The 136,836-nt window shown below is 52.4% G+C and overlaps 9 protein-coding genes and 2 long non-coding RNA genes across 13 annotated transcripts in view; 2 read left to right on the forward strand and 9 right to left on the reverse strand.

Moving 5' to 3' along the window:
- LOC106003928 overlaps positions 1–1,473 on the forward strand; it is a 2,992-nt gene extending 1,519 nt beyond the window's left edge. Inside the window, exons 1-3 of the long non-coding RNA XR_001176690.2 lie at positions 1–209; positions 545–753; positions 1,019–1,473. The exon at positions 1–209 is cut by the window's left edge and continues 1,519 nt beyond it. This is a non-coding gene — a long non-coding RNA (uncharacterized LOC106003928). The remainder of the gene's footprint in view (positions 210–544; positions 754–1,018) is intronic.
- Positions 1,474–23,683: 22,210 nt separating this feature from the next.
- On the reverse strand, positions 23,684–30,142 carry HOXC4 (homeobox C4). 2 transcript variants are annotated; one of them, XM_045073183.1, is made up of 4 exons: positions 26,723–30,142; positions 26,437–26,553; positions 25,348–25,792; positions 23,684–24,858 (listed from the first exon to the last, which is right to left on the reverse strand). In XM_045073183.1, exons 3-4 carry the CDS (start codon positions 25,784–25,786, stop codon positions 24,503–24,505), a joined length of 795 nt encoding a protein of 264 aa, XP_044929118.1. In that variant the 5' UTR covers positions 25,787–25,792; positions 26,437–26,553; positions 26,723–30,142; the 3' UTR covers positions 23,684–24,502. The 2 variants fall into 2 exon arrangements, with proteins under 2 accessions (XP_044929118.1, XP_012902393.1); XM_013046939.2 differs by having other exon boundaries at positions 25,348–26,288; positions 26,723–30,141.
- Positions 30,143–41,711: 11,569 nt separating this feature from the next.
- On the reverse strand, positions 41,712–47,343 carry HOXC5 (homeobox C5). Its single transcript, XM_004774573.2, has 2 exons — positions 45,744–47,343; positions 41,712–45,027 (listed from the first exon to the last, which is right to left on the reverse strand). The coding sequence occupies exons 1-2, from the start codon at positions 46,195–46,197 to the stop codon at positions 44,813–44,815; spliced, it is 669 nt and encodes a 222-aa protein (XP_004774630.1). The 5' UTR covers positions 46,198–47,343; the 3' UTR covers positions 41,712–44,812.
- Positions 47,344–48,547: 1,204 nt separating this feature from the next.
- HOXC6 (homeobox C6) lies at positions 48,548–62,372 on the reverse strand. Of its 2 annotated transcripts, XM_045073179.1 has the most exons (3): positions 61,829–62,372; positions 50,458–50,803; positions 48,548–49,725 (listed from the first exon to the last, which is right to left on the reverse strand). In XM_045073179.1, the coding sequence occupies exons 2-3, from the start codon at positions 50,609–50,611 to the stop codon at positions 49,418–49,420; spliced, it is 462 nt and encodes a 153-aa protein (XP_044929114.1). In that variant the 5' UTR covers positions 50,612–50,803; positions 61,829–62,372; the 3' UTR covers positions 48,548–49,417. The 2 variants fall into 2 exon arrangements, with proteins under 2 accessions (XP_044929114.1, XP_004774628.1); XM_004774571.2 differs by lacking the exon at positions 61,829–62,372 and having other exon boundaries at positions 50,458–53,186.
- Positions 62,373–67,177: 4,805 nt separating this feature from the next.
- Positions 67,178–70,021, reverse strand: HOXC8 (homeobox C8). The gene is made up of 2 exons (XM_004774570.3): positions 69,509–70,021; positions 67,178–68,133 (listed from the first exon to the last, which is right to left on the reverse strand). The coding sequence occupies exons 1-2, from the start codon at positions 69,942–69,944 to the stop codon at positions 67,841–67,843; spliced, it is 729 nt and encodes a 242-aa protein (XP_004774627.1). The 5' UTR covers positions 69,945–70,021; the 3' UTR covers positions 67,178–67,840.
- Positions 70,022–75,969: 5,948 nt separating this feature from the next.
- Positions 75,970–79,378, reverse strand: HOXC9 (homeobox C9). The gene is made up of 2 exons (XM_004774569.3): positions 78,612–79,378; positions 75,970–76,876 (listed from the first exon to the last, which is right to left on the reverse strand). The coding sequence occupies exons 1-2, from the start codon at positions 79,147–79,149 to the stop codon at positions 76,632–76,634; spliced, it is 783 nt and encodes a 260-aa protein (XP_004774626.1). The 5' UTR covers positions 79,150–79,378; the 3' UTR covers positions 75,970–76,631.
- Positions 79,379–83,224: 3,846 nt separating this feature from the next.
- LOC123389990 lies at positions 83,225–85,557 on the forward strand. Its single transcript, XR_006604671.1, has 2 exons — positions 83,225–83,505; positions 84,325–85,557. It is a non-coding gene; the product is annotated as an uncharacterized LOC123389990 (long non-coding RNA).
- Positions 85,558–89,108: 3,551 nt separating this feature from the next.
- HOXC10 (homeobox C10) lies at positions 89,109–94,339 on the reverse strand. The gene is made up of 2 exons (XM_004774581.3): positions 93,448–94,339; positions 89,109–90,222 (listed from the first exon to the last, which is right to left on the reverse strand). Exons 1-2 carry the CDS (start codon positions 94,196–94,198, stop codon positions 89,945–89,947), a joined length of 1,029 nt encoding a protein of 342 aa, XP_004774638.1. The 5' UTR covers positions 94,199–94,339; the 3' UTR covers positions 89,109–89,944.
- Positions 94,340–103,129: 8,790 nt separating this feature from the next.
- On the reverse strand, positions 103,130–106,479 carry HOXC11 (homeobox C11). Its single transcript, XM_004774582.3, has 2 exons — positions 105,670–106,479; positions 103,130–104,408 (listed from the first exon to the last, which is right to left on the reverse strand). The coding sequence occupies exons 1-2, from the start codon at positions 106,349–106,351 to the stop codon at positions 104,176–104,178; spliced, it is 915 nt and encodes a 304-aa protein (XP_004774639.1). The 5' UTR covers positions 106,352–106,479; the 3' UTR covers positions 103,130–104,175.
- Positions 106,480–120,703: 14,224 nt separating this feature from the next.
- HOXC12 (homeobox C12) lies at positions 120,704–124,655 on the reverse strand. Its single transcript, XM_004774583.3, has 2 exons — positions 124,046–124,655; positions 120,704–123,286 (listed from the first exon to the last, which is right to left on the reverse strand). Exons 1-2 carry the CDS (start codon positions 124,653–124,655, stop codon positions 123,048–123,050), a joined length of 849 nt encoding a protein of 282 aa, XP_004774640.1. The 3' UTR covers positions 120,704–123,047.
- An 8,131-nt stretch (positions 124,656–132,786) lies between these two features.
- The window catches only part of HOXC13 (homeobox C13), an 8,287-nt gene continuing 4,237 nt past the window's right edge, over positions 132,787–136,836 (reverse strand). Inside the window, exon 2 of the mRNA XM_004774584.2 lies at positions 132,787–134,408. Coding sequence (XP_004774641.2) covers positions 134,152–134,408 — 257 coding nt within the window. The 3' untranslated portion in view covers positions 132,787–134,151. The remainder of the gene's footprint in view (positions 134,409–136,836) is intronic.

Genomic DNA, 136,836 nt, shown 5'->3' on the forward strand with positions numbered 1-136,836 from the left:
GTTCTCTTTCTAGGGGCTTTTCAAACCACACAAACAAAAACAACAACAACAAAAAAAAAAAAAAAAAAAAAAAAAAGAAGAAGGAGGAGGAGGAGGAAGGATTTGAGGCGCGCTGAATTTTCCTTCGCGGGCTTGGAGCGAGCGGATTGCCATAAAGGAAGCGAAGACCACGATCCCGGATTCTTCCACGTCCACCTCATTTTCTCCAGGTACAATTTTCTGATAATCGTATTAATGTATTTATTGTGGCTGGGGTGAGGGAGAGGCAGATGCGTAGGGATAGGACACTCGCCAAAGAGAAAGCCTCCCCACAGTTTCGGGTCTAACGAAATACCCCCCTTTAAAAACAATTGTACTGAAAGAAAAAGAAAAAAGAAAGGAAAGAAAGAAAGAAATCCAAGAATAAATATAAAAACACAAATTAGCCAACTTTTTAACAGGAAAAGAAAAGAGGGGGGGGGAATGACCATAACCAACAAGCGTGAGAACTTTTAAAAGATTTAAGTCACGAACCTTTTCAGAGGTTTTGATTCTTTTTCAACAGCCGGTGACCCATCTGGTCTGAAAGGGACGGAGACCTACACTTTCCACTGAGTCACTTCTTTAAGACCGGAGCACACACAAAGATTCAAAAGGGAACCCGGGGCGGCCTTGCATTTGAACACCACACGAGGAGGGGGAACACTGTGATAACCAGTTGGACAAAATACTAATAAAATGAAACACACCCGGGTCGCAGCACTTGAGCGCAGGGTGAGCGGACATAGCCCAGATACTGGGTTCCAGGCGGCCGCCGGTGTGAGGCGGCTGCCCTGGGCGATGAGGTGCCAGAGAGGCCGGGGCTAAATCTCGGCCTCCCCAGCCCGCCCACCCGCAGTCCCCTTCTCCCGGGCCGGCCTCCGTGCCCCTCTTGCCCTTGCCACACTCAGATGCCTGGTCGGGCTTCCCTGGTGCAAGGATTGGGGGCCTAAGAAGGGACAAAGTGACTCAAGCCAGACTCTCCATTTTTCTCCCTTAGGCCTCTCCATTTGCCGGGTCTCTCAACCACCGGGAGACTAACACAATGGGGGCTCCTGGACTGCCCCCCAGCCACTCCTGGATGGTTTCCCAAAGCCTAGCTACCTCCAACCCTCCTTGTGTGTTGGGGTAGGGAATAGCTGTACCCAGACACCTCTGCACCCTGTCATATGTAAAGCGTGCTCACTTGAAGAATATCTTGAAGAAGAAGGAGAAGAAGGAGGAGGAGAAGGCAGGCCAGCTTAGAGCTGTGTTTACTTCTAGTTCTACTGATCCGTTCTCATCTGGAGACTTTATTTATAACCCCCACTATAACTCTCTCTGTTTGGAGGCACTGGTGGTTCTATTGACAGACTGATGTCTAGAAAATATTGCTCTATCTCTAACCATCCCTAAATGTGCTGTGCTTGTATTTACAGATTTATGCTGGAGGAAAATATAATTATTTCCATTGTATTTGTGCATATACAATAGTTACAGAAGCAGATTTATATATGAGGAGATATACGACTCTCTTATAGCCATCCAGTTTTATGGACATTTGATATCCTGACAGATTTATATCTCTGAGCAGCTATATAGATAAATGTATATGGTTGGAATTATGGATCAGGAGATATATACTTATTGATTGTGATATAGAGTAGTTAGAACATTCACTCAGAGCCATATATGGATATGGAGATAGTTCTATATTATTATCACTATATATAGGCATATCTATTTATAACTACATAGTTATAAAAATAGACATAAGTAATTACAGTCCTATATGTACATGCTGCTATCTCTCTGTAGAGTTATAGACACTTGGCGAATATAACTCCGAGGAGATATCTGTATGTATATAAGGGTGTAATTACCTCGTGATGTGTGTGTATTGGGGCTCAGACCAGTCTATCTCTGTACAGACATATTTATACGTAGGGGCTGAGAGAGACTTGTTCATGGAAATATTGCCGGAGAAGCAATGGAAAAGCAGGATCTGGCCATCTAGGAAATCAGCTAGCAGAGTTCTTTACTTGCAGAGGGATGGAGTTGACTGAAGGGTAAACAGAACATAGGCAGCCTCAAGGAGAAGAGGTGCAGGGAAAGTGATTGGGGCATGGCTGGAACAGACAGGCGGGAAAGGGGTAGACACACACAGGGCAGCCACCTGAAGATGGGGGACTGGTTTTGTGAGGAGCAGGTGCAGATGGTCACTGGGTCTTATGGACGGGTAGGCAGTGAACAGTACTATGACCTAGAGATCCATTCCAGCTCTCCGCTGAGGGAGCAGACCCTCAGGTGGGCTTTGGGGCACTAAAGGGCAGCTGCCACCTAGCCCCTCCAGCATTCTGGGCACATTGCTCTTGAATCCTAGTTTCGGGGTCTCAAAAGTAGGTTTCAGAGGCGAGGAGGGGGGTGTACTTTCACTGCCGCTGCCTCTGGGAATAGGGCCAGGAAAGCCAGGTAGTGTAGTATGGCAAAATAAAGCTTGCTTTCACCTGGGCCTCCTGTACTCCTGGGGGGGCCTGTGTGGAGCCTGTGTGGCAGGAACCTGGTGGATTGAGGGATAAATTTTCAAGGGTTGGGCTTCTTCTGATGGGAGCTTCAGGAAGCCTTCCTCACCCCCCTTCTCTGAGGCCCAGGCCCCTGGAGCCTAGTTCTGTTCCACTGGACAGCTCCTTCTCTGTTGCTCCCCAACTTGGGGCTCCCTCTGCTCTGGGTACAGAAGGCTATACCCTCCAACTCTCTAACAGCACTGCCCTGGGCCTTTATGGGAGAATTTGACTTCAATAAGTGGGGAACGTGGATTGACACTTCTAGAGCTCATTCCCCGTCCCCCCCAGCTCACAGCTACCCGGCTTTCTCACCAGTCTCCTTCCAGACACCACAGGATTCAGGCTCTGCAATTCCTCCCTTGCCACCAGCCATCCCAGGAGAAAAGACATTTTTCTCCTGGTCCCAGTTCTTTTTTTTTTTTTTTTTTTTTTTAAAAAAAAAAAACAGGGAGTCACAAACCTCTCTGCTCAATGGTTTGGTTTGCGGAGGTTTCCCTACACTCCACATCAGTGGCCGGCCACTAGATATCTAGGATGCTGGGAAGGGAATGAAGAGCCCTGGCCTGGGGTTAAATGCCAAGTGTCACCTTCCACACAGCTCTGCCCTTCAGATCAGGGCTTCTCCAGAACAGGGACTCTGCTGCCTGGCCCAGAGGGGTGGCCTGGTACCTGAGGTCAATTGAATGGCGATCAGAGCAGCTGCCTTTGGCAGAGGCCATCTCCCTTCTGTGGGCCACTGCTGCGGGCTAACTGGCACCTGGGTGCCCCGGCAGGAGCCCATGGACAGGGGTTAGTGCCCAGCGGAGAGCAGCCAGAGCTGAAATGGGGGAGTGAGAGGTGGAATAAGCACCAGAGCCAGGCTCTACCTCCCTGGAACACCTCAGACCCCCACCCCAGCCTCCTGGCTCCCCAGACCCCCAAGTGTTTGAAAACTAAACCGGAGCTGGGCCCTGAGCTGGGAAAGTGTTGCCCATCAGCCTGAGAGGCCCAAAGAGGAACCACCACTTGGTCCATTAAGAAATACATAAATAAAACAAAAATAAATCAGCATTAGACAAGAACCCTGGCAGAAGGAAAGGCCTTGTGCCCCAGCCAGGCTCCAGGGATATTACCGAAGGCATCAGAATGACTGAGGGTTTTAAGAAATTTTTTTAACTGGAAAAACTTACCAAATTTTCTGATTCATTAATATCTCCTAATTGGGTTATTTCGTATAGTTCTTTTTAAAATTGTCAACATTCCCTGAAGCTTTGGTCCCTGTGAAAGAGGTCCCAGAGTTTGGGGATGGGTGGGTCACGGGCAATGAGCTGGGTGGGATGGGCACTTTCTCTATCCAGTGAGGGTCTTGGCCTTCCCTCTCCCACCAGGCTTGGAGCAGGAAGACTCTCCCAGATTTGGTTCCTTTTTTCCATAAGAGTCTTTAGGGACATTCTGCCTGTGTCTGGAGCCTCATTTCTAGTCCCCCAAACTCTGACCGTTTCCTCCTGAGACACGCCCTCTTCCCTCCCCAGAATACCTAATGCCCACGGAGATGGTGGGTACTTTCCCTAAAGAAATGCTTAGAGGGAGAGGGGGGTGGGGAAGCAGGCAGCATTTACATATGTTTGCCTGAAGCAGGACTCCTGGCAGATGTCTGGGCTCTGGCCACATTGGCGTAGGTTGGGGGCAGCTGCTATAGACCTCAGAACCTACGGGTTCAGATGATGATTATCCTTGGCCAAAAGACAGGAAATGGAGAAACCCTCACCCTACCTCGTTGATCCTAAAGGGTCCTGGGTCCCTTTGTCTGGGCTGTAATGGCTCTTAGCTGTTTCTGGGTCCCAAACCACCTTTGAGAAGCAGATAAAAACAACCTGCCTTCTCCCCAGCAAAATATACATACGCACAGTGTTGTTCACAGGGACTGGGATGATGCAGAGCCCAGGAAGCCTGAGACCTCTGGGTTGAGGATCCTCTAATTTGGATACTTCCCCCTTCTTTCTGTGACCCATTTCCAGTTGTCTCCCTTTGCTTTGGCCCTCCCTGAGTGCCTTTTCTTAGGAGTCAGGCAGTTCTCTGCCCTTCTTCGTACCTTTACTAGAGCAGGCACCAGGACCAGGCCTTGCTTGGGCCAAACTGCTCTCCTGCAGAATCTAGGAGAGTGGCTGTTCATGGAAGCCTGGTCTACACTGCCCTGCTACTCCACCAGTCTCTGGGGGAGTGGTGGAGAATGGGGGCATATTGGCAGCATGCAGGCCTGGCTGTAGGGGGACCAATTCCCATCTCTAGTGGAAACGTGGATGCAAGGAGCAAGTTGCAATTGTTATGATAATAGTCATAATAATAACAATAATAATTTATTTAGCATATCATTAGATGTGTATTTACTGTCTTCCCTCTGCTTTTTTACAAGTGTCTCCTAAGGAATTCTCACAACACCCGGGGGGGAAACAGTAATAAGCTAATTACCACCCTTCAGCTCCTCCTCCTCCCATCCACAAAGTCCCCCTCTCAGAGAGGAAACATTTACAGAGCCCCTCCCTGTGTTTACACCTGTTTAGCACAATCTCCGCTTTCCCACTTCTCCTCTCCTGTCTGCAGTTTTTTTCCATCCCTGTTAAGAAAGCTTCCCCATCATTTGGGGGAGGAAAGGTTGGGGAGGACAGTAGCTGAGCCCCAGAGAGTTCTGGGTATTAGTGCTGTTTCCCTGACATTATAGCAATGATGAGGATGATGTGGGAGGAACCAAACTCTTGCCTCTCTGACTGTTCTTTTGGGGGCAGAAATTACCAGCATAGGGTTTAGAGGCAGATGGGTTAGAGAGGGGGTGGTTGCCGCCATGATGCCAGAACATCGAAGTCACGTGTAGGAATATGTGGGTCCTGCAAAGGAAACATCCATACTGGGGGCTTTCATGTGGTTCAGGCCAGACCTTAGAGAGGCTGGGCCTCAGATATCCCACTGGCCTCTTTCAGCAATGAGAAAAGAATGGAAAAGAAGGAAGGAAGGTAGGAAGACAGGTGCTTGTGTGTATATATCTATATATATATATATAAATTTACAGATGCATACATATTCACAAACATATTTTTTCCTGAGTGAATAATCATGATAATGGCTATACTTTTTAAAATATTCATTTCTTTTCACTTTTAAAGAAGAATCCATATCTTCTCAGAGATTATAATGAAAACACAAGCCAGACACGTTTTTGGATGACAGATTCTAACTGGTCTCTCCGACCACCTAAAAAGCCCCCTGGAGCCCCAGGGATCTGCAGAGCACACTCGTTGTTGCTCATTTCCTTTTCCCCAACCCAGGGCAGAGAACTACAGCCAATGACATGACAGGCTTAATCACAGACGGAGCCTCTTGGCCTGTCATTGAGATCCGGGGTGTTGCTGCTCAGACTACCCTGGCACTGAGCTCAGCTTTCCATCTCTCTGCCCAAGTACACATCACTCCTGGGAAGAAGCAAGTCAAGGCTGGAGAACACGAGAGCCAGGTAGAGTCAATATAAAGATAAGCTGGCTATAAAGAGTCAATATAAAATGTTAGCATTGAATCTGCTTCTTAGCTCTCCAAACCACAGTTGGCATAGCTGACATTTTTGGTGGGTCCCATAACCCATTTGGTGTCTTTTCCTCTTTCTATAATCCTCATGCTTTTCTGTTGCCCATATTCTCCACTGTCTGCCTCTGGCCCTTTCATGTCCCCAGTCCTATCAAAACTTACTTGTCTGGAGTCCCACTCTAACCTCTACTGGGCAAAAACCAGATAGCCAGATTAAGAAGCCACCAGGGTGTCTGCATAAATATTCTCCTGGGAAACCACGCTTTTTGGTGTAGGTCTTCAGGAGCCACTGCTCAGATCGAGGGAAATAGCCATAACGGTGAATTTCAGACCCGTGGCAGGCAGCATGACATAAATTTGTGTGAGGGTAGTTTATAATCTTTCTTAACCCTTTTCATGGAGGCAGCCATCCAATCTCTCTGTGGATAAAGCTATCCTCACCCCAACCCTAAGGTTTCCAGGCTGCTTAGAGGAGCCCAGAACATTTTGTGTACCATTTATTAGCAGATCTTGAGAGATAAAATAGAGTTGGAAAGAAACTAGACTCATTCAGGTAAAAAGAACATTATGCATGAGTTGTCAAGATGTGGGCTTCTGATTTGTTCTAAACATGGCAGTAATTCATTCCATGACTTAGTTCCAATTTATGGAGAGTGTCTTGAAGCCCCCTCAATAATTCATAACTTCAATCACTTCTGTTTCTAAAGATGACTATATGCCAGGTGCTTTATCCTAAATTTGAGGAGGAAATGTAATCTCAGAAAAGTTAAGTCACCTGCCCAAGGTTGCAAAGCCAGGTTCGAACCAGATTTCCCCATCTGCTGTGTTTTAACTCTTCCAAGTCATGCCCCTGGATTAGCTAAAAAGCAGATAATCATGGAAATGAAACTGGTGTGTGTGTGTGTGTGTGTGTGTGTGTGTTTGTGTGTGTGTGTTTTCCTGAAATAGTTTTACATCCTGTAGACAGGCAGAAGGGGGCTCACTTCTACACTGGGCTTCTACAGTGGCCAATCCAAGCGCATGTATGCTCTTGGCATTTTCGTCTCTCTGAATTCAGTTTTCCTGGAAGCCCCTGTGATCTCTCACATAAGGATTACCCTCACCACGTGGAGCCTACCCCTTTCCCAAGACTAGAAATATCCCCATAGTTCAGGCCTCTGGGACCTTCTAGAGGAGTCCTTGAGTTCACACTTCCCCAGGCAGAGTCTAGCTTTCTCGTGACATTCAACTGAGAAGTATCTAGAGATTAATCTTCAGAACCCCTCACTCCTGGAGTATCCTCCACCAAGCACTGCCTTTCTGGTTCTATACCTGCTTGATAAAGCACCCAGTGGTGCTTTTGTATGTGAAAGGATGTGATCAGCAGAGGACTACACTTAACACCATGTGCTCTAATGGTGGGACTCAAGGCATTTCAGTGGCAAGATAATTGGGGAGGGGGAAACGGAGTTTTCCCAGGGCCTTTAAACTGCTTCACTGCATAAAGCTAATCCTGCATCTCATTATCTGTTAACTTCAGATGAAAGCTATAAAATTGGATCCCTTTATTCTGATATTTGAAACTAAGCAGATAGGGGGCTCATTTCTCTGCCTTTACCTGACTGCTAGCATCAGGCATATACCCTCCCATCGTCCTGCCCCATCTTGTCTTTGCCTTCCTCCCCTCAGGGGCAGGGTCCCTCAGGGAAACAGCTCCCCACGGTGCGCCTGCAGGGACCCTGTGGAAAAGGTTGAGTTGTCAAATGAGGAGACACCACAGCTAACACCCCCTCTCCCCCACCCCCCACCAACTCTGGAATGAAGATGGAGAGTTTTCTGTGCCTGGTTTGGTTCACGGAGACACATAGTCCATCATTTGATTTTCTACAAAGAGTATTCCTTCCCTGCCCCCCAGCATCCTCTAGTGTTTGCTCAGAGCTGGAAGGATCTTAGTGATGACCTAATCTAACCACTTCACTGTGAAGGAAGGGAAACTGAGGCTCAGACAGAGACCAGAACCCAGGTATTTCGATCCCTAAGGCCATGCAGCATCTGCCTCTCTTTGCTCTTCAGCTAGATATTTTTTAACTTGCTCCCTCTAAATCCCAGGATCCAAGCTGGCTTTGCCTGGCATACAGCACAGGCGCCAACAGCCATCACGATGATGTAGGCTCTCCTGCCTGGTCGCATACCCTTACCATGCTCCCTAATCCCACTAGAGCCCACCTGTGATTTCTGTGAAGTTAGACGACCTCTCTGTTCCCCTTATTTCTGCACCACTCCATAGAGCTGGCCGGGGCCTGGAGAGGGGCTGAAGGTCTCAGGCAGCGAGCAAAGGGGTAAGCACAATTGTTGTTTTTTTTGTTTTGTTTTGTTTTGTTTTTTTACCTCTGGTTTCCCCACCCTCCAGTCTCATATGAGGAAAGAGGCTGTGTTGAATAGACATGTTTCCTTAACATGCTGTCAAAACTTCCTCAAGTTTCAAAGGAAAAAAAAAAAGAAAGAAACCTGTCTTATTGTCTAATTCTGAGGACTGAAAGTCAAGGAAGGGATTGCAGCTTCTGAGGAATGCTGATTATCCATAAGGAAGAACTTGCCAGCCCTGAGAGTCTTCAGACATCTGTCAAGTCTGAATGAACCAGGTAAATTCTCATCCCCCTGATATGGTCAAGTTAACCTCACAGAGTTCCTTCCAAGCCAAAGATTCTTGTTACTTTTCCCAGTATTTGGTGGTGGTCGTCTGTCTTCTACCTCTAGGAAACAAGACTTAGACCTTGGTCTCTCCTATATACCAAATAGCTGATTGCTTACTTATGGATATATCTAACAGTCAGTTGTATAAACTATATATGTAGTTTATATTACTATATATATATATATATTAATATATATATAGACTGTATACTTTTAATATAAATATATACTATATTTATAATATAGTATAGAATCCTAGATTCATCAGGCAGGGCTCACTCAGTTTCCCATTGGGCCTTGGCCCTGGGAAGCAATTTTAAATCTCCTGTTGGCCCTAAACTGCTCCCTCATCCCTAAGAAACAAAACAAAATGGAACCAATTCAGGAACAAAATCCACTAGCTCTCTTACTAGTCTGATATGGGCACAACAGCACTGGACTGGGAGTCTAGAGTCTTGGTGTCTGTTATAGGCTGAATTATGTTCCTCCCCAAATTCATATGTTGACATCCTAACCCCCCAATACCACAAAGGTGACTGTATTTAGAGATAGGGGTTTTGAAAAAGTAACTAAGCAAAGCGCAGTCATACATGTGGGCCTTGACCCAGTCTCACTGGTCTGCTTATAAGAAGAGGAGGTTAGGCCACAGACATAGAGGAAAGACTACGTGAAGGCAAGACCATATGAAGCAGACCATCTATAAGATGAGGAGAGAGATCCTCAAAGAAACCAACTCTGCCTACCTGGGTGGCTCAGCCAGTTAAGTGGTTAACCGTCTGCCTTCAACTCAGGTCATGATCCCAGTATCCTGGGATTGAGTCCCACATCAGGCTGCCTGCTCAGCTGGGAGTCTGCTCCTCCCTTTCCCTCTGCCCCTCCCCTGGCTTGTGCATTCTCTCTCTGTCTCTCCCTGTCTCTCTCTCAGATAAATAAAATCTTAGAGAAAGAAAAAGAAAGAAACCAACCCTGCCAACACCTTGATTTTGGACTCGTAAACCTCCTGAACTCTGAAAAAATACATTTCTATTGTTCAAGCCACTTGGTCTCTGGTACTTTGTTATTGCTTTCCTAGAGACACTTAGTACCTAAGTATATCTCAAATATCTGATAATTTGCTGGATGATCTTGGACATTTAAAACTGCCCATGCCTCAGTTTCCACATGAGCTCAGAAGTCCCTTCTATACCTAACATCCCATGATTCCATGTAAAGGGAAAGCACTGGTTATACTAAACAATTTTGATTTCCTTGTCAGTGATGTTGGCTGTTAATGGGCACAATTCCAGATACCTGTCCTCATCCAATCATACACACAGCCCTGCACCACAGCTTTGTCCTTCCAAAAATGTACAGTCACTTACATAGCCCATTCCCTACCCTAAATGCCAGTGTTGATTCAGCTTTCAACACAAACATATTTGGGTTCCTTGACTCAGATACTGTGGCTGTGGCTACATCTCTCGAAAATTGGATGAAATGAGGACATTTTAGTCAGTTGACTGGTTCTGGTGAACATAGTGCCAAATAGCCCCACTGGTTATCTCTACTTAATTGATGGATTTTTTTTTTTAATTGTGAGATTCTGGCCACCCTTTTTGATTTAGAATCACTCTGTGGCCATGCAAGGCCTAGCCAACCACAGTCTGATCCACTTAGCACCATCACCTTTATTCTTTGAACGGATTGGTAAATTCATTAAAAGAGTCAAACCCATGGGGCGCCTGGGTGGCTCAGGGGGTTAAAGCCTCTGCCTTCAGCTCAGGTTATGATCCCAGGGTTCTGCGATTGAGCCCCGCATCGGGCTCTCTGCTCAGCAGGGAGCCTGCTTCCCTTCCTCTCTCTGCCTGCCTCTCTGCCTACTTGTGATCTCTCTCTCTGTCAAATAAATAAATAAAAATCTTATTAAAAAAAAGAGTCAAACCCAGATGACTGACATAGCCTCACTCAAGCCCAGAGAAAGAAGTCTCAAGCCATGTCTGTAAGATGCCAAAATACCCACTTGGGCTAACCAATTTAGTGAAGAATCAGTCCACCTCTACCTATAAGACAGTGTAGGCAAAGCAATGTTCCCCTGACAGTCTGAGCTGACTTAGAGTCTGTACATGGCCAGTATCCTTCCCCTTCTTTTTTTTTTTAATATTTTTATTTATTTATTTGACAGAGAGAGAGAGATCACAAGTAGGCAGAGCAACAGGCAGAGAGAGGGGGGGTAAGCAGGCTCCCTGCTGAGCAGAGGACCCAGGACCCTGAGATCATGACCCGAGCCGAAGGCAGAGGCTTAACCCATTGAGCCACCCAGGCGCTCCTTTTTTTTTTTTTTAAGATTATATTTATTTATTTGACATAGAGAGATATAGAAAGAAAGGGAACACAAGCAGGGGGAATGGGAGAGGGAGAAGCAGGCTTCCCGCTGAGCAGGGAGCCCAATGCAGGGATCTACCCCAGGATCCTGGGATCATGACCTGAGCTGAAGGCAGACACTTAATGACTGAGCCACCCAGGTACCCCTTCCCTTCCCCTTCTTAATGAGCAGACTTCCTAGGACAAAGACATGAGTGTCCTTATGGTCTCACACACGCATACATACCATGCCACAGTACCCCTAGCCTTGTCTTTTGGGGAGAGAAGACTGGGTGGAGAAAGAATTTGTGCTGCCAGGGGCAGTGGAAGGACCTTGGGATGACTTGTCTCTGGTGCATATCTGAGTGAATGTGACACAGATTGTAGCTTTGGCTGATATTTGACCCGTTTGATGGGATGAGAGGGAAAGAGCCAGCTAGAATGGACTTGGTCCTGTTAAATGGTGATGAGTAAAAGTGGCCCAATAGATATCTGCATGCATCCAGACTTGTATTTGGATTTTTTTTTAAAGATTTTATTTATTTATCAGAGAGAGGGGAGAGAGTGAGCACAGGCAGACAGAATGGCAGGCAGAGGCAGAGGGAGAAGCAGGCTCCCCGCCGAGCAAGGAGCCTGATGTGGGACTCGATCCCAGGACGCCAGGATCATGACCTGAGCCGAAGGCAGCTGCTTAACCAACTGAGCCACCCAGGCGTCCCATATATTTGGATTTTTGTATTTTTGTTTCAGAACATCATTTGTATCCCTGCATATTCAAATATGTCTGAATGTTTGGATTTGTGTCTCTGTGTTTTCCCACGTGGCTAAGTTTGCTGATATGTACTTATATATTTGCATCTGTCTCTGAGTGTTCACATGTTTGCATTTGTACGTGGTCTGTGTACAGGCAAGTGGATTTGCCTGTGCCTCTGTGCATATCTCCTTTTGGGTTTTGTAAGGGGATGTTATCACATGTACGTATCTGCATGTCTTTGGATATCAGTAACTCCAGTGAGACTTCAGATATTGTGAAGTTTGCCTGGCAAGCCAAGGATGAAATCTGATGCTGGAGAATGGTTGGGCAGGCCCTCTGCTCAGATTCCTTCTGGCTCAACAGCTATTTTCTTCCAAAATGAGGTCTCCAGTATCTTCCAAGGGCCTGCAGACCCTTGGCTGCTTCCACCAGCTCTAGACCTCCAGGGTCCCCTGTCAGCCCATTTCTAATGGACCTAATGAGTTGAGGGGAGTGTCTGGAGGTGAAGTGGGATTTCAAGATTGAAATAAAAAAAGGAAACTGCATCTTTTCCTCCCTATTCTACTCATTTTCCCTTATTGACATTCATCAACTCTGAGCATGAAGCACAAGGGAGTCAGCAGATCTGCATTGTTAAAGACATTTCTCCACTCTTTAAAAGCTAACAAATTTTACTAAAAAAATTTTTAGGTGGGTATGATAGAGATATTGTGGGTATGTTATACAAAAAAATGTCTTTATTTTTTAGAGGTATTTATTGTACTGTTCATAGGAGAAATAACACAACATCTAAGATTTGTTTTAAAATATATGAGGTAGTGTTGGGTTCAATGTAGATAAAATTAGATTGGTCATGTGTTGATCATTGTTAAAGTGAGGTGATGGGTATATGAGTGCTTGATTAAATTATTTTCTCTACTATTGTGTTTGGACTTTTTTAAAAAGATTTTTTATTATTTTTTATTTAAAAAAATTTTTTTTAGGATTTTATTTATTTATTTGACAGAGAGAGATCACAAGTAGACAAAGAGACAGGCAGAGAGAGAGGAGAAAGCAGGCTCCCTGCTGAGCAGAGAGCTCGATGCAGGGCTCCATCCCAGTACCTTGGGATCATGACCTGAGCTGAAGGCAGAGGCTTTAACCCACTGAACCACCAAGGCGCCCCATGATTTTTTATTTATTTATTTGACAGGGAGAAAGATCACAAGTAGGCAGAGGCAGGGGGAAGCAGGCGAAAGCAGGCTCCCCACTGAGCAGAGAGCCCGATGCGGGGCACGATCCCAGGACCCCGAGATCAGGACCTGAGCCAAAGGCAGAGGCTTAACCCTCTGCAACTCCCAGATGCCCTAAACTTTTTGGTAGTAAAAAAAAGGATCTTGGGGCGCCTGGGTGGCTCAGTGGGTTAAGCCTCTGCCTTCAGGTCAGGTCATGATCTCAGGGTCCTGGGATCAAGCCCCGCATCAGGCTCTCTGCTCAGCAGGGAGCCTGCTTCCCTTCCTCTCTCTCTCTCTCTCTGCCTGTCTCTCTGCCTACTTGTAATCTCTGTCAAATAAATAAATAAAATCTTAAAAAAAAAAAAAAGGATCTTGTTCACTCAGTCATCTCCTTCTATTTCCTCAGTACACTCCCCATCCAGAGTCGTAGCTGAGATGATAATTATTACCCCCCATTATGTGGCTGAGGAAGTGGCGGCTCTCACTGGATAAGGAAGTTGCTTATGGCAAGTGGAAGCAGAAAGCTCTGACTAGAATTCAGGCAGTCTGACTTCCTACCGAAGGTTCTTCTCATTGGATCCTGCATAAACATGAGCCTCCACAGCCATAAAACATAGAATTTGTGCATAAATACTTATCAGATTAATGAAAGAACTGAGACTCCAGTTGCTCATACATTTGCATGGGGCTTACCCAGACAAGTATGTGGATACCCAAGGGCTCTACATTTGCATCTACACAGAGACACAGCCCGGTTCACACAGCTATGCTTCCCTTGGTTGGACACTTGTAGATCACTTATTTTGAAAAGATGTGTGAGACATGATGTTCGGGGGAAGATAAAGAAGGGTATATCAGATTGTGACACCCATTCTGTGTGCTCATGTGAAGATCTGGGCACTTAACACACCCACAGTGAGACCTTACACACCAACAGGAGATCTAGAAGGAAGAAATATTCCTGGCAATGGACAGATCAAGCCTAGGACCACAGACACATGGAGAGTTTGGTGAGGAGGAAAAACACTGTCAGGCTAGTGCCTTGTACCTCTTAACAAAACTATATCTCTGCACGCAGGTACAAGAGAGTTTTCTCCTCTCACACATAAATATATTCGGATAAATACAATCACCTCATATTTCCAGGAAGAGTTTGTGCTTGACCCACATCCACCTTCCATACACATGTTACATAGCCATGTCTCTAGAGAGAATGCTTCTGAGTGGGTAAGTACAGGTCTAGAAGTTAGAGGACAGGAGTGCGACTCTACTGTCCACCACTTGCTGAGCATGTCATCTTCAGCAAATCACATCACCCTCTTTCGCTCAGTTTCCCCTCCAGAAACACAAGACTGACAATAAAAGCTAAGCTGCCATCTCAAACAATGCTAAACACAGGAAGTCCATTTTATTTATAAATTTGTATTTTACTCCACACTTTCATACTAAAAAACAATGAATATATACGGCATACATCACATTTATGTATGTATATGTCTATCTTTCTGTCGGTTAATCTACGGTATAGAAAAATTGAGTAAGTTGCCTAGGATGACACATTCCAAATACAGCATGGAATCAAGTGAAATGATGATAAGTTTTGGAGTTAGAAGCACCACTAATGAGCTAATACAGTATCCAGTATAAGTGTTAGGGAGTAGCTTCTGCTGGTTAGCTTCCACGGTTACATCAATGGGTCTTAAAATGTGGTTCAAAGATCCCTGGGGATTCTTGGAAACCCTTTCAGGAGCTCTGCGAGAGGTCCTGCCTCTCCCAGCTACTTAGTTGCATGAGTTTATGCACTTCATATACTTCAACCAAAACAATGTATTGCAACAAATTGAATGTGGAAACAGGTACGACAATCCATTCGTTCTCTATGAAGCTAGACATTAAAGAGATTTGCCTCCACGTGAAATGGTGACATTCTTCTCACTAAATTGTTTTGGGAAATATAGTTATTCTTCCTGAAAAGTTAGTTACGTTAACATGTAATGGATTCATTATTATGACTTTAAAAGATTCCTAGAAGGTTTCAGTTTTAATTTCTTTTTTTTTCCTAATTTTTAAAAATTTATTTATTTGACAGAGATCACAAGTAGGCAGAGAGGCAGGCAGAAAGAGAGGAGGAAGCAGGCTCCCTGCTGAGCAGAGAGCCCTATGCCGGGCTCCATCCCAGGACCCTGGGATCAGGACCCGAGCTGAAGGCAGAGGCTTCAACCCACGGAGCCACCCAGGCACGCCAGTTTTAATTTCTAATAAGGTAAATATCAATAGATATAACCCATATTTTAAAAAGTTCTTTGAGATTTTAATAATAATGGTTAAGAGCATAAAGGGATCCTGAGACCAGAATGTTTGAGAACCACTGGGTTACAGCTTGCTGTTGATGAGAACAAGAACCTGCTAAGCCAAGTAGCAAAACCCAGGTGACTGTAGGTCCTGCCTGCGCTCAGTCCCGCATCTCACCGGCGCTCCCTGCTAAACTCAGCCCATCCTCACAGCCAGTGCCCCGTCTGCCACAAGCAAAGAACTGAAGGAGTTCAGAGCACCCACTTTGGAGTCAGGCCAGTCTGACTGGAATCCTGGCTTTCCCAATGTGGTCTATAGCTAGCCTCCTGGGCCCCCCTCAGCTTCCCCTTGTGTAAAAAGTGGATCCACAACAACTTCCTTATAGCCATATTGTAAGGCTCAAATGAGATAGCAAATTTAGCACAGTGCCTGGTCCATAGTAACTGCTTAAGAAAATACCCATTATTATTAATAGAAATAGGAAGAAGGAGGAGGAGGAGGAGGAGAAGGAAGGAAGAATGGCACTTACTGAAAGCTTCCTGTATGCTGAGCACTATGGACGTGCTTTTCCCAAGTTAGCGCACTGACTCCTCCAGTACCACTGTAAGGCAGTTACCAACCCCAGGAGAGAGTCATGCTGCTGTCCCTGCTGCTGGTGTGGTGGTGGCAGTGGTTTCCTTGGCCCTGCCTACTGGCAGAGTCATGCAGACTGGCGGGCTAGAGAAATGTTTGATTGAACTTTGAAGAAGTGAAAGTATTAAGTGAGGAATCTGATCTGCCAGAGGCCTCTGACCCCCCCACCCACCCACCTCCTTCTTTTAGAGCCACCCTGGGCCTAAGAAGCCAAGTTGCAGGATCAAGGGTGAGTCCTCAGGCCACATGATCCTCAATAAAGGGGCAAGCCTTGGGGAGCAAAGTGGGGGAAAGAGGGGGCAGCAGAAGCCTCTGTTACCAGGGACATTAGGAAGAAGTCAAAGAGCCTACTTCACAGGAGCTCTAGCTGGGATGTTCTTTTCTGTCACACATTACCTCTACTCACATGCACATGCCCGCATGCACAAGTGCGAGTGTGCAAGCACACACAAAGTCACGTACCCATGCAGATATGAACAGAAGAAACGAATGTGATGAGGTCCTAGCATAAATCTGTCATGTGAGTTTTGAGGGTGTTTTCTTGGGTAAACATATGTGCAGAGAGAAAGGACTGTGTGAAATTATAGGCCAGAGAGGGACTCTCTCTCCAGTACTTCTCTCTTCCATCCTGACTAATTAGCAAAGATGCCCTAACAAAATACAGACTCCTGTCTCCTGTATCTTTCTTCCGTCAGGTTCCCCCAGAGAACGTCCTGGCTGATACTGGTCTATCCAACCAGTTGAAGGGTAGGGGGAATAGTTCAGTTGCCTCTCATTGCCATGGAAACTGAGTGGCAGAGCCACAGGGAGCATGAATCTGGGGCTCTTGGCCAACCACCAGTCTTCAAGGACAGAAGAGGGAGCAGGATGCCAGGCAGGGCGAAATCTCAGGATGGAGCTAGAGGAAAGGGAGGGAAGAGAGGACTTCATTCATTTCTACCAGTTTTCAACTGTGAGCGCTAGAGCGAGGACCTCGGATTCATTCCAGCCTGGTACTCTGGGGTAGAAAGTGGGCTCCTGCTGAAGCCAGGTCTACCAGGCAGTGTTCAAGAGTCTGAATTATCTTGGCCTGAATTATCTAGACTCAGACTGAACTGGATTGACTACGAGAAGAAAAGACATTCTATTATTTACCCAGACTGAGTTTACCACCCTCTCCTTAAGCTTTGGAGACCATATATTGCTGCTTATGTTTCTTTTTTATTTTTTGGAGGAGAGTGAAAAGAGGCCCTCTAAGATGCACAGTGCAGACACTGTCTTGGTCTCCTCAGTTAGGGTTATGGAATTCTGGGAGGGGTTGGGGGGTGTTCTAATGGCTCAGAAAACAACTTTGCCATCAAGGGAAGGGGCAGGCTGTCTTGCCAAGGCCCTCTCCCCTCTATGGTCAGGATATGTAGATAAGTTCAAACTCTGGAGCCCAAAACAGCCCCCAAAGAACTGGGGCAATTACCTAAGTAATTCTTCACCAAACCCTTCAACCTCAGATTCCTCGCTTTCCCCTGAATTCAGTGGTAACTGTCCCAGTCAGAGAAAAGACTGGTTCCTGGGGACCAAGACTCAAACTGCAATTCCAGGGCCCTCTCCAGCTGGGAGAATGAAATGCAAGTGACTGGAGGCTGGGGAGGGTTGTCCAGGGTTGGCCTTACCGGTGTCTGGGCCCTGGGGTAACAAAGCAGACGCCAGAGGCCCTCCATTTGGGGGCTTCTTTGAGTCCCAGAAGTGGAGGGAGGAGGAAAAGGAGGAAAGGAAGGTGTGGGGGGAGGGGCAGGCTGGAACAGATGCTTCCAGATCTAAAGAAATAATTTGAGGGGGAAAGGCAGGATCAAACGGAGGAAGAGGAGGGGGAGGCAGGAGGAAAGGAAAGAGAACAAAGGTATGGTGGGGATTGGAGGCTCTTTGGTGGAGGAGATAAAGGGGAATCCGGGTGACTTGGCTAAGCCGACATCTGCCCAGGCTGTAAAACCTTGTTCTGTATGCTGCTGGCTCTGGAGCGGTTGGTCCTATCAGCCTGAAGTAGCCTGGACTGGAGGCTCAGATGGGAACCTTTGAACCTCAGCTGTCCCTCCCAGATTCTGCCCCCACCTTTTGGTTCTTCTTCTCTGCTTTCTCAGTTGGAGGGGAGTCCCAGGAGGAACACTGGGGCTGGGGATCATCCCAGAGGATCACTGCAGGACGAGAAGGGCAGAGGAGCAAGGATGTGAGGAAACACCACCTAGCACAGAGAGCGATAGAGATGCCAGGCAGAGACCTGGAGATGGCCAAGCAAAGACAGGCAGGGGTACAGGCAGTCACAATCCAAAATGGGTCGAAATGGTCAGACAGAGTCCAAGGAGAAAGTTTCCCAAGTTGGTGTGCATGTTGGGGGCAGGGGAGCATCTCTCCATCTCACCTTTGAGCTTGGCAAAGATAGAGCTGAGGTGGGGAGCTGGGGAAAGGCAGGGAGCAAATGTCGTTGGGGAATATTCCATACCTCCCCCATTTTCTTCTCTCCCCAAACTGCCTGCCATTTTTGCCTAGAGCTAGAACCAACCATATCCTACAACCTTATTTTCCAAGATCTATTCTAGCTGAGTGGAAAGACTCCACATGCACAAAGTTACAAACACTGTGCTACCGCCCAAAGGGACAGAGTCAAAAATAAGGGTGGGGCAATCACTGGGATGGGGAGAGATCAAGGAACAAGAACAAACTGGTTGGGGTACACCTCCCAAGTTACTTGCCCCCCCCCACCCTATCCCCCAGTGGATAACGGAGTCCTGTCTCTGCTCATCAGATTTGAGAGCAAGGTCTCCCCTTTTGTTAAGAGCCCTGATCCTAATCTGCTGCCCAGAGACAAAGGCCAGGGGCAGAGGGAAGAAATGCTTCCTATGATTTGGGGTGGAGGTGCAGGGAGGCCCCATTCTGGGCCTGGAATTCCTGTGATGGAGAGGACCATTTGTTGGTTTGATAGCCTGGGATTCTTCTCTCTCTGCGTGCCCACAAAAACCTTGAGAGGGTCCCATTTCCCGCTCTTGTAACTCCGGAGGAAACTATGCTTTCATTTCTAAAGAAAATGGAATCCGATTTGGTGGTGGTAACGGTGGGGTATTTCTCGGTCGAGGAGCGATGGAGAGTGTGCTCAATATTCTACGGGGAAAAAAACTGAAGGCGGAATAGGGCAAAGAAAGGGGAGCTTGGGCTCTTAAAGGGCGAGACCTGGAGGTGGAGCAGAGTTCACCGCGCAGTGAACCCGCTGGGCCGGTCGCGCAGCCCGCGGCCCCCTCCCAGAGCCCTATTGTCCGCGGGCGGAGCCCGGGGTCGTGACCCAGCTGAAGGCGACACGGCGCCCGGAGCGGCCTTGGCGTGGAACCCTGAGGGGGCGCCGGGCCGCCGCCCGCCTCTCGCACCTCACCTTTGCCCGGGCTGGCCCGATTTCGCCATCCTCAAGACCCTGGTCGCTCTAGAAGGGAGCCGGGACCCCCGGAGGCGGCGGCCGCTCTGTGCCCCATTCTCTGGCAACGGCTGCTTGAGAAGCCAGGGACCGGCGGCGGGAACCTAGGGTCGCACAGTCTGGCAGTGCCTCCTCCACACTCCGTCTTAAGGCTGGTCCCCCGGAAGTTCAAATATATCTCGCTTTCCCAATCTCGGAGACTGGGCAGAGAGGGTCAGAAAGAAGGAGTGGGTAAAGGTGACACCTCTTTGGGCTTGACCCTTACCCCATCCCCACTGGTGGAAGAGACGCTAGAGGACCCTACGTCTTAGGAAATCTGGCAATTGCTGACGGGAACTGGAAATTTAAAATAGTCCTTTCCATGTATTAGACTGCATCACCCTGTTTACCCTCAAATGTGGGACATCCTCCCTACCCTTCTGCCTGTCTTCCCTGCCTCCTAATCTATAAGCTAGGCGGATCTGCAGGGACTGGGAAGCATGGAGGTGATGCTGCAGAGGCCTTCGCCCCTGTGTGCATGGATGTATGCTCCGCTTCAGGATGGACCCAGCCATGGGGCTGGCCCCAGAGAGAAGAGAAGATAAACCCTGAGGACTGGAGACAAGAGCCAGGTCTTCCAAGGGGCTCCTGGCTGCTACCAAATCCAAAAAAGAAGCCCACATCTGGAGCTACAGGGATTTTAGGGTGGCTGCGGGGAGACTTTCGGGTCTCTGGCTCGAACAGTGTGCTCAGCCATTTTTCATTCTCAAGAGGCAACTAAAACTCTGATACCACAGGCTGCAGAGAAAAAATTTAAATGGAGTTAGCTATATGGGGGGGGGGTAGAAAAAGCAGGCCAAGTTGGTGGCGTGACGGGGGGGCGATCAGTTCAGTCAGAAAGGTTGGTCAGGGGCAAAGATTTTTTCCCTACCAAATCCCCCAAATATTTGTTTTGGGCTCCTGCCCACCCAGATAAATCAAGCTAACAGATTAGGAAGTGCATAAAATTGTATTCTTAGATAATGATATCCAGAGAGGTAATAAATATTCCCTCTGCTCTGGTGGCCACTGGAGTTGGGGGAATCCTCCGTCTCTTTTTCCAAGCCTGTGAAGGGTCTCTTAGAATTAGCTCTCCGAAAGTGGGATACCAGATAGAAACTGTGGAAAACTATGAGAAGTAGCTTTGTGAGGGCAATGGCACGCTCCCCCAGCACTGGGCAAAAATTGGAGGAAAAGATGGTGGAATTCCCCCCCCCCCCCCCCGCACGCTGCTCCTCCCGGTCATGGCACCCTCAATCTCGAGGGCCCCCTTCAGAGTCTGTCTTCTCTTATCTTGGACAAGCAGAGAAATGGTGCCTAGCAGAGGGTACCCTCGTCCCAAGCTCTGGAGAACCCCTTGTTTTATCTTCCGTTCCACTCCCCCAAACACACACATACACATCCATCTAACAGCGGGAAGGCAGCTCTGAACTGCAATCTGCTAAGTCCACGCATATGGAAAAAAAAAAAAAGATAATGCACAGATTGCAGAGCAAACTTTGTAGGAAACTTCATACAAGCAGCAGCAAGACGCCCTCAGAGAAATAAAGTTCCCCAGTCCTTCCCCCGCTCCCCAGGCTCACTTTCGCTCCCCACCTTCTTTCTGAGCCAAATTTCTTCACTCCCCAGGTACATAACTCAGCACAGAAACTCCATTTTCCCCAAGCAGAAGCCCTCTGTTCGTGATTGGATTTCCCGCCTTCCCTCCCCAAGATTGGGAGTTGAGCTAAAAATGGAATGGCAAACAGAGACAGAGTTGTAACTGCTATGCTCCTCGGCCTGAGCAGATCGAGTGCTAACTACTTACATGGCAAGGGGATTTGTGACCTGTGGGGATCTCCTGGTGCTTGGAGAGAAGGACCTTGGAAGATTGCCGCTTTCACCCGGTCTTCTTTTAACTTAGCCATTGGAGAGAGAGATACAATGCGCTAGCAGGCATTCATGCGCCTTGCCTCTCCCATTACTCTGGGCAAGAAATCCCCAGCCCTTCAAAAGCAGTGGCATCGTATCTGGAGACCAGGGGCTGAGCAAAGCCTGGCTTGGGAGGGTCGGAGATGGGGGTGGGGGAGAGGTCAGAGGCGCTGCCGAATATAAAGGCGATGGGAGAGAAAATGCTGTGTCCTCCCCGTGAACCTGGGCTGAGTCCTCCCCCACCCCCCAGCCTTTCCCCTCTGCTCAACCCAACTCAACTTCGATAAAAGCTCTAACCCTCCGCTTCCCAATGAGGCTGTGGCAGCTTTGCATGGAGCAGCAGCCCCAGCGGGGGACCCAGACTGTTGGAACAAGGAGCCTGGCTCAGGTCGGCCCTCCACGCCCGCACTCCACCCCACCCCGTCCCTCTCTCCCGCACCCTGATCCCATTCTGGGGTGGTCAGGCCCAAGGAAAGGAGCGCTCCCGGGAAAGAGGAGAGAATGGAGCCCACTGGAGGGAAGGCCAGAGGCCAAAATCTTCAAAAACTCAAACGAATGAGGGTTTAGTTTTGTTTCATTTGTCAAGAATTAGGGATTTCTGATGTTTCCCCTTGTCACACCAAGAGGCACTGAGAACAGCTAAGTGTGTATGCGTTAGACGGGAGGGAGTAACTGAACTCCCTAAAGAAGGCAAATAAAAGAACCATCCCAGTCCTCGCCTGCTGCTTTCCTGGGCGAGAGTGTCCTTTCGGCAAGTTCAGGGAGAAGCTTGAGAAAGAAAAGATAGTCATTTTCCTCCTCACTTTCATCTCTTCCACTTTAGGGAAGAGAAGAGAATAAATTCCTCTAAAACCAAAGGAGGAAAGTTAGAAAAGACTATAGATCCTAAGTTCCTTTTTTTTTTTTTCCCCTCTTCCTCCATATAAACTTCCTTACTGGGTTGCAAAGACACCTAAGTCCAACCCTCAGTCCTTCCTTCCCTTCTCCCAAGCACTGTTAGACCCCCTTTTCCTGCCCCAAAGTCAATTGCCTCAAGATGCTAGGAGTTACAGTCAGATTTGGCCCCTAATTCACTTGATTACATGAAATAACTCCAGATAATTGTTGGCCCTGCTCGTTTACACTGCAGGCAGCATGTTTTGCTATCTCCAGGGCACCACTGAGGGAGAAGAAAGTAGACCTACAGGACCAAGTGATATCTCTCTCTCTCTCCCCAGCTACAAATCCTGGGTCTCTTTGCCCTCCCTCTTCAACTTCTGGTGCCTTCTATTCTGAAATTTAGATAAATTGTCTGAGAAGCCCACCGAGCCCCCACTCCCACTTCTTCCAACAAGCAAGCAAAAATTTGAGCAGGCCCCGCTTAGGGCCTGGTCTTGAGGATCAGGATGATTTGGGAGCCTTTGGCTTAAATTAATTATTCAGGTAATCCCGGCCAGTTTTTGTTGCTACTGTTTCTCTCTCTCTCTCTCTCTTTTTAATCCCCAAGGAAACAAATTAATTTTTTTTTCTTTAAACAGTCAGACAGCCTGTTTCCAGCTATTTCCAAACCCTGCCAAGACCTGGGAGCTTATAGGAAGAGGGGTAGTCCCTGTGTCTTTTCTCAACACCTGGCAGGTCCATGATAAAAGTTAGGGGAAAAAATAAAAGTTCTTCATTATCTCCAGGCATCAGGCTTTGAGGCCTACCCAAGCAAGGGGGCCTCCCACGCCTCTGGCCTCCACTTCACCCTTCTTTCCAAGTCTAAACAAACAGAGAAGCCACCCTGACGGGTCACTTTGCTGCTCCAGAGTCACCAACTCAAAATCTTCCTTCTTTCAAGAAGCACAGGCAGCTTGAGGGGGCATCTTCCTTAATCCTTCATTCCAAAAGAGTCCTAAAAGATGAAAAAAAACTCTTCTCTTCCTCCCACTCCCTAAACTTGCCTTCTTGTCTGCAAATAAGGCAGGCCTACTCAGCAGAGAGAAAAGAGAAGAAGGGAGAGGGAAATCAACAAAAAGAAGACACTGTGCCTAACTATAGAAAAGTGAGACCCTCCCAGCTCCACTCTAAAGACCCCCAGGAGAGTCTGGCCTCTTGGCAGACTCAGGGAAGGGACGGGGGAAATCAGCACTAATCTTCCACATCCCCTTTTTTGAGGATCCCCTGTCCCAATCCCCTTGCTGGTGCACCTAAGGAGGTTGGAGAAGGAGTTGAGAGTTAAGATTTGTGTGTTTGCTTAGAGTAAACTTAGGCAACTATAGAGAAGGTGGGATGTTACCAGGCCAGAAGGAGGAGGGGGATAAAAAGAAACCATCAGACATTGACGTAAAACTAATTCACATCCACTGGTTTATTATTGATCATGGGGCATTTCACATCGACACTAAAATTCTTTATTGCAAGTTTTACAATAATCAAGTAAATTCAGTCCAAAAACACAATGACCACGATGGTGGGGTGGGGTGGGGGTTCTACCTATAGACTGCCTCTCTGAACTGAAAGTTCATTTTTATTTTCTTTTGGCTCCTCAAACTGCACAGCTCTGAGAGGCTCTTCAATGCATTTAGCTTTGTCTGCTGTCGTCCCCCCTCTCCTCCCAGGCCCCCCCCCAACAATAATACAAAAGAACTTCATAGCTTTGTTCTCCTTAAAATGACTTCCCCCTCACTAACCTCCCCTGGTGCATTTTCAATGCAAAAGGCCTAAGGAAAGAGGGGGGAAGGAGGAGGAGGAGAAGGATGAGAATTGGCTTAAAAATCTCTCTTTCCTTTTTTTTCCTCATTTCCCCTGAAATTCACCCAAACCAGACCATCGCACCTTGCAATATATAATTTTTGCAGCTTTTTCCTTAAAAAATAAATAACCCCCCCAAATGGCCTTAAAAAAACAAACAAACAAACAAACCCCAGCAGGTACCATGCTAAGACAACATCACATGCTTAAAAGGGTCCTTAACAGTGGAAGGGAGAGAAGGGCAGAGGGCTTGTTTATCTGTTTAGTCAGTTTGGAATTGACAAGGTATAAGGTGGAAAGAAGAGAGAAAAGAACCAAAAAATATATATATATTAAATTCTATAAATAAGAGTCAATTTGTGTGTGAGGGGAGGATGGGGGCATGGGGTGGGGGCAGGGTGTGAGTTATGTTTTATAACCTGGTAATGTCCTCTGCCCGTTGCTGCTCCTGCGGCGTGGCGCTCTGGGAGTGGTCTTCAGAAGTGCCCGGGGTGGCTGCCGAGAGGGTGCTGGGCGCAGCGCCGGCCGGGGGCGCTGACCTGACTTTGGTGTTGGGGAGTCGGTGGTCCTTCTTCCATTTCATGCGACGGTTTTGGAACCAGATTTTGATCTGCCTCTCAGAGAGGCACAGCGAGTGGGCGATCTCGATCCTTCTCCTTCGGGTCAGGTAGCGATTGTAATGAAACTCTTTCTCTAATTCCAGGACTTGCTGCCGGGTGTAGGCTGTCCTCGAGCGCTTGGGTTCCCCTCCGTTATAATTGGGGTTCACTGGGGGGGACGAGGAGGGGAAAAGCAAATAGTGGGGTTCAGAGGCAGCAGGCTCCCGCCCCCACCCTCACCCCATCCTCAGCTCTGTGGAACAGGAGGAGGGGGTGGAAATAAAGTCATCAAGCTAAATGGGTTATAAAGAAGTTGAAGGAAGCTGGAGACTTTGTAGTGTAATAAGAGGGGAATCCTCATTGTAACGACACTGAATTATTTATGCGCCCTTAGAAAGCGAGCATAGTTTTCACACATACATAACAGATCGTAGCACATGGCTCGGACTGCCCAGAGTAGCTAAGCCATAAAATTTATGGGGGATGTAATTACCCATTCTCGCTCGTAAATCCAGTTCAATTGTGCTAACCCAGAGTCGCTCCTGGAGAGAGAGGGGGAAGGAGAGAAAGGAGGACGGGGGCCGGAGGGGGCCGCGGAGGGTGGGGAGCGCTGGGGAAGTGGGGAGGGAGGGGGAGAGCAAAAAGCAAAGTTGCCTACCCGTGCTAACGTGGATTTTTTTCATCCATGGGTAGACTATGGGTTGCTTGCTGGCGGCGCTGGAGGGATGGTCAGGGGCTGGCTGGCTGCAGGCTGGCGGGGCTGGGGACGGGGAGGCGGAGGCGCCTGAGAGAGGCGCCGGCTCGCAGAGCGGCTGTGATTTCTCGGGGTGGTGGTGGCCCGCCTGGGCCGGCCCGTGGCCTCGCGAATTGCCCGGCCCCTGGAGACTGGTGCAGCTATACTGGCGCTCGGGGTAGCTAGGGCGCGGAGGCGGTGGTGGGTACAGCTCCTGGTGGTGATGCTGGAATCCCGATTCCCTGGTCCGGCCGTAATATTCCGGACTGTGTTCAGGGATGTAGCTATTTTGCGAATATTCTTCGCATGGAGGAAATTTCGGATCGATGTAGTTAGAGTCCATCAAATACGAGCTCATGATCATTAATTTCTGGAGTGGAAAATAATTTTTCTCGCTTTGTCGTTTTTCTGCTCCATAAAGCCCTCCTACTAGCTAGCGACCCTGTAAAGTTACTTTCACCATGTGACTCCGCCGGCCAATCACACGGAGCAACCCAGTCCCCGGATAAGGAACCGAATCGCTTTATTCAAAATGTATCCAATTTTTTTTGTGTGTGGTGGTGGTGGTGGTGGTGCTGGGGGTGGTGGGGGTGGTGATGGGGGGCTAGCAGGCGGGGACCAAGGTACCCCCACTGCGCACCCCGCCGACTGACAGCCCTCCCCTGCAAAAGGAGATGGGAAGCCCCCAGCTCCCTTCCAAAGCCTGGGCTTTGGGGGGCTTTCGGGAGGCTGTGGTTCAGCCCCCTCCCAGAGTCTCCCCGTGGGCCTCCGGTGGGCCCGATGGGCCTCGTCTCCTGAGTTTTTCCAGAGGTCTCCATTCATGGCGATCCTGTGTCGGTCTGTGTAGGTCACTGGGCAGCGCCCCTCTTTTGCAGGAAGAGGAAGTTGAATGAGGAGGACTGGAGTGGAGGTTGGATGGGGAGGGGCCCAGGCTGAGCCCAGGAGGCTGAAGAGCCTGGGATGCCCCCCATCCAAGGATACCAGAGTCCATCCCCCTTCCCCATACACACTCACCCAACCCTATGGCCACGGGGTCGGCGAGGCAGGGTCCCAGCTGGACCGGGCAGGTAGAGGCAGCGGGATGCAAATGATTCTGACGTCATTTCTGGAGGTCTGGGGGTTGAGCCCCCGCTGAAGAGAGACAGGAAGTGGTTGGCAAAAGCAGAGTTCAGAAGCCTTGTCCTCCTCCCCTGGTACCCACTGACCCTCCCTGCCCCAGCCGCAGAGCAGAGGAACTCTTCTACTGCTGGCTGCTGTTTCTACTCTCAATCCAACTGGCCTGTGGCTTTCTGACAACTACCTCTAAGGCTGGCTCCTTAAGGACGTGGGGCAAGGAGGAGAGAGATCTTCCAGAAGTCAGTGCCCGGAGATGGTGCCCAGCCAAGGCCCTGGAAGCTCTTCTTTCTTCATCTCCACAGAAGGCCGACCTAGTTAAGAGGGAGGCCTGTGCGGGAGAGCCTGCTTCCGGCCAGGGATCGTATCCATGTAACACATATGTTTACATGTAAACACACATTCCCAGGGGCCAGCTCCAGGCTGCTTTCCAAAACCTGAGGGGTGAGCTCACCAAGGTGGGGGAGGCTGGGCAGGCCGTGGGGGTCTCCGGGCAATTCCTACCAGCTCCCCCTCTCTGCCACCCACCCACAGGGAATACCCTGATGGTGGGAGTCGGGGGCACGGAGAAGGGAGGGGGCAAGACAGGGCTGCTTTTTCTGACACCCCCACCCCAGCCAGGGGTGGCCACGTCATGCCACCAATTCCAATTAGCTGATCCCATAACTCAGAGTTGGGGGGAGGTAGCAGAAGGGAGAACCCAGGGAGGGAGCTGGGTCCCCTTGTTGTACTTGATAACAATTATAGTTTAAAATCATAGCTTGCCGGGGCTCGGCTATATTTTACTTGATAACAATAAAAGTGACACATAAAGTTAACTGTTTATGTTTTATTTATTAGACTAAATCTGCCAGCGGTGGTAGGAGCGCTTGCCTCGTCGCTACAGCTTTTATAGGGCTGTAAAACGTCATAAATCAGTCTCGCGGAATCGCCCGCACTCTTTGTGTCGGCGGCGGCGGCGCAGGGCTGGCGGCCGCTGGCTGCCTGCTCCCTCCTTTCCACGAAAAGTCGTAATGTGATTTTTTTCCCCTCTGATTTTATTATTATGATCGCCGCCGTGATTAGTCAATCTACCTTTAATTCGCCGCCCTACGCTGCCTCCTCCCAGCCCAGCCTGGTTGACACTTGAATAAGTACCTTTTAAAACGGCATAACAACTATTTGAGGGTTTAATTAGAACATCTGCAATTAAGGGAATGAGGAGGGGAAAAGGAAAAAAAAAAAAGCCCTCGTGAGAGGGAGACTGAAGGCGGGAGATTCCCCACCTGCCTTTTACCACCTTAGGGATGCGGGAGAGGGGGTCCCCACGTCAAAATTTAGGGCTCACCCTGAGGGCAGGAATGAGAACCGCCTGGGCCCCCTGGCCACTCTCTGTCCTCCAATGCTGAGTCTCTGCTCACCCCCGGCTCACCAGGAGCCAGTGCTTGGGGGCCCCTGGATACTCTGTCCCCAGGAGGATAATGCCCTGTGCCCCTACCACCAGGCGGTCGAGGGAACAGGAATTCCCTGGGGGTGCACCGTCTCTCAGAGAAGTGTCCCAAATTTCCCAGTGGGTCCCTGCCCATTCCCGTCTGGGACCGTCAGCCTGTGAGGACTGGCCAGTTTGGTTGAAAGAGGAATGTGAAACTGTGGGGGAGAGGCTGGGGTTCAGTTGATAGTGGTTTGGAGCCTGGGAGGGTGGCTTATTTGTTGTAATTGTTGGGGGTAGGGGTGGGTTAATTATAAGTTAGTGGAAGAGGGCAAAGGGAAACCAATGCTGAATGCTGCTCTACACAGAGTCTGAACTGCAGCCCCAGACTGGCCCCAGGGAAAGCCAAAGCTCCCGAAGGCAGGTAGGGTTGGGGGGAGGGTTCTGAAGAAGATAGCCTTCCAGCCCCACCCCCAACCTCCCTTGAGGCCCGCACCTGGATCTGGCTGCCCCACCCAATCCTCCCCCAGAATACTCTTTCTTTCTCAGGAAAGGTGAGGTCTTGGCCTGGCTTCTCTGCTCCCAGCCCTCACACTCATCTTCTACCTGCCCTGCCCCCCGCCCTTCCCCCAACCCTCTTTTCTTCCATCTCTTCACCTTCTTGGGCTTTTTAGGGAATTCCTCCCAAGGTGTCGCCCCTCCTCTGCCACCACTCCCCAGGATTCTAAGTTCCTGCAGGTGGGTCAAGGGAGCCAGAGCAGGAAACCCACTTTGGGCCAATACATATTAAGTAGATACAGAAAGTTCAGTGGCCTCCAGCTGAATGTCAAGTCTGTCTTTGGTTATTACACATAACAAATACATATGCATACATACTGTTAATACTTATTAATACATTAAATGCCTCCTTGTGCAGCCATAAATATGTGGGGTTCTCATCCCAGGTTTGCACATCTAACTTGACATGCACCTCCAGGAAGTGAAATCTGAGAGATTCCTCCAAATGGGCCCACATTCATCTACATCATTTGTCCAAAAGCCCTTTTGGGGTGCCTATACCTCAATAGCAAGGAAGTCGCCTATCACAAGGGGAAAATAGCAAGCCAGCTGGGCTCTACCACACACATACATGCAAACAATTTCACCTGGATATTATTACAAGCACAGAAATAAAATCCCTCTGGAGAGCTCGTGCACTTAGCATTGGCTTAATGGGGGGGGGGGCACTCAAGCAGCTCTTGCCTGTGATGAGTCCTAGTTTCTGGTCCTCTCTCCTTTTGTGCTTTGCCCTGCTGCTCTTGTCTTGCCAGCCCAAGGATCTCCATCCCGCTTGCCCTCCACCTCTCTCTACCCCAATTTTATTTTATTTTTTATTTTTTCTGACCACCCTTTGCCAGCTTCCAAACGCTCTCTGAATGCCACCCTCCCCATCTCCTTTCTAAATCTCTATCTGGTTTCTCTTTCGGAAACACGTTTCAGTACAAAGCGCTTCCCTTCTGACACCGCTGAAGAAAAATATGTGTCCATTGTGTGCGAGGCCTTATTGTGCCCAGATTACCATACTGACCGTTGGATAACCCATATTCCTCCCCTCCCCAGTAACAAGCTGCCGGCTGGGGGACCTCGGCGGCTCCACACATTCTGTGCTGTATTAAAATCTCACCCCTCAGACTCCCTGGATTTTCCTAGGGAGAAAAATAAATGGGAGAACCAACTCAGGATTTGGAGGGCAAAGAGAAGGAAAATGAGGGTCATTCCTTTTCCCACTCTCGGAAGTGCAGGATTTTGTGTGGGTGTATGATGTGGTTTTGTTATTGTGCTAGAGATGAAAAAATCGCAAAACCTCGCTTTCCTCTTCCTCAAATAAATGGACTATTAGATGGTATGCAATCAAGTAATTCCCTCCATTTTTATTTTTTCTCCAAGCATCCTGAAAACCCCAAAGTAAAGCAAGACTCTTATCTCATTTTTTTGCGGCGTATGTATGTCTATATGTGTGTTTTTGTCCCTTTCTAACGCCAGCAGGCAGAGGTAATGTATGCAAAAGAATATGCAAATGCTTAATTGATTTTTTCTTAAATCTCTTGTCAGTAAAAGTAATGAATTGGTCTAAAATGATTTTAATAACCTGGACGTGTCACCAGAAAATACTAAACCTTTTTTTTTTCCTCCTGGAATCGCTTATAGTCTCAAAAAAAAAAAAAAAAAAAGCAATCATGGAATGTTAATTTGCCCCCCTTTAAAATATTAAAGATGAATTTCTCTTGTTTGTTCCGAGACCATAGGCAAGGTCCTTTCGTGGATTTCCCCCTCCTTGCCTTGCCTTCCTTGGAATTCAATTTTCCTCAAATCTCGTTTAAAGTGGCTTTTTAAAAAGTGGCCGCATTTTAATATTGGTTAGACAGAGTGACCTGCATTTCACCTCGGGTGTTTGACTTGTTCCAATAGGTCACTGCCATGGGGTTATTGATGGGGAAACTCCATTGAAATTTGTCTCTTCGCAAATGGCCTTTAGATCTTCCAGCGAGTTCAATAACTAGTTATAATGTGGAAGGGGAAAAATGAAGGCCCTGGGCTAACGAATTTGATGTTTCATTTTTATGCTGGAGAAATTGTTAGTTAGAGATTGGGTTCCTCACCCCCTTTCTTGGTCATCCTGGCCTCACTCACCCCCACTCTCATCCAAGGCTGCTGGATTATATCCCCTTTAAAACTTGAGCTAGGGTGTCCCTTTCTGCTCTTGATGCAAGCTTTAATTCTTTTTATTATTAATCTTGTTGTTGTTACTGCTAAAAATTCTGACTTAAGGCTGGAGGAAGCTTGCACTGCTAGAGATTTGTAACCTTAACTTTCCTGTTAAGGGGGGAAAGGACTTTTACTTTTAAAGGAGGTGAAATGTAGTTTTGAAAGTTCTAGGAATTAGGCTGGCTCTGGAGTAGCTTATGGTGGGCTCCCTGGCCTGTGCTTCCAGAATTAATGAAATGATAGGAGGCTGGGAACCCTCTGGGGGCTTGACGAGGGCATCTCAAAATGGCCCAATCTCTTCTTGGCCTCTGAGCTGCCACGGAACCATGGGATCAGGCACCAAGAACCAAGAAAGGCAGAAACTGGGAAAGACTAAGGAAAGAGGGAGAATTCTATGGAGTAGGCAAGAAAATCTTGGGTGTCTCTCCTCCAGGGTCAGAGAACAGAATTCCTGGGGACTTAGAACTGCTTTCTTCATGAAAAGGGCACTCCAGGAAAGCCCACCACCCGGAGACAGTGCATTTTAGTGAGCTGGAAAGAACAGAGGAAAATAATGGGGGTGGGGGAGTGATGGAGATTTTTTATAAGATTCCCTTGTTTTCCCTCAAGGAGTCAGAGAGGAAAGGGCAGGGGAAGGGAAGGAAGGTCTTTATTTTATTCTCCCCAACCACAACCAAGTTGGGGCCCCCTTGACTATCCAGAAAAACCTCTGTGAGAAAGGACTGTGGAGAGCTTGGTCTCTCTGGACTGACCCAGCCATACAAGATCATTACCATTATTAACCTCTATAATAACAAGAGCATCATTCCCTCACTAAACAGAGCTCCCAATGTGCTTCATTTTCCTCTCCCAGGAACTGTCCCTTCTCCTTCCCTGCCCAAAGGGGCCCAGTTTGTTTAGCCCCGAGTTTCTCCTTTAATAAAGCCCACTTGCCCCCTACTTTCCCAGTCTTGGCCCACAGATGGGAGTCATTCCAAAGGTTGCCTTGACTTCTGAGTTGGGGCAATCAAGGCCCAGGTCACTTATGCAAGCGCCTGAAACTGGGGTGCCAACCCCTTCCATCCCCTCAAACCCAGAGGCAGCATCTTGGTTCCCCCTGGGCTCCCAGACAAACTTCCCTAGACACATCCCTGACACCACTGGACAATGGGAAGCAACCCTTAACCCCGCACCACAGCTCCATAAAAATGGGGGGGCCCGGAGAAGGGGCCATCGGTAGCTTCTGGATCTGGCTTGGGAGAAGACACGCAGCCTGTTCTTCCCAGCCAAGCGGGAATCCATTGCGATCCGCTCTAAACTTGCCCGCAGCCCCTCCGCGCTCCGGCCCGGCGGGCGAGCCCCCATCCCCGGGCCGCTCGCCCGCCTCGGCGCGCACCTTGGCCGCCTCCTCCGAACCCTGGACCCCCAGCCTCGGGCCTCGCCCTCGCCCCGGTTTAATTACGTGATTGATTTTCGCTTTGGTCGCGTCGGGACGCCTCTGCCTCCGACTGTTTAAATCTTTCGGCTCTCTTTTTGTGTTTCCGAGTCCTCCTGACGGGCCGTGATTTAGAGACTGCCCCTCGGGTGGCCTGGGTCCGGTCCGGGCTGCTGCCTCGCCCTACACTCCAACGAAATGGTCCTCCCACGGTTCTCGGCGCGCAGCCCGGGCTGCAGCCGCCCCACGCCGCCGGGCTCTGCCACTCGGGCCCTGCCCATTCGCCTTCCTGAATTATTTTGTGCTCCATTATCCTCTGATAGAAAAATGTTCCGTGTTTGAGTTATCACTCCACGCCTGGGCCCGGAGCTGCGCTGCTCCGCGTTTTTGTGTTTTCTCTTCACCCGAATATGGCGTGTTTTAGAAGGTCTGGATGGGGACCCGAGGCAGAACCACGCCGGGCTCCAGGTTCGGCGAGGAGCTCCAGCCGCTTTCCCCAAAGAGCCGCCCCACGCCGGAGGGCCACAAGCGCCAGGACCAGCAAAATCGTCCACAACTTTCAGCCCCTGAGCGCCAGCGGGACCGCAGGGCGGGCGGCCCCCCAGCCCGCAGCCGGCCGCGGACTCTGCCTTTGCCTCCCGGCCCCAGACAGAGGCCCTTCGGCCTGGCAGCCCCAGCGCTCTGGGCTGCGGGCACCTGCGTCCGACAACACGCGGGTCAGCGGCCCCTGCGCCGGAGGTACTGAAGGTGAGGTGAAGGACGGGGAAGAGGGAAGGAACTTTCATTTAGAAGAAGTGTGGATTTGGGGAGGGGAGGGGATGGGTGAGCCATGGAATAAAGAAAAGGAGCCTCTGAGCCCGCCGTGGCTGACCTCTTTCCCGTCTCTCTCCCTGCGGAAGAAAACACTCTCTTTCCTCCCCAAACCGCTGGTTTTCCGCTCTCTCATCTATTTACAACTAATAAACATTCCTCTGATTATTCTCCCACGTCCTGTTTATTCTTTGATCCCTTCCAACGAGGCAAGCAAAAGTTACTATTAGCAGTATTTTCTGATATTTTCCCCCTCGGGGAGAGGAGGGACTTGGGATGTCTTCCTCATTGGGGAAGAAGTTCAGTGAAACTTGAGTTGGTCACAACCTTCTCCCTGTCGTCGGACCTACAGCACCCTAACTCCTGCTGCCCCAACCCCCTTCCCCCCCACCCCCACGCAGCAATGTTGCCGGGTAAATAAGAGTCCGCCTGCCTGGCTATTAGGATTCTGGAGACGTTGGCATCTGTAGCAATCATTAGTCAAAGCCGCGGAAGCCAAAGGAGCCGAGGAGTTGGACAGAAAAAATCTTGGAAATGATATACAGGAGCGGCGGAGGCATCAATCCCGGCCGATAAGAGCGTGGCTGCAGGGAGCGCTGCGGCCGCTTAATTGGGCCCTAGGTACCAAGAACAACCCGGGAGGGGACATCTAGGGGTCGGGCGGTGACCCTGGCACCATTTGGGCACCCTCCAAAAAACGGTTGAGGACTTAATCACCCCTTTCCCCCAAATCCAAAGGTCCAGTTGGGGTTGGGGAGGACTCTCACGCCCCGGTCAGTCTCTTCACCCTGAGAGCCAAGAGGAGCCAAGAGGAGCCGGGTTGAAGGGTTCTCCCCTTCTTCTCTTCCCTTCTCCTTAGTGGCTGTCTTGAGAGGTACTGCAGGATGGGGAGACTGACGGGGAATTTAGGGCACAGGGACAGCCTGGAGAGAGAGGCTATGGTCCTTACAGTGGCTTTTCCAGGGGGCAGAGGACTCAGTTGGACTAGATTTGGAGATAGCATTAGAGATAGCAACAGAATCACTCACTTTAATAAGCAAAACATCCAAAAGGTATTTGTTCTCCATGCCCATTTGCCTGATGTCTCTATTGATCACAGAGATAGACAGAGAGATGCAGTGGTTTAAATCCTTTCAGAGGGAGATCTATGCCCCTACATATAGATATATGTATCATGGAACCATCTCTAAACATATGCTTAAATGTTTAAGTTTGCAGCAAAACTGCAAAGACCATAAAGATCTCCAAATATGTAGCTTCAATATGTAGCTATTTTACGCATTGAGGCCCTTGCATAAATCTAGATAAAATTTTCAAAATAGAGATTGAGCAACACACACATAGTTCTTTCCAATAGGGGGGAAAAAACCCAAATATTCATCCAGATGTTTAGCAAGAGCTGTACCAATACATCCCAGCGTATACATCCAACCACTACCGAAAGATTGGTAATGCACACACAGGAATTCGACAGAGGACTGGTATGTTCACTGTGGATCTATAAATCTAAAGATCTATACACCTGCATTTAAATGTGGAGTAGAGAGTGAAATAAAACATACATCCTGTTATATAGACATAGATAGACCTATAAATACATTTTCACAAGGGTAGCTATTGGACTGCTCATGGACTGCTCAGCTCTCTATAACGATAGGTATATTTGCATTGAGTCCTAGGAATGAAGGAGATTTTCTAGTGCTTGTGGGCTTGGGGTGTTCCAGTCCAGACTTCTCTGGGGAACAAATGAGGGTAAACTAGAGCCTGCATAAGGTCTAAGAGGCCCAAGAACACATATAATCTGTGGCCTCATTTCCAGCATATGGGGGCATTTCTCCAGTGATAGATAAGAGCCCTGGTCCCTAGGCCTGAAAGCGTCCCTAATAGAGATGAAGGTAGAGAGCCCTTTACTTCCATTCCCTTCATCTCCTTAGCCCACGGATGGGGGTGGAGGGACCGGTGGGAGGTTGGGGTGTCTTTGGGGGGAAGACTCATTAACGTTACAAAATGGAGCTATTCAGGTAAAATACGGTTTAGTTTGGAGATAATGTGATTACCGTGAGATGTGAGAAGGCTGTGGGCTTTCGGGCACACACACACATAATTTAATTACATAAAACCCGGTCACTGTAGAGAGCTTCCTCCATTCATTCAGTTCTAGATAGGTTCTTCTATATGCCTCACTCCCAATATCTCTTCTCAAGAGTTTTCTATATACCTGAAGTCCCACCTTCCAAAGAAAGGGTTTGGGGCTCAGGAAAGGGGTCACAGGAGAATAGCAGACTCAGAAGTTATGGTAGAGTCCCCAGGAGTCACAGTACTATCATCAGGCTCAGAAGCTGATCGCCTTCTATGTTAGTCCTTTTTAAATTGAGGGGTTGGGGGGAACCAAGGTCTGTGTGGACAAAAAGAAAAACGAAAGGTTGCATGGTTTTTAAACTTTGAGGGGGAAGAAATCACCAAGGAGCCCTTTTCTTATTGGAGGCATCGGATTTAGAAAGCTCTGGACTTCTTTATTTTTCTCCTTTGGTTTACTGGGGAAAGGGAGGTAAGGAGGGGCCCCAGGTGGGCTTGGGGAAGTGCAATCCAATTTAGCTGGCCAGCTTGGGGGAGAGTGATTTTCAAAGCAAAACCTCAGATGCTACTTCCTGAGAAGTCACCAGATCAAAACAGCCTCCTCTAGGCTTTTATGACCCCATCTCTACTCCCAACAGGAAAAGCACCCTCAATAAAACCTCAGCCCACGCCCCCATCCTCCACCCAGAGGACAGGGAGAGACACAATCTAAAATGAGGGACCTGACCCTTACTCCCTTCATTCACACCACACAAACCACACACACACACACACACACACACACACACACACACTGGATTTTCCAAAAAGTTGACTTTTTAAAGAAATATTTACTAGATGAAAATTTTCCCCACTGAACAAAGAAGCAGCCCTGAGTTTGAGTTTGAGTCTACAATAGCAAGTAAAGGGAGGATTTGATCAGATAAGGGGTCTGGTCTTGTAGTCCCACATGGTCTCCCAACACCCCCCCCCAAACCCAACAGAACAACAGGACACTAAAGGTCATCAAGAGCCTGGGTGCCACCATCTGTGGGGCTGCTCCAGGGTCTTGGTTTTCCAGGGAGGCAGAAGAGAGGAAATTTAACAGTTCCCCCGGGGGTTGAGGGGGCAGGGGTGGGCTGGGGAAGAGAAATGGTCTCCAGTTTGAACCCATGGGAAAAATGGGGCAGGACAATGAATGGGAAGTTAGCTCAAGTCAGCTGGTTTACCGTATCCTGCCAGGGATTCTCTTTCATACCATACTTGAACACATATATATACTTCTGTGTGTTCCAGTGTGGTGTTCTAGTTCAGGGGGCTGGGAGATATAGGGAACTTTCAAGGGCAGAACCCGGCCTGTCCTACCTCTCTGAGAACTGTATGACACCTGCAGTCCTGAAGGAATACCAAGTAGCTGAGCCCACATAGTCCACCCAGGCCATGTGGGGCTGCAGATCATGGTGGAACTTTCTCTGTATGTGTGTCAGGTGTAGAGAAAAAGCTGCCTTCCTGCATAATTCTCCTATTCAACTTCTCATTGTAGATCTTAAGGCCTGGTCATCAGAGGCTGAACAAGTCCTGGATTGCCTTGCTCAACTATCTCAAGTCCCGAATTGCATCCCACCCACCCACCCCCATTACACACACACATACACACACACACACAGAGTGAATCCTCCTGGGTATTCCTGTTTTCCTTTTGCCCCTCCGTGACCCTTAGGAATGGCAGAAGAAGATGGATCCCAGGGTTCTGTAGGACTCAAGGACAAAGAGATCTCAATCACCCCAATGCCTCAGTCTAGACAACTTGAGCTTCTAGAGCCCCATCAAAGCAGCCAAGGGATTATGCAGACACACTTTTCTGGGCTACAAGGGTCCAATAAAAGGGAATGTGATTTTCTTGGCCCTCCAGCAGTTTAGGAAGTTCCTTCCTTAAATTGAACTAATCCAGAAAGCCTTAGCTTCGGGATCTTAAATCTGGATTGTCTCTTTTCTCCATCTCAAAGAGCTCCAGGGTCTCCATTCCCATGAGCAGGAGGTTCAGAGTAATTCATGCCCCCCCCCCCAGCAAAAGAAAACAGAGAACTGAAGTCTAGGATCCTGATGTTTCAGTTCAAGAACTCAGCCCAAAGACTTGGTACACAGAAAGGGAGAGTCAAAGAGACAGATAAAATTCACATGGATATTAGAGGGAATTGAGGCAATACCATCTCTCTTCCCAGTGCCTGTTTGGACAGAAACAAGCCTCCATCTTTCTTTTTCTACCCTTCATGAGATTTAGAAACTCCAATGTGAGAAACTCACACTGGAGGTGAAGGTTGGTCTCAAAGACTACCTCACCACCTACCAGAGAAAAATAAATGTGTGTGCTTTAATCCTAACAGATGAAAGAGGTGAGCGGTGCAGTATGGTTGAAGTTGACTTAGAAAGTGGGGGATCTCTGGTTTCTGAGAGGAGCTGCCCTTCCTCTGACTTCTCATTCCAAACCTTCCATCTGTCCTATGCATTGTCCCAAAATCAGGCCCACCCAGAAGACCAATGAGCATGCTGTCAAAGCCCAGTTCATATTGGCTTATTCTTTCCACCCCTGCACCCTTGATGCCCCTAAAGAGACTTTAGAGGTTTGGGTGGTACAGTCCATCAGAGCTCCTGCCCTTCAGTCAGCTCAAGAAGGTAGAAGAGCAAGAGGAGAAGGGGAGGGAAGGGGAATTCAACCTTAAAATCAACCATGGAACAAAGCCCTGGAGACCAGAGGGTACTGGAGGGAGCAATGTCTGGGTCTGGACCCATGCACGAGTGGATTGGCTCAGGGCCCAGCCCAGGTGTTCAGGAAACACAGCACTTCTGTCCTACGTGCACAGCTTCTGTGCCATCAGGTGCTCTTGCTCAGAAATAGTTCCCACCCACTGCTTGTTCTGACTTGACCCATGTAAACACAAACACAGGAAGCCACACCTTTGGTGGTTGTGTCCTTTAATAGCTACTGGCCAGAACACAGGATCATCACTTAGTTGTTTATTATTATTATTTAGAATGCAAAGGAAAGGGACTTAAATTCATCAACTCTTTATAATATATCAAGGGAGGGTCCTGATTTTCTGTGCTCACTCTTTTTTCCAAATCCCTTTTTAAGAAAAGATTTTATTTATTTATGTGTCAGAGAGAGAGCACAAACAGGTGGAGTGGCAGGCAGAAGGAGAAGCAGGATCCCTGCTGAGCAAGGGGCCCAATGCAGGACTCCATCCCAGGACCCTGGGATCATGACCTGGTCCTGGGATCACTACCTGAGCCAAGGCAGACTCTTAACTGACAGAGCCACCCAGGCATCCCTCCAAAACACTCTTTCAACTGTCTCAAAGTTATTCAACAAGATAGAGGTACCAAACACAACTTTCAATCCACTTCTGCTCCCTTCCCACACATCAGAGGTCATTTGACAAAGCAAATGGCTCTGGGGCACTTCCAGAGAGATAAATTTAAAAAAAGTTCTACTCACCCCCACCTGTCCCCAGGAGGATCAGAAGAGAATGGAAACTGGTACAAGGTAAGTGTTTAGGGGATAATCGCCATCAGAATTTGAATTCAGAACTGGATTTCATATCCACACCTACTGTACACCCTGATCGAGAGTCCACGTCTATAAAGCCCTGTGAATTGGATAGGATCTCACCGAAGAAAATGGGAATGATCCAGAGGACACTCCCACAACTTCAGATCCCTGTACAACTGAGACTGACCTCGAGGCCAAGGCACATGGTTAGAACTACAGGATGCAAGCCAAAGAGTCCCTAGAACTAGTTCAGGGACAAAGGGAGGGGCTAGAATATTCTCAGCACCGCTGTTTCCATTCCTATCTGAGATAGGGCAGATCCAGGAGCTAAAGAGGACGATTAGGGAGGGATGGAGGAAGAGGAATGGAGGGGAAGGGCGAGACAGAGACCCAAGTACTTTTTGGCTGATTGGTTGGTGGGGGCCATGTGACCCTGCTTAGCGCATTTCTGATTGGTTGTTTGACCTTTTCAAGGGTTAAAGACCTAGGAACAAAATTAAAAGCTTCCCGGGTTGATTGGGGCACCTTGGCACTTGATGGATCACCCACCTCCCGCTCCAGGAAGACCCCAAAATCAAGTACGGGGTGGGGGCAGGGTGGAAAAAGCAAGAATCTCAGGCCCAATTTATATTTGTCTTTCTTCTATCTATATTTGTCTTTATGTATTTGTTCTACAAAATAGCAAAAAACTGGCCCAGACAGATTGAGAGGAAGGAAGATCTAGTATTGCTGGGGAAGGAAGAGGGAGTGATATTTAAATGGAACTTTTGAGCCTAAGAAACAGAAAAAGAGATGAGGAACCCCCAAGAGACGCTGTGTAAATCTATAAAACAGAAACACACACCCTTTTCCACGGAGAGGAACGGAATGGGACTGCGCTTTACCCAGGGGTATGGGAAGGCTGAGTTTGCCTGGGTGTGGAACTTTGGCCCTGGCTAAATTCTTGGATGAAGACCATTAGATTCGCTCCCTAAAGCCCTGGGGAGCTGGCTGGAGGGGAAGAGTCAAGTTAGAAAGCAAGGAAAACTCCCATCTCCCTGAGGCTTGAATGGAAAATTTCCAGAACCACTCCCCGCAAATCACAGACTAGTAAGGAGGGGAGAGTGGAGAGGGCTAATTATGAGAAAGGAAGAATATGGGAGTTAATTTTTTGAATGGGCTCCTGGGGAAATCCTCTGGGATCCTCATGCTTCCCTGGGAAATAAAGGAGTAGGGAGGACTATGGTACCGAGGGAGGCCCAATCATGGTTTGGGACAGGGGTCCCCAGAGGGATGGCTTCAGGGAGTCCCCCAAGTCCCGCCTCAGCGCTGCTTATGCAAGCGAGAGCCCGAGAGCCCGCTAGAGCTGGGCTTGGAGATCGCCTGGCTCAGGGGTGTCTTTGGGTCTCTTTTCCCCTTCACTCTCTCAGAGCGGGCCTGGTCTCTCTGTCTCTGCTTGAGTCCTGCTTCTTCCTCAGTCCCCTTGGGTGGCAGGGGCACACTAACTACATCCTCTTCCCGTCCTCAACCGCGCTTCTCCACAAAAGCGTGTGCCCTGGATCCCCACAGCAATCCTCCCTTTTGGGAAGGCGCAGACCTGGCTCTCCCCGCCACTCTTCTCCTTTTTCTTTGGCCTGAACCAGTTGCCCTCCATGGGCCCACCTTCCGCCCTGATTCCTGATTCCGAATCCCACCAGATTCAGTAGGATTCTCTCGGCCCCTTCAAGAAGACTGAGTTTCTCTGTCATTGCTGTCCTGGCTTAGCTCCGGGTGCTGCATGGGGAGGGGGCTGCGCTCCCAGGTGTGGAGGACACGTGCCTCCCGTGCTAGAAGCCTCCTTCCTAGACACCGTTAGGGAGCCTGAGACTGGCAGAAGAACTCCATGTCCATATCGGGCCCTGATGGCTCCTCCACCACCCGGAGGTCACTCTCTCCCCAGAGCTGGGGGGCTTTTCCTGGTCAGTCTAGGAAAAACATTGCCTCCACTCTCCAACCCATTTATACTCCTAAAAGTAGTCCCTCCTGGGCCTACTTTTGCCTCAGGCAAGGGCTTGGGAATGCCAGGAAAGATCCCAACAGCTAGAGGGAGGCATGAAACTACCCTGGCTCCAGGCTGACCAAGACCCCAGACTACAGATGCTGGGACAGCTGTCCACCAGGCCTGGTGGTGAGGAAAGAGAAAATGCTTTGGGGCTCTCTGGGCTCAGCCAGCTTCCTTTAAGATGCTTCTGCAATTTCAGGTCGCACCCTGGAGACTCAGAAGTCCCAAAGCCTGCCTTCCTGGCCTCCCTCTCCAGCTGCCTGACCTGCCTGGACTGTGAGCCACTGGCCCAAGGGCTGAACTGGCACCCTCCCTGGTCTGGGGGGGAGCCCAGAGGCCCTTTGCGCTTGCGCCTAGAGTTGGCACACTCCTACAAACACCAAATACCCATGTGTCTGCCGCAGTCTTTCTTCCCAACTGAGGAGGGAGAGAGGGTCAGGAAGAACTGGCAGAGCTCTAAAGAACCCAGGCCTCTCTTTACCACAGTTGACTCGCAGCTGGAGTAAATAAAGGGCAGGGAGGGGAGACTGGTCAGAGGAGACAAGCTCCCCCATCCTCCTACCTCCCAGCGGCTTCTACTCTTCCACCCTAGCCTGGGAATGCCTGGGGAGGCCTTCGTCCCCTCCCCTTAATGAGTGGGAACTGCCTTCTATCATGGGGAGGGGGGATTAGGTAAACGGGAGAAAGGGTCAGAGAGAGAGAAAATTAACTTACAGTGTTCGCCTGGGATTCATTTGCGAAGATGTAACCTCTCACCATCATCCCCAGCGCCGTAATCCCCTCTAACTGCCAGGCCCTCTGTCCTAGCATTAAACCTCACCAGCAGCTGCGTGGCTGGACAGTTAAGATTATATATGATGTAAATATATTGTGGGTTTGTCAGCTCTCCCTACACCATAAAACTTGGTTTAATGACATCACGTGGTCCCCCAAGAGCCACTCACGGGCTTGCCTTCGGGCCATTCACATAAATAACCTCCAAAAGTTTCAAACTCCTAAATTCACATAGAAGCCTTGCGTATTTCTCTAATGCTCAGTTACACTAAAAAGCCCTTGGGCTCCTCCTTTGCCCCACCCCCACACCCCCCTTGCAGGGTGGGGAGGGGGGAGAGGGTGGATCCTTATTTATTTATTTACTTACTTACTTATTTCCATAAGGACCTGTCGCCTTCGAGGTTGTGTTGATATTTTTTTCCTCCTTTTTTTTTTTTCCCTCCTCTCTCCTCTAATTGCTCAGAGTGGGTCATGTCCCCCTCTTCCCACTCCCCCGGGAAGGTAAGTCACGGCTTCTTTCCCCCCCTTTTTTTTCCTGGCTGCCAGAGGGGGTGGGCTTCTGGGCAAAGTGGGGAGTCAGGCTCCATGGTCTCTGCTTGGGACTTGGAAGCCCCTCCACTAACTTTCCCAGGGCAAGGCTAAATCCTGATGCTTGCAGATTATTCCAGGAGGCTGGCTGGTGGGAGAACCACCCCAGGCTTCAAAGCAGAAGACTCCGCTCAGGGAGAAAGCGAGGGTCTGGGCCGTACCTAGTCCCAGGGTAGGGGAGTACGTCAGAGCCCTCTGCTAAAGTTGTGGCAGCTGACGCCACAGAAGCAGAGGCCGGGGCCTGGGGCAGGCCTGCACCCTGACAGAAGGGGCGGGGGCAGGCCGGCTTGGCTGCCTCCACCCAAGTCTGGCAAACTTGAGTCAACCCTCCAGCTCCTCCAGGGAAAGAGGCCTTAACACTGCAGGAAGGAGGCATTCTGGGCCAAGAGGGGCTGGTGGACCCTGCAGGGCGGGTCTGACAACTTGGGCCCTGGCTCTGGCCCAGCCCTTGGTTCTACCCCTGGGGCGGTGCATCCCCTGGGGAGGGAGCTCAGGGCCTCTGCAGCCCGTGATGCTGGAGGGTGTGATGGCGGGCGCCGTGGCCTCTTTTTTAGTTAACCGTTACCCATTGGAGACGTCAGTGCTTCTCCACGCTTCACCGCTCACCCAATAGTTTTACTCAGCATGGAGAAAAAATTAAAATAACTCCCTGAAGAAAATTACACATTTTATTTGAGAGAGAGAGAGAGAGATTGAGAGCGGAGCCGAGGTGGTGCTAGGCTGGGCAGACTCTTGTGTGCTAGTCAGGGAGAGACCGAACGGGTGCCCTAACTTGGCCTGAGTGCAAAAGGAAGGGCACAGCAATGGGCACAGATCAATAAACATTTGTTGAGACCTCCTACGTGTTAGGCATGGGGTGAGGAAAGACTCCTCGGTTTAAAAAAAAAAAAAAAAATGACAGATGGATAGCTTAGGCAGTGGGATGCAGAGAAGTCAGTCCTTATAATAAATTCAAGGAGCATCAGCATTAATAATCATAAATATTCCCCTTGCCCCTCCCCAGAGTCTCTCTGCTCCCTTTCCCTCTTGGCTGTAAGAGCAGCCTTCTAGCCCAGCTCCTGAACCGCACCCTCCCCCAGTGTGGGGGGCCTAGGCTTGGCTCCAGGAAATCACCCCCATTGTGGGAGGCAGGAGAGGAAATGCAGTAAAGTTTTATGGACCCTTCCCACATTTGTTTCTCCTATAAAGTACTTCCTCCCCCATCCCATTCCAGAGGCCCGGAGCAGAGCAGAGTATGGGCCACAGCCGGCCTCAGCACCACCTGAATTATCTGCCTTTTCCCCTTCCCTTTAGTCCACTCCCCCTCCACACAAAATCCCAGAGACTGAGACAAATAATGGCAAACAGACGGGACTGAGGCACCAGTCTACACAGCTCCTTTTCCAGCTAATTGTCCTGCATAGCCTTAGGCCCTAGAAGTGGGAGAAACTGGTTTGAACGTTGCCAGCCAGGCAGGTTCACTGTAGGCTCCCATCTCCCGCGGTACCTTAAAAAGCTAACACACAGTTCCTTTAACTCGCCTCAGACCCCTTCGCCAAGCAGTACCAACTCTTTCTGAGAATCCTTCTTGGGACCAAATGGGTCACCTAGGCCTGGGAGAGATCTTCAGAGGCCCAAAAGGACCCAAGAGTCTGAGCACCATGGAGCCTCCGGGCCCTGCAGATTAGCTCTGGGAGGCAGTGGTCTGCTTGCTTGTCTAAAGGCCTCAGATTCACCCAGCCAAAGTGGGAGTGGGGTACAGAGGCCTGAAAGCCTTGGACAAGCCACAGCATGGAAAACGCCAGTACACACCACCTAAGTGCCCTCCCCTTTCCCCAAAGGCCCTTCTGGGAACCAGGGATCTGGGAAGGAGCTCAGTTTCACCACCCTCTTCTCAATCCCTCTCGAAGCTCCTAAAAATTCTTTTTTCAAAAGAGGCAGAGAAGCTGTGGGCCTCCGCTGTACTCTATAGCCCATTTAGATACTTTTACCCAATACATGCCCCAAACAGAGAGGCATTGCTGCATCTTTAGTCCTGTTCTCTCTTTGTCTTTATTTGATATGACAAAATATAGTTTCAGGAAAGACCTGGAGTCAATAAATAGTTGGACAACAGCGATGGGGCAGGAGGGCACAGAGAGTTGTGGCAGGGACTCGTGGGCAGCCAAGAAACCTAGGACTGCTTGCTGGGGTCCAGTGGCAGGGAACCCCCATAGTTGAGCTAGCTAGTGGTCTGAGGCAGAGGGACCTGAGAGGGCATGCGGGTGGGGGCGGGGGCGCAGGCTGGAGAGGTTACCGGGCTCAGGGATGGGTGAGAAGGTTTGGAGAGCATAGGGCCACTGAGGGGGCCCTAGGCGGACCTCCAGTCATCTCCCCCTTTCATATACAAATCATTTAAAAGCCAAACATGGAGCTTAGTCGCTACAACGAAGCACCCCGAGTCTGGGGCCAGACTCCGGCAAGCACAACCACTCTCGCCAGCCCTCAGCCGCCTGGCCAGCCTAATACGGGAACAAAGGACAGGGGAGGCCGGAGGGTCGGGCCGCGGGTCCTGGAACACTTGCTGGGCCCACCTTAAACCGGAGGGCCGCGTTGGGACTGAAAGCCCAAGAGGAGGCCCAGGCCCGGGTTCGTTCAGCACCAGCTCGGCTCCCGAAGCCCTTTGGGGATCCCCCGCGGAGCCTGCCCTGCCCGCCACCCTTCCCCGGTGCTGAGCAGAACTGGAGGGAGTCTGGGCAGCGCGGATAGCCCCTCGGGAAACTGGGGTCGGTGGGGATGCGGAATGCCAAGGAAAAGAGCTTTTGTCTGTGAGGCCCCGGAGCCGGTGCTGCCGCCCCCGTCCTTGCTCCCAAAATATAGAGAGGAAAACCGAAAAGGAAAGGCGCGGGGACCAAAGCGGGCTCGGGGTGCTATCTGCGGGCCTCCCCGCTGCCTCTAAAGAGCCTCTTTGCTTTTCATTTTGGAATCCTTCTTCCACTTCATCCTGCGGTTCTGGAACCAGATCTTGATCTGTCTCTCGTTGAGACACAAGTTGTTGGCGATCTCTATGCGCCTGCGGCGAGTGAGGTAGCGGTTAAAGTGGAATTCTTTTTCCAGTTCCAGAGTCTGGTAGCGCGTGTAACTGGTTCGGGACCGCTTGCCGTCCGTCTCTGGAAATATAAGCGCCCCCCCCAAGCCAGGAAGGGGTGAATAGCGTGCAGCGCCCCAGCGCCCCGACCGCGGCCCAGGCCCCCACCCGCCGCCGGAGGGAGAGGAGGCGAGCAGGGCAGGGCAGGCCCAGCGGGCCGCAGGCGGGCCCGGCCCAGCCCAGCCAAGCCCAGTCTAGCCCCCGGAGAGGCGCCTCTGCCCAGGCAGAAAACTTTCCGCCGCAGCTTTCACTCAGCAGCCGGAGGGACTGAGGGGGTTGGGGGGAGAGGGAGACCCAGGCTCGGACCGAACAATAAGCACCCTCGAGATCCGAGCACCGGGGACCCCCCTCCCGCCCCTCCCGAGTCGCTGGAATCCTCCGGAGCGGCCAGCGCCGGCTGAGCCGGCTCCACAGGGGAGGGAGGGAGGGAGCCGCGGGGGGATCCCCACTCTGGAGCCCCGCGCTCCTCACCCTTCAGATCCCTCTATTTTTTTAACTCCCTCCCTCTCCCCCAAAAATTGAATATTGCCTTTTATACACGTTTTGTTCCTATGATCCAATTATGTCGTCGTAAATTTGGGCGCACACAGCCTCTAAGCCTTTTAGTGGACAGTTTTACGAGCCATTGATGCCTGGATCGTAAAATTTATGGCCGCAGGTTTTTTTTCTTTATTTGCCCCGCATGGCCTATAAAACCCAGGCGGACCCGAGCGCGCAAAATGAAGTCCTAAAGTTTACCGTGGCTCATGTGCAGTTTGGTCATCCACGGGTAAATCTGTGGCGGGGCCGGTGGCTGGCTCAGTCCGGCGGGCTGCCCTGTCTGCGCCTGCTCCTCTTTGATCTCCCCACTGCTCTTAGCTCGCTCCTCCAGCGCTGGGCGAGCCGCCTTCTGACTGTACATCCCGGGGTTCAGAGGAGCCGCTTCATCTCTGCCCAGAGCGTGTCCCGGAGCGGCCGCGGCGCTGCAGGCGGGGCGGTCGGGGTGAGCCCGGGGGTTGGCAGCCATGTCTACCCCGTGGAGAGAGTTGGAAGGCGCAGGCGGTGGGAAAGTGATGCTTAAGTCCAATCCACCGTAGCAGTACCTGGATGCCTGCACCTCTGAGGCCGATCCATAGTTCCCACAAGTTTGCATGTTATAGGCAGGGATATTGGGGCTCTGCTTATAGAATGAATTGGCTACGTAGGAGCTCATGGCGGGGAGGGCCCAAAAAAAATTTCTGCACCCTTTTTGATTAAGGGTGATTTGTGACTCTTTGAAGTTGAGGGGTTTTTTGTTCTCCAAAGTGCACAATTTATAGGTGGAGATATCTCTTTCTTTATCCTATGCGCTCTTCCCAAATAAGGGAGCCTTAAATAGAGTCACGTGACTGGAGCGGCCACTCATAAATTTGGCTTGATGACCTCCGGGAGGTTAGTGATGGAAGCCGGCGAAACGCATCTTGATATGTTGGCAAAGCCCAACCAAGGGGAAGAGGGAGTGAGAGAGAAAGAGAGAGAGAGGGGGAGAAAAAAAATGGTTCTTGGAATTGGGGGGTAGCCGGGACAACGAGCCCACAGCGACACCTGGTGCCTACTTTGAGGAATTGCAGCCTAGCTTGTCGCCTTCAGACCGCTGGATTTTCTACCCTGTAGAGACGCTGGTTGCGGCTGCAACAAACCCTTGAAACGGCCTTTTAAACTGTATTTAATTTTAAGGAAAGATGAGGTCTTGCTTAGGATACAAAAACTAACGGATAGCCCTGTCTCTCCACCCCCAGAACCTTTCAATCTTCAAAAATGGCTGAGGAAAGGAGATTTGGGTAGGGAGGCCCCTGGCCAAGTTGGAGATCCCAAAGGATTTACCTCAGGTTCTCTACACCAAGCATCGAGGTCGCTCTCCTTAGAGGCCCCAAGGCCCTGCTACTGCTGAGGAGGTGACTGTTAGCATGGGAAAGTGAACCCAGACCCTGGAGAGGTGGACAGGATGCTATGAGGAAGGGGGTCCTGGGTGGACAGAACTAGATAGGGGGGAGGGTCAGGAAGCTGAAAGTACTGGGAACTCTGGGATGAGCCTGGAGGTGAGGATCCTGGGGGAGTTGAGTAAACCTCACCATACTGGGACCCCAGAGTGGCAACTAGGCAATTTTCTCTGTGTGTGTGTGTGTGTGTGTGTGTGTGTGAGTGTGTGTGTGTGTGTGTGTGTGTGTGTGTAGAACCAGACACAATGGGCTTGGAGGACTGCTCTGCATCCCTGTGTATGACCCTGATGGCAGATATTTGGGATAGAAAATAGATGTTAATTGAGGGCATGGAGAAGCAAGATTGAAGCCTCCACAAATATTATATGAGCAAGACAGAGGAAAAGGCCTAATTTGTGCCCTTTTTGGAAAAGGCCTCTGGAACAGGTTTTCAGGGACCTAGATACAGAAGGTCCATAGGAGAGCAATTCCTCAGCTATCTGGAGGCGTGGAAAAGATTGGCTGGGGGTGGGGGATGGAGGAGGTGGGCAGGGCAGACGCCTGGGCAACCTTCACAGCCTGTGGCCAGGGTCTCCGCAGCCATTCGGCCCCTTTCCGAACCCCCTCCCCTAGCCCCAGGTCTTATTCTTCCCTGCCTGCCTCTCCCCAGGAAATCCCCGCCCCTGCCAGGAGAAACCCCCCTCCTGTGCTCCCCCCCCCCCCCCGCCGGCGGAGGTGCTGGAGGGGGCGCTGGCGGGGATCTGGAAGGTCTGGAAAACTCTGGCGGATTTTTTTCCCTCCGGGAGACCCCCTCACTACCTCACTCCCTAGGTCCACTCAGGTTTCTCTGGCTGGGCTTCAGGAGAGAAGGCCTGAGCAGGGGCAGGGTTAGGGTCTGGCTGCGCTCCTCACCCGCCGAGTTTTAGAGGCCAAGGAGTAAGGAACCAGACTGCGACTGGGGCTGTGAGGAAGAAGGAATTTTGTCCCAGCCCTGTCAGGAGTCCCAGAGCAGGCTCAGTTTCCAGACTTTCTTTTTCGAGATGTCCTTGAATCGCTCAGTCCCTGCGGAAAGGCTCAAATCCCGCGGTCTTCTCTTTCCCTTCGGCTCTCCGCCTCCGCCACGTTTCGCAACATTCGGCCTGGGCCTGGCGCTGGCTGGGGGCTGCTCCCGCGGCGCCCCCCTCCTTACTCCGGGTAGTGGACGGGGGAGACCCTGGTGCCTGGCCAAGGCTTCTTTTCTGGCCCTTGGGGGCTCGGGGTTCAGAAGCCGAGGACCCCAGGCTACCACAGGCAAGAAGAAAGGCCTCTGTGGGTTTGGAGACCAATTCGAGCGACCTCAGGCTTCCCCTCCCACACCCCCAACGAGATCCTATGCGGCCTTTTTTTGCGGGGTGAGTGTGTTGCTCCGCTGGGAAGCCCAGAGAGCCCTCCCAGGCCCCTTAGCGCGTTCACTAGGAGGACAGGGAGGCTCCGGCTCTGCGCCCGGCTCCCGGGAAAGGCAAGCGCAGGGGTCTTGCAGGCGGCGGGAAGACGCAAGAGCGCTCGGAGCCGGCTCCAACTTTTATCCCAGGCCGGCGCACGAGCGAATTAACAGAAATCCCGATATAAACTTTTAAAAATAATATCAGTTTTATTAAATATTCGAGAACGGATCCAGAGGTCGGATTTATACAGGAGGGTAACACAAGGGGGGGATTTTTTAATTTATTTTTTTTCTCCTACTGGCTAAACAAACGTCATTCACTTTTTTTTCTCTCTTTTTGTAATTTTCCCTCTTTTTTTTTTCCCCTTTTAAGATGGGAGTGGAACACGGACGGTGCTAAACATAAATATAAATACAGAGACCACAAATACAGCTAAAAATATTCACACAGAAACGGTCACAGTTTGTAATATGCCATAATGACCCCCAGGATTCTTTAAATACAATTTGCCTGGGCTGGGCATTTGCTGGGGCAGAGGGGCCGGGTGTGGGGCTGCGGGGAGGCCCTGGGGGTTGCTGTGGGGCCACAACGCGCCCTCCTTGGGCCTCCCGCCCTCCGCGGCTGCCAGGCCGGGCCCTGAGGCCCCGGAGCGGAGGCCCCGGCCCGGGAGCCGGCTCTCTGCGCAGGGGCGGGGGTGGAGGCGCCGAGGGGGTGGGAGGCCAAGTCCTCATTTGGAGGGAAATCTGTGGAGTCTGAAGCGAGGTTCAGGGACGGAGCCCCCAAGGCCTGGGCAAGGGAAAGGGCCTGCAGACGAGCCGAGAACGAACTAGCGAGGGAGCAAGGAGGAGGAGGCGCGTGGTGAAAGAGAGTTTGTGCGGTGAGGGAGGGGGTCCAGAGTTGACTTTCAGGTCCATATTTGACTCCCTAATTTAGTTTTAGGGAGTCAAAACATATCAATTGTGCCAGTGATAAATATAGAGTGTGTGATTAGGAGGGAATTGGGGGAGTAGCAAGGGAGAAAGAGAGAGAGGGGTGGCAGGGACAGTCCTGGTCACTCTTTCTGCTTCTCCTCTTCTGTCTCTTCCCGCTTTTCCTCTTTTCCGGCCAGGCTGTCGGCCGCGGCCCCTCCGCCGCCCCCTGAGAGCGTGGACGTGAGATTAGATTCTTTTTTCCACTTCATCCGGCGGTTCTGGAACCAGATTTTGATCTGTCGCTCGGTCAGGCAGAGCGCGTTGGCGATCTCGATGCGCCGGCGCCGCGTTAGGTAGCGGTTGAAGTGGAATTCCTTCTCCAGTTCCAGGGTCTGGTACCGCGAGTAGATCTGGCGACCGCGCCTCCGGTCCGCTCCATAGCCGACCCCTAGAGATCCGGGCACAAAACACACTAAAAACAATCAGCGAGGCATCCTCCACAGACGATTTAGCCTAGCAAAGTCCTGACCCTCCCAACTTGGCCAGCAGCTCACGGGCCCCCTCGGACTCCAGCCTTCTCCCTTTTGCCCTGCCCCACCCCCACTGGGGGTACAGCCAGGATCCCAACTTCATTCAGTCCCCCACCATGTGCTGGTAGGTGAGTGTCCCAAAGAATGGTGTGTGGGGGGGGGGGCAAGAACCAAGCAGAAAGCTGTAAGTGTAAAAACTGGTTTTTGAAAAATCCCAAACACTGGGGATGAGGGCCCTATTTCTCAACAACTGGGCTCCCCCACCTCCCCCAAGCACCCTAGCTCCTTGAAAACTTCTCCCCACTTCTCTGCCCGCTACTCTCCCCCCTCCCTTTTCCTCAGCCTGACTCGACTTTGGGGGGCTCCCCCACCTCCTACCCCCTCCCCTCATACCCTGCCCTGTTCCTGCCCCCTCAGCTTGCCTTGGAGCCCTCCAACCCGTCAGGGGCCGAGGGGGCCAGGCCCCTGCGAGCAAGCGGGAGGCGAGCAGAGGGGGCAGAAGAGGGGGCCCTGTCTCGGCGTCGGCGAGGAGACGAGCGTGATTGTTTTTATGGGGCCATAAAAAACTCTCTCCGCCCGTTCTTCTAGGGAAGCCGGTCATAAAGCCAGTTCAGTTTATTTAATTTATATCTCGGAGCTGTAAAACTCACCACTGTGCGAATTCATTCGCTGCATCCAGGGGTAAATCTGGATACTGGCTTTCTGGTCCTGGGGCGCAGTCCTGCCCTGCTCAGAACTAAAATCCTGAGCGATTGAGGTCTGTGTGTTATGTCCTAAGGTGTTTTGTCTGCAGTTTGAGAGCATGTCTTTCTCCTGGTAAAAGGAATTAGATCCATAGTCATACGGCCCCCGGCTGGAACTGAACACGACATTCTCCTGTGGCGAATAAAAGGGAGTCGAGTAGATCCGGTTCTGGGCAACGGCTGCTCCATAGGTCGAGAAATGCCTCACTGGATCATAGGCGGTGGAATTGAGGGCGACGTTGGGGAGGACGTCCTGGCCCCCGGCGAGGTGGCAGGATAAGGAAGGGTTAGTGAAGTAGGAATTCATCCCTTTGCCTTTACCTGGTCGGGCTATGATTTCTTTAATATTTATTTCTGTCTCCAGTTTGTACTCGGAACTAGATGGTTATAGGGACGGCTCCAATCCAGGACAGACAAAATGACAAAGTCAGCTGACCCTCTTCCAGCCAATCGCAAGCCAGATGTCAAGAAGGGGGAAAAAAATCGCTTCTGCTTCTGTTGATTCCCTAGTTGAGACTAAGTGTGTGCTTTGAAAGTAAGACTTGGATTTCTTTTAAAAATATATATGTTAGGGAACTGATTTGGAGGTGAAGAAGGGTGAATTGGCATTAGCAGGGCCTTGAGGCCCAGGGAAGAAGAGCTGCCCTGCTAGGAAATCTCTCAGCCCCAGCTAACTTTGTTGTGCTGTGCAGAGACAGGTCTGGAGAAATCCCTCTATTTTCAATCTGATTTCATCTTTTATATCTCCCCCCTTCTAAAATTACTTCCTGATTTCTTTATGGGATGAGCTTCCCCACCCCCACTGCCCAGCTCAGGGGGGAATCCCCAGAAAGCCTACAGGAAATCCTAGTTTGACCCTCCATGGACTGAGACCTCATCACTAAACCAATATTTTTTTCCCTGATAATTAAAAAAAATCAAAAGTAGGAAGAAACTGCATAAAACATAGTGCTCAGAGGAAGGAAAGTGTGGCTGAGAGTCTTAGGTGGAAGGGGGATATAGGGAGCAAGGAGGTCTAAAGGGGTAAGGATGAGACTTCAGGACACGGTGGCAGAGCTGAAGTGAACGGGGCCATGCATGGGCTTCCTCTTCCTCTCAGCCCCCTTCTGCCTCTCAGAACAACCTTTTGGGGGGGGGAAATCCTGCAGCATTTTTCCCTAAAAGGGAAAATATAAAAATACAACAGAAAAAAGAAAGAAGGAAGTAAAAGGTGGGAGAGAGAGAGAAAAAAGAAGAAAGAAAGGAAGAAGAAAGAACTCTGAGAGTCTTTCTAGACACATCAACTCCTGTTTATGTTGGTGAGAATTTATGATTTGGAGCCAGCGAGGGCCAGTGGGGTAATTCACATAGGTTCCAGGCAGAAAGAGAAGGCTGGTGGAGCTCCGAAGGACAGTTAGAGTCTAGCAGGCTCAAGCCCCTGCACAAGTCAGAAGCCCTGCCCTGCCAAAGGAGGCATCCCTGGACCTGAGCTCTGAGGCTTGGGATATTCCAGCAAAGGTCTTCTGGGGAGCTCTCACTCAAGGACAAGCCACACCTGGCTGAGCGGGGCCTCCCAGCAACCCCTACCCCTATTTTCTCTCCACCTTGAGGCTGAGAAAAAGGAAGAGAAGATTAGGAAAAGGCAGCTGAGTTCCAGGCTTCTGAGGGAGCTGCAGTGGGTGAAGTGAAACAGCGGAAGGTGTGCAGATGGGGTTTTTCTCCTGATTAATCCAAACTTAATTTGATATCGTGATATAGGCTGAAAATGCTTTGAGCTGACAAAGAGGGGGCAGTGGGGCTAGCGAAGGGAGCAGTGGAAGCTCATATTTTTTCTTCACCAATTTTGGGGGGGGCTAGCTATAACAAGAACCCGGATGTCGCCGGATTTTATGATCTTTTCCTTCTGTGTAACAAAGCGGAGTAATCAATGGGTAGCAATAAAGCCATAAACGGGACTACGCTGGGAAAAAACTCGTTTATTCATCTTCTGTAACGTTAAGGTTTCCCTGGAGTGTCGCTAGGGGGGAAAAATAAAGTTTCGAACCCAAAAGCAGACAGTGTGTAGGAGCTGGTGGAGACAACATGTTAGCTAATACATGAGCTTCTTTGGGGGATTGAAGAGTCTTCCTGCCGGGCAATTTGTGTTGGTTTTTAAAAATACAGCCCCACTCCTTCAGAAAGGAGGGAAATTTGTTGGTATTTAAAAGGGTGGGAGAAAGACCCCTATCACTATAAAGGTTCCCCCTCTTGGACCATACTTTCTTCTGCTCAAGGAGATAAAAGTGAAAGGGTAGAGGAGGGTTCCAAATTAAGAAAGAAATCTGGGGATGAGCTGTCTGGTTTGGGGTAACATGGCAGGTACCTAAACACAGACACCAGCGTGACTTGCTTTTTGCTCTAGAATCCAGCTGTCCTCCAATTCATGGCATGCCTGGACAGAGGTTTTCAACAGCTGGCTGGGGCTCCAGGCCCCCTGGAGGGCAAGAGGTAGATCGGGAAAGAACTGGGGGTTGGGGGGAGACCCAGGGGGCTGAGCTAAGAAACAAGTCAGCGCACCCCTGGACACAAGCAGCCGCTCTCAGAGTTCCCAGCCTCATTTCTGCCCTAAGGGTAGCAGTGTAACACATAGAACAGGCCGGAAGAGAGAGTAAATTCCCTCCACCCACCCACCCCCCCCCATTTCAGAGAGATTGCTAGAGGGATAAATCATGTCAGTGATATTTCCTTCAAGATATTAAATTGTTGCAATGTACAACAAATTGAATGATGGAAGATAGGACGTCTTAATGAGGTTTCACTTTCAATGAGTGTTGATTTTCTATGTATTTTTAAATCTCTTTTATGGGAGGTGGGGGAAGGAAGGACCTTGGGAGAAAGAAGGGGCTTCTGGGGAAGCGTGTGCTGCAGCCCCCCAGCAAGGATGCCTGGGTTTCCTTGAGCCCCTCCTAAACAAAGTCTGGAGGGGAAAGGGGCCCCAAAGTTGGGGATAGTCTCCTTTGGGGCCTGAAAGTAGTGGGCGCGGGGGTGGGCGACCTGAGGAGCAGAATGTAAGTCTCAGCCCCGGAAAGTTAAGTGTTTTATTACGTCCCTAAACAGAGGGCAGAGACTGAAAGGTCTCGCCGATTTATAATGAACAGAAACCAGCTGCTGGGGGAAAAAGGCAGAAATGCTGGAAGGGGGAGAAAAGGGGAAGCAGAAATACAAATAAATTCCCCCACTGCTTAAAGATTTTTGGCAAAATTAATTTCCAACATACTCTCCCCCATCACCTTCTATTCCTGAAAAAAGAAGCCACCTTCTTTCAGTCAGATCTTTAATTATGCAGCTGAAATTGCTGGAAGGATTCGCTCCAAGGGGGGAGAGCAGGTCAGATGAGCCCGATCTTCCCTCCACTGGATTATATTTTTCTCTTCTCATTTTATGTTAATTTTATTTTTTGGGTGAAACAACGAATGTCAATGGGGGGATAGATGGGACTTGGGTTTTTCTAAATATATTTATATTTTCCTGTTAAATTTGTCTGAAAACAATTATGGAAACTCATCAGCAGAAGCAAGAACAGATGTTTTATTAAAACTGCAGTTGAGCTCTGTAAATATGCACAAGTCCTGGGAAGGGGGGGACTTGTTCTTTGTTTCTATAAAACAAGCCTAGAGCAGTCAGAGAACACCCCCATCAGGCCCACAGGTCTCCGAGTTGCTCTGCCCCTTGGGCCTCCGGAATCAGGCATTCCGAGGGGGTTTGGCGGCAAGAGCAGATTTTCGCGGGGGTTTGGCGGCAAGAGCAGATTTTCGCTTTCGGAGCTGTAATTAGGGGATTCGAAAAGAGAATTCAAAAAAACACAGAAAAGGAATAAAGGGGGAAAGTTGTTTCTTGCTGCTCCAGTCCCCCTATGTCCCCAGTCCAAAACACATGCTTCTCGTGAGCGCTAATTATAGGAGAGGAACTTAACTGCAGACGCCATGGGCCTGCATGGGGGGCAGTCCCTGGCCAGGAGTCCCCAAGGCTAAGGGGTGCTTAGGAGGCTGGGCACTTGAAGGTTTCTCAGAATGAGTCAAGCGCGCTTGCCCCAGCCTTAACCTGCTCCAGGCCAGGGGCTGGGAGCCTGTGCAGCTCTCATTTGGGGAGAGGGTGGGTGTGACTGGACTCTGGCTGGGAAGGGGTTCCTGGGCAGGCCTCCTCTTGCCTTTGCTTTCCACTTTGCTCTAGGAAATATATTAATTGCTTGGGGAAGGGTATCTGAAGTGAGAGGGCTGAGATCTGGAATATTTATTGGGGGACAATCTTTTCTAGGAGTCCTAGCTAGTTTGTGTTCTGCCAATCTTCTTTCTTTTCCTAGATTCCCCCAACTCTGTGCAGACATCTGTGACCCACCCAGCCTTGCACACAGATACACACTCCATTTCTGGCTGCCGGCGCCACCAACCACAGCTCGGCGCCTCCGGAGGCTGCTCAAGGACCTGGACACGGGAGCCGCAGGACTCAGCGCTCGGCCTGGGCGCTTGGCTGCCCGGCAGCCACTGCAGCTGCCCCACTCACCCCTGCCAATTCTTGATTTCAAGAGCAGGGGGAGAGCGGTGGCCCCACCAGCCCCTTTTGTGCCACTGGGCAAAGGCTGAAATCCCTCTTGCAGTTTCAGTAATTGTTCAGCTCACCTTACAATCCCACTGTTTGGTTAAGGTTTTGCTGTTCTAGGGCGACTGCTCAGTTGGCCCAACTGGCTTCTGATTAGAATTTTTTAACTTAAAAATTAAAAAATAAATCCTACTCCAAATGCCCAGTGTTTTGTGTAGGAGTTCCTTTGATCTCCACAGAATCCAGAGTCAAAGGATTGCAAAGAGAGTCTCCAAGTCCGCCAGAGAACCTGAATGCGGGGAACTGGGTCTGCCTGGGAACACCAAAGCATGGCTCACCCAAGGAGCCTCCAGTTTCTTATAGATACGGTGGGGGAAGTTGTCTGAGCACATACCTCCCCATACACATTGCATTCCAAAACAGAATGTTCCTCCTCCTTTCAAAGTTCAGGCATGGAGACACTTGGAGAAAGGTGAAATTTGACACATTCAACCCGGAAATGGATCCCATTTGGGGGTGCTTATATTCTGGGGATAGGGCCCAGGCTGGCCAGCTGAATGGGGTTGGGGCTCAGCAGGGAGGGGGGGAAGGAAGACGAGGCCAGATGGGGCATGTCAAGCGCCTGAGAACTGCCCCCAAATACCCAAACACCTCTGAGGCCTGGGCTGGCAAATTCTCTCTTTAGCTAAGAGGTTGAGAGGCTACCCAAGCTGTTTTTGCTTTATTTGCAATTAAACAGAGAAGAAAGGTGCATGGTGAGGCTCTGCTCACTCCCCTCATATCTTCTCTCCTCCCTCTCTCTTTCCAGACTTCTGCCTGACCTTTCTACAGTTGATGCTATTACCACCAGCAGACACAAACTCCCACAATGGCATTTGATTAGCTTCTCAATTCACTTCACTAACTGAAGGTTAAAAAGTAAAATAGATCCCAAGCATTTCTGTCCCACCATCCCACTCAGCCCTGAGATCCTTTGGGCTCATCTCTGGAAGAAATCATTTCTGGCTTTTGGAGACCGGGCCCCTAAGCATCCCACCTCTGTCCCAAACAGCTGAATATCAGCTGAGGAGAGGCCATGCAAGAGAGCCTTTGGACAGAGTATCTCATCCCCACTGGAAATGGGGAGGGAAACTCAGATGCCGAGTGACATTTCAGGGAGGAAAAGCAAGTGGCCCTGGTTGGCCCAGGAGGAAAAAACTGAAAATCTAAAATATTTAGAATATTTTTGGCCCCCCAAAATGGGGCCAAAGGACCCCCAGCTTCCTGGCTTTTCTTTTACCCCTCCACACTAAGCACTGCTTGGCCCTACTCTGGAGGTTTAAGAGAATTTTAAAATTCAAGAGCAGGGCATTTATGACGTCACAGAGAATTGTCATGAGGGAATTGTAAATGTCATATTAAGTCATATACAGTAGGAGTTTGGGGTGGGGGTGCCCTGCCTCTCCTCACACTTTTTCCTTTCCCCATTTCTTCCCCTAGCCTACCTTCTCCCCCTTGAAAATAAAATGTTATTATGTTCTGGAATAATAAGCCAACAATGAAACACCATCTTCATTTCCCTATAAATAATTTCGTCCTTTATTGTTTGCTGATCTGAGAGAACCATTTAATCTGCACTGGCGAAAAGAGAGAGAGACGGGGAGGGGGGAATTAATTTCAGAAACAAGAATATTACTTACTTCGATGATACTCTTTTAGATTTGATAGCCAGGAGCAAAATTAGAGGCGAACAGCGGCCTCTTCGATTCTACACCTGGCGGGATTGGAGATTTATAGGATCTTTAGCGAAGGGGCAATTTAATTTTGTAGGATTTGCTTAAATTCACTGCTATTTTGGGGGGCTGAGGAGAAGGGAGGGCGAGGGGAGAACGACATGCTTTATCTAGTTTTATGAATCTGCCAACATCACTCTGATTTAAAACCCAACAACCTGTGTCTCAGGGAAAACTCCTGCAGAAAGGAATGGAGGAGTAGGGTGAGGGGGACTCAGCTTTCTCAATGACTGTGGCCCCCTTAAGCAAGCAGTTGCCAGGGGGGAAGGAAGAAAAGACCAAGGCAAGGGGAGGGCAGCTCTAAGTCTCTCTACCACCCGGACACCCGGAGGTTTATGGTGTCCCCATAATTCCCCCAACCCCATAAACAGCTGCCCTATTTTAGGACAATTTCTGCTTCCTCCCCTGGGAAAAGGAGAGTGAAGGAGGAGGTAATGGCGGGAGCAGGGTGCCGGAAAGGGGAGGGAGCACAGGAGAGCGCCGCACTTTGTTCTCCTGGGTGAGTTTGCTGGTTTGGCGGGTTTCTGACGCAGGGTGGCAGCAGACAAAACAAGTAAACAACTCACAGACACAATAAACAGGGGCGGCCGCAGCCGCCGTGGCAGAGGCCGTGGGCTGGGTGAGGAGCACAATTTGGGGGTAATGTCACCCCAGCACCCGGGCGTGGCCCAGGTCCAAAAGCCCAAGGATGCCCCCAGTGCCCAAGGGAAAAGCTGGAAGAAAGCTGCACGTCCCGGCACCCGCAGCGTGTCTGGACAGGAAAGTCTTGGGAGGAACCTGATTGCCTAAGGAGTTGAAGAAAACCCCAGTAGCCCCTTTCCTGTCCTTACTTTCTTTCAGGAGCGGTTCAAGGATATGTACACTCTCCCCTGCTCTGGCTTTCCGTGGCCCCGGATGGGAGAAAGACTAGGAAGGGAGGCTGGGAATTCCCAGCCCCGGCTCACATTCAGGGTTCTAGGCCCACAGGCAGCTAGACCCAGACTCTTCTCCAGTCCTGCCTGTCAGCTTTCTCCCCAGCTTCTTCGGTAGCAGAGAGAATTAAAACAAAGTCATACCAGTAACCAGATCTGGGTGGTTGGCGAGCCTAGAGAGGCCCTAATCGGCCCCACAGAGGACGACGCAGGCAAAGCTGGGCTTCGTGGTAAGCAGGGCCCGGAGTCGGGGATAGATATTCACTGCATACCCCTACCCATTTTGTCTCGCCTTCTCCACCAGCCTCTTCAAACAGCTGCCTCAGACCACGGCCCAGAAGCCACCTTATTAACCACTCAGATCTCCTTCACTGTCCCAGCAAGGCAGCAAGCACCAGGCCTCGCCAACTGCTCAGAACTGCCCAAAGGTCCACCTTACCCACAAAAAGAGTCTCCCACAAAACTCACTTTCAACACCACAGTGTTCCCCTGGTAAACAGCCTCGGAGCTGGGGAAGTCTAGGGGGGAGGTGTGGAGAGAAAGCAGAAGGGATTCAATATTTCCCCAGCCCAGCTGGCTGAACAGTAAAGGCAATAAGATCTTGAGAAAGACTGTGGCATCAGTCGGTTCCTGGAACCCGCGTAGTCCGATTTCAGCACGCACACGTTTGCAGGAGAGCATGCACAGAGGGCCTTCTTGGTGCACCGAGTGCCTCCTTGAGCCCAATTCCATCTAACAAAATTTTGCATGCACATAAAACGGTGTTTGAGCGAGTACAAGCATGGTAATATACACTTAACCACCGAGGAAATCCGAGTCTGTATATATTCATGCATAGGTCGGAGTCTGTACATTTGAGCCCATATATAATAAGTGTATAAAGCTACCAAGCCTGGTTTTGGAACACAACAGCCAACCCAACAAGGCCGCCTTCTCCAAACAAGGGCGCATTCTTCATAGGGATCACAACTGTCAGACCAGGGAGAGAAAGGGCTTGCTCTGCCCATTTTCTCCTTAGCTAGGAACTGGCGCGCGGAATACAGTCCGTGGCAGGACTGACAAAGCCTGTAAGGGGCAGGGCCGAGGTGCTCAAAGAGTGGACTCAGAGGGGAACCCTGGGGGCCCTGCGCTCCAGGGAGAGTTGCCGGAACCCCACGGACACATTTGGTGCATCTGCCCAGATTTAGCCCTGGGCGTGCAGAGTCCCAAGGCCAGATTCTATTCTCAGCTGCCCTGGCTATTATTAGATACACACAGCCAGGGCTATCCTGCACTGAGGACCACGTTTACGGAGACACTGGCCTACAAGGAGGCTGAGGGTTGCCCCTGGTGGCCCCTCTTGTGCTTCTAATTGAGCACCAGAGTGGGAGAGGAAGAAGGGAGTGAAAATCGAAAGTAAGGAAGGAAGGAAAGGGCTGGCGTTTGGGGCTGGGTGTATCCCCTGGCCAGGCTAGAAAACTGGAAAACCAGGATCAGTCACTCCTGCTGTACTTTCTCTGCATCCCTCTGTCTCATGAGGAGGATCTAAGGGGTGAAGGACGTGGGGGCCTGCAGGACCCTCGCCAGGAAGGGACAGAAAATCAATTGATAAAAATATTATATAAGAACACCTCAGGATGGTGCCGTTATCCGGTCACTCATGAAGAGAGCACCCTGAAATCTCGCCTGCTGCGTATCTGTTTAGATCCCTGGAGGCCGAGATAAATACTGGTGCTTTCCCCAGGCCCACCCCTCCGAAGCGAGGGGGCACCCTCTAATATTCCAGGTGAATACCCACTGTCCTGAGTGGCCTTCTCTGGAAACTCTTCTGGGGGAGGACGAACAAAGGAGACTTGTCCCCCCACCCCCAACCAAGTCAGTGCGGCCATCTGCAGGGCTGGCGGCGGGGGAGGGGGGCGGTGGCAGACAAAGGGGGGGGCGCAGACAAAATACAGGCGAAAGAGAAATAGAGACCTCACCGGTCGGCAGTTCCCACAAAACGCCAGGAGAAAGGCTCCCATTTTCAGGCCTCCGGGGGCCCCTCCACTGGCCCACTGCACTCCCCTTGCCTTGCTCAGGTCGTACAGACTCGAGGTCTTGGCGGCAGCCGCGTGGCTACCCACCCGGGGCGTCAGACCCTGGGCCGCGCTGGAGCTGCGGGAGAGCGCGCGGCAGCCTGAGCAGGCGGCGGGCTGGGCCCATTTGGGGAGAGCCAAGCGCTTTTCTCGATCGTAAACAAGGAACGCGAAATTAGCCCCTCGGCAGACGCCTCTGCCGACACACAAGTCCTATGGGGGGGGGGGAGTGGAAGAGGGAGAGAAAATGCCATTTCTTCCCCCGGGAGAATACCTCAGAGGCCTTTATGTCGGATATGAAACGGGAATTTTGGGGGGGCAGGAGAGGAAGGGAAGGGGATTGTGGGGGAGGGGAGAGAAGATTCACCATCAACTCGGACCCAATGGGGTTTGATTTGAACGCAGTCGAATTACGTTTTTGAGAATTTGATAAAAACAGGTTCTCCCTCCCAACCCTCCAACCCCGACCCCCAGGCGACGGGTCAGGGTTTAAACAGGAAATCGAGGAGCGTTCCCCTCCCCCACTCGGGCTTGGCGGAGAAGCCTAGTCGCGCCTCCAGAGAAGACTGGAGGTGGAGGGCAGCTCTTTGCTCGGATTGAAGGTGAGTCTGGCCCCCAGACTCTCAGACCTCTCCAGGAATATGCTCTCCCCTCCCCCAGCTCTGGGGTGTGTCTGCCTGGGTGTGTAAGCGCTTGTGTGTGCATCGCCCTTTACAAACAGAAGCTCACACATATAGGGGCCGCCTCGGACCCAGGCCAGGGAGCAGGGCGGGGTCATATATCAAACTGCAACACATTCAGGGCCACGTACATTTGGAAGAAATTAAGCCACTGTGTTATGAAACCGTATGTGTCGGGTTAAGACCATACAACACGCCATTAGCACCAATTATTAGGAAGATCCCGAGCGCCCAGGACCCTCCGGGCCGCCTGATTCTGACGTCCCTACCCTAGGAGCCAGCCGCGCCTTGAGTCCTCACTGCCTCCACTCACCCAAGAGGCCCCGCCAGCGAGGCCTGGGCCTCTCTCCAGCCAGCCTGGGGCCTCCCCAATTCCCACCCCCGCCTCAGACAAGGCAGATCCTAGCTCAGAGCGGCCAGGCGAGGCGGGTGAAGCAGCCCAATGGGTATCCCGGGTACAGTGGCCGCGGCTGGGGGTGAAGGACTCTGGGCCGGTGAGAGAAGGCAGATTTGCCCCTTTTCTCCAAGCACAAGATGGCTTTTGAGTACCTCGTCCCCCACCCCCACTCATCCACCCGCAGTGCTGGGCACCTCCCATCTTTCCGTCCGCTCGAGTGGGGGCGGGAGCTGGGGGTGGGCAAACGCACTCTCCTCTGCTGACGCGCACCAGCCAACAGCCTCCCCCCTAATTGCCAATTAACAGGCCCCACCGCCCTCGTAGCTGCTCTCTCTTCCTGCTCCGCCGCCCGGCTCTGGGCCCGCACTGCGCATGTGTGAGCTCTCGCGGAGGCGCTCTCTGGGAGGGAGGGGGCTGCGGGCAAGGAGGGGGCTCTGGAAAGTTTGTTTGGGGGTTGGGGGGCTGACTTTGCTCAGGGGGCAATAGTAACAGTCTACAGTTTTGTCTCCTGCCCTGGAGTTTGAGCTTCCCGGCCCCCTCCGTCCCAGTCCCATTAGCCAAGAGGCCACAGATCTCTTAATAGGTAAGGACAGGATGGGCATCAGGCAGCGCGTCAGCGCACTAGACCCCGGCCTTGAGCCCCACAGGCGCAGTCCTTTTGCCCCCCTACCCCCAACTTCGGCGCACAGTGACATCAGGACAACACTCTTCCCACACTACCGTATTACAGCTTAACCCAATCCTCCCCCCCCCCGCCCACTTTTTCTCCCCCTAATTGCCCGCACGCCCACCCTCTCGCCAGCCCCCCTCTCCTCTCTAACCAAGACAAGCCGCTGCTGTCCTTATCTTGAAACCGCCACCCAGCTACGGACCATTAGTTACATATTTGAACCAATAAGGAAACACTTACCGGGCGCTGCTGTCACTCTCCCTCTCCCTCTCTCTCTCTGCCTCTCTCTCTCTCCCACTCTCTCTTTCTCGTCTTCCCTTATTCTGTGCCGCTGCCGAGCCTGTCTCAGCTTCACACACACATATACACTTTATATAAATTTAAAAATAAAAAAGAATAATCCCAATGATCAAAAAGCCAAATAAAATTAAGGAGAGTTGCAAGAAAGGGGCAGGAGGGAGAGGCTGGGAGAGGGGAGGGGCGGAGGCATCTGCAGCTCCCTATCTCAACTCCTGCTCCCGCATTCCTCCTGCCCCTTGGGGGGCTAGAGGATCGGGAAGGGAGAGAGGGGTGCCCTCAACTCCTGCCCCTTCCCCCACATCCCCCCTCCCCAGGTGCCCCCAGCTTCCGGCAACTCCACCTGGGAGGAAAAAAATTAAATGGGGGGAGAAAATAATTATTAATCAGATTAATGAAAAAAAAATACTGGTAATGAAGGGAGCGCCCAGCGCAGGTTTCCCTGGCAATGGTTAGGCTCTTACAGGGAGGACTGTTCTGCGGAGCGCTCCGAACGGACAAACCACAATAAAAAGTTCACGTTCATGGATGGAATCCACATGACTTCTTGTGGCCAATCCAACTTGTGAGTCGATCGTAAACTTTTATTACTCAGCTGTAAATTTTCTGCAAACAACCGGGAATGCGATGCATTTGTGTAGCGTGTGCAAATGGGCGCCGCGGTCGCCATGTTTACCCAATTCTCTCGGAGAGGGAGCATCCCCCGACCCCCACCCCACCCTCACCCACCGCCCACTCCCAACGGGCCAGGCTGCTCCAAGCTAGCTCAGAAAGGGCAAACGGGGGACGCAAGAGGAGGAAAGGAAGGATTTTGGCCCCGAGTCGGCCCCCTCCCTCTGCCATACCGAATTTTAAATATTTTTCTTAATAAATGGGGTATTAAGATTGAATCTGGGGGAAGCGAGGCTTTGCAAAGGTTTGTGGCACTGGTTGGTGCAGTGACGGCTGGAGGGGTGAAGGGACTGAAAAAGGATGCTCTCCCTACTCCCACCATTTTTTCTAGGAAAAGAACCACATCTTTCCCAGTGGGGAGCCCTGGCAGCCCCCCACTCAGCCCTAGACAGGAACAGGAGGGACACGCTGCTGGAAGCCTCATAACCAAGCCAGACCTGGCCCCGGTCTGAAGAACTGAAAACGCTTAGACCCCTACTGAGTAACCCTGCGGAGGCAGCAGGAGCGGAGTTGGGGGCAGCCTCCAGAACCCCCAAAGTACCCATCATCCTCAGGCTCCTTTCTCAGAGAAAATTACATTTATCCTTCTCCAAGACCATCCCTAGTGTCAAGTCTCCTCAATTCCTAGGTTTAGATGGCAGATAACTCCCAATTTTTTTTTCGAATTAAAAATAAAATGAAGGCCCAAGATCTTGGTTCCTACTCCCCCCACCCCTTTGGATGCGAGGCAGTTTGAAGCCTTTTCTATCTTGTCAGGTGACCCACACCCACCTGTCTTTTTCAGAAAAATTCTGGCCTCCCAGGCAGCTGGGAAACACCTTGGAGGCCCTCCCCACAAAAAGAAATTTACCATACCTTCCCCAAATTCCACCTTCTATAGCAAACTCTGAGCACCTGAGGTGTCCCCCACCTTTCTCTAGACCCCTAACTTTGGCGATGAATCCAATGTGGGGGAGACCAGAATAAATTCCCCCATAGAGACTATTTGCCAACCAGTCACAGCCCAGCCTAGTCACAGCCCAACACTCCCCATTAGCTGAAGATTTGAAAGCCCAAAGCACTCCCCTTGATCCCGCACGGAGCTGGCCTGCGTGGGGACATCCTGGCTGGGTGCCCCACCCCAAGCCATAGGGGGTCCCTCATTCCCTCCCCAAACTTCCTCCTTCAGTAAGCGAAGCAGTTTCCTCAGCCGGATGCAGAGACCTAGTTTCTTTTACAAACCCACCCATAAATTTTATAACAGGTAGTTAAAAATTACGACAAGGAAGCTCTGGCCCAGCTTTTCACAATGGGCTGCTGGGAGAATGGGACGGCACTGCGGGCTGCTCACCGGAAATTTTACTTCTCGTCTGTGGCACAACCTGTCCTGAGTTCGGTGTAATTGGGATGAGGTAACTTTCTGGAGCCGGCAGGCAGCCGGTGGGAGATCTCACTTGAGGAAGATGAGGCTGGGGGGGAAGCCAATCTACTCTCCCATCCTAGGGTCCCCCCCAAAGCCCTTTAGACGACTCACTACCTCCCTCACCCACAGGTCTTCTGCAGGCCCGCACCTCCCTTGGCCTCTGCGATGAAGTGGGGAGGGAGATAGAAATGCCGAAATTAAAAAAAAAAAAAAACACAAAGAAACGAATTTGCCCCCCAACTTAATAGCTACATTATCCCATCTCTACGGTTGAGATTAGAATAATAAATTCAAGGCGAAATGAGCGAGATGCTTCAACTCAGCATTTTGAAAGATACTATTTTTCACAAATCACAAATAGCTTTCGGAAGCCACTTTGATTGGCTAATAAAAAAGTAAAGAATGGGAGAAAGTCCTATCTGCTGCCGCCGAATGGTCCCCATTCCGGTTTCTAAAGAGAGCGCATCCCGTTCGCAATTAAGTTCCCCCATAAAACGGGTTTTACCTCCTTTTCTCTCCAAACGAGAAAAAAGAGTCGGTGGGCAGAGGGGTGGGGGAGCGGGTGCTGCAAGAAGGGGCGGCTGGAGCTGTCTTGGTCTGGCCCACCCGAGGCTTTGCATCTCAAGCGATGCCGGGCGCCAGACGCACCCCGCCCTCCGACGCCCGGCTTGGGGCCACGGGCATTGCTGAGCAGGACCAGGGATGAATGGGGCATTGGGTGTGAGGGAAATTCAGCGAGGTCTTTCGGAGCCACGTAGTGTAGGGTTCAAGCAACTTGGCTAGAGGTCGGCGATGTTTATTAATAGCAATCATAATTCCACGTTAAAAAATGAAACGACCCGCGGCCGGCCCTCGGAGTCTGGAAGGGATGCCCGTGGGAAGGCCTGAGGTCTGAGCGAAATGCTCTCTTTTCGGGCCTCCCCAGCGGCGGGTAGCAAGTGCCTCCCGCAGCAAACAGAGTTACCTGGCTGGCTCAGCGGCTCACAACAGGGACCCCAGTTATCTAAAGATTTCCCCCAGAGCTGTTCAAAGCTGTTCCCGATTGCCTGCAGCCTGTGCTTCCAATAGCCAGCCTCTCTCTCAGGCCGCAGGAGTCCCTTATCAAGGATGCCTGACCCAATCCTGTATTCACCACCACTTTGCGTGGGAGCCAGGGACCCAGATGCGGGTAAAATTACACAAAATAAGAGTCAGCCTGGGCCTAAGATTGTGAAAATCATTGACCAGGGGGAGAGAGAGAGAGAGAGAAAGAGAACTGGCCTCAAAAATATTTCAGTCTTTGGGGGATCTGGTTTTAAGGACCTTCAGAAGATCCCATCTCCTTCCCTTTCCCCTTCTCCTGACTGAGCCAGATGACTTGTATCTCTGGAATTTGGTATTATTTGACCAGAATTTTACAGGCATGAACAGATTGCTCTGCCTAGGATGTCCAGGGAGGAGTAAGACACCCCCTTGCCCCCTGAGTCCCTGAGCCTTCAATCCCTTATTTTGGGGAATGAGGAGTCCAGTGAAGATTCTCTTTACCCTGCTGTGGCTGGGATGGAGGACTGTCCACCCAGCAGGCCCATGTCCTCACCCCCAGGCCAATGGCCCACACCATGAGGGCAGGCGGGCTGCCCAATTGCCAAGGTGAAGCCAGGCCCGCTTGTAACCACCAGAACAGAGGCTAGGTTTGATGCTAACGGCCTGGGTGACAGGGATGGCCCTATGCTGATGGCATCTGAATTTCAGAACATGGACCCAGGCTGCTTGGTGTGCAACTCACTCACCTTCCCCTTCTCCTTTCCTTTCCCCCAGGCTGAAGCTTCCTTAACCCCCACTCCTAGCCATCTTCCCCCCAGCCAAGTCCTCCAGGCTGCACGGGGGGCCTCACATTCTCCCCACTCTGTGCTGGGTGCTGGGTGCCCAGGGTTGACCATGAGGGGCATGTGGAGACCAGAAAGCCCCCCATGGTCTCATCCTCAGTCCCTGGAGGAAAAAGGCCTGGTTGTGGGAGAGGTACGGGGGCAGATTCTTTTCTGGGCCCAGCCCGAGGCTGAAGAGGAGGAAGGTGAATAAGTGGGGAGACTCTTCCTTCCCATTGGGATCCTGGTATTTAGAAACCCATTTAGTTTGGAGCCAAGGTTCTTCCGAGAGCATGCTTAGAGCACACTGCTCTTCTTGCCCCACCTCTGCACCTCCCCCACCTTTCACCTGCCTTCCCTGCCCAGACTGCCCTCTCAATTCCTAGTGAGTTCCCCCACCTCAAACTCAGATCAGTGACGGAGACCTTTTCCACGGGGCTGGGAAAGAAGGATAAGGAGGGAAGGAAGAGTAGAGAATGGAGAGGGGGAGGGGGGCGTTGGAGAAAAAGCAAGTCATTCCAGCTTCAAATATTTTTTCTCCTTTTTTTTTTTATTATGACTCACGTATACAATACAAAGTACTTGGACCAGGAACAGGGCTGCTGGGACACAAAATCTACATTCATAGCTGGACATAAAGACAAATGACCCAAAATTATTATTATAGATATATTTTAACGTTTTTTTTTTTCTTTCGAGCACATTGCATAAACAGAGAATTCAAGACAGAGTTAACTATACATTCAGTGCAATTTAGTTCTACTCTACTGGGGTTAGAAGCACAATAAAAGCGCACAGGACCGGCGGGCTAGGCAGTCTCAGTTGTTGGGTTTTTCTTAGTGAAATAAGCAGCAACAAACGACAACAAAACCGCATTACGAATACTCTCAAAGCAGGATTTCTTTCTATAGGTAGTGATAAAATACGTTGGAGGTTTCTTTCTTTTTTTTTAATTTTCATCTTTTTCTCTTTTTTTCTTGCATATTAGGATTTTTTAAAATTTCTTTTTATTTTTTCAAGATTATTGCAGGTTCCCTTTAGGTAGTATGTTAAAGATTTATTATCAGTATTATTATTATTATTATTATATTCTTATTATTTTCATGATTATGGTGATTTCTGAGCGCTAATACTAGTGCAGCTCAGAGGAAGCTGGGCCCAACAACAGAAATCAGACAGCGAAGGGGAGGAAGGCATGGGCCCGAGTGACCATGGGATGGCTAGGTAGGATTTTAGCCGGGATTGCAGGCTCCTTATCTACCCCATGGGCGGGGGGGGGGGGGGGGGGGGGGGGGGGGGGGGGGGTGGGGGGGGGGGGGGGGGGGGGGGGGGGGGGGGGGGGGGGGGGGGGGGGGGGGGGGGGGGGGGGGGGGGGGGGGGGGGGAGAGACCCGCATCTCCTTCAGGTTTCCATCAGGTTTCTACAGAAAGTCAAGGGGGTCTTTCTAAGTAGGGGAGCCCCAGAGAGGGAGAAGGGATAGTCCTTGCTATCATTTTAAAAATTTCTTTAAACATCTTCCTTCCCTTCCTTCCTTCCTTCACTTTTCTTTCCTTTCTTTTGAAAGGAAGTAAATCTAATACACTAATCCTAGCATAAAAGCAAAGCCAGAAGTCTTCTTCCGCATTTTGAGAGGGCTCCCCTCTAAAATAAATACCAGAGAAGCAGGGAGGTGGGAGTGTGACAAGAAGGGGTGAGCTAGGGGCGAAGAGGCCAGGTCTCAGACCTTAAAATCCAGGCAGGACTCCAAAGGGTAGGGGTAGGGACAAGTGTGTGTGTTGGGGCAAGGACTGAGACAGAGTCCGAACTTTTCGCTGTGTCTCGGTCTCCCCCCCCCTCCAGCCCCCAAACAAATAAAGATCGGGGGAAGTCCAAAGGTAATAAAACCAGAGCTGCAAGTATCTGACAGGTAGTTAGAGTTGTGAGTGTCATTCTATTCTCTATAAAAGCAAATGACAGTCGTAAACTTCTCAATTTATCCGCTACCATAAAACGAAACTTCAAGGGAGTTGCTAAGGGAGGGGGGGCTTTCTTTTTTGCTTAGTCCTTGTTTTCTTCCTTTTCCTCCTCTTCTTTCTCCTCTTCCTCGTTTCCTTCTTCCTCCACCTTCTCTTCATCTCGGGCTCCGGGCAGTTTATCCTTGTTGTTCTCCTTTTTCCACTTCATCCTTCGGTTCTGGAACCAGATCTTCACTTGTCTCTCAGTCAGTCCCAGGGCGTGAGAGACTTCAATCCGGCGCTTTCGTGTCAAATAAGGATTAAAGAGAAACTCCTTTTCTAGTTCCAAGGTCTGATACCGGCTGTAAGTTTGCCTTCCGCTGCGCCGCCCCGGAGCTGGACAGAATAGAACCCCAGTCTGGTTATGTTTGGGTGGGGGCTCGGCTTTCCCCTCGCCATTCTTCCTCCCCTAAAGTTCCCCCTGTGATCTCCCCAGTTCCCCTCCCTTCTGAAGACCAGGCAGGAGCAGGGAGCTGACAAGGGCAAGAAAGTTTGGGGGCTTGCTTTGGTTTGGCTTCACCTTGGGAGGTGGGATGGGGGTGGGGGCAGGGACTGGGGTCTATCGAGAAACTGGGGGATGGCAGGGGCCAGGGGGAGCACTGCAGAGTCCCCCCCCCCCAGGCCTTCAGTCTCAGGAAACTGGCCCTTGCAGCTTTGTTTACAAGTGCAGAGTGGCATTTGGTGAGCAGAGCTGGGGATAGAATCTGTTTCCCAAAAGAAAGGAGAAAGATCTGGGGGTAAAGAAGGGGGCTCTGCTCACTGGCCCCTCCTTGAATCTCTCTGCCTAATGCCTTGCCAGGAAGAAAAATAATTGATCTCCTGGAATGTATCACTGCTTGGCCTGATTGCTAACTGGAGACCAGCAAATAAATCACGGGCCATCCCCGCTGGAACTTGTCGCTTTCTCGCTTCCCCTTTTACTTCGAAATTGGGCCATGAGGGGCCACCCTTGGAGGGGCTCATGGCCTGAGCCACTCTGAAGGTCTCAGGGAAAGCCCACAAACCTTTGACTGGGGGTAGCTCGGGCTTGGGTCCTCTGGACCCCAGAGCCCTCTAATCTGCATGGCCCCTCTCCTTTCCTGCACTCTTTTCTCTTCTCTCTGACTCCCTCTCTTCTCTCCAGCTGAGGGAACTAAAGCAAAGTTGGGGTAGTAGCCTTAAGGCTAGTTCTCTGAGAGGAGGCAGTGGGTACCCCAGAGAGTCAGGACACTTGTCCTTGGGGTCTTGTCACCCTTCTGGTCCAGGTAGGGGAGGGAAACAGGGGTCTCACTTCACCCCAAGACAGCCTGGCCACTGTTCTGGACTGAGGCTTTCTGCCTTTTGGAAAGACTGGTTTGCTCTAAAGGCTGATAACCTCAGGGTCCTTGGGGCCCCTGCCCAGCCATCTCCCCAACTTTGACTTTAGGGATGGCAAGAAGAGAGAGACAGAGAGAGAGAGAGAGGCAGACAGACAGTGGTAGAGAAAACGATTTTTAACCCTTTGCTCCCAGACACCACCTTCACCCCAGTTCCCCAAATATCCCAGGCGATCCCCGTGCCCCACCCCCAGCTGAACCTCCCAACCTCCAGAAACCCACTCAGGCACGGGGGGTGGGGCCGCAGAGACCCCAAAGCCAGGAGGGAAAGCGAGGGCAGACAAAAAGGAGGCAAGGGAGGGGGGGAAGACCCCGGAGCGCGGGAGACCAAGGGGGAAAGAGAAAAGGCTTCTCACCGTGGGGTCTCATCCATGGAAACATGAGGCTGGGAGACGAGTTTTGATTTAAGTGGCCTTGTCCTTCGCTACTGTTAGTGTTGGCGGAGGATTTACAGTCGGGATATTGCACCACGCTCGCCTCTTGCTGAGCCCCATAAAGGGACTGTCTGGGGAGCGCCTCGTAGCCATAGAATTTGGAGGCGTCTCCGTGGCAGCTCAGCGAGCACGGGTTCTGCTGGTAGCCCGAGTTGGAGATGCCCGAGGTGCCGTGGTGGAAGAAGTCTTGGACGTGGTGCGAGGCGTGCTGGAAGCCGGGCGCCGAGCCGCCGGGCCCGTACACCAGCGCATGGCTCCGGCCCACGCTCTGGGGGAACCGGCAGTCATAATAGGCCGGTTCCAGGGACTCGCCGCCTTTGTATTTGGAGAACAGGGGGTTGACGAAGTAGGAGCTCATGCTGGGCACATGAAAACCCGCCGCCCCCTCCCCTCTGGCTCGCGACTCCCCCGCCCGGTACCCCCGAAAGTCCCCTCCCCCGGGAGCGAACCCCGGGCCGGCCGGCTCCCCCGGGCTGGGCTGGGCAGGTGGGGGGGCGCCTGGGTGCCGGGCCCGGCCGGCTCGGCGCGGCTCCCGGGGCTGGGCGCGGGCGGGCGGCGGCGGCGGGCGCGGGCGGCGGCGGCGGCGGCGGCTCTCTTCACTGTCGGTAGGTAGAGCTCGCGCTCACGCACTTAGCTCTTTCCTTTAACAGCCCAGGCGAATTCCTCAGACTCCCGGCGGTGGCGGCGCTTACACGCGATTCGCGTTCATCAATCCACGACATGAAGACAGGCGAGAGAGAGAGAGAGAGAGAGAGAGAGAGAGAGAGAGAGAGAGGGAGAGGGAGAGAGAGAGAGAGAGAGAGAAGGAGGGATGGCGGGGGGTTGAGGGGTTCAGGGCTGGGGGGACCTGGAGGAAGGGGAGGAGAGGAAGGGGGAGGGAGGGGGGTGTGGTATATGTGTGTGTGGTGGGGGGTGAGCCAGCCCCAGCTAATGGCTGGGGCCAGCTTCTCCAAGGTGCGCATTCCGATTTGAAGGTGCCTCTCCCCCCCTTCCCCTTTCCTTCCTCTCAGACAGAGATACCTGAGCCAGCAGGTCAATCCAGGTTACCTCAACAGGTATAAGACCCTCCCCCTCAGGGGCGTTGAATGCCAGCGTGGGAGAGCAGGTCTCCTAACCCAAAAGATGGGTTCCCCAGGGGGTCTGTAAGCCTGGGACTCAGAAGGGGCAAGCACATCAGTACAGCATATCCCCCAGTACTTCAGGAACCCCAACCCTCCATGTGCCCCTCCTCAGGGTGGGAAGCCGCCCCATCTTCCCCTATCCCTAAGAACCTTTTGCCTGGCTGCTGTGGGTAGAGGAGAGGGATGGAGGTAGGGCACACTGCATAGACCCAGGCAGGGCTGCACTGGCCCCTTCAGACACCAGCTCCTGCCTGAAGCTTGGCTGGGGGCTCTGAGAGCAAAGCAGTTTATGGGGACAGAGGGCAGGGCAGCTGGTGGGTCTCTGACTTCTGGATGGGCTGATCCAAGATGTTTCTTCTCAGGAGACTATTTGTATCTGGGTCGGATGGGACCGGAGCAGGCCTCTTACTTGTACCCACACACTCTAGCCCTATAGGACATGCCAGCTCGACCTGGAGGGGCCTCCTGGCCTCACTACACCCCTTACTTCCCCAGGCAGGCTGCCCAGGCCAGGATGTGGATGGGAACTGTCAACAGACACTCTTTAAATATTTACCCATAGTTTCTCTAGAGGGTTCCTCCCCCATCCCCAAGACTAGGTAAATTCAAGGTAATTCAATGGATAAAAGAACCTTAGTCCATCAGCACCCTTCTCACACCATAAGCGTGTACAGCTATGTGGGGCTTAACACAGACAGAGAGAAAAGAGAGAAAGTGAGAGAGCTGTGAATACGTGTGCTGTGTGCATACGAATTAGGAAGAGGAATTAGAAGGATTTTTCCAGCCCTCCCCTTCCACAGTGTGTGAGGTTGGTGCACACAGGGCAACAGTGGAGCACACTCAGGATACACACACACACTGGATATGTCACCTCCCACCCCAAAACGCATCGAATGCACGCTCCCTCAACTATCATGCCTGGAAGCACCCCTGTCACCTCACAGACACTGTTCGCCCAGGCACACAGGGAACCAAAGCCTGACAAATACACGTGCATCTCTAGCTGTTTGCATCAGGAAAAAATTTGCTCCCTATTTTCTTTCCACATCCTGGGGTCTCAGGATTGGATGAGGAAGGAGGCTGTTGGAAAACCAGATCTTTTTCTTCCCCAGCCAGAGCCCAGCTCTGGAGATGGATGAAGGAACAGCAGTGCAGGAAAGGATGGAGTAGAATAACACCAGCCCCCAAGTCCCTCTAATATCTAAATAATTGCTGGGAAAAAATGGCCACTTTCAGCCAAATTCCCAAAGAAGAGTCACTGGTGCCCCAGCCAAAGACACTTTCAGGATCCCTTGAATATGGAGGGACCCACCTCCACCTGAATTAATTACTGCCCAGACTCTGCAGCTTTCAGAACTCTGGCCCTGGAGCAGCAGGAGGGGAGGATCAGAGGAGGGCTGTGCCAGCATCGCAGGTCTCCTTAGGGTCCAGGACAGTTGGGGACATGACAGGGGTCTCCTCCACTGCTAGAGCAAGCTCTAGCCTTGGTTTCAGCCCTGCCTTCTCTGAGCCTCCTCTGCTCAGAGTACCAGGCTGAAGGAGATGGGCTCTGGGTTCCCAGCATCTGGGTCACGGGGGACTGTCATAAATATTTTCCCTTTCCTGCCTGGAAAGAGGAGGCTCGGCAGGCCAGATCTGCTCTGGGGCCTGCGCCTTATCTTTTAGAGGGTGGGGGGATATCTCGACATTTTATGGTCCAGCGAAAACCCTGCCACAGAGCTATTCTTCCAGGCCTTTGTGTCTTGGAATGCGACTGTCCCGAGTGTGCCGCCACCACCGTCTGCTCTGAGAGCCCACCAGTCCCAAAAACCCAGGCTGGACTCGATTTCCCCTTTTGGGGGTCCCTCACCTTTTCTTTCTTTCTTTTTTTTTTTTTTTCCTCCCTCCCCCCCCCCCCGATTGTCTTTTTTTCTTTTACACGTATCTGGTTGATTTCGCCCCCGGAGCTTGGAAATAAAGGAACCACAAGCAGCCATCCTCGCTGGGGCGTCTCTGCCCCTCGCCCCGAGGCCTACACCGCCCTCCTAGGTACCACGGATTTATGTTCGTTTGTCCGGGTCATTCTGCCTTTTTGTGTTAATTACGCGCTGCCTGCTTGGTTCTTATCTCCTTCGCAAAGCGATTATTTTCGACGCCCGCCCTCCTGAGCCTCCCGAGCCTGCCGCCAGAGCGAGGGCCCATCTCCCGCCGCCACTCGCGATTTATTTACACCTCGCAGGTGAGAGGATTGATTTGCTCAGAGCCAGCGGGGCCGGTCTGGGCCGGGGCGCGGGGCCTTCTCCCCGCCGCTCCTCCGGGCCGTGCCTCAAATGTCAGTGCGGCCAGGCCAGCCAGGGGCACCGCCGCCGCCTCTAACATTGAGCAACAGCGCCACCTCGCGTCCACTTGCTCCAATGCAGTCCTGCCGGGAAAATGCCAACAGAGCCAGCAGGTCCCAGCCTTGGCCCAAAGGTGGGAAGTGAGAGGAAGGAGTTTACAAATGGGTGCGAGAGCGAGGGGTCCCTGGAAGGGAGTTCCCCCGGGACCGCTGTTCTTTTGTTTTCCAAACTCTCCAAATAACCTTCTCAAAGGTTTCGCACTATTTTCTTCTTTCACCCTCCCTTGCCGCATTAAGAGACCCTGCGCAAAGGACCTGCCGGGATCTCCCCCCTATTCAGGCGCATTTCTGGGCTCGGAACACCTCAGCTCACGCAAATGCACGCTCCGAGGCTCCAGAGACCTCCTGCCCGCGGCGCGCGCCCAAAACTGCTCGATCCTCTTACCCTGCCGCTGGTTCCGCACCGCCTACTCCGCTGCCGCCCGCAGGACTTTGGGGTGGGACGCTGACTTCTCCCTTCTCCCGACTGTTTGCCCCCTGGTTTGTAGCCCAACCCGCCCCCCCCCCTTACGCGCGCTCTCTCCCCACCTCTCCCTCCCAGCCAGTGAGGTCCTGTTCTCCGTGGGCCATAGACAAAACATTCCTATAATCCGATTTCAAAGGAAAGAGTGTCCACCTTATTTAAACCATAAAACAATTAAGCCCAGACGTCTAGCCAGCTCCGCGCTGCTGTTTTGTTCAGCCCCATTCAGAATCCAGCGCAGGGAGACAAACAGCGCCATAAAAGTGGCATTTCGGGGCTGCGGAAATGTACCTATCCGCTGCCTTCCCAAGTGGAACAACCTTTAGGGTTTTGTGATTCTGACAAAGGAGCAGAGGAGAGGTGGGAGGGGAAGATTAGGGCAGGAGAGCGTTTGCTAGCCCCTCTTCCCGCACCCCCACCCCGAAGCTTTCGTTTCTTTCCCTAGATGTATCTTGTGTTGTGGTTTTAATTCACAAATTGTAATAAATTAAAAAAAAAATTGAATCCAATCCTAACCTGCAGGATGAAGGTTGAGCTGGAACTCAACAGTGGGCTGGGCCGGGTGGGCCTGCTCTGGATCCCACGCTCTCGCCAGGGCCCTCGGAGCCCTGAGCCCTGCGGCCCTCCTTCTGTCCGGAGTAAGGCCGGATCCAGCGGGCTGCAGGAAGCAGGCCGCGCTGACGGACGAGGGGAGGCGACAGGGCCTTGGAGCAGGGGCGGGGTGGAGGCCCGGAAAGGCCGCGGAGCCTGGGCTGAGAAAAGCCCGAGTCTCCGCAGTCAGGACCGGCAGTCAGGACCCAGGGACACGGGTGCCCTGGCCTCCGCCCAGTGCAAAACTGAGGCCAGGGTCCCAGAACAGTGAAATATTTGGCCAAAGGGGGAAGTTTGGATTGAGAAAAGAGGATAAACGACAGGCAAAGCACCCTTCAAAAGGACCAAGAAAACAACTGCTTCTGGAATTAGGGTGGAGGTTTCTTCAGTGGGAAAGAGGGTGCTTCGGCCACTGGGAAAACCAGTGTTTGCGACTTTTGATTGCCCCCCTCAAAATATCATCCAAACAAAATGTTTGTGCCAGGATCCTACCTTCCTCTAGCCCCCGAAATTGGAGTGTTGAATGGAAGGAGGGAGTAGGAGATTCAAATGATGGGGAAGGGGCTGGTCCCTCCAAGGGCCTCACCAATCCTGTAAGGCCAAGCGATGGAGAAAGCTGCAGAAGGACTGGGATCCCCAATGATTTTCTTTTATGGTGGTATTCCCCAAGTACTCAGAACAACACCCTGCACCCTCGCCAGAATGGGCAGCCTGAGATATTAAAGCGCTATATTTCAAGACGTCTGAGTTTAATAGTTTCCAGATTGGGGGATTTCCGAGAAAGGGGGCGCCGGGCCGAGGCATACCCAGCAGCTCGTGTCTGCTTCTGATTAGCACATGAAAACGACCGGTGCTGGGGAAGGCGCTCTGGGGTGCAGTGCAACTGACCAGCCCCAATAGGCTGTTGTACAGGCGGGCCTCTACCCTTGTGCCTGGGGTACCCCCATCATCAGGGAACACTCCGCTCCTGGCTACTCCCTGACCAGCTTCCTCAGGCCTTGGCCACGTCATTCCCCAGAAATACTGCAGCCACTCAGCATAACCCTGTCGCCCCCATACCAACATTCAAACTAAACCACCAGAGACAGAGAGAGAGACTGAGAAGAAAAGAGGACTGGGAAAGGGAGAGAGAGACAGAAGCTGAGAATGAATTGGGAATTTGAAACTAAATCTAATTCTGATTGTATTTGTTTTGCTATCTTTCTTTCCCTTCCTTCCCATTCTTTCTTCCCTCTCTACTTCCTCTTTCTCCTTCCTTCTCTCCCTCTCTCCCTTCCTCTTCTCGCCCCCTTCTTTTACTCTCAACGCAATCCCCAGTGCCTATTCTGCTCCCTGAGGCCTGCTCAGCCTTCTCCCTCACTGCTCCCCGCACACCCTCCCTCCCTCCCAGCCATCCCTCGAAGCACCAAGACAGACAGGCAAGAATCCAGCCCGGGCCCTCACCCAGCACCCAACTTTCATCTTCACCTATCTCTTCCCTCCGATCTCTTGTACTCATAAATTATTACAATTAATTACAGCCAGGGTAAACCATTCATGCCATGCCACCCCCACCCCCCACCCCAGGACTCCAAGGAGCTACCAGGAAACTCACAGGCCGCCGGCAGGGCAGGCACAAGCTGGGCCAGGGCCTCAGCAGCCTCCACTCCACTCCTGGAGCTCTCACGCCCACCCCACCCTGCCCTGAGAGCAGCGGCAGGCACTTGCCCTTCCGAAGTAGAGGGAGCCCCTTCCCTGGCTCCGGCTGGCCCCAAAGGCACCGAGCACTTGCCTCCTCCACGACAGCAGCCTGGGAGCCACAGGGAGGAGAAATAACGAGAACTGGATGCGGTTGGGTTTCTGGTTTTTTAAGTGACTTCGATATATTAACACAGAGCTGTTCTACCATAACAAACAGAAGCACGTTACAGGATGGACGCTGGGGATGAGGAGAAACACTGCTATGTACACACGCCCGAGGCGTCGGCCTGCGCCGCTGGACCCAGCCTACAGCACGGTCTGGGCCCTCGCCCCTCAGCTCCTGGGCTGGGAATTGTTACTGTGTATGTGTGTGCGTCTTATTTTGTACAAAATCTGCACGCAGAGCACCCCAGGCCGGGGAGGAATGGCCCGGACCAAATACGATACAGAAAAAAAATAGAAATATAGCGATTCAAGTACTGGCTTCTCTGGAGAAAGGAGGGGAAAAATCACATTTGTGTGTGTCATTTATTTCAGTTGCGCTAGGAGAAGAGAACGCGGCTTCTCTCCCCGCCTCCTCCTCCTCGCTGGGTAGAACTAACTCTAAAACACCAATTTCTCAACACTGAACCCTCCCAAATCGCAAGAGTTTTCCTTTTCCCCTTCCTTTTTTTTCTTTTTAAGCCGATTGGCTTTTCTCTATCTTGCTCTTTCCTTTTCTTTTCGTGCTCTCTCCCGCCTGGGTTGGGGTATTTTTGCGGGGTTTTTTTGTTTTTCCCTTGGCTGTGCCGAGGCAGCAGGCTGGGGCAAGGTTTAGGATTGCTCCTTGTCGGTTTTCTCTTTATTCATCTTTTTCATCTTCATCCTGCGGTTCTGAAACCAGATTTTGACCTGCCGCTCGGTGAGGTTGAGAACCCGGGCCACCTCGTACCGACGGTCCCTGGTTAAATACATATTGAAGAGAAACTCCTTCTCCAGTTCCAGCGTCTGGTACTTGGTGTAGGGGCACCGCTTTTTCCTCGTGGAGCGGGCGTGGATCCAGTTAGCCACGGGGTTGCCTGGAGGGCCAAACACAGGCAGGGGTCAGTGGAGCCCCTTTCTAGCCCAGGACCCCTGCCACCCTACCCCCAGGCTTAGCCAGGCTCCCCCAATGCAATAATTGAACCTGAATTTGGACACGTTTTGCTTTGGGAATTTTCGCCCTGTCTCCTTTTGCATGTTGCCCTCTCCCCATCGTCCCCCTCTTCAATTTCTAGCACCTGAAACTAGAGGAAATCAAGGCTATCAAAGCCCCTACAGTCTGGTCCTCAGCTTCAAGAGTAGTAATTCGAGAATATGCTCATAAAAAGTCCAAATTCCCAACCGTTTCATAGGCCCATAAACGCTTCTCTCTCTTGTTTTTTATTTTTATAGTGAGGACTCTCTCCTCCCCACTTCCCTCCTCCTCTGCCCCCTCCCATCCTCCCAGCCCACGACCAAGTCCTGAAATTTCAGCAGTTCTGTTTCCTGACCCTGAGAGTCCCTAAGCCCCTCACTACCCTCTTCAGTGCCCGGCTCGGCTCTCTCTCGGAGTTCAACCCTGCTGAGGCGAATTCTCAGAGTGATGCTAGAATGGGGAAAGACTTTCTCCTCTCCCCAGAGAGCTGCTAGCCTTGGGACAGGCTCCCCATATCTTAGCCTCCCTGTTAGGCTTCCAGTGCCCCCCTCCCGCCAGCCCCAGGACAGGCTCTGCAGGAGCCAAGCCTCCAATTTCAGGTTTATGGGAGTAGCTGAGGGCAAGGAGGGAAGCCTTCAGAGGGGTATAATTAGCCCCTGGCCCCTTATGGAGCTGGAGGAAAGGATTTCCTGCAGCCCCCTCCTGGGACTCCCCAGACACTTCCTCACACCCAGGGGCTGCACCCCCTCCCCTGCTGTTTCCCCTTCTTTCCCCTTTCTCTGGCCCAGAAGCTCCCACCTGCCCCCCCCCCCACCTACCCCTGCCCTTCTTTGCAATACTCTAAGGCTCCAGTCTCCTTGATGGGAGTGTGTGTGTGTGTGTGTGTGTGTGTGTGTGTTGGGGGGGTATAATTCTCAGTCTGGGGAGATGCCTCCCCCTCCATTCCTCATTCCTGAGCCCTGTTCTCAACCCTCTTTCCTGCAGACCTTCAGAAGAGAGCTCTCAAGTTTAAGGAGACTGGGACCCCACTTCTCTTCCCCAACTCTGGAAGTCCTGATTTCTCCAAGTTCCCAGGTTGTGAAATCCCCCAGACCCCTCACCTAGTGCTCCTGGAGGGGAGAAGTCCAGCCACCTTCTGTTCAATGAATCCCTGATGGGGTGAGGACCCCCATGCTGGCTGGGAGGTAGGGGTGATATCTCTCCCTGGGGTATTTCCTCTCTGTCCGCAGTGTCCTCCTTGTCTCTTCCCCTATCCCACCTCAAACCATAAAATGAACCTCACCCCCACCCCATCCCTTGGCCCTGTGTGCATTTCTTGGAAAGTAGCGACTGAGCCAAAAAAGCCTGGGCTGGGGGTGGGGTGGGAGTGGGGGGTGTCTCATCAAAGCCAGCTCCAGGGAGAGTGGAGCCCCCCTCAGCCCTCTCCCAACCTGGCTCCCTGGGCTCCCTTCTCAGACCTTCCTGCCCCTGAAAGCTCCCCAAGGTAATTCGCTTTTATTGAGTCCTCGCCCCCTCACCCTCGCCCCTCTCCCGCGCTCCCTGCGCTGCTCCGAGGGGCTGTAATCCGGCTCCCCCCCCCCGCCCTGCCTCCCCTCCCCTCCCGCGCCGGTTGTAAAGGAAAATTGCTCCCAACTTACTGGGGTCCAAGTCGGCCTTCTCCTCTTTGTGCTTGCTGCCTGCGAGTGCGTCCGCCTCGGGCGAGGGCAGTGTCTGCGGGGCGCGGTCGCGCAGCTCCCCGGGCGAGCCATACATGTAGTCCGGGTAGCTGCGGCCGTCACCCGGGCCGCAGTCGGCGCGGCGCCCGGGGTAGGCATCCGGCTTGAGGGCGTAGTGACGGCCCCCGGCCGGGAAGCTGGGGAAGGAGACGGCGCCGGACAGCGGCTCGAGCCAAGTCCGCATGTAGCGCGTGTCGGCGCCGAGGTGGGGCTGGGGGCCGTACGGGTGGTATACCACGGACGACTGCGAGGGCACGGGCGCCCACGACGTGCTGAACACTGCCGGCTTGGGCGCGAAGCTACAGGACGGAAAATCGCTACAGTCCGGCACCAAACCGCTGGGTCTGGCGGCGGCGGGGTGAGCCCCCGTGGCCGGAAACCTGGACGCTAGGAGGTCTTCATTGTCGTGAGAGATGAGCGAGTCCACGTAATAGTTACTGATGGGCCCCGTCGCCGACATCGTAACAGGGTTTTACATACATAAGATTATTGTATGAACTGTATATGTACTTTTTATCTGCTCACAGAACAATCAAGGCAGGTAATTATTTTTCCAGCCTTTTCCCCGCAGCTCATTGGTTCCCCGGCCCCCACGTGATCGTATTTACCCAAAAATACGGCGCGGATCAATGCGCAGGGGCTTTTTTTTTTTTCTTGCCTTTTTTTTTTTTTTCCCCCTTCTCCCACCCCCTTCTCTCGGCTGATCCCCGCGACCTGCGTTTTCCTGGGGATCCGGAACTCTGGATCCAAGGCACCGGCCACCTCCTCAGGACAACTCGTATCTCATCAGCACACCCCCTTGCCCATGTCCACCCATAAGCTGATGGCCTCCCGCACCCCCCCCACACCCTGGAGGATTTCTTAATGGGGTGAAAATGCCAGTCCCCGAAGCCAGGGTTCCCGGACCCCTAGGGCCGAGCTGGGCACAGGAGCCCCGCAGGGGCGGAGAGGCCGGCCGAGGTAGGTGGAGGAACTATTTCTTGACGTAATCCGTCTCTGTCGGCCCCGATGCTCCCGCAGTCTCTGCGCGAGCCGAGATCAGCGATTGTCAGTTCGGAACGTGGCTTTTAAAAATGCGTTTTTAAATAGTGTGTATGTATGTATTTCTTTCAGGAGGAGCAGCAGCAGCGAGGGAGGGAGGGAGGGTGGGAGGGGACTGGGGAAGCTGGGGTGGAGGGAGGGAAGGAGGGAAAGGGGGAGCGTCCTTCTGCCACTGGCCAACTCAGCCCCCCAAATCTGGGGTAGGGCAGCTTGGGGAAAGTGGTCTGCTTGTGGGAGGGGTAGGACCTCCGGACCTCATACACCTTTATCATCAGAAGTCCTCTCTTTGCTTTGGCACAGATATGCAAGCTCCTTTATTTTAAATTTATTGTCTATATCTATTTATCTTTCTTTGCCAGCTTGAAGAAGTGGAGGAGAGATCAGCACAAGTGGGGCATACCCGTCCCGTCTTCCTGCTCACCCTCCTTTGCCCCCAACTCCATCTCTGCGACACCCTGCCCCCCCAAAAGAAGTCACTCCAGGGCTCTGTCTGCAGAGAGCCAGGGTGAGAGCGGGCAAGGCGAGAGAGAGCGACCTCGGTCGTGGGCAAGTAGCTTGTTTTTACGTCCTTCAATAAAATTTTTATGAGGATCATTTGATTGTTCATAAATGTGTCTTTCATTAAATAAAATTGTAGGCTGTTTTTGGAACGAGAAAAAAGCAACGGAGGGATGGGAGAAAGCAATTTCTTCAGGGTCGGACGCAGGAATTCTGGAGGGGGCAGTGAGATTGTAAGGAAGATCAGACAACTTGGATTCCTCCCCCCAATAAGTTGGTTGCTACCCTCCTCCTTGAATTTGGGGTTTGTCGCCCAGCCCTGGGCTTTCCATCAGACTGTCCCATGATGGTTTGGTAAAGGTGGGTTTTTAGCAAACAGGAAATTCTCAGTGGGTGCAAGAGAGGGAGCAGGGAGTTTGGCTGGGGGGGGGTGTAGAGAGAAGGGCAGGTGATGTCCCCCAGAGACACGATGCACCCTAGGCAAAGCAGAGTGAGTTTGAAGGAGGAGTGCAATTTCAGGGTCAGAAGAGAGGAGTCCCAGTTTGTGCTATGGGAAATAGGCAGGAGCTGAGGCTGAGACACAGGTTCTGAGGCAGCAGGGAAGGACAAGGATTCCCAGACAGGAGACGCCTGCCCTTCTTTCCCACTCTTGTCCCCAGGAGGGGACCAAACGCTGGGGGTGGGGGTGGAGGATGGTTTTCTCCTGTATCTCTGTCGACCTGTCTCCTCTGGGGTGGAGAAGGGCTGGAGAGAGGTGTCCCAGAGAGTGTAGCATGTGTGTTGTGGAAGGGGGGGAGGAAAGTTGAGGGGGGAAGGGTAGATCTGCAGCCCACAGCACTGACCCCAGTTTTCCAAGTCCCCTCCCCGTCCCTGCTCCTCCCCCTCTCCGGTTCTTTCCTTTTCGGTCTATCGGGGCTGGGATTTCGACCCACGGGGGTGTGTGAGAAGTGCCTGGCTAGGGAGAGACAACCCGGGGCCTCAGCCTCCTCGCCTTCAGCTCTGATTGTCTTCCCCTCCCCCGGACTGGACTGGCCTGGGAAATCCAAATTACATCAAGAAACAGAATATCTCTTTGGCCTTGATGGAGTCCGGTTAGCTGTCAATCAAAAATTCTCCCTCACTAGTTCAAGGAAAAGACAGGAGGTTCCCTCCCGTCCCCTTGCCGAGGCTTTCTCCAAATCCCCAGCACCGTCAGCACCTCCCCCAGCCCTGGAGGCTGGGGACCCTGCCCAGCTCTGGGGCGGCTGCTGGCAGCACTGAGCAGAGACGTGTAGCTAGCCTTCAGCGGGCCCGGGGCCAGACAGAGACCTAGAGGACATCAGGGGACAGAGCCTGAGAAAGACTGAGCCCGAGACATAACAACTGCAACACGGCGCCAGGCCCATGGAGAGGAAGGAAGGAAGGAAAGAGAGAGAAGAAAACGGAGGACTGAGATAAAAAGAAAAGGAGAGGGGAGAATTAAAGGAAAGGGGGGGGCAAGATGAAAAGAGATGGGAGAGCAGGGAGAGGAAGGCGTGCAGAGAGCTGGAGGGAGAAAGGGCGGCGATAGGCAGGCGGGACAGGCAGGGCGCGAGCTGGGAGCAGCCGTGGCATTGTGCTGTCCGCTTGCTCACAGGGCCTTTGCCGCGGGACCGGCTCCGGGCGCCGCGGCCACTTCTGTCCGGACACAAAGGAGGAAGAGGCCTCCTCTCCTGCCCCTCCCGGGTGACCTGCTGGGGTGGGTACTCTAGGCCTCTGGAGGATGTAGAACCCCATCTCAGCCCAGGCAGCCCCCCAGGCATCTGGGGGCTGAGCCACGCTCCAGTCAAGGAGCAAAGAAGACATGAGGAAGGAGGTCTCATGCACCACTCCTCCCTGTGCGTCTTCGCCAGCCGACAGGGCCATGTGCCCCCACCTCAGTTTTCCTAGAAGAAAGGCATCCCTAAAGACCTCTTCCTATGGGCCTCTACTATTTGGGAGAGCCCGTCAGACACAGTGGCTGTAAACAGATGCCCCTTTCTGTCCTACCCCCTTTGGCCACTACCTTCTTTTCAACTCTGGAGCTGCCTGCCCACCCTGCTTGCCCAGCCAGCAGAGGCAGCGACAGCAGGGCAGACCTGATCACCCAGCCAGGGCTCCCTGCTGCCGTCAAATTCCCCGTGAAACTGATGGGAGATGTTGCCTTCGTTTGAGAGCGTGAACTCAGACCCTCCCCACTCAGGCACAGACACAGCTGTGGATCAGGAAGCAGGCCTCGCCCACAGCCCCCTCCCCACCAATGCCCCGGTTTGCCTAGGCCTTACAGACAGCAGCAGCCACGAGGAGGGGGGCTGGAAGAGGCTGGGAGTCCCTGAGTTCACCAGGCCGAGGTCCCTCGGGTTCCACAATTATCTGTGGGCTGTACCCATAGTCTGCATTTGGAGGTGGGATGGCAGGTCAGGGCTCTGAAGCAGAAATTGAGCCCCCCCACCAATCCCAGCCTGTGGATGTGGGGGCACAAAGGCTGTGGGGGCACTGATAGAGGGGCTTGTCTTTCCAGGTTCACCTACTCCTGCTGAATCTCCTGCCAGATTCCCACACTCCCTCTCAACCCCCACCACTCCCTTCAATTTTCCTCAGCAGGGATGGGGCAAACCCGAGGGACTTGAGGACACTGGGAGTCCCTGTTGGTGGGGGGAACCCCAGCTTTAGCCAGCAGCTCTGCATTCACTCTGGTTCTTAGAGCTTGCCTCCGACCCCAAAAGAATTCACTGGGCAGAGAAGACCCCCCTAAGGGGGAGGGGCACCCTGACTCCATCACCTCAGACCTGCACAGCTGCAGCCACAACCAAGATAGCACCACCATGGGAAGGACAGACAGACAGAAAGACAGGTTAGAGTCATCCCCTCCCCTCGCCCTGCGCCTCCCTCTTAGTGATTTAAATTCCCTCTGGTTCAATCCACACCGTCAAGTTCGGATTAAATTTAAAACAGGCTTTTCCCGGTCCCCAGCCACCGCAGGCAGGGAGCCCGCTCCCCGGCTCGTCAGCACCCGCCCGCGCGGAGGAGGCCGTGCTCCATTTGCTTTCATTTTCCTTCTCCCCCTGAAATGGGCTCATTTCACCTCTCGGCTGCCCTCTCCCCCTCCCCGCCCCCTCCTCGGTTCCCCTCTACTTTCCCCCCTTCTCGCTCCTGATCCCTCTTTGTTGGGAAAAACACACCCACACACAACTCCTCCTAGCTAAGGCCTGCGCTGGAAGCAGAAACTGAATTCTCCTGGCCCGCCGCGAGGAGAGACCGCGTCCTGCCCCCACCCCAGGTGGGTATCCGGGATCCCTACACGCCAGGAGTCAGGCCCCTAAACCCAGCAGGAGTGAAACCCCCAGGGCCTGTGAACGTGGCCCTCTCAACGCCACGGCCTGCATTCCCGCCGGCCCCCCGCCCCGCCGCCCCGCAGCAAACGGGGCTATTTCCGGCTCCCCCAACCGGGTCTAGTTTCCCAGCCTGGGGAGTGGCTGAGGGAGGAGCGGCCCCAGAACTGGGGGTGCTCTTTGCCTGAAACCCCCGTGGCTCGGGGAGCCTTGTTACCTGATCTTTGTGTGATGTGTGTGTCGCAAGGAAATTTGCAGTGACTTTGGAGCCCAGACTGAGGAAGCCGAGGTGGCGAAAGGAGAGACAATACGGGTCCGAAGTACAATTAAGGGGCCAGAGCCGCTAATCTCTCCCCCGCCCTCCCTGCCAGACTAGGAGCTGTCTGGCCTCAGACCTCAGGGCAACCCGCGAACCTGGAGCCGGAAACTCAGCCCATGGCGGAGGGAACCAGAGGATCCGGCATCCAGAAAGCTGGACGAAAGCTCCCTTCCAACTTGGGGGCGCAGCAGCCAGCCCCGCTGAGTTGCAGAGAATCCAATGAATGAAAGTGTACATTCCGACGAAATTTCCCGATTTTTTTCAGCCTTTGGAAGGAGAGCCTAGGGCTTGGAACGTCTCAGACATACAGACAGACAAACCGCATCTCCGGAGGCAGACAGACTCACAACATGAGTGTGAGCCTAAAATCAAATACAGGTTCAACATTCCCGAGGCCTCTCCGCCAGGCCGGGCGGGCGCCGATCTCCCTACCTTCTCTCCCCTCCAGGGCGTTGGGCAGAGACCCGGAAGACTCGGTCCCTCTGGCTTGGTCCAATCCCGCCTCGGGAAGCGCCTTCGTTACCTGCTCCTCGGCTCCCCACGGCCACAGATGCAGGGCAGCCGCCTCCCGCCGGGGGAGGGAAGCCCCGGCCACCGCAGCCGCCGCTGCCCGCCCTCCTTCCCTCCCTCCCTCTTTCTTACCCTCCCTCCCTCTCTCCCTCCCTCGCGCGCTGCCGCTCGCGGGGCCCTCCCGCGGGCAACCTGTTCTGGACCAAATCCAGGTATCTCCGAAAGAGAGAGAGAGAGAGAGAAAAGGACCTCTTATGTGAAAAAGAAAGAAAGACCTTTAACCGCGTTTATTTTCCATGCTCTGACCACTGGCCGGCCTCTGTGAAGACGCCCTGGACGCGGCCGGGCAGCTGCAGAGGTGTGCGGGGCCTGCTGCCTCGCCCACGCTGACCGCCGCGCCCCGCGCACTGCGCGCTCCACACTCTGGGCCGCCGCCCTCCGGCAGCCCAAACACCAAACAGACCTCAAGGTCCTTCCTACAGACTCAACATCCGGTTGCCAGCCTCGCGGCTGGCCTCCGCCCCGGAGCCCGCTCTGCTCCGTCTGCGGCCAAAGTCCACACACAATCCACCTTGTCCGAGCTCTCGCGCCGGGCCGGACACCCCTCCTAGCCAAGGCGTCCGCCGGGCCACCCTCGGGCCGCGACCCTCCCCCGGACTGCAAACCTTCTTCCCCGCACGGGACCCACACAAAGCCCAGTGCCCACCCGCAGCCCCCCCGCCCCCCGTCCCCAGCCGCCGCTGCCCTTCACCTGTTCCCGAGAAAGGCTGCATATCCGAGCCGAGGCAAGGCCGTGGGCCTGGGCGGAGGGTGCCGGGGAGCCGGGGAGCCGGGGAGCCGGGGAGCCGAGGTCCCAGGGAGACCACAGAGGATCGGCCGGGCTAAGTCGGAACCCCAGCAGCCAGCAAGATATCTCAGAGACCAAGGCTCTCCTTGACGAGCTCTTGCCTTTTCCTCCGTCTCCCGCAAGTCTTAAACACTCACACGCCGGGAGTTCAGCTCTATAAATCCTGCTCCTCTTTCCCATATCATAATTAAAAAAAACCAGTAGGGGAGGTTTTAACTTTTATTGCGATTTCTGGAGTTGGGCTGCGGAGCATATATTAAGTTTACGCTTATGCGCTCTCGGCGGGGAGGGTCCTTTAAGAAATAAAAATCCATCTTAATATCCGCAGACGAGAGAGATAATTTTTTCCCTCCTCTTCACGCTGTTTCTTCTGAAGACTCCCTTCCAGCGAAGCGAATAAATAATCACCATCGCCTTAGCCATAATCTACGTCCCAGGGCCGTGGGGGTGGACTCTGGCCACCAGGCTGGCCCTCACCTTGGCGGGGTGAGGACTCGCCCCATTCCCCAGGATCTGGGAAGGGGGACACCCCAGACTCATGACTCTGTGGCCAACCCCCCATAAGCCCGCGGACTCTGAAATGGAAATGGGGGCAGAGAGAGACCCAAAGCGCAAAAGTCGTTCATTGGTGAATTTCGGCCCATCAGGGACACTCTCTCCTAGCCAGGCACTCCTGAGCACCCCGCCCCTGCCTGGGACTCCCTTCACTCCAACTGGTCCTGTGCTTCTGACAGCTTGAAAACTCAGAGACTGCTAGGGGCTCCCTGCCTCGCACCAGCTGGCCTTGCTCTCTGAAAACCTCCTATTTCCCCGGGAGCCATAGAGAGATTTGAGCACTTTCCTTCAAGGAAAGAGATTATTTTCCCCCACAAAGGGCTGGGGGATAGACAGAAAGACTAACAAACTCAGGGAGAAGAAAGGCTCTATTCCCATTTTCTCCTCTAGCCTCCCTGGGGTCAAAAGAAATCTCTTTGTAGAGACAGAGAGAAATACACGAAGTATGCATGTAAAAATATACTAGGGCTTTGAGAGAGTCTGGAGAAGACAGACATATAGAAAAAGGGACCCACACTCATATACAAGGTTAGATATATCCCTCCAGCAGCCCGCTGTGAGAAAATAGAACTCCATGTATATACTCTGTTACAGGGATGTAATTTTATTCCCCTGTCTCAAAGTTCATAATACTTTAATAATCATAATAATTCCAAAGTGAGAGAACCAGGAGCCTATCCTTCTCCTCTTGGCTTCCTCTTTCCCAGTCTTTCTGAAAACAGGGGTGTATCTCCCCATTCTCCCTGACCCCCCTCCCATTTTTCTCCACAGGCAGAGAAGCCTCTTTTGAGAGCCTTCTCTCTAGCAACCAGGGCCAGAATTGAGGAGCCAGGTAGGGAAAGGAAGGGAAGAAGCTTTGCAAAGTTTCACTTTGCTCGGGTTCTCCTCTACTCCATTATCCTCCCCTCCTCCCCCTGGCATCAGCCAACAACCTTCCCAACAATATGGTAATGGTGGGCGCTGGCAGCCTCCGTTCACCCAGACATTTTCACAAAGCGCAAAGACAAGCAGCTGCCTGATAGCCACAGACACAACAGACCAAGGCCTATGGGCCACAGACAGCTAGACCGAAACTAGAGCCAGGTTCCTGCCCTGATGTTTCCCAGTAGGGTGTGTGTGTGGGGGGGGAGTGTTTCTACTTGGACTTGATGTCTTTTCTCTAACCTACTAACACCCTAAATATCCCCCTCTCATGGGTATGGAGCTATAGAAAAGGAAGGGGAGGTGGCTGAGCTGGAGCTCAGAGTTCCCCAACTCTTGGGGCCCCCCCAGAAACCCCACTTGTCTAGGGAGAAGCTCCAGCCCCAGCCGACTGGAGGTAGATTTTTGTCTTTGGAGGCTGGCAGGTGAGAGAAGCTAGCCCTTCCAGAGACTCCCTTCTCTTTCTGTGCTCTTTTCTCTCCTTCTGATCCTGCCCACCCTGCTGTCCAACTGAGAGGGCCCACCAGGCCACCTCTTACTCAAATTCCTCAATTTCCTTGGAATTGGCTAGACTTTCTTTGTCTGTCTCCATCAGCTGGGCCCAGGAAACAATAGCTGCTGGGAAAACTCCTCTCCCTCAGTCACAGGGATTGGGACAGGCTGAGGAGTGGACAGTATGAAGCGGGGCTCCCCAGACTTGTCCTGCAGTCCCAGTCACAGCTTGTCCTCCTCAGTCTGTACCCATTTTGCCCTACCTGGGAGGGGGCTGTAGGGCAGTCCCACTGGGGAGGGAAGGAGCAGGGTAGGTGGATTGGGGCCCTCGACGAAAACCGACTGATGTAACTCAGGCAGTTTCTTGTTGCCGAGTTCAAAACTCAATCCCAACAACATGAAACTACCTAAGCCACAGATCAGCTGAGCGAGCAGGGCGGGATCGGCTTTGCATCTATCGGGAGGAGAAGGGAAGGGGGTTGGGGAAGGAAGAAATTCAGCCCCGTCCCCCTTTCCGCCCCCACAACCTCCCTAAGGACTAGAGAGTAGACTTTGGGTGGCTGGGTGGGTAGGGGGTCTGACTGCCTCAACAGCCTCTGGTCTAAGCAAATTGCTCAGGGAAACTCTGGTGAAATGGGACCTCCAGCCGCCAAACCCCCGCCCCGCCCCCAGCACAGCCGTGGAGCTATTCCCCTGCCTCTGGCCCTGGCCCTGAGGGAAGCTGGAGTGTCCTTCCACTCTTGAGCTGGGTCCCCTGTCTTGTCCATCTGGCTCTCCTCCTAGGTTCCCTCTGGTCTTCTCCCTGTCTCAGCTCTGCTTTGCTTCCCTGCCTCTATGGGTGGCCAAACCAAGGCGCTTGTGCTCCAGAGCCTCTTCCAATCAGGCCACTTGCCTGGCAAAACCCCATGGCCAGAGAGCGTGGGGACCGAGAGCTTGAATAAGGCTCGGATCCAAACCAGCAGAAAGCAGGAAACCTAAGCTTCAAGCTCCAGCCCTCTCTCGCCCACCCTCCCTCTTCTTCCCCCAGCAGACGACCAGACGGAGCGACATCTACATCCATGTGTCGACCCCGAGGCGACCCTAAGTGCCCGCGCAGAGAAAGAAGCCAAAAACCACCAATTTACCCCTTTACCCACCGAACCCCACGGCAACGGGTCTGGGAGGGGTGGAGAGGGAGCTCCCGGCCACTGCCCTCCGCTGTGAGTACGGCCACAAGACAAGCCTGGGCTCTCAGCAAGCTCGGATGCCCGAAACACCTTCCTCCCTGTTGTGCCCGCTGTACGCCAGGCACCTGGGGACACCGCTGGTCCCCACTCCGCCGCCAAGAGAAGAACAAGAAACCGCTTCTCTTACCTTGTCGCCGCCTCCTCCTCCTGCCTCTGCCCGTGCTTCTGCTGCTGCTGTCGAGGGGGGTGGGGGTTGGCTGATCTCCTCGTCCCCCTCCGGCGGTTAAGTTTATTCCTCTCTTTGGATAGGTGGGGGGCTCTTGGGGTTCCCCCAGCAGCGGTGGGGTGCGCCTGGCCCAGCACCCCAGGCAATCAGATCCGTCTGCTCCTCAAGATTGCAGTTTGCTCTCTGCCTCTTTCCCTCCTCCAGTCACCTTTAAATGCATCTTTTACTGCAGCACCACATTATATTTGCAGATCATAAAATCCACCTCTCGCGCGCACCAAGACCGTCCTGACATTACTGTTTTATGACCTTGACTTATTGTGGTCACCTGGATAATATTTAAATCAACGTTATGGTCTCTCACTTACATTAAACCCGCCAAGAGACATTCTAGAAAGGCTCTAGGAGATGAGTCAAACACAAAACACACACACATCCACACACTCAGCCTCTTTTGGGGGTGGGGGGTGTTGCTAAAAAAAACACTTAAAAACAAAAAACCACCCATTTGAGGATTACGATTCTGGAAATTTATTAGGATTTTCTTCTCCATTAAGGAAGCGACATGCAAAAGATACAACATACAGAATATCTTTAAATAACACAACTCCCAGACAGGGACAGGGCAATATTTAAGGGGGGGGCAGTCTGTCTTTGCTTCACTATGTTCTATTTTTAATTTTTAAATTTTTTTGTATTCCTCTGGATGGAATTTCTGAGGTGTCAGTGGCGGGGGCTATGTGGGGGGTGCTGGGAGAATGGAAGAAAAGCAGAAAGCAGTACAAATACGAGACTTCAAGCAGATTCTCAGAGCGACTGGGAGGTAAAGACATGGAGAGGGTTTCGTGGAGGCGCTGGGCGCTACGACAAACACACAAACACTAGCCGAACTTTCCAAAACGTCTATTATCCTAAGGAGGAAATGCAGCAAGGAAGGAGCGATTCTGACTGTGCTCTGCGAGATTACAGACCTTCTCTGGTTGATTTTTTCCCCCTGTGATCGGGTGGGTTCGACCTTAACTTTGCATGGAGGACAGGATGGTGTGTGTGAGTGCGTGGGTGAGTGAGGGGTTGACACACACACCAGCCACACTCCCACCCTCATCTATGCGGGCACACCACACCCCACACCCCGGCACCCCGTTTCTCTCATGCTTTAGGTGGAGGCATCTTCGCAGCACGAACCACAGGTCCCTTAGAAGGAGAGTCTGAGGTCTTTGCCTTTTTGGCAGGCGCGTTGCATTTATACTCAGGGAGGAAAAAAAAATATATAGCACCAGGCACAAAGGGAGGAGGAGGCGGGGAAAGGAAGGAGCAGGGAGAAAGGGGAGGGGGAGGGGAGGCCACGCGCTCAGGTGAAATTAAAATTGGAGGTCAGTTCCCGGATCCGATTCTCTCGGTTCATTTTCTTGAGTTTCATTCTGCGATTTTGAAACCAGATTTTGACTTGTCTGTCTGTAAGGTTAATGGTCTTGCTAATCTCCAGGCGGCGCTCTCGCGTCAAATACATATTGAACAGAAATTCTTTCTCCAATTCCAGCGTCTGGTGTTTAGTATAGGGGCACCGCTTCTTCCTTCCGCTCTTTGCTGTCAGCCAATTTCCTGTGGTGTTTTCTGCCTTTATCTCCTCTGTTAAAAATAACATTATTTACATAAGTATCCCTCGAAGAGGCAGACCCTCGCAGCCCACTGCAGCCTTTGCCAGTCTGCTGTGGGGGGCGGCTGAGGGAGCAGAGGGGAGCTGTTCTCACCCCACAGGCCTGGCTGGCGGGGTGTTCTTGGGCTCAGGGCTCTTAGAATTTCGTTGGGGTCTAGACTTCCGTGGGGAAAGACAAAAAGCTCTTGCCTCTGGAGCATTTATTAATTATGTGACCCCAATCCACCTTGACCTGGCAGATTCTGAGTACTCCCACTCTCCCTCAGCTTTCTGACTGACCCGGGCGGGCGTGTGCTCAACCTCACCAGGCCCTCCCTCCTCTAGGTTCCATTCCAGTTCTGGAAAAATCTAAGTGGAAGGAAAAGTGCTTCCCAGGCCCCAGACAGAGTTGCAGAGTCCACCCTGCTGCCCAGAGCAATTCCCAGAGAGCTTTGACCCCCTTCAACTCAGTGGAGGGACAGAGGGACATTTGCCTTAGAGTCCCTGTGGCCACAGGCCCTTGCAGTTGTCCCTGTACCAGACCCCCAGCCCTTGTTCCCACCTGAAGTGCCACAGAGCAACTCTGCCCCTTTCAATCTCCCGTTGCCAGCTCTTCCTCTCCTGGCCATTTCCCCCTGGTGTGAATAGCTGAAGCAGGGTTGCTTGTGAAGGCAGCAGAGGTCAGGGGCAACCGCTCTGGGGCATGCTGAGGGGTCCTCAGACAACTGCCCTAGCCATAGGACCTAAGGTCAAGGGAGAGAGATATCCTGAGGAAATGCAGCCTCCTGGAAGTCTCCATCTAGTCTATATAGATGTGAATGCCTGTGTGTGCACGTGTATTCCTGTAGAGGTGCACACTCCTACACAATGTCCACACACAGATAAGTACACATGTGTCTACTGATAGAAGGAGATGATATAGATAGAGTGTGTAATTCCCATTATCTTACTGACAGCTTCTTTCCTTGGTACACATTCTTGCTGAAATGGACCAGCCTTGCTCCTCAAGCAGCATGAGAGCCCTTGGTCATCCCTTCTAGGGAAAAAGCCCAGAGTCCAGAGACCCAACAAGGGCACCCAGCAAAGGTGGCTGCTGATGGCTCTGTACTCTCACCCCCCGCCCCCTGCTTTGCCAAATGGAACTGCCAGATTCCTAGATCCTCTTTTGATGGGGAGTGAGGCAGGGGTCCTTGGGGAACTGAGAGGCACCAGAAAAAAAAAAAAAAGGCAAACTTAAGGCTATAGTTTAAGACATCTGAATGTCCTTACTTCTGCTCCCACCTCTGCACCTGCAGTCTCTTGCCAAATTGTTTAAATGTTCTCCACATCTAACTCTGCCCTATTTATTTTCTCATTGGGATTGTTGGGTTTTGGGGGAAGGGAGGAATTAAAAATGGGGAAGTCTGGCTAAAAGCCCTCTTGCCTCTGGGCTGGTGGAGACACCATATGGGGGGGAGTGGAGGCAAGAAGGGCACAGGCAAAGTGCAGACTGAGAGGAATTGGGTGGGATGGAAGGGCTTAAGTTGTAGGGAGGGCAAGAGAGAAAGGGAGCCTACCGGAATGGGGGCAGTTTGAGTTAGGAGGTGGACTTGTTAACCTTGACTTTGCTTTTGGTGGAGCTAGGACGCAACTTTTCCTACCCTAAAATTCTTTCCCAACAAAGCTCAGGATCTGGGGAGAGGGCACAAAATTAAGCTTTCCTGCAGCACATGTGTCACAGGGAAGACTATCTGGGTGTGTGTACCTCACTCTCTCCCTCAGCCTCATGAACACGTTGGTGCACATCTTCTGCTGGGGTCTCTATGGGCTGATTTGCCAAGGCTACCTTTGCAGAGGAGACCCAAGAGGGCAAGGCTTTTGCCCTTGCCCGCCAAAACAGTGCGAGTATGCGCGCACACGCTCGCATGTGTGTGTGTGTGTGTGTGTGCGCGCGCGCGCGCGCACAGGGGCATGCGTGAGTGTGCGCGAAGCATGAGAGAGGCGCGTGTGTGTGAGTGTGACACAGGTCGCCGCCAGGCATGCGTGTGCACCATATCCATATACAAAGCACCACAAGATCCAGGCCACCCCCAGGCTGCTCAGCTCTCAGGATCTCATCTGCCTCTGCATCCAACGAGCCCCACTTATACACAGACTCCAGTAGTTAGTGGCAGGAGACACAGGTTTATTCCTCTCCTCCCAGTTGGGCCTTTCTGGATGATTTTTGCTCCAACTTTTCAAGGAAAGTAGGTCCCCTCAGGTTCCCTCCACTGCTCCCGTTTCCTCCACATTCTTTCTCCAGGTGTCAGAGAAAGGTCCTGGAGGACCCCAGTTCCAGCAACAGAAGTGAATCTTGAACCCTGAGCTTGAACTCTGGCTAGGCTTTCTCTCTCCAGCCGAAATCACAATGAAATCCAACTAAAGCAACACTCCCTTTCAGGAGAAAACCACTTGCCACGCGAACAGAAAATCCCCAACCACTCATTTGTAAACTGTTTTTGGAAAAGAACGAAAAAAAATGTTTTTAAATTTAACTAGAAAAAGAAAAAGAAATTTTACAGGGAAGACAAGAAACTAACATTCCAAATGCCCTGTTCCAACGCCATCCCCTAGCCAGGCGTCTGGGGGAGGGAGGAACGTGGAGATTAGCCCTACACCTCCACCTCTTTCCGCCCCAACCCCCCGCTGCCCAAGGCCCCCCGGCCGAGCTCAAACCGCAGGAGCCCATACCACACACACAAATCAGATCCACAAACAATAACAAATCGCGCTTCGAAGGAAACAATTTTCAGCTGGGAAAGCGCAGTAAAGCGAAATCCCCCTTCACCTAAGCCTTCCCCAGTCCCTGGCCCAAGATCGCCATTTTAAGCTTTTTGCAAGCTTCTGACCTGAACGAGGGACCTCAGCCCCCCAAGCAACCGCCGTAAAGCAAGCAAACCAAAACCAGCAAGCACCCGGGAGCCGTCATCAGCCCGGGGCAGCACAAGTTGCCCGCAGGCTGCCCGCGGTGCGCACCACTCCCGGGTCTCGGCGCCCACGGCCGCTGGCGGCCCGGCCTTTCCACTCTGCGGCTTACCTTCCTTAGCCAAATGAAGCGCCACCAGCCTGGCGCTCAGCGGACACGAGTCGCAAGCCGGGATCGCATTCCTCGGCCCAACCCTCCCCCTACCCCAGCCCCGGCCTCGAAGACTAAGTACCCGAGCGTCCCAGCCCGGCCGCCGCTGCCCAGGCAGCCTTACCTTTCGCTTCGTTATCCGAGGTGTCTGGGCTGGAGTCCGCGGTTTTGGCCCGCTCCTTTTCGCTCTCCAAGGGGCTACCTTTTGGGCCCGCCAGGCTCTGCTCGGTCTTGATTTCATTGGGGCTAGGGGTCTGGCTGTCGGACTTGGGGGTCTCAGGGAAACTCACTTTGCCCCCGAGCTGGGGCGACTCCAGAGGTTCGGCGCGCGGGTTGAGATTGGCCCGCTGCTCAAAGGGGGCTTCGAAGTCGTTGGCCCCGGCACAGTGGGGCGGCTTGTCCAGCGCTGAGTAGCTCGGGCTGGCGCGGTAGTAGCTGGGCACCGGCACCTCGTGCTCCCCGAGACAGGACTCCTGCAGGGGGTGGGAGTAGAGAGCTGCCTCGGGGCCACTTTTCGCCCGCTTCTCTGCGCTGTACATACAGCAGACATTCTCCTCCTTGACACTAGGTGGGTAGGAGCAGGAGGACAGCGGCCTGCCAACAGGTTGTTCCAGGCGGTAGGTGGCTTTGGGGTCGCCCCAGGAGTCCAGCTGCGAGAGGTAGGACGGGTAGGTGTTGAGGGCGAGGTTGGGACTGCTGCCCTCGTCCCTCTTGGAGAGCGAGGGTGCGAGCCCACAGCCCCTCATCACCCCGCAGTTGAAGTCACTCCCAGATTGCATATACATGCCTGCGCTCCGGCTATAGCGCTCTCCTCCGTCCGGCGCAGCCAAGGGCTCAGCGTACGAGTTCGGAGTTACATTGCGAGGGCATGTCATTTTCAGAGAGAGGGGTTTTTAAGGAGCAATACTACAGCGGAGGAGCTGACATCTTTTTTTTTCCCCATCCGGGAGGGGGGGCGGTTGGAGGGGCGGGAGGAAAAAGAAGGGGAGGGGGGGAAATATCAGCTCCATAATTATCCGCGCATTCGGTCCTCACCATGTGACGGCTAGACCAATGGGATTTGAAAATGGCCTTGATGATTCAGACGGCCGTGACGTCAGCGGGGTCAAGTTGTCGGCAGGCGGAGCGCGCAGCGTGGAGTAACAGCGCCACCTAGCAGCCGCCTCGGGGTAGGGGCGCCGGAGCCCTTCCCCGCGAACAAAGGAAGCGCCCCCCGGGCGGCAGGGGCAGGAGAGGGGTGGAGGAGGGTGGGTGGGGGGTTCTAGAGAGAACGGGGTTTGTTTACCCGGGAACCAGCCTGTAACTCTTGGGGAGAGTGGGGCGGAGAGGGGGGACATGCAGGAGAGAGGGAGAGAGCAAGGCAACTCGGGGCTCAAAACAGTCAAATTCAAATTAAAAGGTCAAGACACGATCCAGGTACTTTTTCCCTTGTCTTTTACCTCTTCTTTTCCTCTCTTTGTGCCCTTTCCCCGTTTCTTCCCTTGGGAGGGGTGTGGGGTGATGTTTGGAGGGAGGGCTCCAGTGGGCAGAGAAAGGGGAAAAAGTTAAGGAATCCCAAACAGAACTAAACTTTCTGCTCTCCTGCGTCCGGGTTCTCGGGGCTTGGCCTGGGAGCTCAGTTTGGGGACCTCGCTCAATGGAAGCTGGTTGAGTTATAAGTTCCCTGTGCGGGTTGACGGGGGAATCCCCAGAGTATGGAGTGGACCAGGGAGGGAGTCATCATCACTTCAGGGCTGCTCCAGGAGGGTAAAGGAGGTTTCCAGTGGATCTAGGGGTCCGGAGAGGAGGAAGCCAGAGACCAGAGGCGCCAGCTCCCCGACCACGGAATGCAGTCCGGGCCTGGCAGAGTGGGCGGCCCCTGGATCACCATCTCATGGGTTGGAAGGCTTTGGCCTTGGAGTCCGTTCGGGTGCTTTGCTCCAGGCCTTGGCGTTCCTCGCTTTCCAATTGACCTTGCCCCCACTAAAACAAGGAATATTCCCAGAGAGGAAGAGGGAACCTGCAGGGCCTCGGATGGTTTGTGGGAGTCACGTATCACACGGGAAACTAGGACACCAGATGCGACAAAATTCAACCCAGGGAAGTGTCCTTTATAGAACGAATGAGCTGGGGGGCATTTTTTAACAGAAAAGAGGAACCAGCGTCTTTGTGTGGTTTTTATTTTTTTTAATAAAGGAAAACGAGAAATAAGGGACAAGGTATGTTTTAAATAGTTCTTTCCGTTTCTCCATCGCCTTTCTCCCAAAGCGAACTAAACTCTCCACCCCTTCCTCAGGAAACGGAATCTGGAAAATAACTTGTCTTTCCGGTCGCCCCACATTTTCCCCTGGACGAAGCCTCAGGTTTCGATTTTCCAAAGGGCTGAAGCCTGGCCGGGAAAGGACCGGTGCTCCGGGCGCCCTGGCGTGGAAGAGTGCGGAGGCTGGATCGCTTCTAGAGAGGCCCAAGCCCGCGGCTGCTAGAAAAGGACTTCGGAAAGAAATCCACGGAACTCCCTCAGCCAGGGGGCAAGAGAGGAGACCACAGGGGTCCATGGACCCCGGGAACACTGGTAGAAAATGTGTAATGTGTGACTCGCTTGCAGGACCAGCCAGGGGAGATTAGAAATGGTTTTGTGTTTTCATTTGCAGGGGTTGCAGTGGGCTAGGCACAGGGGTTGGCTGGGGCAAGGTTAGGCTGTTTAGGCCCCAGACGAGACTTGGGACAGCCTGGGCAGCCGTCAATCCAGAGAACCATTTGTCCCACCTCCCACCCCACGGGAAACGGCGGAGACTTTATGGCCACTCTGTTTGTATGATCTGCATAAGTCTTTCCCCACCAGTTTGATCGAAACTGTTCGCTTTTACGAGGACCCAACGAAAATTCCCCGTCATATTTATCAGCCGGGGATAAAAATTTAGTATGGGAACTGATATTTCCTCATTTATGGGGCGATGAAATTAAAGACCAAAGCAATTGAGAATTATATGGCCTTGGGGGGGGTTCCCTCCCCCGCTCTTTCACATCTCCTTTATTTTCCCGCCTGGTGTGCCTGTCCATGGAGTTTGGCGTCACAGTCCCCTGCCCTTGCCCCCCGTTTGGGGGTCTACTGGGCCCTCTCCTCCACACCCAGGTACCGCTTGGTCAACCCTAACTTTTCCTGGCTTTTCTGTCGGTGTTAGCAGCTAGGGGCTGGGATAGGGCTCCTTGAGCCTCTGCCCAGCCAGGCTGGGATCTGGCTGGGGTGGTGGAAGGTTGCCAAGAGGCTCACAGGGGAAGGATCTGAGTCCAGGCTGGGAGGGGCGAGGGAGGTAGCGGAGGGTGAAGAAGACAAACTCCAGATTACCTCTCAAAACACAGCAAGCCCTAAGACTTAAGCTGGGGAACCAACGGGAGAGGAAGAGTCACTCCCGCCTCAGGACCTGTCTCTCCCTACCAGCCCGACCTCCATCCCAAACTCACTCCTTACCTCAGCCCCTGGAGGGGTTGGAGCTGCTTCAGAATTCTTGCCATTATTAATGGAAATAATCCCCCCGGGAGAAGGAGCCTCCCGCCTAGCTCTCACCTCCTCACTAGAACGAATAGTGTTTAAAGTTGAAATAATTAGAAGTATGATAAACACGGCCCATTAATGAAAAAAGAAATCAAATTCATCAGCCTAAGTGGGACCCCCGGTGGGACAAATGTTTGCCTCTAATTACGCAGGATAAACGCAAACCCGGAGCTGTTAAACAAGACCCCAAGCGCGGCAAGCGCGGACGCAGACTCGAATAACTTGTTGGTTTTTTGCAGACTTTGGGATTCTGCCCCAGTGGAGGCGAAAGAGAGGAAGACGTGAGTGTGAGGACGAGGCAAGGGGAACATTTGAGCGGGTCCAGGAAAGTACGGTTGGATGTGTGTTCCAGCCCTGCCCCCTTGGGCTCAGTCTTTCCGAGGCCAGGAGCAAAGGCCGTTTTGTCCTATTGTCCGGGCCTGGCGTTCAAAGGCACTCGGGCTGCCACGGCCGTCCCGCCTGCTGCCTCTGCCAGGCACCCACAAGTCCTGCCCAACAGAGCCAAGACCCTCAGGCCTGCACCCCTGGGGAACTGGATTGGGGTCAAGAGAAATCAGTGTGGCTTCGCTCAGCCAGTTAAACCATTTCCCCAACTTTCTGGGAGTGCTGAGAGACTTCAGGGCTCCCCCTTCTTGCCTCAACTTGGGGCTGTGAAAATCCAGGGGTGGCAGGCCAGAGCAGGGCTCAGGCTGCACGTACATCTTGACCAATCCCACCCACCCCGAGAGCCCTCTCACTCTGGTTGCTTCTTCCTGGTACCCTGAACCTGGAAGGGCAGCAGGGATAGGGGACTGAGCCTCCTGCTGCCTGTGGGATTGTGAGCCAGGGAGAGGAGGAGGGTGCCCCTTGCTCAATCCTAGCATATTCCAGGAAGATCTGTGGTTCCAGAGGGCAGGCCGAGGGCTGGGGCACTAGGGGTCCCCATGTGAAAACAGAAGAAGGAAAATGTAGTGCTCAACAAACAGAAAGGAACCGGGCTGTTTCCCTGGCGCCAGCCCTCAACGTGCCCCAGAAACACCCCGATTTTTCCAAGGAAAATGAGGAGAGTTTCCCCAACAGTTTAAGGAAATCATCTGGAAAATTCCAAAGGTGGAGTGAAAAAAGGAAGAGCGTCTCTCCCTTTGGGGTAAAATAATAAAATAAAGTAGTAAAGTTGGTGTATTGAAATCTCTCCAAGTGAAATGAAAAACAAAATCACACAAGGGAGTAAAGTTGCAGGCATTTTTCCTCTTGTTTTGGAGACCCAGATAAATCATTCTCATCCCAAAACTTGAAGGAAAATTTTTCTTTTCTCCTTCACAAACACGGGGCTCTGCCCAGGCTGAGTGGGGGAACATTGAACTACCAGGCAAACTGCAGAATGCTCAGAAGCCCAAGATAGAGATTTTCAAAAAGGTACAAGAGAGACATGGGAGACCCAGGACCCTTGGAGGTGCCTCTGGTCTACTCGGGATCTCGAAGCCACCCTGGCAGCCCGGCCATCAGAGTCCCTCTCACATCTGGACACTGCACACTACACGATTGCACCCAGATGCTACGGAATTTACCGTTTACGAACTTGTCTAACTCGTGCTCCATTGTGCACACACGGCAACAAATATTCACCTCTACCTAAGAGACGTGCTCCCCAGGATCCCCGCATCCTGAAGTCCGATAAACCTGAGCCAACACAACGGCCCTTTTGCCCTGCCGAAGGCGGCCAGTTATTTAACTTTGCCTCCTGAATCGAAACCAGACAGCAAACACTTCGGAAAGAAGCTTTGAGAGAAGGACACAGATGGGAGGATGTCTTGGTTGGGGGAAGCCTGGCCCCCCACTTCAGGGATTTGCTCCCAAGTTGCCCCAGTAGATTGGGTTTCCAGTGGGGAGTCAGGGCTGTAGTTGGGCCGACTGGCTCCGGAGAAGAAACCACCCCCCCTCCCTTACCGGCTAAATTCCTTTCCGAAGATCCATTTTGCATCTTTTTTTCCTCTTTCTCTGTTTCTTCCTTTCTTCCTGCTTTCCTTTTTTCCTTTTTCTTCTTCCTCCTTTCTCTTTATTTGTTTCTTTCTCTTTCTCTTTTTCTTTCCTTCTCTTTTTTCCTGCAGTACATTTTTCCCTTCATTTTTTCCTGACCTTTTCTCTTTCTTAATTCACTGTTTTCTTTATTTCCTTCTTCCTTTTTTCTTTAGGACACAATTTATTCTTTGCTCTTTTCTTTCCTCCTCAGTGCTTTCGTTCCCCCTTGACTTTCGGTCTCCCCAGCCTTTCTTGTTTTTCTCTCTGATGCATAGCTCAGGGAGGAGAAAGCCCCAGGCTCGGGTGCGTCTCTTCCCAGCCTTACTACTCAGGCTTGGAGTTGACCTTCTCCGGCCTTCAGCCTTAATAACTCGGCTCCTCACAAGGCGAAGTGTACAGCTGCCAGCGGCCAGCGGCCAGCGGCCAGGCCTCAGCAGTCGCCATTAGAGGGAAGGAAAAGCTGGCGCGGGGGCACGTTCTTACTGGCTCTGATGGTTCCCTGACATGCCTGGTCCCAGGGCTCAGGTACCTTTGGTCCCACTGCCTCCAAGACGCTTCTTTGGAGAAGTCGCTCAATCTTTGTCCTGACCTCCAGAGCTGAACATTAAAATAGCTTCAGTTTGAGCTGAACTGGAGTCCCCAAGGCTGGAGTCAGGGGAAATGAAGGAGTGGGGCTCTGTCAGTCCCAGATGGGGGTCAAGATCCGAGGGGCCACCCGCGGACTTAGCAACCCAAAGCCATGTCCGCACATGGGCACCTTTGTTCTCCGAGCTTCCGGACTGCAGCCCGCCAGCCCTCCTCTGTCAGTCTTGCAATCTCTGGAACCTCTGGACAGGAATTCCTCGGTGTTTTGAATTCTGTCTTTCTTCTGACCCACTGGAGAATTTGCAAGAAACAGAGATGCAAGGCCGTGTGTGTAACTCTCCCAAATCCGCAGTCTGAGTCAAGGTTATGGGTTTCCACTTTGTGTAGTGGGTTGAAGGAGTGTTTGGTTTGTGCGTGTATGTGTGTGTGTGTGTGTGTGTGTGTGTGTCTGTGTGTCTGTGTTGTGTATAGAGACAGAGAGACAGAGAGAATGGTTCCTGCAGGAGAACAGAGGGAATGAAGAGAAAGGTCTGGCCCAGCTTTGGGAGTCTGCAAGAGCCTGCTTAGAGAGCGGAGCGGCCAGCACTGTCTTGCAGGCCTGTAGTGGCTGTGAGCCGCTAGCCCCCAAAGCTCGGTCTAAGTTGGGCCTCAGGCAAAGACTGGCGACAGTCTTCAGCCTTATTCTGCCATAGGCAGACGGAGTCCGCTTCAGAAGCCCCCACTTCCCCCACCGGGGCCCCAGAACCTCTCTCCCCACAACCTCCTAAAGATCCTGAGTTTTCATTCCGTGGAAAGACCAAAACTTAAAAGTTTTTAAAAAGGGGAGGAGGAATCTTGTAAAACTTTTATGCCAAACAAAGTTATAAAAACTTCCCGGGCGTTGCCTTTTCCAAAGGTTTATACGAATAATAAAGAGTGTAGTCGCGTGCACACGGTTCTGGCGGGCTCCAAGCAGAGAAGTTTCAGCAAACAGTGTTATCCAGCCCTGGGGCACCAGGAAACCCCAGGGACTGCCCCCTTGAAGGAATAGTGGCCCAGAAACGAATTGCCCTACAGATTCCGGAGAGGGGGCGGGGAAAGGGAAGGGGTGGCGCCCTTGACTTCTTGAAGTTCAAAGTTCTTCTTTGCTCTGGTGAGAAAATCCCCCTCTGCCTTCAGCCCACTCAAGAAATTAGCCCCAGCTAGTTTTTCTCCCTCTGGTTGAGAAGGGGCTCTAGGTATCCCCATGTCTGTGCACCTTTCAGACACCTGATCTGTCACTTTTTTGCTTTCTCAAAGCAGAGCTGCCCATCCTCTCCATCTGGGACATCTGAAACCTGTGGGCTTGCTTTCAGAGGTGCCTGTGGGAGCTGTCTTCTAAGAGGCCCTTGCATCCCCATTCCTCAGCAACCCAGGGGTCTGAGGGACAAAGAAACCCCAAACACAAGGCTGGCCCCAAGCCATTTCTCCTTTCAAGTCCCCAAGGTTCTCTCTGTACCCCTAAAGCCCATAGCGAGAGGGGGAGGGGCCCAGAGTGCTCTCTCTCAGCCCACACCACTTAATACCCTTGTAAACTCCCACGTGCGCTATAAACTTGGATTTTTACAACCAACATTCCTCCTTAGCTCCAAGAAACTTTGAACTCGGCCTCGGGTTTATTTACTGGGGGGGGCGGAGGGGGGTTGGGGAGCTGGGAGCTGAGAAAAGCTGGAGGAGAAGAGGGGGAAGATGTGGAGCAAGAGGGTAATGGCATGGGGGTCTGGGGTGTGTTGGGGGAGCCAAGACCATCCGCTGTGGGTTTGTTTACTATTTAGAGCGGAAGCATTTTCTAACACAGGCCAGACTGGGTCGTTAAGGGCGAAATGAAACTGGGTTTAGAGGCACGGGGGGTGCTTTATGGCGGCGTCTAGACGAAGATCTTTTGTTCCCTGGCAGCGCCTCGGCTGGAGGGGATTACCCAGAAAGGCTGAGCCCAGAGTGCTCCTGACCCACAAGGGGGGTTGGACATCCCAGGGGCCAGAAGATGGGTTCGTTTGGGGGACAGAGACCCCTTTTTTCTCTTTTTAGAGGCTTGCCAAGGACAGGCAGGTTTCTGGGCCTGGGTCACAAAAGCCTTTGTTTTTCTTTCACTATGATCCCCCCCCCCCCCCCCCCCCCCCCCCCGGCCTTCCGAAATCCCTTCTGGGGCCGGGGAGCTTTTTGGGCTGCATATTGCAGGCAAGGGATAGCTATAGGTTTCAAATATTTTTGTCCAAAATTGGAATCCATTTGGAGATCAACATTTTGCTATATAAACAGGTTTGCTCAATAGAGTTAGCCCCACCTTATTTTATAGGAAACATGGCCAGCATGTCCATATTCCTTGATATGACTAGGGCATAAATGAGGTCTTGCGCGTCCACACACACATACACACCCACAGAGCACCCTCAGCTTCATTCTTGCTGACACTCATAAACACTGCCAAGGCTTATACACCACAGAGAACACAAGCATTGGATGTGCATGAGGTGAGGCTTACTCCACAGCACGGGCATAAATGTACATATAAGTTTCCTTCTTCTGTACACACAGGCACACCAACTTAAAATACCTGGGTGGGGACACACAAGGGAATTGTGGGGCTGTATGCACACTTTGGCTTTCGGATTTTATCTCAAGACTCACATTGACAAATTACAGATAGCTAAGCCGCACAGGTCCCTGTCATCCAAAACAACGGCGGAGCCTGGTTGTGACTGTCCATTATCAGGGCGTTTTGCCTGTCATTCTACAGAATCATATTGGCAACACCATTTTCTTTGATTTCTGTAAGAACAGTTCCAAAGAGGGGGAAAAGAGAAGAGAGACTGTTTCCAAATCTTTGCCCCTAAATAACGAATTTGGAACCAAGACTGCCGAGCGCCCTTGCTTTTTGCTTGAAAGGACTATGGCTATCTTTTTACAGAAGGGGGGATAAAAAAAGCATGCAGGAAATATAGATGGGTATGGAGAATGTCCCCATGGATCACCCCATTACTCAGTGTCCCACCGCCTCCCCACCCCTTACAAAACAAATCTCTGGGGCTTTCTACTCTGGGAGACCCAATGTACAAACATCAGGGTGGCCCCAATATAGGGTCTTGTTGTGTCTGGAGGAGCCTTGCCATTTGTGCTTGAGGGGAAGGGGCCCAGCCTCGGTGAGGAAAGGGAGGGGGCTGGCTTCCCCTCCTCTCCCCTCCCTCCTTCAAAACTGTATATAAAAATTCCAATACAGTCTTCTCATAGAGGGGGGGAAAAACCCGAAAGCCCTACCCTCAACCCTGCACATTTAACTGCGACAGACGGAGACATCTGGCGGGAGGGCGGTGGAGCCAAGAAAATTCCTATAAATTTAAATTCGATGATGGTTACAATTAACTCCACAACAAACGTGTACTTAAACGGAAAGCGGTGCTGGGCGTTTGGACGCAGCTCGAACTGCACGTGAGAAAGGAGAGCTTTAAGAGTCGCCGTGGAATGTCCTCAGCTCGAGAGCAGGAGGAAGCTACCGCCACGCTCTTTCCCCTGCCTGCGGGGAGAGCCGGCAGGCCCACCAGCCCCGGCCTACCTCACCTTCCCTTGCTTGTCCTCACCAGCTGGGCCCTACCCTCCAGCCTCCTCCTCCGCCTTGGGAGCACTGAGGATTTTAAGAGGAGAGGGGCTAATAAAAGGGTCAAATAAAATCATAATATTGAACAGAATGAAATATCTTTATTTGCCACACACAAAAAAAATTCACAGCAATCCCTCTGGGATGGGAGCCGGGTGGGGATTGCACACGTACACGCGCACTCACGCTCATGGAGAGAGATGGGTGATTTGAATCTCATTCCAGGAGAGTCCTCCCCCCCCTCCACCCCATCCCCTCTGGGTAAAAAGAAACGCTTGTGAAATTTATTTACAAAAATTCAGGCCCCAGCATGGGGGAGGCGTCCAATCCCACCTCCCTCCTGCCTCCTCCACCCTAATCTTTTTTTTTTCTTTTTTTTTTTTTAAAGGGAGATAACAACTGCATAGACTATAGCTATAAATCCATGGAGTGGGGCACGGCTGGGAAATAGGTTAGGAAACCTCAATGCACCAGTTAAGAAATTTCAAAAGAAGGGCTCTACACGGTCACGGGGAGAACAACTAGGCTCAGGCGGGGCCTGGGCGCCGACGGAGGTAGGACACGGACTTTGCACACCTAACACCAGGTCGAAGGTACAGAAATTTCACAGCAAGGCAGGATCACATTTAGCTGCCCCCTAGCAGTGGGGCGAGGTGGGGTAGGGGTGGGGAGCGCAAGAAGTCTCCCCTTGCAGACTCCGTGTCTTAGCAGATCTTATCACTGGGGCAAGGGAAGGCTTTTAGTTCAAGGATTGTTCACTTAGGCGCCCACTACTCTCGCCCCTCCCCCACCCAATCGGAGCAGCAAGACAGTGTCGCGAGGTGTGTTTTCTTTTAAATAGAGTCTTGGCCTTGGCGCCAACGAAGTCCACTCGCTGTGGGTTAGACACTTCCCTTCACCCTCTTTCCAGGCCCGGTCGGTCCCTGTCCCACAGCGAGTCAGACGGAAGGTGAAGGAGGTTCCAGAAAGAAGTGCGGGCATCGGCAGTGGGGGCCAGCCCTGGCCAGAGTCCAGTTTTCCACCCGCGGAAAGAAGGCGAGTTAGAAAATAAAAAATAAAAATAAAAATAAAATAATTTTCCCCTTTCCCCGCCCCACCCCCGTCCCCGTGAAGGGCCCGGTCTGCAGTTACAGCAGAGGATTTCCGGAGAAATACTGCAGCCGGTCTCTGCTTAGTTTTTTTTCTTTCATCCTTCTGTTCTGAAACCAAATTTTCACTTGTCGGTCCGTCAGGTTCAGCATGCGGGACAGCTGCAGCCGCTTCTCTTTGTTGATATACACGTTGAAGAAAAACTCTCTCTCCAGTTCCCGGATCTGGAATTTCGAATAAGGGCAGCGCTTCTTGCGGGTGCGGGGGGCGTCTGGAGGGGAGGGGAGGGGGCAAGTGCGAGGAGAGGGGAGAGAGACACGTGAGACCCGGGCGACCCCAGCCCGCCGAGCTCTCAGCGGCCCTTCTACCAGCCCCACCGTCAGGCAGCCCTCCCGCCAGGCCGGCCTGCTTTCCTCGATCGGGCCACAGTGCTGGGGCAAGCCCGGGACCCCCTGCCAGGTCTGGCTCTGCAGCTCCCGGGCCACCGCGGGGTCGCCGCCCCTCCCCTCAGCTACTGGAGTCTAGGGGAGAAGGTAGTCGGGTGGGCCAAGTGCGTCCCGGGGACCCGCGGGCTCAGCCGCCGTCCTCGGCCCCTTCCTGCACTGCCCTCCCGGTGGCTCTGAGCACCCACCCACCCCTCCTCCAGAAATCTGGGGGGACCGCGGAGAACAGGCACGAAGAAGTGAGAGCGGGCGAGAGCAGTGGGGAGACGGGAAGGAAGCGAGCGAGTAGGCACCAAAGACACCCGAGAGCCGCTTCCGGGGGCCCTGGCGCCCCGGGACGCCCGGCGGGCCGTGCCTTCCAAGCTACCGGGCTAGGCCGGCGCCAGGCCACGGACCGCAGGGAGACAGTGAGACCCCGGCCCTGGAGCCGCGTGGAGCCCTGAGCTGGCTCTCCCCACCCTTTGTCGCCATGACCCCCGGCTTGCTGGGGTTCTGCTCAAGGACCCGTGAACACATAGTTTGAACATTTCAAAAAATAGTTTTTTAAAGAAACAGAGCAGTCCTGGCCGGCCTCTCCGGTCTCAGGTTCTGCTCCATTGCCTCTCCCCCACCACTCCCCCCTCTCTGAGTTTCTCCCTGTCTTTCCCTCGCCCTCCCCTTACTCCCCCTCCACCCCTCCCCCCCCCCCCCCCCCCCCCCCCCCCCCCCCCCCCCGGCAGCCCGGCTCCCCATCCTTCCTTAAATGCTCTTCTAAGTTCACGATCAAAGTTAATATCGCTCGCGATGGTGGCGCTTTTAAAAATTTCACAGACCGAGGGAGATAACGGGGAGGGGGGTTCACCCGGCTTTTCCAAAGAGCCCTTTCCCCTCCCTCCCCACCCCTTCTCCATCGTAAAAAGTCGAGTCGTTGGGAGAGAGGGCTTTGTAGGTTATAATAAAATCCTTTGAATGCTTATAAAACTCCACATAAAATCGGACTGACCCAAAACACGAGGCCGTCCCCGCTCCCCTCGCCTCCCCCCTGCTCTCGCCCTCCCTCTCCCGCTCCCTCCCTCGCTGCCCGCCAGTATCCCGGCCGCTGCTACCTACTGGGGGCGGCTCCCTTGGCCGGCTCCTTGGCCGCGGAGTGGGCTGAACCGGACGAGCTGGGATTCGTGTTTTCCTCCTCGGCCTCCGCCTCGGCCCCCGCCTCAGCCCGGGACGCCAGTCCCGAGGCCGGGGTCGTCTCAGGCTCCCCCTTGGCCTCTCCCTTGCCTGGGCAGGGGGGCTCGGTAGGCGCGTCGCCGCCACCGCAGTAGGCGTTGTCGAAGAAACGGTCGAAGGCTTGAGGCAGGACGCTGTTCTTGTTGACTGAGGAGTAGAAGCCGGCGGGGGCTGCGTGCGGGGCGCTGGGGTGGTGGTGGCTGCCGTAGGAGCCTTCGTTTTTCATGAGGATCTCGGTGACCGTGGAAGGAGGCAGGCACTCCCGGTGCATAAGCTCGTCGGCCGCTGCATAGCAGGAGGAGTAGCTGTTCCGGTGGTGCCACTTGCCGGATGGCTCCAGGCCGTATGAGACTTCCCGGACCGGGGGCACTTGGGCTGAGTAGGGATAGGAGATCTGACGAGAGGGGGCCTGGGGCAGGAAGGAGGAGACCGTGGAGAACTCAGGCACGTAGTAAGTGCAACTGGGTAGATAGAGGTTGGAGGCGCAGCTCCCTCGCTCGCCGAAATCAGCGCCCCTCTCCTTGCGCGACGGCGAGCAGAAGTTGCCCAGGTTGACCGAGTTAAACATCGTTCTCTTCTCCTGCCGGCTCCAGATGGAGGTTTTGGACCCGATCTAGCGAGGGGGGAAAATTTGGGAAGGCGAGATGACGCGTTATCCGTCTTAGTCTCTCTCCCGGAGCACGTGATCCAAAGTAGATATTGTCATATATCAGTTCGGAGCACTTCGCAGACGTAGGAGGGGTTCTCTCTTAGGTAAGATGGGGACGTTCAGGCGATTGGTTTGCAAACACCGCAGAAACATTATGAAAATCAATTGCAGATTTGTATTCGTTTTTCTCTCGTCACTCCCCTCCTCTCCATTCCACAGAGCGAGCAAAGGAAAGAGAGGGTTGGGGTGGAGTGGGTGGTGGGATGGGCAGGGGCGGTGGCTGGGAGGGGGCAACTGTATTTTTTTTCTAGCTGCTGCTCTTCCCCCCCCCCCACAGGATTGGGTGTAGGAGGAGGGGTCCCACATATGGGGGGTCTTCCCTCTTCCCAGTGATGAGCCTAAGACTGAGGTGGGGAGGAAGACCGAGTTCCCCACCGCCTGGTTCCTCCGGAGATGTGAATCCTTCCCCCCAACTCTCAAGATCTCTTACCCTGCCAACCCACAGAGGGCCAGTGCCTGTTTACAAGAGTTTGAAGAAGTCCATTCTTTTCTTGGCCGGCTGTATGTCAATACTCCCTTTCCCCTTTGGAGAGACTCCTCAGAAGAGTGTGTGAAGTTTCCCAAAGGTGAGGCAGCCCAGCAGCAAGCCAGTGTCCCAACTTTGTCTGGCTTGCTGTGCTGCCTGCGGCTAGGGACTCAGATTAGTCATAAACGAGTGGTAAGCAGTGCGCCAGCCGCCCAGCCGGTGCCTGGCGAAGTCTGGGAAAAACCTTCTCTAATGTTGTGTTAAATATTTAGTATGAGAGAGTGGCCCTGGGTGAATATTTCATGCCTGCCTTTATTGTCAATCAATGTGCAGAAAGCTACATCCACTGTGGATTTTGAAATCTCAAACCCCAAAGATAAAGATCGGAATGAGAGCTATGTATTTTCTCTGTCTGGTCCTTTGGGTCGGGGGTTCAGCCTTAGCTTGGGAGCAGAAAAGAAGCCCAGAGTCAGGGTCCAGGAAGAATATGAGGGGGGTGCTGGGTTGGGGGCTCCTATCCTTGAATGATTTGGAGGCTGGGAGGTGGGTAGTGGGTCTGTTGGACAGACTAGCAGGGGAATGGAAGGGAGCTGAGGAACCTGGGTGTACAGGGCAAGGCCAAGTGCCACTCCCTAATGGAGGCCCCAAGCCCTGCTCCCAGGGGGCTGTAGGCAGTCCTTGGTACCTCTTTCCCATTTCTCGGTCATTTCCTGCCCTCTACCATGTCCACCAGCCTCCTAGATAACTATGGCCCAAGAGGTGGACTCAGTGGTTTTGCCCTCCTTTGCTTTCCATCCCTCTGGGCACTATGGGACACATTTAGGCAGCAGAGAATCACTTTAGTGGAAGGTTCCGGACTGGATCCAGGGGGCCAGAGCAATCATCATAAGCAAAAAGCAACCTTGGATCCAAGGAGGAGCTGCCAGGTTGTGATTTGCTCAGGTAGGAGGGGGAGACTGAAGCCCCAAAAGGATTCAGGGAAAGCCAGAATGACCCAGACCTTCTTTTTACCCCTAACTCTTGGTTAAAACTGATTTCTACTTTAAAAATATTATTTGGATTTGATTTTCCTTGCCGAGCTAGGAGAGGTACTGAGGCTCCAAAACCAGACGGAGGCACAAAAAATTGTATCGTGTCCCCAAATACAACTCCCTAAATCCACTCCTCAATCCTCCTGCGTCCCCAAGTTTGTTCAGCCTTTAGAGCATCACCTGGAGTGGAGCCGCATTTACCATGGGTCCTATTCTTGGGCAGGATCTAGATACCCAACGATAGACCTCCAGCACCCCTCTACCCATTATTATTTGTTGGGCAATATTTCCTGAACCCTTCTTTAGTCCTGGCCAGATCTTAAATGATGGCAAATAGGAATTAGATTGGGGCTTTGCTAAAGTGTGGAACTTCTCTATCAGGAGCTGCAAGAAGAAAAATCTGTTGCTTTTCCTCCTTCCTCTACCTCTTTTTATAGGGTGACCTGGGGCTAGCGTTTTTAATTATAATGATGGGGAACTAAGGACTATGGCTTTTATGGGGTTCGTGCTGACCTCATTAAACTCAGGTTTATTGGAGGCAAAATGTTCCCCAAACAGTGATAGGAACCAGCAAGTGGGAAGTGTGAGGCACCCCATCCCTTGCAGAGGTGGGGATAAAGGCTCAGAGTCTCAGTTTTGGCTTTTCCCAGTTCCCCCAGGGCCCTGCTTCCTTCTCTATCCTGGTCTCCAGGGCACTGTGGGGCCTGAGCCCCCAAGGCAAATTCTGTACAGCCAGTGCTGACAGTGGGGAGGGGTACGCTTCCTGTGAAGAGCCAGCTGTGGGCCTGAGCACTTGAATTTGACCACCAAAGTTTATTCCAGGGCCACCATAAAAGTGAGCCAGGCGGCTGCAAGGAGCCACTGGCGGCTTTATTTCCTTGAAACAAAAAAGAAGGCAAAAAAAAGAATGTCAAAGAAGTTGATGTCCGGAAACTCTAGGGTCTCCCAACAGAGGCTTCTGAGAATTAATATTCTTCCCCCTAAAAGACACGAAGTTCTTTATTTTTTATTTATTTATTTATTTAGCCTAGTTTTGGTCTGTTAATTTCTCAACAACTGTTTAAAAATTCCAGCAACTGGAGGTTGCTGCTGGGGTCAAGGAAAGAAAGCCCTGGACGCTGAGGTCAGCAAGGCACTGATGGGCAAAAATGCCCACAGTGTGTGCTGGCCACTTCACTGCCCACCCCTTGGTCCAAGACCACTCCAAAGCATAGGCTGGGTCACTTGCCCCAGGGCGCATCCTGGGGCATCAGTACATCCCCCAATAAGAGACTCAGCAGTGGTCCAAAATCAGTTCCTAAGAGCCCTGGCAAGCCCCACTCCCTGGCAGGAGGTGGCTTCCCCTCCCCTATCTCATGGGTGCCTGTGGCCCTTCCACAATTCTGGAGTCCCATCTTTCACCTGAATTCCTCCAGGGAAGGGCCATCCTACCTAGCTCACCGGTTCTTGGTGGCCTCAGTCAGCACCTCCAGCCCGCCTGCTGCTTCCAGGCAGCTGCGGTCCGGCAGCTGATATGGTACTCTGGCCAGGACCCAAACAGACTCCAGTGACACTCCCTTCCACACACAGACACTAGAGGTGGCTTCAGAAGGGGGCAGTATCTCCTGAATTCTGAATCCCCTCATGCACGGGAGACCCCACACACAGCGCTGGCTAGCTTTGCAGCTTGTAAACCTCCCGGTTCTAGAAAGTAGATTGGGGTAACCAGGGAAAGGGACCCATCCCACAGACCAGGCACGGGGAGGACAAAACCAGAGCTGAGAAAGAGGGACCGTTAGAGCTCAGGTGGGCTTGGACTCTAAGTACAGTCCCGTGTGGGGTCAGTAAAAGATAAGCAATAGGCCGTGAACAACCTCAGTGCTTGGAGGCTTGGCCCGCAAGGATGAGCCCTCATTAGAAATCGGCTCGCACCTTCTTGTACGTCTTTCTCTCCCCTTAGAGCAATCCGAGGCGTTTAATAACCTCTCTAGTGTGCTTGGGGATTTTCAGGTCAGCCGTTTACCCTGCACTTAGGACACATCCCACCCCCAGCCACTAGTTCTTGGCCCCCACCTCTCCTCAGCCCTGGCCATCGTCCCAAACCCAAGGGCCCAAGTCAGGTCACCCAAGCCGGTAGATGCTGCTGCTCCGAGGTTCCTCGGCTACTGGGTCCCTGGAAGTGACAGGGGGAGGGAGAAGGGCAGCTTCTCCGCCCCCGCAGCCCCACCCACCTTCCTCCACTGAGGGATTGTCCCAGGAGGCTAGCAACGCGACCCCATTTCTCCCTATAAAAGTCCCATTTTATGAGCCAGTTTCACTGGGCCCCTCACCAAATGCTCTAAAATGAAGGAAATCTCTTAAAAGCAGTCTGAATTGGAGCCGCTACTACTGGACCTTGGTGTCTAAACCCAGTTGCAGACCCACAGAAATGTCTTTTCTGGGTGGAATTGCCCTGTTGGGCCACCCGGATCTCTGGCCTCCCCGCCGCCAGCGAGCGGAGGCCGGTTGGCCGGAGCCGCCATTCCCTGGCTTTAGCGCCTACTTAGGCTCGGACCCAGTCCGTGCAGATCAAAGTGAGCTCGCGGCATTTTTATGAGATGAACTTCAGTGGCTCTTTACTTGTAATCAGACGCCTGGGTCGAAAATGCAAAAGGGAACAGCCCATCAATCCAAAAAGGAAAAGGGGGGGTGGAAAGAGAGAAAGAGAGAGAGAGAACATTAGGGAGAAGAGGGGTACTGGGGCGAAAACATTCAGGTGACACATAGCAGGAAGATTCTGATCACCACCACCGACAAAAAACAAAAACAAAAACAAAACCTTTGCCTGCAGCAAAAATGGTCTATGGGTCTGTTCCAGCCTCCAGGCCCCGCCATCTGCCTGTACACTTCGCCCCGATTTCCGGGGGGCTGGGAAACCTGACTCGCCTGTGTGCTGGAGCTTGATCTGAAAGCTTCCACAGTGTGGACCTGCCATGTAAGGCGAGCGAGCGTGGCTGCCTGCACTCTCCTGCCCCAGCGGGGAAGTCGCCTTCTGCTCAGGATTTCAAAGTCTCCCCCGTTTTGCTCCTTTTTCTCTGCGGTCTCCGTGGTTCTCTTGTCTCTACAGCCAGAAGTTGAGTTACAGGAAGATTCACCAGAGATTTATCGCCTGGCTCCAAACTTGGAGAGCCCCGTTGCAAATAACAGCCGTCTATTGTCTAGACTTTTATCTCCGGGTATGGATCCTGCATTATTGAGGCTCAGGGGATACGGGTCTGGCTCTGTGTGGGGAGTGTGTGTGCCACCCAGCGCTTGCCCCTTGCCCCCCAGAGATTGCTGTGGGTAGGTTTAGGAAAGTGCACAAATTTGTGTGTGTTTCTGGAGCTGGGCAGGTACACCTGAGTGTCCCAGTGGGGAGGCCCAGGGTGAGGAGGGTCTCTTTGTGCCTGGGAACATTCTGGTGCATGGACTTGTGCGTTGGGTGAGAATTTGTCACGGTGCGCTTTGTTTCTGGGGGCATTTTAAGTGTTCCTGTCTGGGTTTTTGCAGGTTTTATGAACCTGCATCCGCTTGGCCTGTTTATGTCCCTTCCAAGGAGATCATCTGGTGTTTTTCAATATTGAGCCCATTGTGTGTGTGTGTGTGTGTGTGTGTGTGTGTGTGTGTGTGTGTCTTCTCTGAGAAAATGGATTTGGGTGATACCTTTCTAGTCTTGCTCCCTCAGATTCCTCTACTTACCCTAAATCACACCTCAGCCTCTGCCTTCCCCCAAACGTCTGGCCCTGCTCTACTCCCTAAAAGTCCGGAAATCTCCCAAGCAGCTACCAATTTTCTGTCACAGGCATGAAACACATTTTTGCAGGATGAGGTCTGGCTATCTCTGTCTTTCCCACATTAGGGGGAAATGTCCCAGCTCATAAACTCCCTCACTTCCTGGGGCTCCCCTTCCCAGAGCTGAGGGGTACATCAGAAAGGGCCTCCGCAGTTCATTCCAACCTTTTAAAACACTCTCCATACCACTGGACATAATACGAAGCGGGCCTGTCGTGCCCTCCCTGGGGCTTTCTGTTAGCAAATGTCCTCACCCTGCTCACCTCCTCAGCCCCTGGAGCTCAAGCAGTAGGACATTTGCCCAGATTAAATGTCTGTGGAAGAGACAGCCTATCACCTTAGATCTCGGGGTCAGGTGCTGTTTATCTAAGCCTGGATCCTTGAACACCATCAGAAAGAATCAAGTCCTCCCTCTTTGTTTTTCATTATCAGGAAACAGGGTGGGAGGGCTCTAGGCCCCGAGGCCTGGGAGCTCTACTGACCACCCCCAGTGCTCCCGGCTACTTCCACCTGGGTGTCAGGTCCTACTTTGGGTCCCTAGTAGCCCTTAGGCACCTTAGCCAGGTAGGTAAAGTGGGAGGGGGCGGATCCTAGAGGCTGGTTTCTAGTTGAGAAGGGTGGATGTGACAAAATTAGGCCTTTGAGGAGTATCACATTGAACCAGAAGTCCCCAGAATTGCTTTCTGAGCATTTCTCCCTTCCCTCATCATTAGAATTCCCATTTTAAAAGCAACAGATAGGCCTAAAAAGGGCTCTGTGAGCACCGAGCAAGAGGAAATCCGCTGACAGGGCCAGGAAAAAGGAGGTGAACCCTTCACAGACACCCCTATGCTATATTCTCTCTCTCCCTCCCTCTTTCCCCACAGTGCCATTCTGCAGGGAAAAGATCTAAGACTCCACTTCAGGTTTCTTTCTCTGGCGCCTTGGCTTTCGGCTGAGCCGCCTGCTGCCCCCAGCCTGCAGCCAGCCCGGTCGCCGCCACTGCCCCCAGGGTCTGGAACTCACTTTCCCTCTGGCTGGCCGGCTGGGGCGCAGCCTTTCTCTGTCTCTCCCTGCCTCCCTCCGTCCTTGAATCTCCCACACTTCACAGGGCGACAGATTTTGGGTATGCTCCCTTCTCCGCACCTCAGGCCTAGGCTGAGCCCGCTCTGTGCTCGAGGAGAGCGGCTGCAGGTCCGGGTCCTAGGCCCGCGCGCTTGGCTCCCAGTCCCACCCGCTGCAGCTTCCTTTGCTAGTTGCCGGGTTAAAGCGCTTCTCTCTCGCTTTCCTGCTTCTCCTCCTTTCTCTCCACCTCTGGATCTGCGAAATAAATAAATCCAAGCCTCCTACCTCTTCAGCCCTCCCCACTGGCGCTGCCTCACTTCTCCTCCTCCTTACCGAGTGCACCGCCTTGTTTTCAGAAGGAAATCTTATTAGACATTTAGGCTGTAAATGAACTTTTCTTTGTGACGGCTAGTTTTCTTTCCAGTTCTTAAGTCCTGCTCCTTTTCCTGGTGGAGTGGAACGGATTTAGAAGTCTGCAGTAGGAGAGGGGAGTGTGGAGAGAAGGAGCCCAGACTGTGATGAGAGACACGGAAGACCAAGAGATAGAGAGAGCAAAAGAGGCGTTGGGTTGGGGAGAGGAGGGTGAGAGGGAGGGAGGGAGGGAGGGAGACAAGGAGGGAGGGAGGGAGTCCCAGCTGGCGGGAGCGGAGCCAGAGAGAGAGAGAAAAGGAGAGAAAAGTTTCCCGGAGTCTTCATTAGTTGACTTCCCTGTCCACTGCTTCCCCCAGCCGGCGGAGCTCACCCCCAATAAAGGAAGGAAGGGGGTCTTTATTTTTTTTTAAAGGCCCCAAAGAATCCAGTGTTTACAAGACTAGAAATACTACGGCCTTGTCCTGGCAGAAAGAAAGGCTGAAATGGAGGACCGAAGCCTTCCTTATAAGGTACGATGCTAACTTGACCTTCACTTTGTCATGGCGGCCCCCGCCCACCCAGACTGCTGCAGGCTGCCCGGCAGATCGTGCGGCCCGCCGGACCCTGGCCTCTGTCTCCCTCCTTCCTCTCTTTTGCTTTCAAATCTTTCTTTCTTTTTTAAATGCCCCCTCCTTTTTTTCCTTCCGTCTTTTTATTTCCTTTCTGCCTTTTCTTTTTTATATCCTTCCTTTATTTATTGTGATTTCTCCTCTTGCCCCTTTTCTTTCACTTGTTCCTTTTATTCTTGTCTTCCTGTCTCGTGGTTTTCCTTGAATCTCTCTTGCCTGGCTCTCCCTCCCTCTTTCCTCTCCCCTCCCCCCAGGCCCTGGCTTCTAGTCTTCTGAATCCCAGAAACAAGAAAGCATATTTTCAGTTTTTTTTACCCATCCCCACCCCAACCAACCTCCACAGTCCTAGCCTGACTTCTACCCCCATCCAGGTGTCCCTAGGGAAGAGGTCCAAGAAAGAAGGCCAAACTGGGATCAAAGGGGGCTTCACTGAGAACCTAGTGCCCACTTGGGGATGACAATGAACTTGGTTTTGGTAAGACCCTGCCTTCCTCTCACTGGCCTAAATTGCCAAGTCTCTGTGACCTTAGGAGTCTTGAACTAAGGTTGAAGTCTTTCACTGTGGGGGGACATGGGGAGAATAGAGACTACTGGTCCTGAGACTAAGATTTAAGTACCAAATTGTTGTTTGCCTTTCTCTGAGCTCCCAACCCCTAAAATTGTAGAGATCTCCCTCAAGACATCTGGGCAGGGAATTTAGAGAATTGGGGATTTCTGGAGATTCACACACATAAAATAGGAAAGAGAAAGACAATCAGGACTCTCTCTCTACCTTGTCTCTTGCTGCCTTCCAGGCTCCAACAGAGCCTCCGACATTAACTCTAATCATATCTTGCGCAGCTGTAAAATAAATGATATTATAGACACCCCTATAATTATCTATTATTCGCTTACTTGTGCTAATTACAATACTAGATGAGGCAGGTCTATACAGAAAAAGTAAAACCAAACAAATATTTTGGAAAATGAAACTGGATCACTGAGGCTTTCAAAATCTCTTAAGAATATCTGAGCTCCTGCCTAGGACCTTCTTGGTTCAGGAGTAGCCATCTTGTAGGTCACAGAGTGACATTGGGAGACCCTACTACCTCCTTTTCCTCCATATCCCATATAGCCACCCTTCTCCTTGCACTGACACCAGAGAGGATCAGACAATAAAAAGGAAATGCTTTCTCTCTCTCTCTCTCCTTCTCCCTACAATTATCCAGACAATTGCATGAATTTTTCCTTGAATACTGTTGTGTAGTCGGGATTGGGATTTCAGCAGGAAGTGCAGGGGACAGGATTCCAAATGGGGGAGGTTGAGAGGGTCCTGCGTTGTTACATTCCCAGACTTTATAGTTCTGTCTAGTGTTACATTGTTTCTTCAGGCAAAGATCTTTGTTCGCCTTCAGTCATATCTCTCCCTTCCCCCTCCCTTTCTTTCTCTCTCCCTCCCCCTTTTTTGGTCCCTTTAAAGGAGACTCAGATCATCTTGTGCTCTTAATAGATGACTATAAAAGTAAAATTAATTCCCCCCTGCCCTTTAATATCAATATCTCTTCGTTAAGTATGCACATTGGTGAGAATAAACAGAATTAAGTGTTGCAACCCAAACCAGCAATTACATTCAAGGTTGTTTTTTTTTTGTTTGTTTGTTTTCCTCCATGGGGTCTGGCTTATCAGGGGGTGTTCACTCTGCCACAAGATAACCAAGGGTTATTTGTATTATTATTTTTTTTTTACAAGCTCACTGGGGCCTGAGCCAGCACCAACCCAGTAGAAAAAGCAACCATGAAGCCAGAGATGGAAGAGAGCTCCAGACAGAGATAAAAAGGAACGATGCGGAGTAATGCAGAGAAAGGAGGAGGCAGCAGGTCTCAGAATGAGCAAATGTGGCAGAGAGCAAGACAGGCACTCACAGACAGAGGTTTATACATTTTTATTTACAATTTTAAAAAAAAAATTTGGGGCTCGATGAAGAAAAGGGAAAATACAGAGGAGCGGAGAGGGGAGGGAATTATCGGAGTTCCAGCATGAACGCCCCAGAAGGGGAGAAGACCGGATAAATGCGAGCGAGGAGCGATGCCAGAGCCGAATTCCGGCTCCGACTCCGGACCGCCGCTGCCCCACACGCTGTGGGCTGGCCCTCGAAGCCCCCCCTCGTGGCCGCCAGGGCTTCCTTGCTCTCCTTATCTTCTCCATCTTTATGACGAAGCTTGTTAACAAGACCAGCGATCTGGCCACTCGTGTCTATCTCAGCCGCTCCCGCTTAGCGAAGCAGCGGCCGGCTCTGGGACTGACGAGGCACTAATTAATTGATTCCTTTGGACAGTAAAATATGTCAGTGTCTACATGGAACCCATAAACAATATCTGTGCGGGGTATGAGTGCATTGCCTTTCAAAGAATTTTTCCATAGGGTGTGTCAGGTAGTTTCGGATTTTTAGCTACTAAAGAAAGACCGAAGTGGGATTCATTTTTTTCCGGGGCTGAAACAGTTAGCTCTGTGTTCTAAAATGCTTTAAGCTATGATTCCATCTCTGAAAGCGTTAGGAGTGGATCTTGTTGAGAAAAACTTGGGTTCCAGAATAAACTTTCCCTGCTGCCTGTATAGACCCGGCCAGCATGAAGGATGCTAACAGGCTGCTAAAGAACTGGGTGGGCCAGAATCCTCTCCTGGGTTGGCTGAGAGGGAGTGGAGCTGCTTTGGGGTTTGAGAGGGATGTAGAAGACCAGATCCAGCCCTTACTTCATGCCATCTTTCTCCACTGGAGATTTTAAAAATAAATTTTAAAAAAAATTTAAACAAACTGTGGCTTTCAGGAACTCTGAGTGCCCAGCACACATCTGGAACTTGCCTTTACCCCAACCTGCCTCTTACACAACTTTGCCAAGTCACTGCACTTTCCTCTCCTCCCCTCACTTCTTAACTCACAGCCCAGAATAATGCTCTAATATATTTATCTTAGGTCTAGAAGAACAAGTCCTGAGACACAGGGCAACTTAATTATATAATGCTCATTCCATATAGGCTGTGTTTACGCAGTCAGACCCTGCTGCAAACAGGACTTGGGATTCTAAATATAGATGCTGATTTCGGCAAGAGATGGACTAAGGAAATCAAGACAGAACACTTATATAAGTAATCCCATTAGACATAGAAGGGGTTTTAAAAGACGGAAATAATAGAAAAACAGAAAGACAGAAAAGAGGCTCAGCTGTTGGAGACTGTCAGTGCCAATGCCTGAGCTTCCTCCTGCTTCTGTCTGTAAGACAGCCAAATAAATGTGTATTATAAATGCAATACTATGTGAGCTCAAAGAATGTACTGCAATGTATTTGGTATGCACACACCATGTAAACAAACTAATTTACAGAACGTATTTTTCATACATTGCGTAGATACTCAATTTATGTGTGTATAATAATGTGATGTATTTTCCATGCACTTTTTTATGTGGACAGTTAATATCTGGATGCATTTTCCATGCGTGATTTTATACGCCCTATGGAATATATACATTTATGTAGCTAAACAGATGAGGACTGTATATTTCCTGTGTAGGATATACATGCAAGTGTACTGTTTATGTAAATTACGTGTGGTGTCTATCCATGCTGTGTGTAACCTTTTCTCAGAATGTTGCTTTCCCGTACAAATGAGAGTGCCTTTGTATGTATGTTTTATAGAGAAATATATTTTCCATGCCCAGTATGTACATGTAATAGAGCTATCTGTGCATTTTAGACTGTTTCAATATATCTGTTATGTTGGCATTCCCGCCAAGTGTGCGTTTTCTGAAACATCTTTTCCGTGCCTCGCATACGGACTATGCGTCTTTCACAGGAGCTTTCTTAGCAAGAACTGCCGGCGAGTTCCATCCGCGCAGTTCTGCACTCGGGGACGTGGAAACTGACATACTGAAGGCTGATCTCCTAGTCTCCAGGAAGTGCCTCTGGCTCTGAGAGGAGGGATCACCCACCGGCAGCGGCTGGGTCACAGTGGCTAGAGGTTTGGTCTCATCTGAGACCAGTTCCTCGTCTCTGGTGCCAGGCTCCTTGAGGCGGCACAGGCTTTAGGAGCCTCAGCCGCCGGCGGTGAGAAGCCCAGCGGGAGGGCGGACCGCCGCTGTGGGGACGCCGCGTACCCAGCAGAGGGAGGGCGCTTAGCCACCCGGCAGCGCCTGAGACTCGGGCTGTTCTTCCAGGGCTCCCACAAACTGGGAGTACTCCCGCCCAGGCCAGGGGTGCTCGGGGCTGAGCGGCTGGGCGGGGCGGCGCTCGCCAGCTTCCTCTGCTCCGGCCAGCAGGGGTCATCCCGTCCTTCGCGGGGTCCGGCTGCCCTCGGGCGGCGACCGGAGCGGGGGACGGCTGTTGGGCGGGGAGCCGCACGGGGCAGCCGGGGACTGAGAGGCGCGTCTCCCCTCCCGGGGGCCCTGCAGCGGACGGGAGCCAGGGCTGGGGCCGGCCGGGGACGCTGATCGACCTCCCAGAGCCCTTTCCACCCGGCCAGGCCACGGAGGGCTCCAGGCGCCCGCGTCCTCACCAGCGGCCGCCGCGCCTTTGTCTCGGAGCCTCCTCCTGAGCGGCGACCGCGAGCGCGGCGGCGGGCCACAGCGGTGCGGGACGTTCGGGGCGGCTGGCGTCGGCCGCACGCTTCACGGAAAACCCGCAGCTCTGTCTCGACCGAGGCAGACGCAGGAAGGCGGCCGCGCCGGCCTAAGGCTAGGCAGGCGCGTGGCTGCGGGATCCGGCGCCTGCAGCCCGCCGCGCGCTGAATTACATGCGACCTTCCGGCGCCTCCATGTGCCAGCCATGCAGAGAGGGTTGGGGGATCTGGGATGCGTTTCCCGCGCCGGCCCGGGGCCTAAAAACCGCTCCTACTTTCCTGGTAATGGCGGGGAGGATGATGGGCAGGAGCTCCGGCCAGTCCGGAACCCAAGGCCCCGAGGGGTTTGCTTTGTTCGTAGACGGGGCTGGCAGTCCCTGCTCGGCTCTGGGTCTGAGCCATCGATCGCGCGCCGGGTTTCCGGCTGCATTAGCATCCACAGAACCCCGGCTGCCGGACCCATCTCCCGCCCGCTCGATAGCGGCTTTAAATACCGTAGCTGTGTCTATGCAGGTCAGAGTGGAGTAGAACTTGGTGGACAACAGGGGCCAGAGATGATAGAAGCTTACAAATACACAACAGCAGAAATATTTTCTACCTGAATTATCCAGATAATTGTCTCCGTTTCTTGCTCCTCAAGACCCAGTTAGAGACACGAGATTCTTTGTCTTAAAGTCAAATTGTAGTTTGAGGGTTTAAGCCAGAAAAATAGTTGCAAAATACATGCAACCCTTGCCCAGATGTTGAATACAGCCTTGCCCTGAGTATTTGGATCGAGGCTCAAACATGACATTTTCTTTGGCCCAGATACCCAACAATAAGTTTTTCAACCCTTAGGAGGAAGTTATAGTGTCGTTCCTTCTCTGACAGTCTCCCCAGTTATTGAGTTTGGGGACCTGTATAGACACCACCCAGCAAAGTACCTCCTCTCTCAGATCCGCAGTGTCAAATCAAGGGAACAAATTAAAGGCCAGTTATTTCCGACCTCCTAAAATTCCCTCCTTTCTTTTTAGCCAGAAATGCCTTCACTGTTAATTCTTCCTATATAGTTGTGTCCTAAGAAGAGAACCCATGCCTGGGTTCACTGGGATTCAACTCCTGCCCTCCCCCACCAAATTAATTCAGACCTAGGCACAGCCAGCCACCCAGTCCCTCCCCAGCTCAGAAGCTATTCTGGCAGCTCAGCTGCCAGAAGCTATTCTGTTCCCAGCTTTGCCTGTACTCTGTGAGGACCTTTGTATGGTGACCTCCCAAAGCTTGGGATCTTCCTTCTTGCCCAAATCCTTCAACTTCACCAGATAAGCTGTGTGTTAGGAGCAAAAGGAGAGTGGGATTCAATTTAAATTTGTTAGTTTTTCTAGTTGCAGGAGTAAGGAAAGAAAGGGAGAGAGAGAAAGATTTCCAGCCAGGAGTTGTGACTTGGACTCTGGGCTCGATGGGGGCCTCTGCTTTTCCAAAGCAGACCCAGGAGGGTGGAGAGGGAATCTGGTGGAGACTCCCTGGTTGGAACCAGGCTGTGAGAAAGGGAAGTTCAAGGGCCAGAGACACAAGGGTAGAGGCAGAGGGAAGATGTCACACCCAGAAGGAAAGGGTGAAGTGGAGGTGCAGAGGGGCCATGGGCTTTGCTGGAACCCAGACTCTGGCTTCCACCTGGGCCTCTCTCTGGCAAGGTAGGCCCAGAGGCAGTTGCTGGCCGAGGGAGAGGACGTCTATTTCACCAGCTCCAAGGGGCCTTTAGTCCCCTATCTAGTCATTTTGCTGTGCACAGAATGTGCTCTTGGGGTTAAGCCATGGGGTTAGACCCTGGGGTTGAAGTGTGGTTTCACCAGCCCCTGCCCCATATCCCAGGGCATTCTTGCCATCCTTGCCCCAACCTGCTTGAGCCCCTACCCTGGTTTCACTTCCTGGAGATCCTGCAGCTCAGACATCCTCTTTCAGGCCCTGAAGGTGGTTTCAGCCTCCTCTGGGCTGTCTACGTTATTTTTATGGCCCCATGACTCCTCAGATATCCCTCTCCTCCCCCCTAATCTTCTATCCCCCAATTTTCTCTCTGCTAGTAATTGCTTGGGACCAGAGATGGCAGCTCATCAACAGATCTTTGTTGCTCGTATATTTTTGTTGCCCCTGCACCGTTCTTCCTTTATCATTATACATTTATTATTTTTATTATTCACCTGAGCTGGAGACAATCAAGTGGGGAGAGCGGCTAGGAATGGGGATCCCATTCTTTTCTTTCTGGGCAGAGGAGACCATGTGTGGGGACTCAGTTTAAAATTATTTCTCAAAAAAATCACATCATCATTCAGTCATGTTTTAATTATTATTATTAATATTAATATGATGAAGCAACTCTGTACAAGGACTATATAAAGGGAAAACGTGCTAAAGACAGACGTTTGAATAGGAGGGCACACAACAGAGAGCTGGGAAGGGCATCTACCCACAGAGACTACAGAAGGTACTAGCAACGGACACAGAGAACAGGACACAGATTGACAGAGAAGCTCACAGAAGTCAAGTTTAAAGCGACAGGAAGAGAATATTGCATATCTTTGTACCCTCACCCCTTTTGGAGTGTTCTGATCTCTTTTTTCTACCAGGCTGTAGGAATCAGGCTGGAGTGGTGAAGCTTGAATCCAGCACCCCAGAACCCACAATGTGTGGGGGGGCTGCTGCATGAAGGGGTAATGGGTGACCAGGCAAAGGGGAGAGTGCCACGTACCCAGGGTCAGCCCAGAAGGGGTTGTGCAGACAGCTGGAATGATGCTGATTTCTGCAAACTGGTACATAGGTGAAACAAGTTTACATCAATAGGGAAGTGTGTCAGGTGCCCAGTGGGGGATGAGGGCAAGTGATTTTATGGCCACTCTGCAGGACTGTATTTGGGGACATGAGGCTGCCTGCTTACAAGTACAGTCAGGAAAGTGGCGTAGGCCCCATGGGAGTGCTGGGCTCAGCTGTGCCTGTGTTTGCCCATGCCTCTGCACAATCCCTTATGGGGGACCTGAAGCTGTGTGCTGGTGGGAGAGTGGGAGGCTCTGGGGATTGCCTTTTGAGGGTGGGTTAGGGGACACTCTTCCCAAGCAGGAAGAACTCCAAGCTAGCAGGCCAGTTCACACTGTGTATGCTGGGCTTAACTCCCATCAGTCCCCTCTTCTCACCTTCTTACTCCTGGCAAGGGTGGGTCAGCAGAGGCGGACGTCCAGGGACTCTCACCAAGAGTGCAGGAAGGTGCGGCTGGGCTTCTTCTGCCTCTCTCTCCTAAGCCAGCCTAGATCTATTGGACTGGGGCTAGGGCCTGAAGGGGGCTATGAATAAAATGTCCTGGGCTAAAGAAGCCACTCTGGCTTCCAGCCGGTTCTGGGGATGTGCTCCTCCTACTCTGGTCCTCCTACTGGGAGGCTCACCAGCTAGGGTGAGGCCCAGGCAGCTGGATCCTGAGACAAAGGGCAACGCTGGGGGGCAGGTGGAGTGGGGGTGGGTAAAAGAGAGAAAGGAGTTGTGTGTGGGGGGGGGCAGCAGCGCCCCCTCCTTCATTGTCACCAGCCTGGGAAACCCGGGCTGAGCTGGGGCCTCCGGGGCCGGTAGCCCCTTTAGGGGCAGATTCTCCTCCTGCCTCGTAAATTATGCCGGTCCAGCCTCTGGCCGGCCGTGACCGTGAACGCCAGCGGGGAAGGGAGAATCAGCCGCGGTAGCCGCGGCTGCCAGAAACTCTCCCCGCCAATCAATGCTAGGTTCGCAAGCCTCTTTCACAGCCTCTTGGGATTCCTGGTGGGCCAGGTGAGGGTCCCTGGGGTGGTTACTAACCCTGAGGCTGCATCCGCTCAGCTCGCAATCCGGTGCTTGCGGCTTCCGGTCCGCAGCCGCCTAGGCGGCAGGAAGAGTGGATGGCTGCACACCTGTGAGCGAATGGGAGGGCAGGGCCATGGGGAGAAGGAACCAGGAGACTTTTCCAGCAGGCTGCCCCAGAGGGGACACAAGGCTGATGATCTCCGTGTCCGCAGCCAGGTCTGCCAAACGTGCCTGCACCTCTGCCTGTTCCATTTCCAGGCCTAGAGGACCAGACCCCAGTGGACTTGAGCATTACTGATCACTCTGTTCTCCCAAACTGCACTTCCTCTTAGGTTCCCGCACTTCCTCCTACCCTCCCAGAGCTACCCTAACCCCTTCCAATCTCTCCACCGACCCTCCACTCTTGCTGCCTCCTCTCTCCCTCTCCTAACCCCAGTTACTGGGACTTTGGGGAGACTCGGTTCCACTGTCTCCACTTTTGCCTACCGCAGGCTGACTTAAGACCATGGAAGGAGATGGGGTGGGGGGCAGATTACCTTTCCTCCAGAACCTCAGACCGAGGCCAAATGCCCCAGTTCCACTGCAAACCAGCTCCTCCCCAGCACCTCAGCTTTCCCTGTCCCTATTCCCAGCCTGCAGCTCCTCTCTCCCTGGTTGGGTTCTTCCCTTCTCTCTGGGACCTGGCAGGGCCTGCTGAGGGGTGTGTGGGAGGGAACCACAAACAAAACAGACAAGAGGATGTCCAAGGAGTGCCTGCCAGAGATGCCTGGCGTTCTATGCGGGGACTGTGTCCCAGGCAGCGCCCCCTTTTGCTCTCTGTCAGAGACAGGCTCAGTCCGGGGCCGGTGCCCGTGTCTTGCCCCCTAAAAGAAGGAAAGAGCTTGCTCCCTCAACAGAAGTCTTTTCTTTTTCATTCTCCGGTTTTGAAACCAGATCTTGACCTGCTGGTCACTAAGATTCAAGCGGTCTGAGAGTTCCCTCCGGCGCTGCCGTGTGATGAACTCGTTCACCAGAAATTCCCCCTCCAGCTCCGCCAGCTGCAACTTCGAATAGGGCTTGCGCTTCTTCCGGGAGCGGCTGTGGATCGGGTACCAGGGCGCGCCTGGGTGGAGACGAACCGGCAGCGTTGGCCAGAGGACCAAGAGGTGACAAGCCCAGTGCCCTCGGTCCTTCCCCAGCCCTTTTCACCTTGGCCTACTGCCCACCCCTAGGCCCTGGCTCTTCTGTCTCATCCCCTCTCTTTTACACAGACCCTCATCCCCATCAACTCCCCCACCTTCATCACTCTCTTTTTCCCTTTTCACTGGTCCTTCCCTCCTCAACCCTACCTCCCACTGTAGTATCTCTAACCCTTCTGGGTTTTGATCCCCTCATTTCTCCCCAAACCTCTTTTTCTCTCGGATATCCTAGCCCTTTCCTTTCACATCCTCCAGGATGGGGTCCCTGATCAGCTATAACAGATAGGAGCAAGTGGCCAGAGTAAACCAGGTCCACTGGCGTTTCTTGAAAGGAAAAATGTAGCTAACGGAGCCTGTGTGAAGGCGGAGGGAGAGGCCCTAGAGAGAGGGACCAAGGTCTCATTCCCCACCCCAGGCATGGGGAAATGTCGGTCAGAGTCCCCTTCTCCGGAGATCCCTGCCCCCTCCAGCCGCAGATCGGCGAAAAGGGGAGTCTGTGCAGTTCTTTTATGGGGATATTTCCATGTTTATAGGCGCCCCCCCACCCCGTACTTCTTTTTAAAAGAAGCCCTTCCTCGCCACACATTCTGTCACCCCAGGCGGCCCTAGCTCAGTCCTACACTGCCCGCCCCCGAGAGCTGTCCGGTCCTGAGTACGCCTCACGAGTGGGCTGGGGTCCTTACCGCTGGCCGAGAGCCCGCCGCCGGGGTTTAAAGGAGATACCAAGCTGCCCGGGTCGCCCGCGCCGGCGCCCTTGTTGCCCTCGTTGATCAGGGACGAACTGGAGTCGGATTCCAGTGACTGGCACGAGGGCGGGTCGTGCGGGGGTCCCGCGCCACCGTCGCCACCGCCGCCGCCGGCCGCGTAGTCGTACTTGAAACCGAGCGCGGGCGGCCCCGACGGCTCCAGGGGCAGCAACGCTGCCCCCGGCCCGACTCCCGGGCCCGGCTCGCGCCCGCGCTCCTCACGCTTCAGGCCCCCGCCGCCGCCCTCGGCGCAGGGCTCGCGGTAGTAACCCTTGCTGTCCTCCACTCGCGCCAGCTCGCACGTGCGGCCAAAGGGCGGGTTGAGCGACACCGGGCTGCCGAGATAGGGCTGCGGGTAGCCATTGCAGGGCTCCGCCGACGGCCAGGGCAGCGAGCACACGTTGTCGCGGCGCGGGTAGGACAGCGAAGGCAGTCCTGGCAGCTGCGCCCCAGACGCGCGGAAGTTGGGGAAGTAGAACGTGTCTCCCGTGTGGATGTTCACCAGCGGCCCCACAAACCCGGGATTCAGAAGATTATGCTCGCCCATTTCCGCGGGGCCCGACCGGCAGCTTCTACTTTATTGCTATCTGACATTAAACATAGTTAAACCTGCACCAGCCACCCATTGGCCATCCAGCTCACGTGGGCGCCGCCGCCAGGGGGATGGGTGGGGACAGCGAATCCCCCCCACCCCGCACCAACTCCAACTTCCCCTTCCCCACTCGGGGTGGGGGGGACAAAATGCTGGGGCAGATTTATTCGCTGGATTCTGGTTTTTAAAAATATCATATAAAACCTAATGCAGAGAGTGAGGCAATCGCCGGACACGGGGCAAGAGGGAAAAAGCCACCAAAAATACCCACACATCTACACTTCTGCACCATGCACTCCCCCCAGATGTATTATCTTCTCGCCAACAGCTGGCCAAGCACAGCCTGTCCCTCTTTAATTAGCTCCTTTATTAACTAAAACCGTTGGAATTTACAATATCTCCCCAATAAATTACTATTAGATATTGTGTCATATAAAGTTTACTGGCTGTTTAAGGAGACGGATGAGCCCTTTGGCTCTGGGTTTATTTACAGTAGAGGCAAAGTGGGGGTAAGGACAGATTTTCCTGCCACTGTCTTTCCCAGCCCCGCCGCTGCCGCGCTCCTCTTCCTCAGCTCTTTCTCCTCAAGAATTTTGGGAGGCACTTGGGGTCCTCTCCTCTAGGAAGGACTATGGGAGAATTATTAATGCTGGGTATCCCTCGCCCCTGGAGCTGGGAGCCAGCCTCACACTTCTACTCACCGTTAGAGGAGGGACGCAGAAAGGAGGCAGAAGAAGCAAAAAAAAAAAAAAAAAAAAAAAAAAAAAAAAAAAAAAGGAGGTGCCTGACTCTAGGTGTACCTGACTACCTGCTCCTGAAAATCTGGGGGCCTGAACTACTCTTGCCTTTGACTTCTGTGGGTCAGATGGGCTTCTGCAGGTCTTCCAGAGTCTTTGCAGCAAGAGGCTCTGGGACCTCATTAGGGCTTGGCTGGCCTAAGAGGCTCACGACTCCCACAGCAGAAGAGACCCCCACACACCAGAACCAGCCCAGCCTGCTGCTGTGACCATCAGATAGCAGTGCCAATCCCAGTAAGTATGCTGGGAGTGAGGGAGAAAACTCTGGAGAATTACCTTGTTGGGGTTTAAAATTATATTTATGGTGCTAACCTCAGCAGCTCTTTCCGGACAAGGTTGAGAATCCAACACTGGCCGTTGATGAGATTAATTGACATCTGGAAACCACAAACCCATCCCAAGCAAGTCCACAGAACACAGATAAGTAGATGAAAGTGAAAACCAAAACAAAGCCTTCAAAACTAGATGTATTCTATTGGTGTCTGGTAGGCAAAATACTTAGATTTCTATTTGCTTGTTCCAAGCTCCTATACAATGCATGGCTTTGAGTAATATAGGGTAAAGTAGATAGTTCAGAAAACGTCTAAATGCGGAAAACACTAGAAAATCTAGAGAAATTTGGAGAAACCGAGAGTCTCCGCAAGAATATGGCAGAAAGAAACCCATGTAGGTGAAAGTTAAGTATCTGGAATGAGCCCAAGCTACAAAAGCAAACCGAAGCCGAAGATTCTCATCTCCCTTTTTCTCTCTCTCCTCTACAGGACGCGGCAGAGAGAAACGCAGATTCTTTGAATTCCACAGCTCGCAGGGCGATTTCATATCCCCAACCAGAACTGCTCCCTCGCACAGAAATGTGTCCGCACGAGCGAGCGTCGCCCTGCCCGGCGCAGCTCAGGGCTCGCAGCGCGGCGCCCGCCCCTCTTCCACTTCCCCTTTCCTGCCCTGACCGCCGCCGGTCCCGGCCAGGGCCCTCCCGCCCCTGGGAGCCCGCCCCGCGCCCGGCACTCGCCAAGCCCACTTGCCGGAACCGAGGCCGAACGGTGAGATGCTAGCCCCGCGCAGTCACCTCCAGTCAGAACGGCGCGAGCCAGGGCACCGAGCGGCGGGCAGGAGACCGCCTGAATTGGCCTTTTTGTGCTTAATTGATTAAGGGGCTGCGCGGCTGCAGAAAGGAGCATCCCTGAGCTGCAAATTCCACGTCACAGCATCTCTAGCATCTTATGCATGCCCCCGTTTCCAGATGCATTAATGGGCACCACTGAAAATTTAACTTTTAAAAATTTTATTTGGGGGTTATTTTGGTAATAAAGATAAACAGGGTGTGACTTGAATATTGTTGCTGTTTTCTATCAGAACACTGCGCGGGCTGCAAGGTCTCCGGGCCTTCGGGCCTCTGTGCTCCGCGGCTATTGTTGGTATGAGGGTCGTGGAGCTGAGCTGTGCACAGTCATCCCTAGTCCTCGTCGGGTAGAGGCTTCTCCCCATCCTCTTTTACCCTTCCAGATGACTCCAGTCTCCCAGAAAGGGGACCCCAGGAGGAAGGTCCCTGACTCTCCCTGTCCCTTTCTAGCCCGAGAACCTCCGGCCCACAGCCCTACACACCGCCCTCCAGCCAGGCTGCGGAGCACACAGAGCAGCGGCCACCGGGCGGCAGAGGCAATGCCTGGGGAACTGAGAACAGAGGGAGGGATTTCTTCTTCCAGGAACACAGTTTCTCCCCCTCCGATTTGGCCCCATCCGAAAAGGGCATTTTCCCCCGGGGGTTGCCACTCTGTGGCCAATGGCACACGGACAAACCCCTCTTCGCGGCGTGCAGCTGACCCTGATTTCCGCTCAGTGAGAGCTTCGGGGAACCTTCAGCAACGTTCACATCCCCTGTGTTCTACTCCTCGAGATCCATTGTGAGCCTAGGGGTTTCCAGGATCCCAGCGAGGACACAGGCAATCTAAGTGCACCACCGTGGATCTGTCCACCTTTAAGGCACCGCACCGCTCAGCCCCCTCTTTAACTCGGGGGCCCACAAGCGCGCCCCAGAGCGCGGCGCCCAGCCTGGGTCCCCGGGGCCGGCGGGAGGCTCGGGTGCAAAGCTTCAAATTTAAATCCGGCCACGGCGGGAGACGCCTGCCAAGAACCAACTGGGGCTCGGGAAGGGGACCTGGAGGGACTCGTAACCCAAAGCGCTGGGCAGCCGCGTCTAGCCGAGTTTTATCCACCCGCACTTTCCAGCCCACACGCAAAACTATAATTGGCCAGACCCAGGCTCTGGAACTGCTGAGGGCTCTGTGCGTCTGCTCTCCCGCACATTCATCAAATCCCAAGGTTTGAAGAGGCGGCCTGCCTGCTGGCCATTGAGCCTCTAGCTCCTGCTGCAGCTGGCCTGACTCAACCATGCCCCACTCATTAACTCAGGGGTTAATTAAAACTGAAGGCTAGGATGTGGCCCCAGGCTTTTCTTGAAGACCCAAGGCAGCCCTCCCGCTCCCGCGCACCCACCAGCTGGCTGTCCCGCCGCCTCTCCCGCACCTTCTGTCTGTGCCTTCATCCCTCCCGCATCTTCGCGGCCTCTGCGCGGGGCCTCCAGTCCCGGCCGAGCGGAGCCGGCGGCAGGAGTTAATTATAACATCCATGCCCGCTCTGGTGGCAGGGGCAAGGCGGCTGCGGGAGGCTCAGGCCACCATGGAGCGGCTGCGAACTGCAGGGAGTTGGCTCCCCCGCGGACCCCAGGTCAGAAGTACTCCACGCGGTGCTGCCTTCTCCATAGTCAGTCGAGAGGCCTTGGCGGCCCAGTTCAAGGTCACTGCCCAGTTTGCAGAAAGCGGTTCTGCTGCGTATGCAAATGAGGCAGAGCCAGGGCTACTGACGGAGTGTGAGTAGGAACTGAGCAGGCGTTGAGAGGGGAGATGAAGGGCGGCAGATGAGGAAGGTCGCCCCCCCCCCACCCTACAGTCTTCTCTGTTTCCTTCTTTTGAGGCAGCTCAAGCTTGGTACAGCCTCTTTGTTGGGTTCAGACAAGGCTAAGGGGTGGGAGGGGGCGCTCCGTCACTTTTTTCTTTCCTTTGCTAACTCCACCAGGGGTTGGAGCCCACCTGGCTGCCAGCCACCCCTCCGAGTGTCCAGGATTTAAGAGGAAGCATGGGAGATCCCTTCTCCAGGTGCTGCCTTCTAGGCATCTGCAGCCTGGAGTGGGGAGGCGGTGCGTCAGAAGAAACTGGAGTAGGGGGCCCAGTCAGGCTTTCAGGCTCACACAAGTGTCCTGGGGTCTGTAGCGTCCTTACCTCCAAACTTTCTGCGGCATCTCTGGGGCTCTCCCTCCTTAAGACCCCAGCCTGGTTGCCACTCCGGAAGGGAGTGGGGGTGGGGGTCCCAGGCAGGAATATCTGGGAGACCATCTCTCCATCCCTCACCTGAGCATCCCTAAATGGGCCCATTCCCCCCAGTTTCTCTGTCCTTTCAGCACATTAATAGTTAAATAGTTTCCGAACTCTGACATTTTCCCCCTCCGCCAGCAGAGGATCTCCTCCGCCTAGTGAATTACTGAGTGTCAGGAAAGGTGTGGGGACCGAGTTAAAACACACACACACACCAAACGTCACACCCACAGCCGCCTGCACTGTATCCGGGAGCCCCGGGCCTGGTCTCTGCGACCTCGAAGCTCGGTATGGGGTGAGGACTACCCAAGTGCCCTCTGCCCCACAGCCAGCGGCTCGCTGTGACCATGGCCTGTCGCCAGGCCTAGCACTGGGGAGAGGCTGAGATCTATTTGGGGTCTACTCTCCCCAACCTCTACAAATCCCAAATCCAAGCCCCCAGTCCCAGGGAGGTGGGGCACGGGTGGACTGAAGTGGGGGCAATCGGCCTGGCGGGTGGCGGTGGGAGGATGTAAGGCTAATCTTGAGGCTGGGTTGGAAGAGCGGGGGTCTACTTACCTTTGGAGACAGAAGAGGATCAGAAGGGTGCGGGGCGGGGTTTCTTAGCCTCTAGAAACCTTCTGGGTGCCTCCTCCCCAGGGCGGCCGCAGGCCCAGCCTGGGTATCCGAGGAGGGCGGGGCGGAGAAGGCGGAGGGAGCCGCCAGCGGTAGGCGCGCGGGAGCCGAGCTACAGAACGTCTCTAGTGAGGCCGCCTTTTATGGGCGTTATTAGCGCCCCTGTCTAGACTGGAGACGACACCTCCTCTGTGTGTAAACAGAGGCGGCGGGCTCTGGCGGGAAGGGGGATGGCGCGTCGCGGGGGCGAGCGGCCCTCCCCTTCTCTGGCCACCGGAAGATCAAGGCCTTTTCCACCCAGCCCCCCTTCCCCGCACTCCCTGTGATGTCAAGGTCAGAAAGACCTAGTCACGGTCAAGGCTAAAAGAGGAAGAGCCTGGTTGGTTGCGAAAAGACTCTGGCCCCCTCCTCCTCCCAGAAGCCCCTCGCTCCCCAGGGCCCCTCAATCTTCCACCAGTGCAGGTCTGCATACACATCTGCCTGAACCAGCACTTGGAGTTTTTTGAGGGGTGGGCTCCGGACACCATCCCAGTTCGGCACAGGTGGATCCTAGGGTGGGGAGCTCGGTTTTGAATTGGGGAACCTGCCGCAGGATTCCCAGGTTCAGTCCTCCTAGAGATGGAGAATATTCCAGGGCCTGCCCCTGCCTCACACCCACATTGGCCTGCTGATCCCACCGACTGTGGATCAGCCTCAGAAGCAGACAGTCTGGAGACAGTCCTGGAGGGATCTCCCCAAGAACTGCTGGCCTTGCTCCCTCAGGTGGGTTCTTAGCCGAGGGACTACAGGCTGGAAAGCCCATTCTGCCTGTGCTAGGTCTGGGGACTAAAATGTGGGTGGGGAAGGGATTTTCCCCCAAACCCAGGAAAGGATCTGAGCCCTCCCTGGCAGCTTGGTAGAGTGACCTCCGGATGGAGAGTCCTGTGAGTCTCCAGGTCATCCAGGTCCCTCAGTCCTGGCCTGGGGTGGGTGGCGGGTAGCCATGGGGTGTGGGGAGTGACCTGGATTGTGAGAAATATCACTGAAGCCCCAGTCCCAGAGGAGAAAGACCGTCTGTCTCCAGGGCCTCTGTTCTTAGCCCTTCACACCTCTTATGTCCCCCTACCCCGTCGTATATGGTGGAGTCTTGCTCTCAGATCAGCGCTAGAAGATTGACCTTGGAGAGAAAAATCTCACATATTTGAATGAAGAAAAGTAAATACACTCTATACCCTGAGATGACAACGTTCCTACTTACAAGCTTGCACACACATGGGAAAGTCTCCACTGGTCAAAATCTCTCTCCACACGCACATGCACATGGGTGTGCACGTGCACAGATAAACCTTCACAGGAATGTCTCAGAGTCCCCAAAGAGAATGCCAGCTCTTGGAGGAAGGAAAGGTAAGGGACCAACACAACCAGGAATGAGAATAATACATTTTCCCATCTTTGCCTCCCCAGAATACATACTCACCCACTACCTGTCTTATATAGGAGTTTCGATGCTTGCTTACTCTTATGGGAGAGGAATCTCCAGAACTGATCCAGACATGATAATCCTCCAAAAACCATTCAGACATACTTAATCCAATGTAAGAGATGGTCCTAAACACCCCTGGCACACCAGGGCTCCCAGGGACTTCAGAGGGACTGCCTTCTTTGCCTGGATTTTCAGTGTCCCAATGCAACTCCAATGAGCCTGCATGAGCCTTCTCCTTTTTTCCATCGCCCCCTTCTGGGGCCTTAGGGAGGGTCTTTCTGTATGGGAAGACTCATCAGACTCTGAGTTTGTCTGAAGTAGAGAGAGCCCATCCCTTGGAGAACTCTAGACTTGTCTTTCCCTACAGTCTCCATCTTCCTCTGTATTGACAGCTGTAATGGGACAAAGCCAATGTACCCACCCGCAAGTGAAGAGAGATGGGGGCACATATCAAGAGAGCCCCAGGATTCTACTCTGCTCAGTTTCTTTTTCTGACACACATAGTTAATTTTCAACTCTTTCCATCCTAGGAGAGACTCAGAGTTTTGGGAAGAGGTGAAGCTGGCAGGTGGTGAGAGAAGGGAAGATGGAATTAAGAATGAACCTTATTCCTGGGAGGTTCACCTATACCCCCTAAACCCCCACTTCCCAGCCTGTGATTCTCTGATAGTTAATAGAGTTGAAATGGAGTAAACCAGGACTGGCAGGCACAACAGTAGCAGAATCTCTATGGAGGATAAATTCTTCAGGCTCTTTGTCTCTCTCTCAGATTGCACGGTGTGTGCGTGTGCATGTGTGTGTGTGTGTGTTTCACCCCCAGAAATGTTTATTTAAATAAGCTTGTAAGAACTTCAGCCATCAGGCAAAGTGCTATCAGAGAGCACTGATTTCCAACCCAATGCCTCCAGTCTTTCTGTGTCTCAGGAGAGGAAAAATATTATATATAAATAAAAATTGCTGCAGTAAAGATTTAATCTGAGATAACATTGTTTTAGGCTATATTGCTTTTTAAAAGTCTCTTAACCTGACAACTTAACGATCTCATTAACTCAGCCAGATAGGGAGATAGGCACGAGGGACACGACAGGGAAAACAAATTAATGGCAGAATCTACATGGCTCCTGGCGGCCTAGAAGTCTGTGGTCCCCAGGAATGCTGGAAAATAAAGGTGGGATTGGCTTATGAACTGGGGGGGGGCAGGCAAGGGGTCCTAGCTGCTGGATATCTCTGCAAAAATTGATGGAGAAGAAAAGAGAACAGCCTAGGAGTGCTGAGTTTGCGGCTGCCACCCAGCAGGACAGGCTGTGCCCACGCCTTCCCTGCCCCAGTCCTAGCCCTGCGCTGGCTGGAGTGATTGCAGACCATCTGGGAGCACTAAGGCCCCAGGAGTCCAAGATTAGCTCCCCACATTGCCCCCACTGCTACTGCCACAGTGTCCAATTCCAGCTGGCTGGATGCTGCCTTCTTAGCTCCGAAATTTGGATGTGAGTCTCAACCGGTAACTGAAGTCCACGGGCAACGTACTTTCTCACTTACCTGCTTCCAGGCCTTCCCATTTGCAGATTACATCCTTCTCTCCCCAACATACACTCTTCTATTCTAAAGAAGTTTTCTCATAGTTAGATCACCACAATAATGCAAATAATTCACTTTAAGAACGTGAGTGAAACAAAATATGAGTTTGAAATTTATGCAGCTGGGGGTGATGTCTACACTCTTCCCCTTGCCCATTCTGGCTGAGTCTGGGCAGCAAAGATGGCCCTGATGAGCCAGTGGACAGAAGGGTCTGCAGAAGGAATCTGAGTAATAAAATCAAGGCAAAAAAAAAAAGATTTTATTTTAAAAACAGGTTTGTGTTTTTTTTTTCCTTTTTGCATTCAGTACATTGTCATTCAGACATCACAATACTATATACAGATACACAACATTTTAAAAAAGCCTATTTCTGATGAACATTTCAAAAGAACACTGTTTTGTAATGCACCAGTGGGAAGGGAGAAGGTGAGGGACCTCCCCCCTCAGCAGCAAGTCCGCCTTTGAGGAGGGATATGTTAGGCAGCGTCTACATTAGCTGGTTAATTGGGGGCTGGTTATTTTGGCCTCCTGGAAGAAAACTGCTTTCCTCCGGACAATCAGTAAAAGTGAAAGTGTGAGGCTCTCTCCTCAGTGACCACCTCCATGGAGAAGCTACTGGAGAGGGGCTCTGCTGGGGGACCCACTCTCCATTGCCACGGAAGAGAAGTTTGTCCTTTCCTTAGAAAAACGTTCTGCTTCTGTGCCTGGCCTGATCCCCAGTAGAGAGAGTTAGGGAGAGAAGGGAGGGAGGGAGGGAGAGAGAGAGAGAGAGAGAGGAGGGCAGGGAGGGAGACGGGGTTGGGGGGGAGGGAGAATGAGAGAGACAGTAGACAGACATTTAGCAGCGTGGTTGGAGTTTCCATCCTCCATGGATTTCTGCACATTGACTGAGAGAGCAGAACAGAGGAGGCAGTGGAGGCAAAGTTGGCTCCGGAGAAATTCAGTTTCCTGATTGAGGTGAGGGTAGACAGCTCCTCCACCAATTCCAGCTTTTGTTGAAACAAGAAAGAAAGAAAACCTATGCGCTGTCTGTACTCCAATCACGATGCCAGATCCCTAACAGTTATTATTAATATTAACGCGACTTTTAAAATATGCACAGAAAATCTTACCTGGGAAATCTCGGCTAACTAAGGAGTGCGGGAGGGACAGGGAACAAGAGGAGGAACTGGAAGGACAGTATGAGCTTGCCAGGTCCTGCACCGAGGCCCCACCCTCAGGAGGGTCATCAACCTACCTGGGCAAAGGATGAGGCAAGAATAGGGTCGTTCGGGGTTCCCCAACCCTGCTTTGGTTGGAATGATTAGGATCTTTGCCCCCTACCAGTCAGCTTTCTGGCAAGGTGAGGGATGAGGGCAAAGGAGAGTGGAGGCCTTGAACCTGCCTCCCACAGCCCACCCCAACCCACCTGCAAGGTCCCATCTGCATGGTGTTTGGGGGTTGAGGATGGGGTGGGGAGTAGGGGGCTGCAGAGCACGCCCTCCAATCCTCTCTGCCTCCCTGCCTCCCGGCGCAGTCCCTCTTTCTTGTTAACATTAAATATTCGTCTGCACCCGGCGAAGTGTCCTTCGTTGGGTTCGGTAATGGTACAAAGCGGCGACATAAATAGACGGGGTGGGTGGCCGGATGGGCGGTCAGGTGGAGTGGAGATGAGGTGCTTTCGATTTGCTGACCACCTTCTTCTCTTTGACCCGTCGATTCTGGAACCAGATGGTGACCTGGCGCTCGGAGAGGTTCGTGGTGGCAGAGATGCGCCGGCGCTTCTCTTTGGTGATGAACTTGCTGGCAGCATACTCCTTCTCTAGCTCCTTCAGCTGCACCTTGGTGTAGGGCACGCGCTTCTTGCGCCCACGCCGGTAGCTGCTCACCTCGGGCTGTAGGGGAACCACGTCTGGGGGAGAAAGAAGCCGGGCAGCACGAAGTGAGTAGCATGCCTGGAGCCTGGACCGACCATGCTGTGTGCCCCAGCCGGCAGCACGGTATAGGAGCCAGATTCTGGCAGGGACACAGACCAATTGCCCCCTAGTCCCTTGCGCCTCTGTTATTATCAAGGCCACGACTAAGGTGAGGCCGCAGATCTGTTGCCTCTGGTGAAAACTTAAAAAGTGTGTGTGTGGGGAACCTCGATACCTCGGAATGGAGGTAAATAATATTTTAATACAATGTTTAAAAAATCGAAATGAAGGCCAAAAAAATGCATGATAAATAAAACATTTTAAAATAAACATGGGGCCAGTAGTACTGATTCTTCCTTTTGCCTCAGGTTCCAATATAGTTCTGCACAGCATTCATTATTAGAATCCTGCACCCGTAAAAGGATCCCTACAAATTTTGCCCTGGTCTGAGGACCTCGAGGATTGTAGGTATTCAGGAAAATTCCTCCTTCCTGCACTTAGATCAATAGGGCATCCATTAGCACAAACTGTGTCCCATTATCAGGGGAAGGTGTTCTCTTGTATGTTTCAGGGAAGGCATGGCAGGAAGGGAGAAAACTGTGGTGGGCACTGGCCACTGAGTGGGGCCTCGTGTCTTCGGTCACTGACTCTGCCCTAGGAATCTGAGACCTGTACCAACAGCTACAGAAGAAAAGTGTCCAGGTGAAGCCAGCCTGCTTGGGAGCCAATCACTCTAAGTGCCCAGTGTTGTGAGCCACTTAACAACATCCAAGTTGAGGGATCCTGGATGGGAGATACAGGGAGTCAGACCCCTGGAGGTAGAGTCCACAGGGTCTGCTCACCAAAGGAAGCTCTAGGAGAACCCTTCTTGGGTTAACACCAGCTGTTGACATAAGTCTTCTAGGAAAAGAATTCAGTGCCTCTCCTTCCCCCCACCGCCACCAAGTGTCCACTCACCAAACAGAGTAAATGCTGCTCCCACCCCTCTCCTCTTCATTCCTCCAAAGCTGAGAGAAACTGTCTCCATCACATACAGGAACCCTAGCCACCCTAAATACCTTGTTATCCCAACTACTACTAGGTCAATTTCTTTAAGCTCTGTGAATTTCACAGGAACTAAGAATGATATATGTCACTCATATCCCCCTTCCATTTCACCCTCACCTTTGTTAATACAAAGATCATTCATTGTGATGCCTTCAAGGGGGAAGAGGGGGATTAGGGAGATTAGCTGAATAATTCACCCCTCAATTAAAAAAATGTAATTGTTAGACTTCTTCAGACAGAAGCTAAAGATGAGGACAGAATGTCTGGGGTTCCCCTTTCATTCTCACTGCCCTTTGGAAATGAAGAGGCAGCCCAGAACACAGACACGAAGCTCTTCCTGAAGTGCTTGCTCTCACTCCACCCCCATAAAACACCTTCCCGACACAATTCCCATTGGGTCTGCTCTCACCCAGGAATACTTGTCTATACAGGCTGGAAAGAGAAGAGGTCACAATCAAATGCCAGTAGGAAATAAAGTGCTCAGGAAGAATATGTGAAGGAGAGGGTTCCAATGGCCTGGTTTGCCTGTCGTCATGATGACAATTTCTCAGGAAAATTACTGAACTTATCACTTTTCTATGTCTGTGTAGGAATAGGCCAAGGTTTTTTGTTTTGTTTTGTTGTATTGTGTTTGTTTTTAATCTGAAAAACAAAACAGCTGCACTTTCACAGCGAAGATCCTTTAGATTAAGAAGAGTTTTTTTGTACAAGAGAATTTAAAAAAAAAATCTTTCAGTTCTCAAGTTTGTTTTACTCTTACAGACTTAGGTATGATTCAAGAGATTGAGGATTCCAGGACAAGAGTAAAACAGAGGGTAAATAGTAATACCATGAGGTATTTGTTGTTGTTATTGTTGTTTGCTGTTGTTGTGTGTTTTTTTTTTATTTAAATCTTCATAACATTGTTTCAGGCTTATTTTATTAAACCCAATTTATAAGATGAGGAATCTGAAACTCAGAGTGGGTAAAATAACTTGTGTGGCAGAGCCAGATTTTAAAACAAGATTTTTCTGACTCAACATAATGACACAGTAAGATCTAAAATGGAAATAGGCTATCTGGTACAAAACACCTCTTTTTCCCTGGAAAGCAAAATGAGATAAAGTGGTTGGTTCCCTGAATTCAACAGCTATTTGTCCCTGATTTTTATCTCATTTTCTGGAAATGCTCACAGTTATCTACCGAATTTTGGATTTTCTAAACTTCAACTCAAAATTCCCAATGAATTTAGAAGTTCTTAAAAATTGGTTTTAAATCCTTAAAAATCGTTTTAAAAAGCAGATACCTGGTCTAAACTGATTATTTTTTCTCTATAGGATGCCAAGGATTGACTTGCCAAAGTTTTTAATGGATCTGACCAAAGTGTTGGTTGTTTTG

The sequence above is a fragment of the Mustela putorius genome, unplaced genomic scaffold (genome assembly GCF_011764305.1).
Source record: "Mustela putorius furo isolate JIRA1106 unplaced genomic scaffold, ASM1176430v1.1 tig00537227_pilon_pilon_pilon, whole genome shotgun sequence".
In the NCBI taxonomy this organism is placed as follows: domain Eukaryota; kingdom Metazoa; phylum Chordata; class Mammalia; order Carnivora; family Mustelidae; genus Mustela; species Mustela putorius.

What these genes read in the sequence shown, in the direction of transcription:
- HOXC4 (XM_045073183.1), bottom strand. Translation starts at nt 25,786, where the DNA reads ATGATCATGAGCTCGTATTTGATGGACTCTAACTACATCGATCCGAAA. An exon ending in AAAAATCCACGTTAGCACGG is followed by an intron (nt 24,859 to 25,347) that starts GTAGGCAACTTT and finishes CGTCCCCCCCAG; the next exon opens with TGAACCCCAATTATAACGGA.
- HOXC5 (XM_004774573.2), bottom strand. Translation starts at nt 46,197, where the DNA reads ATGAGCTCCTACGTAGCCAATTCATTCTATAAGCAGAGCCCCAATATC. An exon ending in CAAACTGCACATGAGCCACG is followed by an intron (nt 45,028 to 45,743) that starts GTAAACTTTAGG and finishes TTATATTTCCAG; the next exon opens with AGACGGACGGCAAGCGGTCC.
- HOXC6 (XM_004774571.2), bottom strand. Translation starts at nt 50,857, where the DNA reads ATGAATTCCTACTTCACTAACCCTTCCTTATCCTGCCACCTCGCCGGG. An exon ending in GCGAATGAATTCGCACAGTG is followed by an intron (nt 49,726 to 50,457) that starts GTGAGTTTTACA and finishes CCGGATCTCTAG; the next exon opens with GGGTCGGCTATGGAGCGGAC.
- HOXC8 (XM_004774570.3), bottom strand. Translation starts at nt 69,944, where the DNA reads ATGAGCTCCTACTTCGTCAACCCCCTGTTCTCCAAATACAAAGGCGGC. An exon ending in TCCATGGATGAGACCCCACG is followed by an intron (nt 68,134 to 69,508) that starts GTGAGAAGCCTT and finishes TATTCTGTCCAG; the next exon opens with CTCCGGGGCGGCGCAGCGGA.
- HOXC9 (XM_004774569.3), bottom strand. Translation starts at nt 79,149, where the DNA reads ATGTCGGCGACGGGGCCCATCAGTAACTATTACGTGGACTCGCTCATC. An exon ending in GAAGGCCGACTTGGACCCCA is followed by an intron (nt 76,877 to 78,611) that starts GTAAGTTGGGAG and finishes TTGGCCCTCCAG; the next exon opens with GCAACCCCGTGGCTAACTGG.
- HOXC10 (XM_004774581.3), bottom strand. Translation starts at nt 94,198, where the DNA reads ATGACATGCCCTCGCAATGTAACTCCGAACTCGTACGCTGAGCCCTTG. An exon ending in CTCGGATAACGAAGCGAAAG is followed by an intron (nt 90,223 to 93,447) that starts GTAAGGCTGCCT and finishes TATTTTTAACAG; the next exon opens with AGGAGATAAAGGCAGAAAAC.
- HOXC11 (XM_004774582.3), bottom strand. Translation starts at nt 106,351, where the DNA reads ATGTTTAACTCGGTCAACCTGGGCAACTTCTGCTCGCCGTCGCGCAAG. An exon ending in GGCCAAGGGAGCCGCCCCCA is followed by an intron (nt 104,409 to 105,669) that starts GTAGGTAGCAGC and finishes CCTCCCCTCCAG; the next exon opens with ACGCCCCCCGCACCCGCAAG.
- HOXC12 (XM_004774583.3), bottom strand. Translation starts at nt 124,655, where the DNA reads ATGGGCGAGCATAATCTTCTGAATCCCGGGTTTGTGGGGCCGCTGGTG. An exon ending in CGGCGGGCTCTCGGCCAGCG is followed by an intron (nt 123,287 to 124,045) that starts GTAAGGACCCCA and finishes GTCTCCACCCAG; the next exon opens with GCGCGCCCTGGTACCCGATC.